We start from the raw sequence: 144,179 nt of genomic DNA, 5'->3' as shown, positions 1-144,179 counted from the left end.
CAGCATGGCATACTGTAGAGCCTATGAAAAAAGCATAGGGGACGACCTTCGTCCTTCCTCTTTCTTCTGCCGTGGTCGAGCTTTAAGTCTTAACTTCATACCTTACAACTCAGGCAAGAACTCCTTCTTTGACTGGTCCATCTTGAACACCTTCAAGATCATGTCATGGTATGTGCTCATTTGAAAGTACCATTAAGAATTTTGATCTATCCTTATAGATCTTGATGCTCAATGTTCAAGTAGCTTAATCCAGGCTTTCCATTGAAAAATACTTTCCAAATAACCCTATATGCTTTCTAGAAATTCTACGTCATTTCTGATCAACAATATGTCAACATATATTTATCAGAAATTCTATAGTGCTCCCACTCACTTCTTTGGAAATACAAGTTTCTCATAAACTTTGTATACACCCAAAACTTTGATCATCTTATCAAAGCATACATTCCAACTCCGAGATGCTTACTCCAGTCCTTAGAAGGATTGCTGGAGCTTTGCATACTTATTAGCATCTTTCAGGATTAAAAAAACCTTCCGGTTGTATCACATACAACCTTTCCTCAAAAATCGTCGAGGAAACAATGGTTTTTTGCATCCTATCTACAAGATTTCACAAATAATGCAGTAATTGCTAATATAATTCCAACAGACTCTTAGCATCGCTACGAGTGAGAAAGTCTCATCGCAGTCAACTCCTTGAACTTGTCGGAAAACATCTTAACGACAAGTCGAGCTTTCTTAATGGTGATACCTACCATCATTGTCCGTCTTCCTTTTAAAATCCATATGTACCTAACAGCCTTACGACCATCAAGTAGTTCTCCCAATGTCTACACTTTGTTTTCATATATGGATCCTCTCTCGGATTATATGGCCTCGAGCCATTTTGGAATCCAGGCCCACCATCGCTTCTCCATAGCTCGTAGGTTCATTGTTGTCTAGCAACATGACTTCCAAGACAGGATTACGTACTACTCTGAAGTAGTACGCATCCTTGTCATCCCACGAGGTTTGGTAGTGACTTGATCTGAAGTTTCATGATCACTATCATAAGCTTCCACTTCAATTGGTGTAGGTGCCACAGGAACAACTCCTGTGCCCTGCCACACACTAGTTGAAGAGACGGTTCAATAACCTCATCAAGTCTCCACCATCCTCCCACTAAATTCTTTCGAGAGAAACTTTTCCTCGAGAAAGGACCCGATTCTAGAAACAATCCCTTATTGCTTTCGGATCTGAGACAGGAGGTATACCCAACTGTTTTGGGTGTTCTATGAAGATGCATTTATCCGCTTTGGGTTCGAGCTTATCAGCCTGAAACTTTTTCACATAAGCGTCGCAGCCCCAAACTTCTAAGAAATGACAGCTTAGGTTTCTCTAAACAATAGTTCATATGGTGTCATCTCATCGCAATTACGTGGTGCCCTATTTAAAGTGAATGTGGTTGTCTTTAATGCCTAACCCATAAACTATCGTGGTAATTCGATAAGAGACATCATGGTATGCATCATATCCAATAGGGTGCAGTTATAATGTTCGGACACACAATCACACTATGGTGTTCCAGGTTGTATTAGTTGTGAAACAATTTCCACAATGTCTTAATTCTGTGCCAAACTCGTAATTCAAATGTTCATATGTATGGTCATATCATAGATATTTTATCCTCTTGTCACGACGATCTTTCAACTTCACCCTGAAATTACTTGAACCTTTCAATAATTCAGACTCGTGATTCATCAAGTAAATATACTCAACATCTACTCAAATCATCTGTGAAGTAAGAACATAACGATATCCACTACATGCGTCAGCACTCATTGGATTGCACACATCAAAATGTATTACTTCCAACACGTTGCTTTCTAGTTCCATTTTACTGAAAACGAGGCTTTCAGTCATCTTGCCCATGTGGTATGATTTGCATGTCTCAAGTGATTCAAAATCAAGTGAGTCCAAAGGGTCCATTTGCATGGAGTTTCTTCATGCATATACACCAATAGACATGGTTCGCATGTCTCAAACCTTTCAAAACAAGTGAGCCCAAAGATCCATCAACATGGAGCTTCTTCATGCGTTTTATACCGATATGACTTACGTGGCTATGACACAAGTAGGTGGTACTATCATTACTATCTCTTGGCATGAACATGTGTATCACTACGATCGAGATTCAATAAACCATTCATTTCAGATGTAAGACCATTGAAGTTTTATTCAAATAAACAGAGTAACCATTATTCTCATTAAATGAATAACCATATTGCGATAGACATAATCCAATCATGTCTATGCTCAACGCAAACACCAATCTCGATGGTAGAGGGAGCGGACGATATTTGATCAACCTTGGAAATACTTCCAACACATATCGTCATCTCACCTTTAGCTAGTCTCCGTTTATTCTGTAGCTTTTATTTAGAGTTACTAACACTTAGCAACCGAACCGGTATCTAATACCCTGGTGCTACTAGGAGTACTAGTAAAGTACACATTAACATAATACATCCAATATACTTCTATCGACCTTGCCAGCCTTCTTATCTACCAAGTATCTAGGGTAATTCTACTCCAGTGGCTGTTCCCTTTATTACAGAAGCACTTAGTCTCGGGTTTGGGTTCAACCTTGGGTTTCTTCACTAGAGCAGCAGCTGATTTGCCGTTTCATGAAGCATCCCTTTTTTCCCTTGCCCTTCTTGAAACTAGTGGTTTCACCAACCATCAACAATTGATGCTCCTTCTTGATCTCTACTTTTGTGGTGTCAAACATCGCGAATATCTCAAGGATCATCATATATGTTCCTGATATATTATAGTTCATCAGGAAGCTCAAGCAGCTTGGTGGTAATGACTTCGAAGAACCATCACTATTTCATCTGGAGGATCAACTCCCACTCGATTCAAGCGATTGTTGTACTCAGACAATCTGAGCACAAGTTCAACAATTGAGCTTTTCTCCCTTAGTTTGCAGGCTAAGAAAATCGTCGGAGGTCTTATACCTCTTGACGTGGGCACGAGCCTGAAATCCCAATTTCAGCCCTCGAAACATCTCATATGTTTCACGACGTTTCAAAACGTCTTCGGTGCCTCAACTCTAAGCCGTTTAACTGAACTATCACGTAGTTATCAAAATGTGTATGTCTGATGTTCGCAACATCCATAGACAATGTTCGAGGTTTAGCACACTGAGCGGTGCATTAAGGACATAAGCCTTCTATGAAGCAATGAGGACAAACCTCAGTTTACGGACCTAGTACGCATAATTACTACTACCAACTTTCAACTAAATTTTCTCTAGGAACATAACTAAACAGTAGAACTGAAGCGCGAGCTACGACATAATTTGCGAAGACCTTTTGACTATGTTCAGGATAATTAAGTTCATCTTATGAACTCCCACTCAGATAGACATCCCTCTAGTCATCTAGGCCGTGTCCGATCATCACGTGAGACGGACTAGTCAACATCGGTGAACATCTTCATGTTAATCGTATCTTCTATACGACTCATGCTCGACCTTTCGGTCTCTTGTGTTCCGAGGCCATGTCTGTATATGCTAGGCTCGTCAAGTTAACCTAAGTGTTTCGCATGTGTTCCGAGGCCATGTCTGTACATGCTAGGCTCATCAACACCCGTTGTATTCGAACGTAAGAATCTATCACACCCGATCATCACGTGGTGCTTCGAAACGACGAACTTTCGCAACGGTGCACAGTTAGGGGGAACACGTTCTTGAAATTTTAGTGAGGGATCACTTATTTACTACCGTCGTTCTAAGCAAATAAGATGTATAAACATGATAAACATCACATGCAATCAAATAGTGACATGATATGGCCAATATCTTTTTGCTCCTTTTGATCTTCATCTTCGGGGCTCCATGATTATCATCGTCACCGGCATGACACCATGATCTCCATCATCGTGTCTCCATGAAGTTGCCTCACCAACTATTACTTCTACTACTACATCTAACGGTTAGCAATAAAGTAAAGTAATTACATGACGTTTATGTTGACACGCATGTCATAAATAAATTAAGACAACTCCTATGGCTCCTGCCGGTTGTCACATTCATCGACATGCAAGTCGTGATTCCTATTACAAGAACATGATCAATCTCATACATCACATATATCATTCATCACATCCTTTTGGCCATATCACATCACATAGCATACCCTACAAAAACAAGTTAGACGTCCTCTAATTGTTGTTTGCATGTTTTACGTGGCTGCTATGGGTTTCTAGCAAGAACGTTTCTTACCTACGCAAAAACCACAACGTGATATGCCAACTGCTATTTACCCTTCATAAGGACCCTTTTCATCGAATCCAATCCGACTAAAGTGGGAGAGATAGACACCCGCTAGACACCTTATGCAACTAGTGCATGTCAGTTGGTGGAACCAGTCTCACGTAAGAGTACGTGTAAGGTCGGTCCGGGCCGCTTCATCCCACAATGCCACCGAATCAAGATTGGACTAGTAACGGTAAGCATATTGAACAAAATCAACGCCCACAACTACTTTGTGTTCTACTCGTGCATAGAAACTACGCATAGACCTAGCTCATGATGCCACTGTTGGGGAACGTAGCAGAAATTCAAAATTTTCTATGCATCACCAAGATCAATCTATGGAGTCATCTAGCAACGAGGGAGGAGTGGATCTACACACCCTTGTAGATCGCGCGCGGGAGCGTTCAAGAGAATAGGGTTGATGGAGTCGTACTCGTCGTGATCCAAATCACCGATGATCCTAGCGCCGAATGAACGGCACCTCCGCGTTCAACACACGTACGGAGCAGCAACGTCTCCTCCTTCTTGATCCAGCAAGGGGAAAGGAGAGGTTGATGGAGATCCAGCAGCACGACGGCGTGGTGGTGGAAGTAGCGGGATTCCAACACGGCTTCGCCAAGCTCTGCGGGAGGAGGGAGATATGTCATGGGAGGGAGAGGGAGGCGCCAGGGCTTATGTGTTGCTGCCCTCCCTTTCCCCCACTATATATAGGGCCAAGGGAGAGGGGGGCGCAGCCTTTGGCCCTTCCTCCAAGGAAGGGTGCGGCCAGGGAGGAGTCCCTCCTCCCCAAGGCACCTAGAAGGTGCCTTCCCCCTTTAGGACTCTTCCTTTCCCCTTTCTCTTGGTGCATGGGCCTCTTGGGGCTGGTGCCCTTGGCCCATATAGGCCAAGGCGCACCCCCTACATCCCATGTGGCCCCCATGGCAGGTGGCCCCACCCGGTGGACCCCCCGGGACCCTTCCGGTGGTCCCGGTACAATACCGGTGACCCCGAAACTTGTCCCGATGGCCGAAATAGCACTTCCTATATATAATTCTTTACCTCCGGACCATTCCGGAACTCGTGACGTCCGGGATCTCATCCGGGTCTCCGAACAACTTTCGGGTTACCGCATAGTAATATCTCTATAACCCTAGCGTCACTGAACCTTAAGTGTGTAGACCCTACGGCTTCGGGAGACATGCAGACATGACCGAGATGACTCTCCGGTCAATAACCAACAGCGGGATATGGATACCCATGTTGGCTCCCACATGTTCCACGATGATCTCATTGGATGAACCACGATGTCAAGGACTCACTACTAGAAAAAGGGCTATAGATGGGATTGACACTAATGGCGCACCAGACAAGCGGTGCGCCATTAGTATATACTAATGGTGCACGACCTTCTGATACGCCATTAGAGTTGAAACTACTAATGGCGCACCTGGCCCAGGGTGCGCCATTAGTATCAAAAAATTTTTAACTAGTGCGCCTGTCCAAACATACTAATGGCGCATCCAGACACAGTGCGCCATTACTAGTTGTAACTAGTAATGGCGCACCTGCCGGAAAGTGCGCCACTAATGTTGTTTTTTTATTATATTTTTATTCCCTTTTTTGCAAAACTACTAATGGCGCACTGTTCCACCGTGCGCCATTACTAGTTTAAACTAGTAATGGCGCACTATGGACAGTGCGCCATTAGTATGTTTTTTTTGCAAAACTACTAATGGCGCACCACCAGAAGATGTGCCATTAGTAACCTGGATTACTAATGGTGCATTTAGAGTTGGTGCGCCATTAGTAAGTGGGCAGCAACAAGATATTTTGGACAGCCTCTCCTACCCACACTCACTTTCTCCCCACTTCATTCTCTCCACCTCCTCCTTGTCTCGGGTGCCTCCTCTTTTTCACCTCATTTCCACCATAGATTCATTCAATTTAAGTGGTTAAATTACCTTGTTTTGATAGGGAAGTAAGGGGGGAAGCTATATTTATGTTGTTCTCCCTACAACAATGTGCACATGCACTTTTTATGGCCTAGCTAGATCTATGTATGTTCGTGGTGTTGCATATGTTTGTGGTGTTGCATATGTGTTTGTGTTTGGAGGTATACCGGTATTTGAAATGCGATAGTTGCCAATATTTTGCCGGAATGTTGATTCATTTCCGTTTCGGCAAGAATTTTGGCATTAAGCATTCTTTTTTGTCCTATTTTTAGGGAAGTCATGCCAAATTTTTTCTTGGTTCTAAAATATCATTTTGCTCTACCCCGCAGGCGACCATGGTCCGCATGATGACTGAAGGCATCGTGAATAGGTTTTTGAGGTCCGCGAAGGCCGAGATGCTTCAAAAGAATGAGACGGAGATAAGATGTCTGTCTCGAAGATGCAAGCTGAAGAGCCTTACTGCGGACCCGGAATCCGGGCAGGTGCGGGACCACCTGCTCTTGCGTGGTTTCATGGATGGCTATCGGTGGCAAGGTGATGAAGATGACTACGAAGTCGTCCATGGGGGCCGGGCAAGAAATGAGGAAGGGCAGCAAGACAACCACCGCGGCTCGGGCGGGCGAGAAGACGAAGAATCCCCAGGAGATGATCACGACGGTGATGCTGTACACAGTCATCATGTAGAAGATGCAGGACATGATGATGAGGAAGATGCCGGAGCAGACGACGGGCATGATCATGAAGATGATGATGCCGGCGGAGCAGACGACGCTGGACCATCGATGGGCTGGGTGCAGGACCCTCATATTCAAGAGCTGCTTCTCAAGCAGACGGATAACGCAAGAGCTGCCGCCCGAGAGAAAGCCAAGATGGATCAACTTGAGTTAGACGCGGTTACTCCATTGTATGAAGGATGCAGGCCCGAGGATACCCGCCTGAAAGTAACGCTCATGGCTCTGGAGATGAAGGTAAAACACAAAATGACCGACGCATGCTTCGACGAGAACATGTCATTCTGGCACGAACGTCTTCCCAAGGGGAACAAGTGCCCGACCAGTTTGGAGGAGGCGAAGAAAATCGTGTGTCCTCTGGATTTACCGCACGTGAAATACCATGTGTGCATGAACAATTGCATCATTTATCGGGACGAGCACGCGGAGTCTACCATATGTCCGGTGTGCGGCGTCACTCGATACAAGAAGAGGAAGAAAGCTCCTCGAAAAGTGGTGTGGTACTTTCCGATCACTCCTCGTTTGCAGCGGTATTTCGCGGACCCTAAGGTAGCAAAGCTCCTGCGTTGGCACGCGGATAGGGAGGAGAAGAAGCGAGAAGATGACACAAATGATCCGGAGATAGATAAAAAAGACAAGATGCTGAGTCGCCCTAAGGATGCGAGCCAGTGGCAAGCGTTGAACTTCGAAGACCTAGAATTTGGGAACGATCCAAGGAACATCATGCTGGGCGCGAGCACCGATGGAGTCAATCCTTTTGGAAGCCAGAGAAGCACACATAGCACCTGGCCTGTGTTTGTGTGGATGTACAACCTTCCCCCTGGTTGTGCATGAAGAGGAAGTACATTCACATGAGTATGCTAATTGAAGGACCGAAACAACCAGGGAACGACATCAATCTGTATCTGGGGCTGCTGAAAGAGGAGCTTGACACGTTGTGGAAAACGCCAGCCAATACATGGGATGCCGCAGATAAAGAATATTTCCCTATGAGAGCCGCGCTGCTCACGACGGTGCATGACTATCTCGGTTACAGATATGTCGCGAGGCAGGTGGTCCACGGATTTTCTGGATGCGTCAGGTGCATGGATGACACAACGTATCGCCAGCTAGATAGAGATCCCGGGTCTTCGAAAACCGTGTTCATGGGACATCGAAGCGACGATGACCCGTGGAGAAAATGCAAGGATCTATTCGATGGTGAAACCGAACCCCGAGGACGCCCGCGTACGAGGAGCGGCGAGGAAATAGACGAGCTGTTGAAAAATTGGAAAGACTGCCCACTGCCGGGAAAGAAGCAAAAGGCGCCAGAGCCGGGAAAGAAGCGAAAGGCGCCAGAGCCGCTGCTGAAGGTATGGAAAACGAGGTCTGTTTTCTGGGACTTGCCGTACTGGAAGATCCACCGTGTGCCTCACAGCCTTGATGTCATACATATCACGAAAAATGTGTGCGAGAGTCTGCTTGGTACCCTGCTCAACATGCTAGAGAGGACCAAAGATGGGCCGAAAGCAAGGGCATACTTGAAATCAATGGGCATCAAGCAGGAGCTTCACGCTATATATGATGATGATGATGATGATGATGATGATGATGATGATGATGATGATGAGGCGAAGCAGGACACGGAAAGTCGTCGCAAAGGCAAAAAGGCCAAGAAGACCGGAAATGACTACCCTCCCGCGTGCTTCACTCTAAGTCAGGAGGAGATTGAGCAGTTTTTCACCTTCCTCATAGGAGTAAAACTTCCTTACGGTTACGCGGGGAAGATAAGCAGATACCTAGACCCAGCGAAGCAAAAGTTCAGCGGGATGAAGTCTCACGACTGTCACGTGCTGATGACGCAGATACTTCCAGTTGCAATCCATGGGATCATGGACGCGCATGTCCGTGAAACACTATTTGGCCTATGCAACTTTTTCGACGTCATCTCTCGGAAGTCTGTTGGCGTGAGGCAACTCAGAAGGCTACAGGAAGAGATCGTGGTGATACTATGCGAGCTTGAGATGTCACTTCCCGCCCGCATTCTTCGATGTTATGGTGCATCTGCTGGTCCATATCGTGGACGATATCATCCAACTCGGGCCGACGTTCCTGCACAGCATGATGCCATTCGAAAGGATGAATGGTGTCATCAAAGGATACGTTCGCAACATGTCACGTCCAGAGGGAAGCATAGCCAGGGGCTTTCTGACCGAAGAGTGCATCTCCTACTGCACGAATTATCTAGGCATCGAGAACCCCGTTGGTCTGCCCGTCAACAGGCACCTCGGCAGGCTCGCTGGATGGGGTCACCGTGAGGGTCGTCGCAAAATGCATGTCGACTTCGAGGGTCGACTCGCCGACTTTGAAAGAGCAAACCTAGTCGCGCTACAACACATAGACGTGGTCGATCCTTGGGTGGTAGAGCACAAAACCTTTATTAAGAAGACGTACAATGACCGAGGCCAACAGAGGACGGACGGAGATATACTCAAAGAGCACAACTCATGTTTCACGCGTTGGTTCAAGCAGAAGCTTCTGTCGTACCCTTTACATGAGGATTCTTCCGCGGAAGAACAACTCATATTCGCCTTGTCACAGGGCGCCGAGCACAACCTGATGACCTATGAGGAGTACGATATCAACGGCTACACATTCTACACCGAGGCCAAGGACATGAAGAGCGATGGTTATCAGAACTCCGGGGTAACGATGGAATCCTACACCGGTAACGACAAGGACAGATACTACGGAAGGATCGAGGAGATCTGGGAGCTGAGCTACGCTGGAGAGAAGGTCCCGATGTTCCGTGTCAGATGGGCGAAGAGCGTCCTAAAAGAAGACCGGTATTTCACCACCATGGTTATACCCGAAGCCAAATCCAAGACCGCGGGCGCAAACGTCACCGCGAAAAATGAGCCATGGGTACTGGCTTCCCAAGTGGACCAATGCTTCTTCATTACCGACCCGTCAAAGCCCAGTCGTGTTGTCGTGAGGAGAGGAAAAGGAAGATCATCGGAATGGATGGAGTAGCCAATGAGCAAGACTTCGACAAGTATGGCGACCCGAGGATCGAACATGACGACGATGATGAAGTAGCAGCATACACCACAAGAAGAAGCAGGACCACCCTACCTAAAGGACGTCCGTTCCACAGAAGAACTCCATTTGCGAAAAAGAAGGGCAAGAAGATTGTGAACAGATAGCTAGCTAAGATCGATTGTATTTAAATCGTAGCCTTCATTTCTCGATTGTATTTCATGGGCACTTTTTGAACTATCATGAATATTTTTAAATTTCATGGACACTCGATCTCGATCCCCCTCCATCTCGATCGCTATCCCACCTCGCCAGATCCGGTCCCCCTCGCCGCCGAGCACCCCCCGGTCCACCGGCCGCCGCCGCCGACCCCCTGCACCCTCGATTCCCCTACTCAACCGCCGCCGCCGAGCCCCCGCACCCCTCCCCTACTCAACCGCCGCCGCCGACCCCCCGCACCCCGCGCACCCTCCCCGCTCCACCGGCATTACTGTTTGATGATATTTTAAAAAAAATATTACTGTCTTATAAAAAAATATTACTGTTACTGTCTTATAAAAAATATTACTGTTATGATTTAAACAAGTTAAAATTATTTGTCTTATAAAAAAATACTAATGGCGCACCACGGTGAGGTGCGCCATTAGTATGGATGTACTTATGGCGCACCGAGGGGTGGTGCGCCATTAGTATTGTGCCATTGCTATAAGAAAAAAAAGTACTAATGGCGCACCACGGTGAGGTGCGCCATTAGTATGGATGTACTTATGGCGCACCGAGGGGTGGTGCGCCATTAGTATTGTGCCCGATCCCCCCTTCCCTCTCCCCCTTCGCCCGATCCCCCCTTCCCTCTCCCCCTTGCCAGTTCCCTCTCCCTCCCTCCACTGCGCCGCCGCCGCCGCTGCCCCGACCCACTGCGCCGCAGCCGCCCATGCGCCCCCGCCGCATCCCTCTCCCCTTCCCCCCCCCTCGTCACCGGCGGCCCGGATGCTGCCCCGTCCACCTCGTCGGGCTCCTCCTCCCGCTCCGCATCCTCGGGCTCCTCCCGCTCGCGCTCGCGCTCCCGCTCCCTCTCGTCATCCTCCTCATCGCCGCTCCCCTCCGCCGCCAATCGCAGGTGAGCAACCGGCACCTCGACGCCGCCTCGACGCCGCCTCTCCTCCACAACGGCCGCTGCATCAGCCCAAGTAAGTTCTCCTCCTTCTTCTTCTTTTAGGTCCATTAGGCCTCCGGTCGATCTGTCCCACGGGTGTGGATTAGGAACCCTTTGTTTCTTTCTTGGAATTGATTTTGCTCCAGTTCTTGGCTCTCTGCTCGGCATGCGATCCCTGATAGTTTCTATAATTGCAGAGCACTGATCGCGGCCTCGTTTCCATCTTGTTGGTACTTGGAACTTGGAAGGGGGACAAGCAGGCGGAGCGGGTGAAGCCAGACCGGAAGAAGTAGGCTGGAGGTGGAGTGAGAAGGGGAAGCAGAGAAAGAAAGGTTTGTTCCATGTCCTCGGATGAAGTTCCATGTTTCAATGGTCTCTGTGTAGTTTCTGATGCAGACCGTACATCCATCAAAAGCCACAATGCAAGCCAACTTTTTTTTCGCTTGCCTGGTTCCACTAAGATGTGTTATTGCAAGCTATTAATTATTTTTCAGTTGTGAGCCTTGAGAAGATTAATTTTTTCCTATATTGTAGCTTTAACAGTTTTCAGTGTTCCATCTTTCTAGTCTCCTATGTTGAATAGAGACATACAATTTTCAGTGTTAAATCAATTGTGTGATATCTTTTTCTATGTTTCAAGGACTGCCCAATACAAGTAAAGCAATTTGTTCTGATCAGTCAACTGTGAGTGAATCAGGATGTTGATTAATGTGAGGGATTCACTTGCTGCTCCACTATTATAATTTGGCAGCTCAAAACTGTACGTAGTATGCTTTGTGTGGAGTTTTTTCTTCAGTTTTGGCCACTATTGATGTTTAATACTTCATACAAAACACATGATAAAAAAATGACTCGATTTACTATAAAAACTACTGTTCCTGAATAATGCCATTTTTTTATTTTTACTAGCATGTTACCATTAAAATAGTGGTGAAAGTATTGCTTGTTACTTAGAGTAGTATAAAAGACATTTTGGACCAAAACAAGTTTCTGGTATAGTTAGAAGACGCCTGACCCATTGCTTGAGCCTTGTATTGCAAGTTGATGAAATTCGATTTGTTAGTGACTAGCTAGCTCATTCATTTCTAAAAAGCATGCGATGAGCTAGAACCCAGACATCTATGCTATCTTACTCCATGGCCTTTACGCAGACCAAATGTAGCCAAAAACAAGACATCTATGCTATCTCACATCTAAGGTGTGCTACTACACTACAGATTACCTGTTCTCTGGTTCAATTGTTGGTTCTATCTAATAATGTTGAGGGTTCTACTTTGGGGCTTTTTGATTCCAAGCAAACCTAGCTGATTTTTATCAAGAGGCCAAACATTCATCTAGTTTTGCTATCAACTGCTGCTAATGTATGATTTCTTCCTATGAATTTGCTATGTGGTACTGCTTATATATGCTAGAACTAATTTTGATATGGATGTGCTGATTGTGTCAAGTAGTAGTACAAGGTTGTTGCCCTCTGGATGCTACCATTGTATTTGCATAGAGGAAATATTGATGGCCTATCTGTCCTGCATATTGTGCTTTGGATGTGCTTTGGCCTGATTGTTCACAGCAATATATATATACTGTGGTAATACTAGTGTAGGCTTGTATAGTTGTATAGTTTCAGATGTCTCCTGTTCTGGGTCATGGACTTTGTGCCATGGCCACATTTGTTTTCTGTTTGGCCTCAATTTGGCCTGACAAATGATGGTCTACTAGCTGGTCTACTAGCTGGCAAGATGCTTTGGCAGAAGTTCGGAATTGTTATGCAGTGTTGTGTTCAGTTTTGGCAGGAGTTCAGAAAATTTGCATGTTATCCACAATTTGATGGAAAATTTGCACCATAGAGGAATTGTTTACATGTTATCCACAATTTGCACTCAGTTATCTAGTCCGTCCCCCGTTAATTTTATTTGGGCATTTTGCTCTTAGTACATTTAGTTTTGGTCCTTTTCACCATGAAGCCTCATGATCCTCCACCCTCCTCCCCCTGTTTAATTGTTGATAAGTAAAAGATGATCTGAGGGTGTACTAGTATAACGCATACTGCATATAGACTGCATGCAAATGTACCTGCCATTTCCTCTGAAATTTGCCTGCCATTGGATCAACATTTCAGTGCAATAAATTGCAATATTCCATCTAAGTATCCTTGCTCGGCTTCTGGTGTTTTTATTGCTATAGGATTACTAAATGGGATCTTATAGGATGTTATCTGTTGTTCAAAAAACTGAAAATGTAGCAGTTGTGACTGAATATCCAATCTAGTGGATAGTAGTGGAATGCTAGTTTAGCTGGTTTGTTGCTGTGTAGGATCTTTATTGTTGGTGCCTCAAACTGAATATGGTTTTTTCATAACATAACTTGAGGAGCAGTTTATTTAGTAAAATGTGATTTTAGGTATCTCTTTTACTATGTACTTGACACTCTTCTTGTTTATGCATTCACTGTATGTTGCACTTTCTTCTTCCTAAGAGTTCATTGATGTAGATGCTTTCCTGATTTTTATTGGGAGTAAAAACAAGAATCTTTTCCCCCTAGATAGTAACAGGGCAAAGGTGAAAGTTGCATGTTGTTTTCTCTGTAATTTAAGAATGTGATTTAGTAAATTACAGTGTAATCTCTCCTGGTAAATATAGACAATAGTAAATTACAGTTGAATGTAATATACCCTAGAATTCTTGTTATATATTTCTGGTTGTTAGACTGTTCAGCTATGCAGAGTGAAATACAAGTTCAGCATGTCGATAATGATTTTGGCAGCAGTGTGAGGCAGCAGTGTGCGGCACAATTCCTTCATTGGATAATGATTTTGCAGGTACCCCGAGAGGCCCTTGAGTTTGCCGGAATGTCGATTAACTTCCGTTCCGGCAAATTCGGGTACTCCATATGTCCTATTTTCAGCAAAGGTCATGCTGAAATTTTCTGTGAATTTTAGCATGACTTTGCTAAAAATAGGACATATGGGGTACTTGTGACTAATGCATGGGCCGGGGTATCTTAGTAGTTAATTAAGTAGGATCAAGTGCCCCGGCGTACTTGTGACTAATGCATGGCTTTTAGGGTGCCTCGGTGTCGATAAAACCGAAATGATGAAAGCTTAGGCTTTTAGGGTGCCTCGGCGTCGAAAAACCCTCAATGATAAAGTCTTAGCTTTTAGGATGCCTCGGTGTCGACAAACCCTAAATGATGAGACCATGATCTTGTTCCTTGACAATAACCAACTTTTTGACCAAACTTTGTTCCTATTTATAGAGAAACATGGCCAACAACGATGAGGCCGGGGGTTTGGGAGGCAAGAAATTCTGGGAGCTGTCCCAGGAGATGGAGGAATAACCTCACTTGTATGAGGACGCCGCCTTCCCCACCGATCCTGAGACCACTGATGGTACCGCCGAGGATGACCCCACTGATGCCACCACTGATGGTGCCGCCGAGGATGCCACCACTAATGATGGCGGCGCACGCACAGATGGCAGCCAACCGAAGAGGCAACGGAAGGACCGGCGCCCGACCGTGCTCCGCACCCTCAAGGAGGAAGTTACTGAAGTGGACTCCGACGGGAATTCAACGGCGCCCAAACGAATAGTTAAGGGGTACTCGCTTCAGCTCGGGTACATTCTCCGGAGCACCATCTCGATCAACACCGAGAACCTGAGGCATCCTGACCGAGGGAATTTGCGCAACCTCCTCTTCATGAAGCTGCACGAACGATACAAGTTCCCCGCTGAATTTGAAAACACAAGCCTCAAAGGGAATAAAGTGAACAATGTTGCCCTCACGAAGATGAGCAAGGCCCTGTCTACTTGGAAAATCAATGTGAAGAGAATGATCAAGAAAGGTGAGAGTTATGAGAAGATCAAGGAGAAAATCCTTCGATCACCGAAGATGACTACAACGACTTCAAGATCAATTGCTCGAGCACCGCAAACTCCGAATCAAGTAAGTGGGGGAAAGAAATGCGGGAGCTGAACTTAGGGGAACACGCACTCGGTCCCGGCGGTTACAGAGTGGCGGAGCCTATATGGGACAAGGAGGAGGCGGACCATGCCGAGCAAGGCCTACTGCCCCTCTTCGATAAATACGGTGACAAGCAGACCAGGAACTTTGTCAGGGCCCGGTACAAGAAGGACCCGAAAACAAAGGAGCTTACCACGGATCCGAAGACCAGGGCGCTTGAGCTTGTTCTGGTAAGGAATACACCCCCGCGTAATTAGCTCCATATGGTTGCATTCTAATTAATGAAGCCAAATTTCTAAATGGTTCACATTCCTTCCGCAGGCGACTGAAAGCAGTAGCGCGGGGTCGACTAAGAGCAACCCTTGGGACACCACTCTAAATAGGGCGTTGAATGTAATGAAGAACAAGGATAAGCTCAGTAAGCCGACGTCAGCTGGTCGTGTGGCCGGCAAAGGCTTGTCGACAAAATGGTCGTCATACTATAACACTGGTGGGCGAAAGGAGAAAAAGACCAGCTCGGAAAGCCAGGCGCGCGAGGTTCAAGAACTCAGGGCACAGGTGGTGCGGATTCCGGAGATTGTCCAAGAGCAAGTGCAACAACAACTCGGAGCGACGATCACCGCCATTGTGCCTACCTTGATCCAGGGGATTAGTGCGTGGATTGCGGGCGGCCAACAGGGGCCGCCCCCGATTCCTAGCTTCACGGCTAGCAACTCGCAGAACGCGATGGCGGGGCCATTGGTGTCTCCAGCGGAGGCGGCATTGGTGTCTCCGACACCGGCACGGGAGCTTAATGCACCCGGGTGTATGCCGGCCGGCACCTCTGCAGCAAGCGGCCCCTCCGTCAACTGCACGCCCGCCGTTGGCGGTGCCTCGACATTAGCCGAGCTCGACGCCATCATCACGGTAACTAATTAAGCCTCTCTCGGCCGAGGACTTCATCTCCTTGACTTTGACTGGGCATCCCTAACGCCCTACATGTTTTCGCAGGGCGCCGCCGATGTTCCGTGCACTCTCCTGCACTTCGTGAACAACGAGTTGGTCGATGTCGCCAAGGGCAAAATCATTCAACCGGGCAACCCCTTGTTCCACGGTACCTAGATGCCACCCAACTTGTTTAGGGTTCAACTGGTTCGGGTGCTGCCACGCTGCGACGAGTTGTTACCTCCGATTCGACCCGTTTGGGCCGACAATGATGACGTGATAACCCTCATCGCCTGCCTGAGCTGGCCCCTGCTTTGGCCGAAGAGCCAGATTCGTTTGGGGGCGGGGGACACCACCCCAAAGAAAACACCGCCAGTCGTGCCGGCGCCAAGTCGGCCCCATGGCAAGACCGCCGCAACGGTGCCGGACATCCCTATGCCACTGGATCCAAACATGCATATGGCACAGGATCAGAAGGACGACGACAACGATACATTTGCCAACGTTGATCAGTACTTTGCCGATCATGGGTACGGTGGCGACTTCATGGGGCCTCCTTCTCAAGAACCCAACCCAACAAAAGACGTGTGCGATCTAGCTGGTACCACGGAGAAGCCATGTTGCAACAGGCGTCGTCTACAGTTCAGCTCTTAGGAGACGCCTCCAGCTGCCGACTTCACCGAGCCTCAGATAGGCGAGGTGCGAAATATGATCAGCCCCAACACACTCAAGAAGGCGGTCTGTGAGCAGAACTTGGTCCCATTACAGGAGAAGAAGGCGCGCAAAAGAAAGACTAACAAGGGTGCGGGCCAGCCGGCACCAAGTACGATCCGTGCTCAGGACGGGCCACCTTCACCTGAGGATATCTCGAGGAGGGTCCATGTGGCGGGTAGGCCGATGCTATCGAGAAATATGCTCGATGCTGCAACCGGTGCTATGCGGAGTCTGCATGACAGTGTTCTTTCTTTGGAGAAGCGGCGTCTCGCAGAGAAGGATGTGGCATACCTGGTTTTCGCGGCCAAGGTGCCAGAGGGCAAGGGCTTTGTGGATAACTCCATCGGGGGTACGATCGTCCTGCGGTTTGATGACATCCACGCTATGTTGAACCTTCATCCGCTGCACTACACCTTCGTTCGGCTATTTTCGCTGAGTATGGAGATGCGGATCATTCGTGACAAGACCCCAGACATCGTGATAGTCGACCCCTTCTACATGCGTGCCAAGATCTTGGGCAGCGCTGGGGACCGGCAAGTCGCGAGTTCTTACCTCGAAGGCGTCATTCTGGCAAACCAAGATAAGGATAACTTCCTCGTGCCTTACTTTCCCGAGTAAGTCCTCCCCTCAACCGCCCCGTAACATATGAATTCTTAGATTTCGATCGTTTTTCTTTTAACATTCCGTGTTTTCTGCAGTGACACACATTGCACGCTCATCCTCCTAAGCCCCAAATATTCCATGGCCACGTATTTCGACCCGGACCGTCAGTCGGACGTAGACTACACAAATGTCAAGAAGGTTCTTGATGATGTTCTCCTCGGCTACGTCAAATCTGGAGGCACCTTCACCAGGCCTATTCGTAAGTACGGCAAGCACGTGTTCTCCCACAATACGATGTTCTGCTGCGTCAAGCAGCCGCCTGGCGGTCAGAAGGGTGCCTACTACGCCATCCATCACATGCGGGCGATCGTACGGGACCATCATCAACTTCTGCTACCGAGTAGACTCAAAGATTGGGCCGCGAGCGTGTCGGCAATCCAGGACGCGGACATCAGACAAGAATTCTTTCGCATCCAGTCGGAGTTTGCGGAAATCATCCATCAAGATGTCCTTCGTACCTCGGGGCAGTTCTATCTCAGAAATCAACCGTCCAACAGTGACATCGACACAATCCTACAAATGCAGGCTGACAACGCCCGTTGTTTCATGACTCCCATGATAGACAGCGGCTTCATCCACGCTCCGGTCCCTTGAGTCGAGTCGAAAGCAGTGATGCTGTGTCTAGTTCTGAAACATCGATTGGCTCATGTTGTAATTAAACTTTAATGAACTTGTAGTATGTCTCTTTGGTTTCGAGAGTCGTTCAACTTAAGATGTAATCGATGCTATTAATGTCTTGCTTTTATCTTCCGATTGTTCTGTTGCATACTTATATATTGCTTATATATTGTCTGTGAATTGGTACTAACGTTTCATTTGGCTACTGCATAGCGATGCCGTGGTATGTCGTGTACAAGGGTAAGGTTCCCGGAGTCTACCACGACTGGGAGGAGTGTCGGAGACAGGTTCACCGATTCGGTGGTAACAGTTACAAAGGGTACGCCACTAGGGCCGAGGCCGAATCTAGATACGCCCGCTATCTAGCGGGAGAGGGGAGGGAGCGTTGGAGGAACCGGATGAAGACGAGTTTCATCGTGATGATGCTCATCGTGATGACCGCAACTCTCTTCTATGTGATGGTAGTTTAGATGATGATATCGACTTGTACTGTGAAGACAAACTCGCGGTCTCGAGACTTGAAATATAATGTTCTATCTTTGTTCGGTCTTTTCAATTCGGAGACTAATATGATGAATTGTATTCGGAGACTAAAATGATGAATTGTATTCAGAGACTAATCTTCTATTGTATTCGATGAATCTGTTGTTGATGTGTGCTGTTTATATTTTGTCCAATTATACATTTTGTAACCTGTGCAAAAAACAGAAAATTAAAAAATTAAAAAAAAACCTAATATTCATACTAATGGCGCATCACATCATAGTGCGCCATTAGTATGCCAAAGGATACTAATGGCGCATCATTAAACAGTGCGCCATTAGTATGCCGAAGTTACTAATGGCGCATCTTGCTGTCGTGCGCCATTAGTATGCCAAAGCACCTGGGTATACATGGCCCCTAGGAGGCATATTAATGGCGCACTGTTGTATATACTAATGGCGCATCTGAGGTGCGCCATTAGTATACCATATACTAAGGGCGCACCAGTGGTGCGCCATTAGTAAAATATACTAATGGCGTGCTACTAATGGCGCACCACTAATGCGCCATTAATGGCCAAATTAGGTGCGCCATTAGTAGGCCTTTACTAGTAGTGACTTAATCAATCCCGTATACAATTCCCTTTGTCTATCGGTACAATACTTGCCCGAGATTCAATCGTCGGTATCCCGATACCTTGTTCAATCTCATTACCGGCAAGTCTCTTTACTCGTTCCGTAACACATCCTCCCATGATCAACTCCTTGGTCACATTGTGCACAATATGATGATGTCCTACCGAGTGGGCCCAGAGATACCTCTCCATTTACACGGAGTGACAAATCACAGTCTCGATTCGCGCCAACCCAACAGACACTTTCGGAGATGCCTGTAGTGTACCTTTATAGCCACCTAGTTATGTTGTGACGTTTGGCACACCCAAAGCACTCCTACGGTATCCGGGAGTTGCACAATCTCATGGTCTAAGGAAATGATACTTGACATTAGAAAAGCTTTAGCATACGAACTACATGATCTTGTGCTAGGCTTAGGATTGGGTCTTGTCCATCACATCATTCTCCTAATGATGTGATCCCGTTATCATCGACATCCAATGTCCATGGTCAGGAAACCGTAACCATCTATTGATCAACGAGCTAGTCAACTAGAGGCTTACTAGGGACATGGTGTTGTCTATGTATCCACACATGTATCTGAGTTTCCTATCAATACAATTCTAGCATGGATAATAAACGATTATCACGAACAAGGAAATATAATAATAACTAATTTATTATTGCCTCTAGGGCATATTTCCAACACGACTTCCATCGGAAGAGTACTGTGCGTGGAGACGTTGACAGTTGGGTCCACGACCGCACCAAGGAAGTGCCTCCTTATTACGCGCAAAATAATTATTCCTCCACCTGACAGCGGGGACCGAACGGACGGGCCACCATATTTCACGAAAAAAACGTTTGCCCCTGACTGCTGGGACCCACCAGCTACATCTTCGCACGCAAGGAAGTGCCTGACAGTCAGGACACACCTGGTCGAAGCGTACGTAGCGTTGTCATTCTGGTCGTGAACGTGTACGTACATATATACTGGTCGATGTAGAGGCACGCACGTGTCGTAGTAGAGGCGCGCACGTAGCATGTACACGTACGTACAGCGGCCAGGGTGCAAGAAAGAAAATACGGCCATGTATGTGTATATACGGGCAGGGTCTCGAACGCCTACTCACGCATACGTACGGCCAGGGCTCGTGTACATGGCTGAGTCGGAACGGAGAAACAGCGTCATCGTCGTGTTCATGGGGATGCAATGGAATGCGTCGTGTTCATGGGGAGGCAACGGAATGCGTCGTGTTCATCGGGAGGCCTTGGACGGAACAGGCGATGGAAACGAGGCCTGGCGTACCGCAGAACGGAGGAAACGGCCTTGTGTTCGACCGGCCACGTTCGAAACGGGATCCTGTTCATCGGGAGCAGTCTGGCGTACCGCAAAACGGGGGAAATGGACCTCCTACGGTCGAAATGGGGGTCCTGTTGATCGGGAGGGGTGTGGCGTACCGCAAAACGGACGAAACGGACTTGTGTTGGAGCGCTACGGTCGAAACGGGGGTCCTGTTCACTGGGAGGGGTGTGGCGTACCGCAAAACGGGACTCCACGTGATTTTGTTCATCTCCACCGTCGACCCCCTCCAGCCTCCACGAGCTACTGTTCATCCACCGTCGACCTCCTCCAGCCTCCACATGCGACTGTTCATCCACGGGCTCCTGTTCATCCAGCCTCCACCGTACGCTACTCCACCGGCTACTGTTCAACCAGCCCTCTCCACGGGCTCCTGTTCAACCACCCCTCCACGGGCTACTGTTCATCCTTCCCTCCACCATCTACTGTTCATCATGCCCTCCACGGGGTCGTCCTGTTCATCCAGCCCTCCACGGGGTCCTGTTCATCCAGCCCCAACCGGCTCGATCGGTCGGGGTCTTGTTAATCTAGAGGCAACACCATGGGGTCCTGTTCATCCACCCCCACCGGGAACTGTTCATCCAACCCCCCCCCCTACAACGCTCACTGTTCATCCACAGGCAGCATCGATCGGCTTTAGTTAGCAGCAGTAGCGAAGGAATCGCTCGATCGTGTTCAGTTAACAACCATCGATCGATCGCTCGGGTTCAGTAACGCGTAGCCTGTAGTGCAATCGCTCGGGTTCAGTTAGAGCCCAACGCCTCGCTCGGGTTCAGTTAGAGCCAACGCTTTGCACACACGCGCGTACGTGTACAAGATAAACGCGCATCGCTCGGCCCCCGACCTCCCACCGTAACCGGGAACTCCCCGAAATTTTCCTCCCCCTCGCTTCTACCACGGTTTTTTCCGTCATGGACGGCCCAAAGAATGTCATGCAGCTGCGTCTCCGGCCCGCCCAGGACGAAAAGCCCATTTTCTGTCATGATTTTTTGTCATAGAAGTAGGAGCCCACCACATCAATGATGATACCGAGTTTTGTCACAATTATCGTCCTAGAAGTGTCATATGTATGACAGAAAAAAAATCGTTCGGCCCAAAATGTCACGGATGTGTCTTTTTTTGTAGTGAGGGCCCTCCGCGTTTAAGTCATTCCTTCTGGTCCTGTAATAGAACATGACATATATTTTGTGTTTAGTCGTTTTATCTCTAGTTTTAGTGCGAGGCCGATACTTCTAGCTGGATATTTAAATGCGTGTTTATCCCTTTAAGCTCTATATGCTTGTGTTCGTATGATAAATTCCTATGTATGCTCAGGATGCCTGCCAATATCATATTGCCGCGATTGTCGTAAGGGTCCGGCCCTTAACAGTCATCTTGGCGTGGATGCGTCTCGACAAGTTTTTCCTAGGTAGCTCTCAACGCAGCCTCTCGCCCTGCGAGCGTGGCTATGGACAGGATGATGGAGCGATCAAATAAACTAGCCAAGGTTCCATCGCATGAGGGATTTCACAGTACGAACACTTACTGGAGATAAGGGATAAACGACTGCAGAAATATGAAATGTATCAAATAGAAGTGATAACGTGGACTTAGCTTTTGTTTCAAGCTTCTTTTTCGTCTGTCGGGTCGCGCGCGTTCAATGCATCCACGGCACCTGGAGAAGCAAAAGGCGGTACGGTGTTTTCTTCGTTCCCAGCAAGGATCGTCATATGTCTCTTGTATCTGGCAGGCGTAGGGGCGTGGTGTTGGGCATCGCCGGCCCTCCTTCCTTTTGCTCCTCTTCCCCTCTAGTCAGTGCAGCGGCTGCCGTGGCATGGCTGGGCCAATGCAGGCAGCCTTGCCGGGGCATCAATCGACAGAATCATACCAGCATTCTACTTAGGATCACCCACGATGGGGAAGATACTGGACCGAGCTTCGCATGGTAGTCGTCGACATCGATGACGCCAAGGTCAAAACAACTCACTACCGATGAGGTAGAGGAATAGTAAGGAGGGAGCTCGCACTCGCATGTCTCGTGCCCCTTTCTTCGAATAGCGTCTGTACAAATAACGCCATACGAGCCGCCAGAATAAACCCATTGCCATCAGTTATGACCGTTGCTATGGTAAATCTTGGAGAGCAGCAACGCGGTGTGAGGGTGGATCTTTCCCCGCTCAGTTTATGCGCCTCCGCGGGTGCCATGGTGGGTGGCGTTGTCGAAGACGGAGGTGTCAATGAAGATGGCGCACGGTGTACCCTTTCAGGTTCGCGCAAGCGCTTCCCCTACCTGGCGCACCAAAGATGTCGTGGGATTTCCGTGGCCACCTAAGGGACTGGGCGGCCCCTTGTTGGTTCGGCAGGGGGACGACGCGTTGCACAAAGAGCAGACCAGCATACGACCGTGCGGCAGAGAGCACACAATCAATTTACCTAGGTTCGGGCCTCCGCGGGGCGTAAGACCCCACTCCTACTTTAGTGGATTCATGGAAGAATCAATGTGGTGGTGCATAGTACACTTGCCCAGCAAGGTTTGCCCGAGGCGACTACGTGTATGTGGTGGCTTGGGGTTGTCAACTTTCCAACCTCCTAACCCCTCCTACGAGTGCCATGGGCCTCGTTTTATAGATTAAGGGGTCACCACAGTGGCAAACTAGTCATTATCCAGTGATATGATAGCAAATAGTGCTATCGTACCTAACTCTGCGGGCTGACAGGGTGCATTAAATGCATCGCTTAGTGTCACATCAATGGGTGCCCGACAAGGCTTGTCGGGCTATCTCGCCAGCTCCGCATCTGCTCTCTTGACACGTCGCAGGACGGGTGTCATCTGTAGGCTTCTCTGTAGAAAATGACTGCCATGTGGCGAATGGCTGCCACTTAATCATCTTGCGGCTTGACACTGCACTGATTGATGACGTGAGTCGTGCTTGAGTGGTTGTGAGGCGGTTCTGTCCCCGCGAGCCCCGGCAGGCTCTGCTTAGTTACTTTTCTTCCAGTGGTGGCCTTGCCCCTTGCCGGGCTCACCTACCCGGCAAGGGAGGACCTTCTCTTGCCGATATCCTACTCCCTAGGCTCCGTCTTGGTTCATCTGAGCTGCATGTTCGTTCTTTAAATCTCTTGGTCTTCTAATCTCTGTCTTGTTCTTGGCTTGTTCGTGCATGAGTCAGGGGAAAATATCATACCCCTATATTTTCCCCGACATGACGATCGGGTGATATCCGGAGTATGCGTCCAAAAAGGAGAGCAAATCACAACCTGAAGTGGAATCCACAATCTGGTCGATGCGCGGCAAGGGAAATGGGTACTTCGGGCAAGCCTTGTTGAGATATGTGAAATCAATGCAAAGCCTCCACTTCCCATTAGCCTTCCGGACTACCACTGGATTTGCCAACCATGTAGGATGCAGTACTCCTCTGACCAAACCAGCTGCCTCCAATTTCTTCATCTCATCGTCAATGAATTGCTGCCTCTCCAAGGCATGCTTTCGGACATTCTGCTTGACAGGTCGGGCATGTGGGAAGATAGCATGGTGGTGCTCGATTACCTCCATGGGAACACGAGGGATATCAGATGGTTGCCAGGCAAACACATCGATATTCGCTCGTAGGAAGGCAATGCGCACGGTTTCCTATTTGTCATCGAGGGTGGCGCTAATGGTGAAAGTACCATCAATGCCAGCCAGCCTTGCCTGGTCCTTCTTCACTTGGGGTGCAGCAACCTTGGATCTCTTGCTGTTGGAACACTCCGGCACGTCATCAACGGGTGACGTGCACTCGGAGGGTGCACGCTTCCCGGACTCCTTGCCAAAGGTCCTAAAATCCCTCTTCTTTCCTTTGCTTTCCTTGGCAGGACTTGCCGCTGTCGCTGCCTCTGGTGCGACTGCATCCCGGTACATCTTATCCACACTAATAATTGCATCCTTCTCATCTGATGGGATAATAATGACTCCCAGTGGCCCAGGTAACTTCAAGGTGTTGGAAGCATAGTGGGATGTCGCCATGAACTAGGCCAGGGCCGGGCATCCAAGAATCCCATTGTAGGGCAGGGGGAGATCAAACACAAACTTCTCAGTCTGATAGTTCAGTTCTCCCCCAAATGTCACCGGCAACGTAATCTTCCCTTCAGGATGGCTCCTGTCGGGGTTAACTCCTTGGAACATGCCTGTAACCTCTAGCTCTTCTTCTCCTATCTGAAGCTTGCTGATGACTGCCGGGGAAATCAGATTCAACCCGGCCCCGCCATCCACTAGCATCTTTGTGACCTTGAGGTTGTGAATTGTTGGGGAGACTAACAAAGGCAAACATCCTACCGCAGTGGTACGGCCAGGGTGATTCTCTTCGTCAAAGATGATGGGCGTGCGGGACCATTTGAGCGGCTTCCGGGCCTCTGGTGCTGGTTTCACGGCATTGATCTCTCGTGCCCACCGCTTGAGCTAGCGGTGAGAGGCGTGCAAGGATGTGCCCCCATCAATGATAGGGCGTCAGTGGCCTTCTGAAGCTCCTGCTAACTGGTTTCCTCTTCGTCCCCTCCATCACTTACATCATCACAGATTTCCTTCTCTTGACCCCTGGCGGGCTTTCATTGTGTCACACCCAATATGCAAACCTATCCGAGAGGAACTCGAATATCCCACCAAGGATAGAACCGCATATTGAAACGCTTTTGCAAGGTGGATATCATTACAATGTAGCATTACATAAGAGTTGGGGATGCATAAAAAGGGCATACAAATGCCACAAGAATATATCAAAACATCATACAAGAGAACAACATCCGACTATGGATGAAACACAAACAGAAGCTCAAATGACATCCACCCTGCTAGCCCGGGCTGCCGACCAGGAAACTATACCTCAATCGAACAAGAACCAGAAGAAGAACTCCAAAACAAGTAAACATCGCTCTCACATCATGATCATCGCATTACCTATACCTGCAACTGTTCTTGTAGTAATCTGTGAGCCACGAGGACTCAGCAATCCCATTACCATGGGTATCAAGACTAGCAAAGCTTAATGGGTAAGGAAGGGGTAAGTGGTGAGGTTGCAGCAAGCGACTAAGCATTGTATGGTGGCTAATTTACGAGTACAAGAGTAAGATGAGAAACTACGCAAACGGTCACCAACTAGTAATGATCAAGAAGTGATCCTTAACTACTAGTCCAAACATAACCCAACCGTGTTCTCCTCTCGAACTTCCCCGAAAAGAGATAGTCACGATTACGCACGCGGTTGGTGTACTATAATTGAGTTTACTTCAAGTTCACTACAACTGGATATTAACAAATTACCATCCTCCACATAACCGCGGGCATGGCTCTCGAAAGTTTAAACCCTACATGGGTGTCCCAACCACGCCCATGACAAGCTCACGATCTTCGGAGACAATCCTCCATCACGGGACCCTTCGATCAGACTCGGAATCCCGGTGCACAAGACATTTCGACAATGGTAAAACAAAACCACCAAGACCGCCCGAATGTGCCGACAAATATCGATAGGAGCTGCCCATTTCTCGTTCTCAGGGCACACTGGATGGGACAAGCTACGAGTAAAACCAGCCCTCGAGTTTCCTCGAGGTGGCCCCGCAGGCTGCCCGATTTGGACCAACACTTAGAGGAGCACTGGCCCGGGGGGTTGATTAATTATTCTCGGGTGCTAGCCGGTCCCTATGCAAGTTTTAGTTGTTATTAGGCAAATGGTAAAACCAATGTTGGGCCTTGCTGGAAGAGTGTTATTCAAAGCGAACTATCAAGAGGAGCCCATAAACCCGCATCGTGTTAGGGACGTGATACGTCTCCAACGTATCTATAATTTTTAATTGTTCCATGCTATTATATTATCTGTTTTGGATGTTTATGGGCTTTATTATACACTTTTATATTACTTTTGGGACTAACCTGTTAATAGGAGGCCCAGCCCAAATTGTTTTTTTCTTGCCTATTTCAGTGTTTCGAAGAAAAGGAATATCAAACGGAGTCCAAACGGAATGAAACGTTCGGGAGAGTTATTTTTGGAACGGAAGCAATCCAGGAGACTTGGAGTAGACGTCAGGGAAGCTTCGAGGTGGACATGAGGCAGGGAGGCGCGCCCCCCACCCTCGTGGGCCCCTTGTTGCTCCCCTGACTGGCTTCTTTCCACTATATATGTCCATATGCCCTAAAAACATCGGGGAGCAGAATAGATCGGGAGTTTCGCTGCCAGAAGCCTCCATAGCCACCGAAAACCAATCTAGACCCGTTCCGGCACCCTGCCGGAGGGGGGGTCCCTCTCCGGTGGCCATCTCCATCATCCCAGCACTCTCCATCACGAGGAGGGAGTAGTTCACTCTCGGGGCTGAGGGTATGTACGAGTAGCTATGTGTTTGATCTCTCTCTCTCTCTCTCCCTCTCATGTTCTTGATTCGGCACGATCTTGATGTATCCCGAGCTTTGCTATTATAGTTGGATCTTATGATGTTTCTCCCCCTCTACTCTTTTGTGATGAATTCAGTTTTCCCTTTGAAGTTATCTTATCAGATTGAGTCTTTAAGGATTTGAGAACACTTGATGTATTTCTTGCATGTGCTGATCTATGGTGACAATGGGATATCACGTGATCCACTTGATGTATGTTTTGGTGATCAACTTGCAAGTTTCGTGACCTCGTGAACTTATGCATAGGGGTTGGCACACGTTGTCGTGTTGACTCTCCGGTAGAAAATTTGGGGCACTCTTTGAAGTTCTTTGTGTTGGTTGAATAGATAAATATGATATTGTGTGATGCATATCATATAATCATACCCACGGATACTTGAGGTGACATTGGAGTATCTAGGTGACATTAGGGTTTTGGTTGATTTGTGTCTTAAGGTGTTATTCTAGTACGAACTATAGGATAGATTGAACGGAAAGAATAGCTTTGTGTTATTTTACTACAGACTCTTGAATAGATCGATCAGAAAGGATAACTTTGAGGTGGTTTCGTACCCTACAATAATCTCTTCGTTTGTTCCCCGCTATTAGTGACTTTGGAGTGACTCTTTGTTGCATGTTGAGGGATAGTTATATGACCCAATTATGTTATTATTGTTGAGAGAACTTGCACTAGTGAAAGTATGAACCCTAGGCCTTGTTTCAACGCATTGCAATACCGTTTGTGCTCACTTTTATCATTAGTTACCTTGCTGTTTTTATATTTTCATATTACAAAAACCTATATCTACCATCCATATTGCACTTGTATCATCATCTCTTCGCCGAACTAGTGCACCTATACAATTTACCATTGTATTGGGTGTGTTGGGGACACAAGAGACTCTTTGTTATTTGGTTGCAGGGTTGCTTGAGAGAGACCATCTTCATCCTATGCCTCCAACGGATTGATAAACATTAGGTCATCCACTTGAGGGAAATTTGCTATTGTCCTACAAACCTCTGCACTAGGAGGCCTAACAAACGTCTACAAGAAGAAGGTTATGTAGTAGACATCAGGACGCAAAATCAAGGAACATAAAACCGGTATGACGGAAAGTAGGGCGGCAACAGTGGAACAAAACACTAGGCAACAGGCCAGCCTTCCACCCTTTACCAAGTCTATAGATGCATTATTTAAATAAGAGATATTGTGATATTCCATGATATCCATGTCCCAACATGGAACAACCTGCAACTAGCAACACTTTAAGAGGGGCTGAGCAAAGCAGTAACATAGCCAAACAACTGTTTGCTGGGATGGTGGAAAAGTTTGGAGGCTATTTCATGGCATATTGGGAGGCTTGATAAACAAGTGGTAGGTGGCGCGACATAGAAATAGCATCGAGACAACTAGCATAGCAAAGATAGTAGTGAGATCATAGCTGACGGTCATCTTGCCTGAAATCCTGCTAGGAAGAAGAACGAGTCCATGAAGAAGACGATCCCACGCAGTCGAAAGAATCCTCACAATCGCAACGTTACCGGAACTAACAAGAAGGAGCAACACCGGAAATAAGCAAACAACACGGTAAACACACAACACATAACATGACATGATACTACCTAGGTAGGATCGCCTAGCACGTTCAGAGATCACCTAGCAATTCGGCCCCCATCCTAGTCCCAGTCAAGCGACAAAAACCGTGCCACGCGTACATAATTACGTACCGAAAATACCATGGGCATAGGCAGGGGCACGATCAGGGCACGTCCCGCAATGCAGCTTAACCTCCCTAGGGGCTACATACCTTTATAATATTTTCTCTTTTAGGACCTTACTCTCTGGAAACCCTCTTCCGGCAGTATGATTGCCGGACACATTACGGGAAGGAACAACCAAGGAGGCAAGAAGCTAAGACGTACAAGGGAACCCCTAGGTGGTCTCTAATAACAATCGATATACCCACTTTTTTACTACCCATACGAAGCTTGCCCTTGGATAGGACATGTCAAATAGTCCTATTTTTTGCTTATTGCACTACTTGTATCAGTGCGCTTCGACGTATTATTTAAATAATAATGCATAGCATTAGTCTATTATTGCATTATCCATCTTTTTTTTCTTATATGTTCATTTACGACAACTTGCACTTGTACATTCTGGTAAGGTCAGTACGCCAGGGGCTTTCGTTTAACCAATAATATGGCGTGAGAAGTCCGAACACTTCCGACAGTACGACACCCCGAACTTATAACATTATATGCATCAGCTCCGAATCATGTCTTGGCTCAATAGTTGGGTTTGCCCAGCTCCCATGTTTTGGTACCTTACGTTCCGCTATATCGGCTAAGGTAGCGCTGGGAGAACTACTGTGATTGTGTCCCGGTTCTTCCAGACGAGCACCTTAGTAGAGAAAGCCGAAAACTGACTGTCATGATTAGGTGAGAGTTGGTCGCTATTCGAGAGGTCTCAAGTCCTTAAAGACTTTTTTCTGCTTCGGGCGAGGAGTCGGCCTTGCCCGACTTAGGCGTGTACAGCGCCCCAAATTCGGCCTTCCGAATACTAGGGGCTTCACCAAAATTTAAAATTGTAGACTTCTATGGCTAAGTGATACTGATAAAGCCTTATAGTCTGATTGCCTGGTTCGTTGTGCTGAACACCTCCCTCGAAGGACCCAAAATTGGGATAAAGAGTGCTTAGGTTTATCCCAAAAACCCCAGTACTAGTTACATGGGGGCAGAACCCGATGACTGGCCAACTCTTAGATTTTATAAATGGCCGCATAGAAGGTAATGTTTTAAATTCAAAAAGCATTGCATAGCGCAAATGAATTCGTTTCACATTTCAAGATCACATGAGCATGTTCATTCAAAAATTACATCTCTAGCACATTCCTCCGCCACAAGGCGGGAACCCTTCAGGACACTGTCATACTACATTTCGGGGCAGTGATGCTCCTTGCCCTCCGGCGGCCCCTCCTTCACCAGCTTCACGGCGTCCAGCTTCGCCTAGTGCACCTTCGCCCGGGCAAAAGCCCTGCACGCACCCTCGATGCAGACGGACCGCTTTATGACCTCAAGCCATGGTCAGGCATCCACAAGACGCCTCACTAGACCGAAGTAGCTGCTAGGCAGGGGATCGCCAGGCCACATCCAGACTATAAGACCCTTCATGGCCTGTTCGGCCGCCTTGTGAAGCTCGACCAGTTTCTTCAGCTGGTCGCTCAAAGGCATTGGGTGTTCGGTCCCAGTATACTGAGACCAAAACAACTTTTTCCTCGAGTTCCCGTCCTCAGCTCAATAAAACTCCTCAGCATCCAGTACACTGGGGGAAGATCTGCGAACACTCCTGGAGAGCTCCGAACTTGGGTAAGTAAAAGGAAAGTTTCCTTCACATGCTTGCTTTGCATAATGAATGCCTTCCCCGCTGCTATCTTCTACACCGCATCAATCTCCTGAAGGGCCTTATGGGCTTTAGCCTTGGCGCTCCATGCACTTTCGAGCGCCTTCGCAAGCTCGGACTCTCGCGTCTTAGAGTCAAGCTCCAAGGACTCGTGTTTTTTGGCGAGAGCCTCGAGCTCTTGCTGCACCTCGCCTACCCGGGTTTCTTGCTTTTCCCGCTCAATACGCTCCTTGGCCGCTTTGTCTTCGGCCTCGGACAGCGCCTTCTTCAGGGTCGCCACCTCGGTCGTGGCCCCTGGCAAATTTATGATGATCCTATTACTTTACAACCGATTTTTTTTAATATGTAGACAAGGTATTGCTTATTGAGGGAGTCCTGGATTAGGGGGTCTCCGGACAGCCGGACTATACCCTTTGGCCGGACTGTTGGACTATGAAGATACAAGATTGAAGACTTTTTCCCGTGTCCGGATGGGACTCTCCTTGGCGTGGAAGGCAAGCTAGGCATACGGATATGTAGATCTCCTCCCTTGTAACCGACTCTGTGTAACCATAGCCCCCTCCGGTGTCTATATAAACCGGAGGGTTTAGTCCGTAGGACAACACATACAATCATACCATAGGCTAGCTTCTAGGGTTTAGCCGCTACGATCTCGTGGTAGATCAACTCTTGTAATACTCATATCATCAAGAACAATCAAGCAGGATGTAGGGTATTACCTCCATCAAGAGGGCCCGAACCTGGGTAAACATCGTGTCCCCTGCCTCCTGTTACCATCCGCCTTAGATGCATAGTTCGGGACCCCCTACCTGAGATCCGCTAGTTTTGACACCGACATTGGTGCTTTGATTGAGAGTTCCATTGTGTCGTCATCGTAAGGCTTGATGGCTCTTTCGATCATTGGTAGCGATGCAGTCTAGGGTGAGGTTTTCCTCCCCGGGGAGATCTTTGTATTCGGCGGCTTCGCACTGCGAGACAATTCGCTTGGCCATCAGGTCAGAATCAAAAACTTAAACTACACTGCCGACATCCGCGCAGACTTGATCTTCGACAGATTCGAGGTTGTGTCAGGTGCGCCGCAAAGTCACGACGAGCATGATGTAACTCTGCCATCGGACAGTGTTCGGGAGATTGCATCTGCAACTACTCCGGCCTTCAACCCGGAGCAAATTGCGCCATCCAAGGATGGAGGGATAGACCCCGCCAGGGAGGCCGCACTCTCAGTGGCGATGGAGTGGGATACTGACTTCACCCCTTACGAGAGTCGTGTCACCGAACCACTGGATTCGTCTCCAGCCGCAGACTTCGAGCCGCCTGCATCCGTCTGTTGGGGAACGTAGCAGAATTTTAAAATTTTCTACGCATCACCAAGATCAATCTATGGAGTCATCTAGCAACGAGGGAGAGAGGAGTGCATCTACATACCCTTGTAGATCATGAGCGGAAGCGTTCAAGAGAATGGGGTTGATGGAGTCGTACTCGTCATGATCCAAATCACCGAAGATCCTAGCGCTGAACGGACGGCACCTCTGCGTTCAACACACATACGAAGCGAGGACGTCTCCCGCGCCTTGATCCAGCAAGGAGGAGGGAGAGGTTTAGGAAGAGGACTCCAACAGCAGCACGACGGCGTGGTGGTGGTGAAGCTGCAGTACTCCGGCAGGGCTTCGCCAAGCTCTTACGGAGGAGGAGAGGTGTTGGGGAGGGGAGGGGCTGCGCCTTGGATGTTGTATGCAGCCATCCCCTCACCCCTCTATTTATAGGGGAAGGAGCAAGGGGGGCGCCCCCTTTAGTGTTTCCCCCCCAACCCTAGGCGCATGGGCCCAAGGGGGGGGGAGGCCAGCCCATGTAGGGCTGGTTCCCCTTTCCTCTACAGCCCATTAGGCCCTCCGAGAGACGTGGCCCCTCCCGGTGGACCCCCGGAACCCCTCCGGTGGCCCCGGTACAATACCGATATGCCCCCGAACCTTTCCGGTGATCGTATGACAACTTCCTACATATAAATCTTCACCTCCGGACCATTTCGGAACTCCTCGTGACGTCCGGGATCTCATCCTGGACTCCGAACAACATTCGGTAATCACATACAAGTCTTCCTAACAACCCTAGCGTCACCGAACCTTAAGTGTGTAGACCCTACGGGTTCAGGAGACATGCAGACATGACCGAGACGACTCTCCGGTCAATAACCAACAGCGGGATCTGGATACCCATGTTGGCTCCCACATGCTCCTCGATGATCTCATCGGATGAACCATGATGTCGAGGATTCAATCAATCCCTATACAATTCCCTTTGTCAATCGGTACGTTACTTGCCCGAGACTCGATCGTCGGTATCCCAATACCTTGTTCAGTCTCGTTACCGGCAAGTCACTTTACTCGTACCGTAATGCATGATCCCGTGATCAACCACTAGATCACATTGAGCTCATTATGATGATGCATTACTGAGTGGGCCCAGAGATACCTCTCCGTCATATGGAGTGACAAATCCCAGTCTCGATTCGTGCCAAACCAACAGACACTTTCGGAGATACCTGTAATGTACCTCTATAGTCACCCAGTTACGTTGTGACGTTTGGCACACCCAACGCACTCCTACGGTATCCGGGAGTTGCACAATCTCATGGTCTAAGGAAATGATACTTGACATTCAGAAAAGCTACAGCAAACGAACTACACGATCTTTGAGCTATGCTTAGAATTGGGTCTTGTCCATCACATCATTCTCCTAATGATGTGATCCCGTTATCAATGACATCTAATGTCCATAGTCAGGAAACCATGACTATCCTTTGATCAATGAGCTAGTCAACTAGAGGCTCACTAGGGACGTGTTGTGGTCTATGTATTCACACATGTATTACAATTTCCGGATAACACAATTATAGCATGAACAATAGACAATTATCATGAAGAAAGAAATATAATAATAACCATTTTATTATTGCCTCTAGGGCATATTTCCAACATCGTCCCTATCGAATCCGACTGGGCGCTGATCATGGAGTTCACCTCCACGGATATCTTTCAGCACTCGCCTTTCAGCGATGTGCTAAATTCATTAAGGTCTCTCTCCTTGTCAGGAGAACCTTGGTCGAACTATGTCCGGCTAGAATGGGATGCGGACGAGAAGAATTTCGCTGCCCACTCACCACCCACTTAGTAGGCACTGTTGATGACTTAACCGGCATGCTCAACTTCGATTCTGAAGATATCGACGGCATGGACGAAGATGCAGGAGACGAACAGGAACCAGCTCCCATAGGGCGCCGGACAGCCACTTCATCACAGGACATATACATGGTGGATACACCCTGTCGGTGTCAAAACCGGCGGATCTTGGGTAGGGGGTCCCGAACTGTGCGTCTAAGGCGGATGGTAACAGGAGGCAGGGGACATGATGTTTACCCAGGTTCGGGCTCTCTTGATGGAGGTAATACCATACGTCCTGTTGATTGTTCTTGATGATATGAGTATTACAAAAGTTGATCTACCACGAGATCATAGAGGCTAAACCCTAGAAGCTAGCCTATGGTGTGACTGTATCTTTTCCAACGGACTAAACCCTCCGGTTTATATAGACACCGGAGGGGGCTAGGGTTACACAGAGTCGGTTACAAGGGAGGAGATCTACATATCCATATTTCCTAGCTTGCCTTCCACGCCAAGGAGAGTCCCATCTGGACATGGACGAAGTCTTCAATCTTGTATCTTCATAGTCCAACAGTCCGGCCAAAGGATATAGTTCGACTGTCTGGAGACCCCCTAATCCAGGACTCCCTGAGTAGCCCCTGAACCAAGCTTCAATGATGATGAGTCCGGTGTGCAGTATTGTCTTCGGCATTGCAAGGCGGGTTCCTCCTCCGAATACTCCATGGAAGATTTTCAACACAAGGATAGTGTCCGGCTCTGCAAAACCAGTTCCACATACCACCGTAGAGAGAATAATATTTCCACAAATCTAATCTGCTGACATGTTTTGACAGCATGACATCACGCCATGGCCCACTCATTATTCGAACAGTTTTTCTCAACCAGCACCGCACATATCACGAGGCGGTTTTCTTGACACGTCTTGTCAAAGCAGAGATCGTGTTCCCCTTATTACGGGATTCTCATCAATATGGACGTGGGTAACCCAACCGTGACCATTGGTATGACTCCTCGATTTTAGGCGAGTCCAAAACGGCCGTGAGGAGGACGCTTGACATTCACCCTTTTTATAAAGAGGCCAAGACATGTCCCTTTTTCCTCTCGCGCTCAATCGAATCCTCCCCCACCTCGAGTTACAACGCCCCAGGCTCAGGTCAGGCACTTCGGACCATCAACCATGTCCGGATCCACCCTCCAAGGTCAGTGGATGCCTTCCTCTGTCATGGAGGAGGACATCAAGAAGCTGAGAGAGGCCAGATATCTGACCGCCGAAATCTTGCACAGGCTTCCCGGCCGAGGGCAGGTCATCCCCACTCCCGAACCCAACAAGAGTGTTGTGTTCATCTCTCACTTGCTCCGAGGACCAGGCCTCACTCTAGACCCCTTTGTTAGGGGGCTCATGTTCTATTACGGGCTGGATTTCCATGATCTGGCCCCGGATTCCCTCCTTCACATCTCGTCGTTTATTGTCGTATGTGAGGCCTTCCTTCGCATTACCCCTCACTTCGGCCTATGGCTCAAGACCTTCAATGTGAAGCTGAAGATGATCGAGAGGCGGCATGTAGAGTGCGGAGGTGCAGTAATAAGCAAAAGCGTTGATGCTCCATGGCCAGAGGGTTCCTTCCCAGAGGTGTCCAGTTTGTGGCAGCGGGAGTGGTTTTATATCACAGCTCCCCGAAGTGCCAAGTGGGCAGCCATCCCTGCCTTTCGCTCGGACCCCCCACCACAACTTACATCACGGATCAGCGAGGGGCTAAACTGGGGTCCAGTAAAGGATGTGTCGATATTGCAAACTCGCATCCGAGTTCTCATTGAGAGAGACGTTAACCTGGTCACGGTGACGCAGGTCATGCTAGTTCGCCAGGTCCCGCCTTGCAAACATAGACCTCTCCGTTTGCGGGAGTTCAACCCAGAGGGACCGCGAATCATTCAGCACTTCCTCGGCATGACGCTCGAGGAGATGTAAAAGTTGTTCTTTGGATCACAAATAAAGTGTCCATACACCACCGAGGATGCGGGTCTGAGCTGTAATCGCCCGGATACCCAAGTAAGTGATCCCATGGCCGAACACATTGTTTCTCTTATTCATCATAACATCATTCCGAAAAGTTGCTCTTTGACTAGGACTGGATAACAAAGGCGAAGATGATCAGGTGTCCGGCCACCCTTCCCGAGGGCTTGGTCAATCCGGTACTAGACAGAATGCTGGAGCCAGTGCCTTATCAGGCGCCCTCGAAGGAAGATAAAGGGGGGAATAAAGAGGCTGAAAGCGAGCCTCACTCACTACTCGTCCCAACTGAGGGAATGAGTGCCTCCGCAAAGGAGGATAACCAGGGAGTCTGAGATTCCCTCTCCCCGAGGAAGGAAGAGGACCACCTCTAAAGATCCGGAAAAAGAGGTTTCCAAACGAGGGAAAAATCTTCGCAAGAGGGTCCTGCCCCGGGGGTACCCTTGCCGCACAGTGTCCAAAGGGAATCAGCCCTCTATCGACCTATAAGTAATCAAAAGGTACTTAGTAGTGAAAATATCCTACCTTACTTCTGAAGACAATAACCGAAGCTTATATCTTGTAGTTCGGATCGTAGCCCTTCTTGACAGAGTTCGTCTTCGGGGGATCTTCTTCCGGAGATGATGGAGAGCGAAACACCTCCCCCTACCACCCCGCCTCATGAGGCGGGCGACCCTGAAGTGTCATCGCAGAGGGTTTCTCCTGATCCTCCAAGGCCAGGGGGTAATCCCTTGGCCACCCGGAGTCCTCAGTATTCGGCTCCTAAAGAGAGCCACAGAAAGAGTCCGGAACCGTACAGTGTGCGGTCAGATGCACTGAAGGATCTTCGGGAGCAAGCGGCCATTTCAGAAGCGCATCGTACGCTAATGAATGCGGTAGTTGAAAGGATTTCATCAGTTGAAAGCGGATTGCATGAAGCTTTTATGGGTCTGCTGAAAGGCTTTGAGGTACATGACATAGTGTATGTTTTTGACAGTACCGCACACGTTAGGTGTGCCCTATGCAGATATTAGCCCCTGAGACTCTGGTTGTCGTCAAAAACGGCGGCGAACAGAGGATCATAGTCCAGGTAATAACTAGACCGCCTTTATGTGCAGGTGGCTGAAGCTCCGATGGCTAGCCGGACTGATGGGTTTGCCGAGCTAAAGCGGCAACTTGATGCGGCAGATGCCGACATCGTGCTTGTCAACAAGCGGATTGACGAGGCACATGGTAAGTGATTTCTCCGGTGATCAATGCATAGTAAGAGGAGCATGATGCCAATATCTTTAATATGGTGTGACTGCAGATGGAGCTACCACCGTGGAGACCCTTCGGGCGGAACTTGCCCGAGCCAAGGAGCAAGCCAGAAATAGGCCGAACAGGCCGCACATTGCCAGAGCAAGGAAAGAATGGCCAAGATGGCCGTTGAGTTGAAACAGGTCGCTGACCGTTGCCAACTTCTTGAAGAAGAAAATCGTGCGAAGGCGACGGACCTGGAGAAGGCCATGGTAGCATCCAAGGAAGCCTGTTCCAAAATACGAGCGGCGAAGGAGGAGCTGCATCAAGCTGGAGATATCGCAGCTGGGAAGCCCTTTTTGTTGCGGACTAAGTTCGGAGATCCGAAGTATGCACCTCTTAATCAACTATGGAGTTCTACGGACGCCTACGTGGATTTAGCGGCAAGTGCTGCTGATGCGGCCGAGTACTTCAAGGATCAAAAAGATCGCGAAGTGGAAAAGTTGTTCTGGTCACAGTTCCATGCTCCAGTGCGTCCACTGCGGTTGAATGAGCAAATGGCCGAGTGGGCCGAGCTCCATAGGTTGTCCGTACTTGCCATGAGGTATGTTATGGATGATCTGTGGCCGGGAGGGCCAAGGCCGAATAATTACTTTAGTTTAGTGCAACAATTCCTTGGTGTTGTGCCGCACATCGATGCTATGAAGAGGTCGGCGTGCATAGAGGGTGCACGGATGGCCTCTGCCCGTATCAAGACATACTGGGCAGAGATGGAGGCCACCACTGTTGCAACACAAGGTTCGGCCGTGGGCCGAGTGGCTGCCGAGCACTACTTTGAAGAAGTTCTTGAAGGCGCTCGTTCAATAGAGGCTCAGTGCTCGAAGAATATCATGTTCTAGCGACATGTACACCCATTGTAAAAACAATGTTTTATTGAGTTATCAAGGCTGTGTTTATACTTTTGCCTGAAAGTATTATGATGCCTCATGTGCGGCCGTTTATGTATATATGTATATAACCTGAAAGTTTGCAGTCGTCGGCTTCCGCCCCCATGCATATAATGCGGGGGTGTTCGCAAAAAACGCGTATTCACACTTGATCCAACGTCTTGGTCCATTAAGGAGGTGGTAGCGCAGTGAACGAGGCAATCGGACTATATTGCTTTAACACTTTCACTTAGCCATAGGAGTTTGACGGTGGGGCTACTATATAGCCCCTGGTACTTCTGCGCTCATCCGACTACGGGGCGCATATGTACATGGCCGGGAAACGGCCCTTCGTTAATGCGGAGGAATCCTGAAGATTCCGCTGAGTCATCGAGTGGTTGACCAGTCTCGCGCTAAATCATGACAGTCAGTTTTCGGCTTTCTCTACTGAGGTGCTCATCCGGATGAACCAGGGCACAATCGCAGTAGTTCTCCTAGTGCTACCTTAGCCGATAGAGTGGAGCGTAAGGTACCAAAACATGGGAGCCGGGCAAACCCAACATTTAACCAAAGACATGATTCGGAGCTGATGCATATAAGGCCAAACTCGTGACGCCGAACACTCCCTAAGGTATTTGGTCTTTATAACAAATGCCAGGCTGAACAATGCCCTGAATAATAAACCCCGGGTGTCCAGATACGTGCAAATATCCTGACGTGGCCACATGCCAATACGTCGGCATCCTTCTCGGTTGTATTGAGTATCCGGAGGATGTGAACAACAAGAGACAGTAAAAAAGGTTTACGCGGGGTCTTAATCTAAAAAGAAACCTTTGAGCGGGTCCCTGCTGCACGTCTGCGCCTGTGTCTCCGTTGTGCCGTGTCCTGGACGGGTGTAGCACGATTTTCATCTGTAAAAGAGAAGAACTTAGGTGAAAGTTGCCGTGCCAGAAAATTGGTTATTATCAATAAACCATTAAAATTTAAGATAACTAAAGTTGAGCCTGACTAGCCCTGATTACATGCAGGAAGCCCCTGGTATCGTCTAGGAGGGCTTGATCATCAAACCAATCTCATGTATATGTAGTGGTGCACCGGACTCGTCTAACCGTGTCCATGGTCTTGACGACCTATCATTTTTTCTGGTTGGTGAGGCCGCCTAGTGCTCGGCGGCTAAACTTGCCGCACATTCTTCCGCGCGTAGAGCACGCTCAGTGTTTCCGCTAACTGTGATGGTGCCACGTGGACCAGGCATCTTAAGCTTGAGAGAAGCGTAATGCGGGATTGCATTCAAATGAGCGAAAGCCACTCTTCCGAGTAGTGCCTCATAGCCGCTTCGGAATGGAGCGATGTAGAAAGTTAACCTTTCGCTTAGGAAGTTGTCGGGAGAACCGAATACAACCTCTAGTAATAGAGAGCCCGTGCAGCGGGCCTCTAGGCCTGGTATTACTCCCTTGAAGGTAGTAGTACGGTGGCTTATTTTTGTCGGGTCTATCCCCATTTTGCGGACTGTGTCCTGATATATCAGATTTAGACCACTGTCGCTGTCCATGAGGACTCGTGTGAGATGGTATCCGTTTATTATTGGGTCTAACACCAAGGCTGCCAATCCTTCATGCCGGATGCTTGTCTCGTGATCCCTGCGATCAAAAGTGATCGGGTAGGCCAACCAGGGGTTGAACCTAGGGGTGACGGGCTCTATGGCGCGTGTGTCTCGGAGCGCATGTTTGCTCCTCCTCTTCGTCACATGTATCAACTTGACTGTTTTAACCGCTGGTTGGAATTTTTTTTGTCCTCCAGTGCTTTGCTGGCGAGGCTCGTCCTCGTCTTCGCTTGGTGTCTCCCTGTGTTTGGTGTTGAGCTTACCTGCCTGCTTGAAGACCCAGCATTCTCTGTGGGTGTGTTTTGCAGCTTTATCGGGGGTGCCATCAATCTGACATAGTTTGTCAAGAATCATGTTTAGGCCAGACGGTTTGTCTCTACTGCCTTTGAAAGGCTTTTTCCGCTGACCTGGTCGAGAGCCCCTGAATCCGGCGTTTATCACCGTATTATCTAGGCTATCTTCTTTATTTCGACGTTTGATTTTATTGCGTCGTGGTTTTCCGTTGCCATCCCTGACTTCGGATGTGCTTGGGTCGCTGGTGCTACTACGAGCTAACCAGTTGTCTTCGCCCGCGCAAAAGTGGGTCATGAGACTTGTTAGAGCTGCCATCGTTCTCGGTTTATCTTGGCCGAGGTGTCTCGCGAGCCATTCATCTCAGATGCTATGTTTCAAATCTGGTAAGGCTTCGGCGTCCGGATAGTCAACGATTTGGTTCTTCTTGGTGAGAAACCTGTTCCAAAGCTTTCGGGTGGACTCTCCGGACTGTTGAATTATATGACTTCAATCGTCTGCATCCGGAGGTCGGACGTAGGTCCCTTGAAAATTAGCCCGAAAAGCGTCCTCGAGCTCCTCCCAACTTCCAATTGAGTTTTCGGGGAGGCTTTTCAGCTAGTGCCGAGCTGGTCCTTTTAGCTTGAGGGGCAAGTATTTAATGGCATGAAGATCGTCTCTGCGAGACATATGGATATGGAGGATAAAGTCCTCAATCCAGACCCAGGGTCTGTGGTCCCGTCGTACACCTCTATGTTCGGTGGTTTGAATCCTTGTGGGAATTAATGGTCCGGCACCTCATCGATGAAACATACGGGTTGTGCGGCACCCCTGTACTTGGATGTACCATGGCGTTCGGACGGTTGTGGTATTTGGTTTTGATTTTGTGCCGGAGCACGCTTCCTAGATCCATAGATGGATCTGGTGGTGCCGTATTTTTGGCGCAAGTCCTCACGTACATCGTGTATTGACTTATGTGCGTATTTGTTATCCGCTCTATGGCGGTCACAAGGAGGTGGATCCGGTCGGTTGGCCGTTTCATTTTTTGGCTGTGTGGGCTCTAAGGCCTCGTCGTTGAATTCATGTAACAGGTTGCGCTTTGGATAGCTCTTTGTGTGGCAACCTCCACCTTACTTTGCTTCATTGTCGAGCACTTTGTTCCACCTGAAGTTGAGTGTATTTTGTGCGGCCTTGAGCCTTTGCTTCTGCTTCTTCAGAATCCTCACTGTGGCAATAAGCCTTCTGCGGAGGTTCTCTTGCTCCAAGTGCGTTTCTGGGATGATGTGTGCATCTTCGTTTGGACTGTTTTCCTCCCCAGAGGGGATTTGATGAGGTTTATACTCGGCGTCCCCGTGTTCGGACGTCGGATCCGTACTATGTTCGCCGCTTGCAGCTTCATCGTGCTCTGCCGCCGGGGCAATGTGGTCGTCGTTTACTCTGGAGTCAACTAGAGTGTTATTTTCTCTTGCGCTGTTATCGCTGTTTTTGCTATGGAAGGACTTAGAGCTGTGCCGCTGACATCGGCGCTTGGGTTGCTTCTTGGAGGGGCCATCCTCTACTGTCTCTTCGCCATTGCCTTCTTTGGGTGTATCCACCATGTATATGTCATGTGATGAAGTGGCTATCCGGCGCCCTGTGGGCGCTGGTTCCTGTTCGTCTCCTGCATCTTCATCCATGCCATCGATGTCTTCGGAGTCGAAGTTGAGCATGTCGGTTAAGTCGTCGACAGTGGCTACTAAGTGGGTGGTGGGCAGGCAGCGAATTTCTTTGTCATCCGTATCCCATTATAGCCGTACATAGTTCGGCCAAGGTTCTCCTGACAAGGAGGGATACTTTAATGAATTTAGCACATCGCCGAAAGGCGAGTGCTGAAAGATATCCACGGAGGTGAACTCCGTGATCGGCGCCCAGCCGGATTCGATGGGCACGGATGCAGGCGGCTCGGAGTCCGTGGCCGAAGACGAATCCAACGATTTGGCAACACAGCTCTCGTAAGGGGTGAAGTTAGTATCCGGCTCCATCGCCACTGAGAGTGCGGCCTCCATGGTGGGGTCTATCCCTCCGTCCTTGGATGGTGCAATTTGCTCAGGATTGAAGGCCAGAGTAGTTGCAGATGCGATCTCCCGAACACTATCCGTTGGCAGAGTTATGTCGTGCTCGTCGTGACTGTGCGGCGCACCTGACACGGGCTCGAATCCATCGAAGATCAAGTCTCCGCGGATGTCGGCAGTGTAGTTTAAGTTTCCGAGTCTGACGCGATGTCCCGGGGCGTAGCTTTCGATCTGCTCTAGATGGCCAAGCAAATTTGCCCATAGTGCGAAGCCGCCGAATACAAAGATCTGTCCAGGGAGGAAAACCTCACCCTACACCGCATCGCAACCGATGATCGAAGGAGCCATCAAGCCTTATGGTGACGACACAGCGGAACTCTCAATGAAAGCACCAATGTCGGTGTCAAAACCGGCGGATCTCGGGTAGGGGGTCCCGAACTGTGCATCTAAGGAGGATGGTAACGGGAGGCAGGGGACACGATGTTTACCCAGGTTCGGGCCCTCTTGATGGAGGTAATACCCTACGTCCTGCTTGATTGTTCTTGATGATATGAGTACTACAAGAGTTGATCTTGCATGAGATCGTAGAGGCTAAACCCTAGTAGCTAGCCTATGATATGATTGTATCTTCCGCCGCCGCTCTCCTCCTATCAGGGGCCACCACCTGTCCTCTCCGCGCCGTCCACCGCGGATGGGCCTGCCGGAGCCCATCGCGAGCTCGCCATGGGTGCATCGGGCCCGATCTTCCCGAGCCGCCGCGCCGCTCGTCTGTCGGTTCCGCCCGAGCCGGAGCATCACCGGAGCGTCGCCGGAGCTTCCCGCCACCTCGCCGGCGCATCGCAGGACGCCGCAATGGCCTCGCCGGACTTCGTCTCGGCTTCCGCCCGCCTGACATCGCCGCTGCACACCGCTCCTCCGTTGCCGGCCTCCGCCGCCTCCTGCAACCTTCGCCAGAGCAGCGACCCGCCGGTCCTCCTCTGCCTCGACGCCAAGTCCCGCGTCCACTGATGCTGTTAACCGGATCGGCCTCTGCCAGCCGCACGCGCCAACCGAAGCTCGTCGCCGCCCCTACCTTGCCGATCCCCACAAACTCCGACCAGATCCAGCCGGGAATGGATGCCCCGCGGCTGGATCTGCCCGTCTCCGGCCTCTTCCGGCTCCTCCCGCGCCCCATCGACACCGGAACAGTGAGTCCTCCTTCGTCGACCTCGTCGTTGACCTCCTGGAGGTAGAAGACAACCCGGCCACGTCAGACGTGTCCGCCCTGAACCGGAAATGTCCGCCCTCCCTGAGGTCGAAATATCTCTAAGTCCCAGATCCTGTTAATTAGTTTGCCATCTTCATCATGTCATAACTCTCTCATCGTAGATCTGATTTGTGCGTGTAGCATATCAAAATGTTAAACTCGACGAGTACATCATTTCATCTGATTGCATCATTTTCATTTAAGCTCATCTTGATGCCCGAAATGTCGTTGGGAGACGGCTCTGTGATGAATTTGTCAGATCTGTTTCAGCAAATGGCATTTTGTCATTTTTTCCATGATTAATGTGTGCATGCTACGCTCCTGAGCTCTACATGTGTAATCGTTAATGCTGATTTCAGGGACTTAGAATTTCACTAAGTCCATGCTCTATTTTTGTTGTTATGCCATATGTTCATGTTGTTTCCTAGTGATCTGTGCCTCTTTTAAGTATGATTAGTAAGGATGTTTTGTTAACATTGTGGTGCTCTATCCATCTATGTCTTTGTTTGCATTTATGGAGCACCCTAGTTTGAGTCAATCAAGCTCTACCTTTGCTATAACATGATCCTAGCAAATTGTTGACATGTTTAGCGATTTTTGCCGAGGATGTTGCTATTCATCCGTGCATGCTATCATGTTGTTCTTGCCATGTCTAGCTTCTATGCCATGTATTCTTGATGGGTGTATGTTTAGTTTGTCATGCCATGCCCTGTAGTGAGTGCATCAAGCTCGTAAACATGCCTACTCGTTAACTGTTTTGCATGCTCTAGTTTTTCACTAAGTCTGAATCTGTTTACGTTTTTGCCATGTTCACATGCTTGCAATTGTATTTTATGATCCCTTTTGGCTCAAGGTCACTAAGGGACTTTTGTGAAGTGCTTTGAGTAGCTTCATCCCATGCCTTGCTTTGCCATGTTAAGTTCCTGTAGCTTGTAGTTTTCATGCTCTAAAGATTGCTACCTGATGATAAATTCCAGACTTGTGTTAATTTCACAAAGTTTGTAACCTGTTATCATTTGCTCTTTTGCCATGCTTGTTTGAACATGTTCATCTATTAATTAGCCATAGCTCAGTGTTCATCTTTTGTCAAGCATCATGAGTGGATCCCTTCCATGTATTTTATTGCCATGTTTGAGTGATGTAGCATATTTATCTTGATGCATTTAGAGGCTCCTTGCTATTTATCGCAGACCGGTGCCATATTTGTTTTGCTTGCTATTTCCAACCGTGCATCCGATTCCGGTGATCTTTATATCGATTTCAACCAAAATCACCTCACCTTTCCAGTGGCACTCTTGGTTTTCCAAGTTGAGGCCAGGTTCAATCATTCCTTTGCACATCATGCATATGCATCACATACCGCATCCCGCATATCATACCATGTTCGTGTGTGGTTTGTTTACTATGTTGTGTGCTTCTTTCCGGTGTTGCTTCTTCGGGTTGGTTCCGATAACGTCACGTTTGTGAGGACCCGTTCGACTACGTCCGTTTGTCTTCTTCATGGACTTGTTCTTCTTCCTTGCGGGATCTTAGGCAAGATGACCATACCCTCGAAATCACTTCTATCTTTGCTTGCTAGTTGCTCGCTCTTTTGCTATGCCTATGCTGCGATACCTACCACTTGCTTATCATGCCTCCCATATTGTTGAAACAAGCCTCTAAACCACCTTGTCCTAGCAAACCATATTTTGGCTATGTTACCGCTTTGCTCAGCTCCTCTTATAGCGTTGTTAGTTACAGGTGAAGATTGAAGCTTGTTCCATGTTTGGAACATGGATATTCTTGTTGGGATATCACAATATCTCTTATTTAATTAATGCATCTATATACTTGGTAAAGGGTGGAAGGCTCGGCCTTATGCCTGGTATTTTGTTCCACTCTTGCCGCCCTAGTTTCCATCATATCGGTGTTATGTTCCTGGATTTTGCGTTCCTTACGCGGTTGGGTTATAATGGGAACCCCTTGACAGTTCGCCTTGAATAACACTCCTCCAGCAATGCCCAACCTTGGTTTTACCATTTGCACTAACAACCTACCACCTACCCCTTGGGTTCTGCAGACTCAAGGGTCATCTTTATTTTAACCCCCCCTCCCCGGGCCAGTGCTTCTCTAAGTGTTGGTCTGAACCGAGCTGCCTGCGGAGCCACCTCGGGGGAACGTGAGGGTTGGTTTTACTCGTAGCTAGTCTCATCTGAGTGTGCCCTGAGAACGAGATATTTGCAGCTCCTATCGGGATTTGTCGGCACATTCGGGCGGTGTTGCTGGTCTTGTTTTACCATTGTCGAGGATGTCTTGTAACCGGGATTCCCGAGCCTGATCGGGTCTTCCCACTAGAAGGAATATCCTTCGTTGACCGCGACAGCTTGTGATGGGCTAAGTTGGGACACCGCTACAGGGATTTGAACATTCGAAAGCCGTTCTCGCGGTTATGGGCAGATGGGAATTTGTTAATGTCCGGTTGTAGAAAACCTGAAGTTGACCTTAATTAAAATACATCAACCGCGTGTGTAACCATGATGGTCTCTTCTCGGCGGAGTCCGGGAAGTGAACACGGTGTTGGAGTAATGCTTGACGTAGGTTGTTCTAGTATCACTTCTTGATCATAGTTGTTCGACCGTGCTTTTGCCTTCTCTTCTCGCTCTCATTTGCGTATGTTAGCCACCATATATGCTAGTCGCTTGCTACAGCTCCACCTCATACCTTTTACCTTACCCATAAGCTTAAATAGTCTTGATAGTGAGGGTGTGAGATTGCTGAGTCCCCGTGACTCACAGATACTTCCAAACCTAGTTTGCAGGTGCCGATGATACCGTGCAGGTGACGTAACTAAGCTCAGGGAGGAGCTCGATGAAGATCTTGTCATTTGTGTTGTTTTCATTCTGGTGGAGCCCAGTTGGGGTTGATCGGGGATCTGTGTAGCTTTTGGGGTAGTCTTCTTCTATTTTGGTTCCGTAGCCGGACCTTGATTGTATCTGGATGATGTAATGCTTTATTCATGTAATTGTGTGAAGTGGCGATTGTAAGCCAACTATGTATCTCTTTCCCTTATGTATTACAAGGGTCGTGTGAAGATTACCTCACTTGCGACATTGCTTTCAATGCGGTTATGCCTCTAAATCGTGCTTCGACACGTAGGAGATATAGCCGCATCGACGGCGTTACAAGTTGGTATCAGAGCCTTCCCCGACTTTAGGAGCCCCCCTGCTTGATCGAATCGCTGGCGTTATTGAGTCTAGAAATGTTTTGAGTCATTTAGGAATTATATATATCGGAGAGTTAGGACTTCTTTTTACTCCTCAGTCCCTTCGTCGCTCTGGTGAGGCATCCTGACGTAGTGTTTTGACTCTTCTCTTCTCAAATTTCACTAATAAAATTTAGGATCACGCGGGTATCTTGGAATCGTTCCGATGGTTTTGTGACGAGAACATTGTTCTTGGTGCCTCCTGACATTTAGGGGTTGTGGCAGTGTCCTGGGGAGTTGAGCTCCGTGGTCTTGTCGTCACAATTTTATCGTTGCAGTTCTGGAATACCTGAGTTTAGTTTCGCCGACATCGAAAATCTCTTTTATGCAGTTGTTGGTGAGATAACCTCGTAGCCACCCAGTACTGGGGCGGGAGTTCGGGAGTATAGCCATAACTCGTATAACGGATGCTTTTCGAAGGTTGAGGTAAACGATTTCCGAAGGTTTCTTAGTTATGTGTTGAAGGATGGATACAGCTGGATGTAGGATTTGCTAGTTTGGGTGAGATATTATGCTTCCCCTGTATCCCCAACACTCGATTGCATAACCGGAAAATTTCGGGAGTTTATAAGTGGGAATTCAAGTAGCTCCTAGGATATCTTTTTGACAGATGTATGATATAAAATTGGGGTTCGACGTCTAGTGGTCCGCCTATCCACGGTTGGTTTTACAGTGGTCTCGTTGTGTCTTAAAGAGTCCTTGGCTATGCCGACTCGGGGACGCTTCGTATGTCATGTGCACTGCCTTGTACATGATGGTGCTGTACGATCGAGCCCGTGTAGGCCCCACCACAAAAACTTTGGACGAAATCTCTATCTTATGTTTGTTCCGACTTATTCTGCAAGCCAATCCTTGTTTTGTTTTGAAGTGTGGTATTCGAGTTGCTTCGAAGTCAAATGTTGATTCCATACCTTTTCCTAAGCGGTGTTCCCATACCCCGATGTGAACACTAATCCTTCTTGATCATCGAGTTTGTCATGTCAATCCTTTTAACCGGTGTGCTTCTCTTCAAGTGGAACTGATCATTGCAACATCCGCGAGATCAAGTATCAGTTCTTCTCAACGGTGTTTGTTTCATCCGTCTCCAAGTTGCCTTTGTTTTCCCCGCCCACCCACCCTTTTTCTTCAGAGACTTAGATTTCTTATTCAAGTATCTTTTTATTGATGGGAAGCATATCCATTCCTTTTCCGTCAATGTTCTTATCCGGTGATTCTCATGAAGATCCTAACGGTACCTCAAGTTCGTCATTCCTCATTCTTTTTCTTCTCCGGTGGATTCAAATCAAGCTTTGGTGTTGATCATATCCTTTTTCCTTGTTTCATATACCTTCTCATGCCGGTGCACCTCATATTCATTCACTTCTCGCTATTTAATTGTTCCGGAGTGCTTAAGATATCTCGAAGATTAGTGTTTTCCACTCTGCATGCATTCAAGATCTTTCGAGGTTGTTATCCCATTCAAGCCATTTAATTCAACCAGTGCATTCTCTCTTTTAAATCATCAACGCAGTTTCTTTTGAGTGGGCCCTAACCCACAGGTCTTTTCCAAGGCTCTTACCTGACTCTTCTTATTATACCGAAGCTAATCTCAATTTCATTTCAAAGTTTGACGTAAGAATGATTTATCATCAGTCAATTGCCTTTCGCCAAGATCTTTCAAATTATATTCATTGTTGGTTCAACCTTTCCAATTTTAATTCCAGAGTACCTTAATAATTCATGGTGGTGTTTGTCATTGTCATTCTCAGATTGGAAGACCGAAGATGATTTTTCTCTCAATCTTGCTCCTTTCTCTTCAAGATTCGTGATTCTAGCTTGTTGCCGTCCTCTCATAATTATTTGCGATTGTGAGATATTATTTTCACCCATCCGGAGTAATTCAGAGTATTTTCAGTTTGATTCTCCGGAGCCCATCATCTCAGAATTATTCATTCTCAGCCTTCAGCTCTCGTTCTCCAAATCTTACTGGTGCATCATTCAAATATTCTCTAATCAATTCGTGATCCTTTCGTTCTCATGTATCTAGATTGCCTCAAGTATGTTCGTTCGTTTGCTAATTCTTACCGGTGATTCATCTCTTTTCTTCGTTCGTTTTCAATTCTTTCCAAATCCTACCGGTGGTTCATTGAAGACCTTCCCAAGGGTGCGCAATATCTATTTTAATTCCTTTCTATGAGAATAAGTAGTATGCCAAATTCGTGCTTGTCATCAATCTAGACTGGTGAAGGATACGCATAACGTAATTCTTATTATTGTTTCATCCAAGTGATCTAGTTTCTTCTTCCCGGAGTTGTTCATCATATCACATTCTCGGTCCGAGGTGCTTCATCTTTTCTTTTCCGGAGTTCCAAGCGCTAATTATCACGGAGATCCATCTAAATAATTACAGGGTTTCACCTTGTGTTTTCCGACTTCTCTTTATTTTCGTTATTCTTTTTGTTACCGGAGTTCTTCGTGAAGGTTCTACATGTTGGTTCATCAAGGATTTATATCCCTTCTCCAAGTGTTCATTGAGATTCTTTTCTAAGGATATCAAGCATTCTGCATCTTGCTATCCGGAGTGCATTTTTTTCTTCCGTGTCATTGGAGGTGGTATTATGTCATTCTTGATAATTTCCCTTCGTGCTTCGTGTTTCACAAGTTATCAAGATGAGGTATTTTAAATCCACCAATCTCTTCATTGGAGTTATCTTGGGCTATATTTCACCTAAAGCTTTCCTTTAAGGATTGTCGCTCTTATGGTGTTTATCAATGATCCAAGTTCTTCATTTATCCTCCCGGTGAGATAGCTTCTCATCTACATGTTCTTATCAATCCAATTCTTTTTCCCGTGAGTGGCAGGTTGTCACCTCATAATTTGAGATGTATTCCATAAGACCATATCAAGCGTATTCTTTTCATTGTTGGTTTTCCAACAACTTCGTTCGACCCTTCTCCTAAAGATGCCTTGTCAAGCTCTTTTGTGGCAGATGTTGGCATTTTCTTATCCATTCTCCTATTTCAGTGATCTTCTTCTATTCTTTTCTTCCTGAGGCTTTCTGATGTTGCTCTTTTCAACCCATCTTCTTGTTTTACCAAGTTCATATTTTTTCCTTGCTTATCCCTTCTAAACTAGAGTGCTACTCGAATCGGTTCTTTCTTTTTCCCCTTTCTTAATGGAGTGTTTTCAACTTCATCATCTCCGTTGTATTCTTTTCTCGAAATGGTTTAACCTTTTTCAAGGTTCTTTGGTTTCACTCTTTTGTCAAAGAAGCAACTAATTTTACCTCTTCTCTTTTTCTTCCGTTTTCCCTCCGGTGCCATTCTAGATCTCGGGACGAGATCCTCTCGTAGTGGTGGAGTGTTGTAATGCCCCGAGACCGATGTGCCTGGTGTCCTCCAGTTATTCACATTTGTTGCATTGTCATTGCTTGCGTGTCATGCATGTCATATCATGTCATATCATGTCATCATGTGCATTTCATTTGCATACATGTTCATCTCATGCATCCAAGCATTTTCCCCGTTGTCCGTTTTGCATTCCGGCGCTCCTATGTCACCCGGTGTCCCTTTCTACCTCTTTTCATGTGCAGGGATTAAACATTTCCGGATTGGACCGAGACTTGTCATGCGGCCTTCGTTTACTGCCGGTAGACCGCCTGTCAAGTTTCGCGCCATTTGGACTTCGTTTGATACTCCAACGGTTAACCGAGGGACCGATAAGGCCTCATTTGTGTTGCAGCCCAACACCCTTCCAATTTGACCCAAAACCCACCAAAAACCATTCCATCATCTAGAGTGTTCAATCACGATCGCGTGGCCGCAAACCGCACCTTATTTGGAGCTTCCTAGCTCCCTGTACATCTATAAATAGATCCCTCCATTTCATTTTCGGGTCTTTTTCCCCGAAACCCTAGCCTCTCTCTTCCTCGCGCCGCCAGACATGTCCATCCCGCGCCGGACATGTACAACCTCCACTTCACTTTGACCAATCAGAGCATGCCATGTCGCCTCGCCGCTGCTCTCCTCCTATCAGGGGCCGCCACCTGTCCTCTCCGCGCTGTCCACCGCGAATGGGCCAGCCGGAGCCCATCGCGAGCCCGCCACGGGCGCATCGGGCCCGATCTTCCCGAGCCGTCGCGCCGCTCGTCTGCTGGTTCCGCTCACGCCGGAGCATCACCGAAGAGTCGCCGGAGCTTCCTACCACCTCGCTGGCGCATCGCAGGACGCCGCCATGGCCTCGCCGGACTTCGTCTCGGCTTCCGCCCGCTTGACATCGCCGCTGCACGCCGCTCCTCTGTTGCCGGCCTCCGCCGCCTCCTGCAACCTTCACTGGAGCAGCGACCCGCCGGTCCTCCTCTGCCTCGACGCCAAGTCCCGCCTCCACGGACGCCGTTGACCGGATCAGCCTCTGCCAGCCGCACGCGCCAACCGAAGCTCGCCGCCGCCCCTACCTTGCCGATCCCCGCAAACTCCGGCCAGATCCGGCCGGGAATGGATGCCCCGCGGCCGGATCTGCCCGTCTCCGGCCTCTTCCGGCTCCTCCCGCGCCCCATCAACGCCGGAACGGCGACTCCTCCAACGCCGACCTCGTCGTTGACCTCCTGGAGGTAGAAGATGACCCGGCCACGTCGGACGTGTCCGCCCTGGACCGGACATGTCCGCCCTCCCTGAGGTCGAAATATCTCTAAGTCCCAGATCCTGTTAATAATTTTTCCATCTTCATCATGTCGTAACTCTCTCATCGTAGATCCAATTTGTGTGTGTAGCATATGAAAATGTTCACCTCGACGAGTACATCATTTCATCTCATTGCATAATTTTAATTTGAGCTCATCTTGATGCCCGAAATGTCATTGGAAGAGGGCTATATGATGAATTTGTCAGATCTGTTTCAGCAAATGTTATTTTGTCATTTTTTCCATGATTAATGTGTGCATGCTATGCTCCTGAGCTCTACATGTGTTTTGTTATATGCCATGCCATCTTTACAGGGGAGCTTGCCATGTATTTTTGTGATCTATGTGGTGACTAGCACAAGATTGCAAAGTAGCGTAATTGTTAATGCTGATTTCAGGGACTTAGAATTTCACTAAGTCCATGCTCTGTTTTTGTTGTTATGCCATATGTTCATGTTGTTTCCTAGTGATCTGTGCCTCTTTTAAGTATGATTAGTAAGGATGTTTTGTTAACATTGTGGTGCTCTATCCATCTATGTCTTTGTTTGCATTTATGGAGCACCCTAGTTTGAGTCAATCGAGCTCTACCTTTGCTATAAAATGATCCTAGCAAATTGTTGACATGTTTAGCGATTTTTGCCGAGGATGTTGCTATTCATCTGTGCATGCTATCATGTTGTTCTTGCCATGTCTAGCTTCTATGCCATGTATTCTTGATGGGTGTATGTTTAGTTTGTCATGCCATGCTCTGTAGTGAGTGCATCAAGCTCGTAAACATGCCTACTCGTTAACTGTTTTGCATGCTCCAATTTTTCACTAAGTCTGAATCTGTTTACGTTTTTGCCATGTTCACATGCTTGCAATTGTATTTTATGATCCCTTTTGGCTCAAGGTCACTAAGGGACTTTTGTGAAGTGCTTTGAGTAGCTTCATCCCATGCCTTGCTTTGCCATGTTAAGTTCTTGTAGCTTGTAGTTTTCATGCTCTAAAGATTGCTACCTGATGATAAATTCCAGACTTGTGTTAATTTCACAAAGTCTGTAACCTGTTATCATTTGCTCTTTTGCCATGCTTGTTTGAACCTGTTCATCTATTAATTAGCCGTAGCTCAGTGTTCATCTTTTGTCAAGCATCATGAGTGGATCCCTTCCATGTTTTTTGTTGCCATGTTTGAGTGATGTAGCATATATATCTTGATGCATTTAGGAGGCTCCTTGCTATTTATCGCAGACTGGTGCCATATTTGTTTTGCTTGCTATTTCCAAACAGTGCATCCGATTCCGGTGATCTTCATATCAATTTCAACCAAAATCACCTCACCTTTCCAATGGCACTCTTGGTTTTCCAAGTTGAGGCCAGGTTCAATCATTCATTTGCACATCATGCATATGCATCACATACCGCATCCCGCATATCATACCATGTTCGTGTGTGGTTTGTTTACTATGTTGTGTGCTTCTTTCCGGTGTTGCTTCTTCGGGTTGGTTCCGATAACGTCACGTTTGTGAGGACCCGTTCGACTACGTCCATTTGTCTTCTTCATGGACTTGTTCTTCTTCCTTGCGGGATCTTAGGCAAGATGACCATACCCTCGAAATCACTTCTATCTTTGCTTGCTAGTTGCTCGCTCTTTTGCTATGCCTATGCTGCGATACCTACCACTTGCTTATCATGCCTCCCATATTGTTGAAACAAGCCTCTAAACCACCTTGTCCTAGCAAACCATATTTTGGCTATGTTACCGCTTTGCTCAGCTCCTCTTATAGCGTTGTTAGTTACAGGTGAAGATTGAAGCTTGTTCCATGTTTGGAACATGGATATTCTTGTTGGGATATCACAATATCTCTTATTTAATTAATGCATCTATATACTTGGTAAAGGGTGGAAGGCTCGGCCTTATGCCTGGTGTTTTGTTCCACTCTTGCCGCCCTAGTTTCCATCATATCGGTGTTATGTTTCTGGATTTTGCGTTCCTTACGCGGTTGGGTTATAATGGGAACCCCTTGACAGTTCGCCTTGAATAACACTCCTCCAGCAATGCCCAACCTTGGTTTTACCATTTGCACTAACAACCTACCACCTACCCTTGGGTTCTGCAGACTCAAGGGTCATCTTTATTTTAAACCCCCCCCCTCGGGCCAGTGCTTCTCTAAGTGTTGGTCTGAACCGAGCTGCCTGCGGAGCCACCTCGGGGGAACGTGAGGGTTGGTTTTACTCGTAGCTAGTCTCATCTGAGTGTGCCCTGAGAACGAGATATTTGCAGCTCCTATCGGGATTTGTCGGCACATTCGGGCGGTGTTGCTGGTCTTGTTTTACCATTGTCGAGGATGTCTTGTAACCGGGATTCCCGAGCCTGATCGGGTCTTCCCGCTAGAAGGAATATCCTTCGTTGACCGCGAGAGCTCGTGATGGGCTAAGTTGGGACACCGCTGCAGGGATTTGAACATTCGAAAGCCGTTCTCGCGGTTATGGGCAGATGGGAATTTGTTAATGTCCGGTTGTAGAAAACCTGAAGTTGACCTTTATTAAAATACATCAACCGCGTGTGTAACCGTGATGGTCTCTTCTCGGCGGAGTCCAGGAAGTGAACACGGTGTTGGAGTAATGCTTGACGTAGGTTGTTCTAGGATCGCTTCTTGATCATAGTTGTTTGACCGTGCTTTTGCCTTCTCTTCTCGCTCTCATTTGCGTATGTTAGCCACCATATATGCTAGTCGCTTGCTACAGCTCCACCTCATACATTTTACCTTACCCATAAGCTTAAATAGTCTTGATAGCGAGGGTGTGAGATTACTGAGTCCCCGTGACTCACAGATACTTCCAAACCTAGTTTGCAGGTGCCGATGATACCATGCAGGTGACGTAACTAAGCTCAGGGAGGAGCTCGATGAAGATCTTGTCATTTGTGTTGTTTTCGTTCTGGTGGAGCCCAGTTGGGGTCGATCGGGGATCTGTGTAGCTTTTGGGGTAGTCTTCTTCTATTTTGGTTCCGTAGCCGGACCTTGATTGTATCTGGATGATGTAATGCTTTATTCATGTAATTGTGTGAAGTGGCGATTGTAAGCCAACTATGTATCTCTTTCCCTTATGTATTGCATGGGTCGTGTGAAGATTACCTCACTTTCGACATTGCTTTCAATGCGGTTATGCCTCTAAGTCGTGCTTCGACACGTAGGAGATATAGCCGCATCGACGGCGTTACAACATGGCACCATCATAGTTAGCGGAAATACTGAGCGTTTTCTACGCGCGGAAGAGTGTGCGGCGGCTTTAACAGCCGAGCACTAGACGGCCTCACCAACCAGAAAAAATGATAGGTCATCAAGACCAGGGGCACGGTTAGACGAGTCCGGTGCACCATTACATATACACGAGATTGGTTTGATGATCAAACCCTCCTAGACGGTACCAGGGGCTTCCCGCGTGTAATCAGGGCTAGTCCGGCTCAACTTGACTTATCTTGAATTTTAATAGTTCATTGATAATAACCAATTTTTTGGCATGGCAACTTTCACCTAAGTTCTTGTATTTTAAAGATGACAATCGTGCTACACCCGTCCAGGACACGGCACAACGGAGACACAGGCGCAGATGTGCAGGAAGGACCCGCTCAAAGATTTCTTTTCAGATTAAGACCCTGCGTAATCCTTTTTACTGTCTCTTGTTGTTCACATCCTCCGGATACGCAAGACAACCGAGAAGGATGCTGACGTTATTGGCATGTGGCCACATCAAGATATTGCACGTACCTAGACAATCGGGGTTTATTATTAAGGGCCTCGTTCAGCCCGGCATATGTTAGAAAGACCGAATACCTTAGGGAGTGTTCGGCGTCGCGAGTTTGGCCTTATATTCATCAGCTCCGAATCATGTCTTTGGTCAAATGTTGGGTTTGCCCGGCTCCCACGTTTTGGTACCTTATGTTCTGCTATATCGGCTAAGGTAGCACCGGAGAACTACTGCGATTGTGCCCTAGTTCATCCGGATGAGCACCTCAGTAGAGAAAGCCGAAAACTGACTGTCATGATAAAGCGCGAGACTGGTCAGCCACTTGATGACTCAACAGAATCTTCAGGATTACTCCGCATTAGCGAAGGGCCATTTCCCGGTCATGTACATGCGTGCCCCGTATTCGGACGAGCGCATTAGTACCAGGGGCTATATAGTAGCCCCACCGTCAAACTCCTATGGCTAAGTGAAAGTGTTAAAGCAATATAGTCTGATTGCTTCATTCGCTGCGCTACTACCTCCTTAATGGACCAAGACGTTGGATCAAGTGTGAATACACATTTTTAGCGAACACCCCCGCATTATATGCGTGGGGGCGGAAGCCGACGACTGCAAACTTTCAGGTTATACAAATATATACATAAACGGCCGCACAGGAGGCATCATAATACTTTCAGGCAAAAGTATAAACATAGCCTTGATAACTCAATAAAACATTGTTTTACAATGGGAGTGCATGTCACTAGAACATAATATTCTTTGAGCATTGCGCCTCTATCGAACGAGCGCCTTCAAGGACCTCTTCAAAGTAGTGCTCGGCAGCTACTCGGCCCACGGCCCAACCTTGTGTTGCAATAACGGTGGCCTCCATATCTGCCCAGTATGTCTTGACACGGGAAAGTGCCATCCGCGCACCCTCTATGCACGCCGACCTCTTCATAACGTCAATGTGCGGCACAGCGCCAGGGAATTGTTGCACTAAACTAAAGTAACTATTTGGCCTTGGCCCTCCCGGCCACAGATGATCCACAACAGACCTCATAGCAAGTTCCGACAACCTATGGAGCTCGGCCCACTCGGCCATCCGCTCATACAATAGCAGCGAACACACTTGAGCATGGAACTGTGACCAGAACAGCCTCTCCACTTCACGATCTTTTTGATCCTTGAAGTACTCGGCCGCATCAGCAGCACTTGCTGCCAAATCCACATATAAGTCTGCAAAACTCCATAGTTGATCAAGAGGTGCATACTTCGGATCTCCGAACTTAGTACGCAACAAAAAGGGCTTCCCAGCTGCGATATCTCCAGCTTGATGCAGCTCCTCCTTCGTCGCTCGTATTTTTGAGTGGGCTTCCTTGGCTGCTACCATGGCCTTCTCCAGGTCCATCGCCTTCGCACGGCTTTCTTCTTCAAGAAGCTGGTAACGGTCGGGGGCATCTTTCAACTCAACGGCCATTCTTTCCTTCCTTTGGCAATGTGCGGCATGTTTGGCCCTCGGCTCTTTGACCACCTTTTGAGCGGCCACATCACTATTCCTGGCTTGTTCCTTGGCTCGGGCAAGTTCTACCCGGAGGGTCTCCACGGTGGCAGCTCCATCTGCGGGCACAACATATTAAAGATACTGGCATCATGCTCCTCTTACTATGTGTTGATCCCCGGAGAAATCCCTTACCCTGTGCCTCGTAAAGCCGCTTGTTGATAAGCACGATGTCGGCATCTGCCGCATCAAGTTGCCGCTTTAGCTCGGCAAACTCATCAGTCCGGCTAGCCACCAAACCTTCAGCCACCTGCACATAAAGGCGGTCTGGTTATTACCTGGGACAATGATTCTCTGTTTGCCACCATTTTCGACGCCAACCAGAGTCTCAGGGGCTACTATCTGCATAGGGCACACCTAACGTGTGCGGTACAGTGTAAAACATACACTATTTCACGTACCTCAAAGCCTTTCAGCAGACTCATAAAAGCTTCATGCAATCCACTTTTAGCGGATGAAATCCTTTCAATTACCATACCCATTAGCGTACGATGCGCTTTTGAGATGGCCTCTTGCTCCAGAAGATCCTTCAGTGAGTACGACCGCACACTATACGGTCCCAGACTCATTCTGTTACTCTCTTCAGGAGCCGAATACTGAGGACTCCTGGTAGCCAAAGGGTTACCCTCTGGCCTTGGCGGATCAGGAGAGACCCTGACAAGGTATTGCTTAATGAGGGAGTCCTGGATTAGGGGGTCTCCGGGTAGCTGGACTGTTGGACTATGAAGATACAAGATTGAAGACTTCATCCCGTGTCCGGATGGGACTCTCCTTGGCGTGGAAGGCAAGCTAGGCAATACGGATATGTAGATCTCCTCCCTTGTAACAGACTCTGTGTAACCCTAGCCCCCTCCGGTGTCTATATAAACCAGAGGGTTTAGTCCGTAGAACAACACATACAATCATACCATAGGCTACCTTCTAGGGTTTAGCCTCTACGATCTCGTGGTAAATCAACTCTTGTAATACTCATATCATCAAGAACAATCAAGCAGGACGTAGGGTATTACCTCCATCAAGAGGGCCCGAACCTGGGTAAACATTGTGTCCCCTGCCTCCTATTACCATCCGCCTCAGACGCATAGTTCGGGACCCCCTACCTGAGATCCACCGGTTTTGACACCGACACTTACCTTTGATCTCCCCAAGCCGCCTCTTGGTAAGGTCGAGCTCGTCCTCGGACCACTCAAGGTCCTGCTTCAGTGCAGCGACCGCCGCAGTACGTGCGGTAGCGGCCAGCAGTGAACCCTGCATATGCACATAGACATATTCTGATTAGACTCCTGAGTCATTATTTCATCCTCTATTCGGCCTTTCTTCACGAACGCCAAACAGAGCATCAGAGGCTACTGTCTATGCGGTAATATTTTCCTATATTTTGATTGCTTACCTGAAAGCCTGTTAGGAGGCTGGCACAAGCTTCGGTTAGTATGTTTTTGGTGGACTGAACTTTCTCGATCACCGTACTCATGATAGTGCGGTGCTCTTCGTCAATGGAAGCACCGCGAAGCGCTTCCAGCAAGTTGTCCGGTGCCTCTGGATGAATAGAGGCCACCGGCATGGGCGGCTTGCCCCCCTTAACGAGGATCGCCAGCCGGAGTCCGGAACCACCGAAGGTTCCGGCGCAGTGTTCGGCTGGGGGCCGAACTTGGAGCCCGTGGGAGTCTTGCTCCCTTTGGGCCCAGGGTCCGGAAGGTCGCCTTGGGGTGCCCCCAGGACTACCTCCCCTCGGCTCGGTGCCTTTTGAGACAACACCTCGACATTGTCCGTAGGGCAAGGGGTGGAGGTGGTCGGAAGTGAAACGCTATTCATATCCAACGAGTCCAAAGAACCGTCCAACGAAGATACGTCGAGACGGGCTCGGGACGGACTGCATAATCATATTCGGCGTAAGGAGAAGCAATGCAATAAAATATACCATGAATTACTATGGTATCCGGATACTTACGACTTCACCAGGGGCTTGTCCCTGGGTAACCACTCATCGTCGCTGTAGGCGGCCGTCGTGGAGCAGTCTGGAAGGAGGGTCCTTCCGTTCTTGGACCCTTTGGCCTCCCCGGTTGGGGCGGCCTTCCTTTTCTTGTCTACCCCGGCTGGGGGGAGACTTTTCTCTTCCTCCTCCTTTTTTCGTGGGAGGAGTGCGCTTTGGAGTTATGGGACGATGAGTCTGATATAACCTTGCGCTGAAGACCCTTCCGGGTCCCCGTGGCCTTCTTCTTGGCCTTCTTCACCGGCACCTCGTAAGGCGCCGGAGCGAGCATCTCCGTTAGGAGAGCATCTGCAGGATCTTCAGGCTAGGGGGCTGGGCAATCGATCTGCTCCCTGTCTCTGCCCAGTCATGTTAATGACATGGAAGCTTAGATCAAGCACATGATTAAACTGGAGCAAATAAATACCCTGCGAGATATAAAAACTTACCGGATTGGCATGGCGCTTTGTGCTGAGTCTGCGGTCCTCGGTAAGGGGAGGAGGTACATCGGCGCCCTTGAACAGCACCTTCCAGACGTCCTTGTGTGTCGTGTCGAAGAACTCTCGCAGCGTCTGGTGCTTGGCCGGGTCGAACACCCACAAATTGAATACCCGTCGTTGACACGGGAGGATCCGGCAGAAGAGCATGACCTGGACCACATAGACGAGCTTGATTTTCTTGCTCATCATGTTCTTGATGCACGTCTGGAGTCCGGTCAGCTCTACTGGAGAACCCGAAGACAGGCCCATCTCTTTCCAGGAAGTGAGCCGCGTGGGGATTCCGGATCGAAATTCGGGGGCCTCCACCCAGTTGGTGTCGTGCGGCTCGGTGATGTAGAACCACCCCGATTGCCACCCCTTTATGGTCTCCACATAGGAGCCTTCGAGCCAGGTGAAGTTAGGCATTTTTCCCACCATGGCGCCTCCGCACTCTGCTTCCTGGCCGACAATCACCTTCGCTTTAACATTGAAGGTCTTCAGCCACAGGCCGAAGTGGGGCCTGATGCGGAGACAGGCCTCGCACACGACGATAAACGCCGAGATGTTGAGGTTGAAATTGGGGGCTAGATCATGAAATCCAGCCCGTAGTAGAACATGATCCCGTAGACAAATGGGTGAAGGGGAAATCCCAGTCCGCGGACAAAGTGGGTGAGGAAAACTACCCTCTCATGGGGTTTGGGCGTAGGGATGATCTGCCCCACATCTGGAAGCTGGTGCACGATATCCGCGGCTAGATATCCGGCTTCCCGTAGCTTTGTGATGTTCTCCTCCGTGACGGAGGAGACCATCCACTTGCCTCCCGCTCTGGACATGCTTGGAGTGGTTTGAGGAGAAAGACGCGAACTTGGGCGCTGGAGCTCGAGTGTGCGAGAATGAATAGGCAACGAGGAAGAAGGTGTGGGTAAAAAGGGTGAATCTTTGTCCCTTTATAAGGGCAGAAGAGGCGATGCGCCTCCCCACTTACTTGGTAAAATCGCTTATTCCCCGAACACCGTAATTGATGGCATGGTTGGGTTACCCATACCCGTATTGATGAGAATCCCGTGATAAGGGGACACGATCTCTGCCTCGACAAGACGTGTCAAGAAAACTGCCTCGCGATATCTGTAGTGCTGGTTGAGAAAAACGGTTTGAATAATGACCGGGCCATGGCATGATGTCATGTTGCTAAACGTGTCAGCAGATTAGATTTGTGGAAATGTTATTCTCTCTACGGTGGTATGTGGAACTTCTTTTGCAGAGCCCGACACTATCCTTGTGTTCAATATCCTCTAAGGAGAATTCGGAGGAAGAACCTGCCTTGCAATGCCGAAGACAAATCTGCGCGCCGGACTCATCATCATTGAAGCCTGGTTCAGGGGCTACTGAGGTAGTCCTGGATTAGGGGGTCTCCAGAAAGCCAGACTATATCCTTTGTCCAGATTGTTGGACTATGAAGATACAAGATTGATGACTTCGTCCCGTGTCCGGATGGGACTCTCCTTGGCATGGAAGGCAAGCTTGGGAATACGGATATGTAGATCTTGTTCCTTGTAACCGACTCTGTGTAACCCTAGCCCCCTCCGGTGTCTATATAAACCAGAGGGTTTAGTCCGTAGGACAACAACAATCATACCATAGGCTAGCTTCTAGGGTTTAGCCTCTACGATCTCATGGTAGATCAACTCTTGTAATACTCATATCATCAAGATCAATCAACCAGGACGTAGGGTATTACCTCCATCGAGAGGGCCCGAACCTGGGTAAACATCGTGTCCCCCGCCTCCTGTTACCATCCTCCTTAGACGCACAGTTCGGGGCCCCCTACCTGAGATCCGCCGGTTTTGACACCGACAATCACGAAGTAGAGAAGTTGTTCTGGTCATAGTCTCCGACGCGTCTGCTGCTGTTAAATGAGCAAATGGCCGAGTGGGCTGAGCTCCATAGGTTGTCCGGGCTTGCCATGAAGTCTGTCGTGGATCATCTTTGGCCGGAAGGACCAAAGCCAAATAGTTGTTTTGGTTTAGTGCAACGATTTCCTTGGTGTTGTGCAGCATATCAATGCCGTAAAGAGGTCGGCGTGCATAGAGGGTGCGCGGATGGCTCTTGCCCGTGTTAAGACATACTGGGCAGTGATGGATGCCACCACTATTGCAACCCAGGGTCCGGCCGTAGGCCGCGTCTCGGCCGAGCACTATTTAGAAGAAGTCCTAGAAGGCGCTCATTTAATAGAGGCTCAGTGCCCGAAGAATATTATGTTCGAGTGACATGTATCCCAATTGTAAAAACAGTGCTATTTGGATTATAAAGGCTATGTTTATACTTTTGCCTGAAAGTATTATGATGCCTCCTGTGCGGCCGTTTTATGTATGTATATAACCTAAAAGTTTGAAGTTGCCGGCTTCAGCCCCCACGCACATAATGCAGGGGTGTTCGGAAAAGCACGTATTCACACTTGATCCAACGTCTTGGTCAATGAAGGAGGTGATAGCGCGGCGAATAAGGCAATCGGACTATATTGCTTTAACACTTTCACTTAGCCATAGGAGTTTGACAGTGGGGCTACTATATAGCCCCTGGTACCTCTGCGCTTATCCGAATACGGTGCACGTACATACATGACCGGGAAACCGGTCCTTTGTTAATGCAAAGGAATCGCGAAGATTCCGCTGAGTCATCGAGTGGTTGACCAGTCTCGCGCTTTATCATGACAGTCAGTTTTCGGCTTTCTCTACTGAGGTGCTCACCCAGATGAACCAGGGCACAATCGTAGTAGTTCTCCCAATGCCATCTTAACCGATAGAGCGGAACGTACGGTAGCAAAACACGGGAGCCGGGCAAACCCAACATTTGACCAGAGCCATGATTCGGAGCTGATGCATAGCATAACCTGTTAAAATTGTTATTGTGTTTTGTTTACAGGATCAGTTTAACATGGATAAATACAAATTAAACTGGGGGCTAATGTCGGGGAGATACCCCGCGGTGTGACCCGGCCGGAGATATGACCTGGATGGGACTTAATGTTTCATTGGTGACCCGACAGACTATAAGCCGGCGGGAACAGTTAAGCAGGTTAAGCCGGCAGACACAGTCATGTAAGCCAACAGACATAGTCATCTAAGTCGGCCGATTATTTACTGTAAGCCGGCAGAATGTTTAAGCCAGACAGTTAAGCCAGACAGTTAAGCCAGATTATAAGTCGTCAGTTAAAGAAGCCCAAGACGTTAAGAAGACCATGGAGAGAAGTCCGTGAAGAGAAGTCAGAATAGTTAAGTCTTAAGTCTGAGTTGGACTCTACACGTAACCCGCCCCTTCAACTTATATAAGGAGGGGCAGGGCACCCCAAGAGGGAGAGATTGAATAATCGTTAAGTCTAGACACAACTCGGAGAGTCGGAGTTACGACGACTCCCTCATGATGATAATGAGACCTAGCCACAAACAGCATGTAGGGTTGTTACCGGATGATTTTTCCCGAGGCCCGAAGCTGTCTAAACCCTTGTCTTGCGTGTTGCGTCTCTCGATTCCGATCAACCCCTCTCAAGATACCACATAGATGCGTTGGCCTCACGACTAAGTCCTCACACTAGGACATCTGCCATGACAATTCCACGACAAGCAGCAAGGGGCTCTGGCGAGCCCGTGGGGACGCCGTCGAGGCTGGTGAGCGGGGGATCTGGCTATGGGGGGGGCGGATCCAGAATCGGCAGCGTTCGGGTGGTGCGGCGGGCGGCGGAGCCGGGCGGCGGCCGAGCGGTGGTGGAGGCGCGCGATAGGAGCGGGGCAGCGGCGGTGCTGTCGTCGGCGGGGTGGAGCGGAGGCACGTAGGCTACGAGGGCCACGGATGGGCTCGTGGGCCTGCATGGTGGAGACGACGATGGGGTGACGTGGCGGCACAAGATTCGCTGCGGGGCGGCGGCTGGACGTGTCTCGCACCGGGCGGACATGTCCGGCGACGGGATGAGGAGGGAGGCTAGGGTTTCCCGAAAAATGGAGGGGGAGGTGCCTTTTTATAGGTAGAGGGAGCTAGGAGAGGGCTATTGAGGTGCGGTTTTCACCCACACAATCGTGATCCAACGACGAAGAGCATGGAGGGGGTTTAGATTATCTAGTGGGCTGTTGTGGAGAGGTGTTGGGCTGCAAAGAGAAGGAGGGCTTTGGTTAACGCGGTTAACCATTGGGGCATCAAATGACCTTCAAATGGAACGAAATTTGATAGGCGGTCTACCGGTGATGTACCAAGGCCACTCGACTAATCTCGGCCCATTCCGAGAACATTTTTCTCCCACTCACGAAACGAGATCTGGAAGGTGCGGAGGGTGCATGTGAGAGTGTCGGATTCCGAAACGGACAACGGAGAAAAACACCGGATGCAAGACTTGAAAACATGCAGATGGAATGCATATGATGACATGGAAAAATGCAACACGCAAGCGGATGACATGGCAACAACGATGGATAATTGGAAGACATTTGGCGCATCCGACTCGGGGCGTCACACCTTGGTTCCGAATTGGTTTGCCGGGGTGATTTGCTTCACCGCCAGTGGCATTCTGACCTTTTTCCTTGTCATGCTTATCATATTCTGCCTTGTGTTTCTTGACAAGATGCTCAACCTAGTAACACTCCTGAAGGTCATGGCCCTTGCTCCAATGGATCTTGCAGTACGACCCATCACCTTTCCTAGCTTTCTCGGCAGCATGGTTTACCGGCAAGCAGTGCAAGCGGCAACTTCCTTGCCAGGGGCCTCAGCCTTGGCCTTCTTGCTGGTACTAGGTGTGCCCAAACCTTCTGCGGTCATCACTTCTTTATCTCTTGGCTTCTTACTATGCTTCTTGCCCTTCCTCTGACTGGTTGATTCATCCTCATCCTCTGAATCAAGATTGATACAATCTTCCTCTCCGAGCAACTTCCTTCCTCCATCCGAGCACACTTATCCACCAGTGTGTATAGCTCCTTCACAGTCTTGGGCAACCGCACGTTAATCTTTTAACGAATGCGACGGTTGCGCACATTGGACTGGAAAGATGCTATAACAGCTGCCAAATGGATATTTGGAATATTTCTATGAACTTTACTTAATCTCTGCAAATACTTACGGAGAGTTTCTCCTTCCTTCTGTTGGAGTAGCTGCAGGTCGCTGGGCCTGCCGGGCTCTTGGTGGCCACCGGTGAAGGCACCTATCAACTTGTGGCACAGGTCTGCCCATGATGAAATGGAGTTCTCCGGCAGGTGCATCAGCCAAGACCTCACATTGGACTTGAGGGCCAAAGGGAAGTAGTTGGCAAACACCCTATCATCTCTTCCCCCGGCAGCCTGGACAGTGATGGTGTAGATGCTCAGGAACTCTCCCGGGTTCAGCCTCCCGTCGTACTTTTCAGATATCTCTGGCTTGAACGTGCGAACGGACGAAAAACGGACTTGCCACAGCTCTTGTGTAAAGGCAGGGTAGCCGACCTTGAAAGGTAGGAACCCGCCAACACCTAGCGCAGGCTCGTCGGCGTTGAGGCCGTCGCATGCGTCGGTCGTGCGGAGGTCATTGCAGCGCCGCTCTACGACGATACGCCTGTCTCCCCTCCGCCTATCCTCCGGGGCTCGACATTGGCCTGGGCGTGCTCCAGGGTCAGAAGAGGCCCTCGAGACGCCATCGGAATCTTGATTCTACTGCCCCCGCGCCGGCTGCCGTGGTGGGGACTGCACCGTGCGGACGGCCCCCTCTGTATGGCCAGTGGTACGGGTGATTGTTGTCGCTTGGGGAGGTTGTGGCAGGCTAGCTCGTTCAAACTCGTGCCATAGCCTCCATGGCTGTGCTCGGCATAGATGTCGATGACGTTGACCGCACCATCGCCTGGCTCTTGATGGTGCCATGGGCGGCGGCGGTGCCGCACCCATGCTGTGGCAGAACGACCACTTGGGCTGCGGGGTTACGCGGTGGTGGTGCTTGAGGGTCGGCCGCTCCGTCGAGCGCCGCGGTCTGGTTGACTCTTCCGAGAGGTGGCGCATGCGCCGCGGTCGCTCCCATGTAGGGGGAGACCGGAGGGCGATGGCCTACCCCGGACCAAGCGTCGTTTCTACGGTTGTGCCCGTCGGTGAGAGGAGGGGGTGCATACCGAGTGCCCCCCTCGCCTGCACCTTGCGGAGCATGACTGTCAAGGCACTGCTGATGTTGTCCTCCTTCCGATGTCTCCTGCCCATGTGTCAGACTCGAGGGAAGTGGTGATGGCGCCACCTGCCCCAACCATGTCCCCAGTAGCATTCACGTCCTCGCGTGCCTCCGCATCCCCCGCGGCACTAGAGGCCTCGGGCGGTGGAGCCTTCGAGGTGGATGGATGGGCCGAAGTACCGGGCTTCTTCTTGGGCGACATGGTCATGGCATCATCGGAGATGTAGATGGTGATGAAGATGGCGCGCTACACATGCTTTCAGGTTCGCGCAAGCGAAACCCCCTACCTGGAGCGCCAAAGATGTCGCGGGATATCCACGGACACCTATGGGACCGGGAGGCCCCTTGCTGGTTCGGCAGGGGGACGTCGCGTTGCACAAAGAGCAAACTAGCGCACGATAGCATGACAGAGAGCACACAAGCAATTTACCCAGGTTCGGGTCGCCGTGAGGTGTCAAACCCTACTCCTACTTTGGTGGATTGATGGTGGAATGGAGGTGGTGAAGCATAGTAGACTTGCCTAGCAGGGGTTGCCTATGGACAGTTGTGACTACACGGGTATGGGGGTGTGGGTTCATCAACTTTCCAACCCTTTCTACGGTTGCCATGGGCCTCCTTTTATAGATTAACGGGTCACCACAATGGCAAAGTAGTCATTATGCATTGATATGATTGAAAATAGTGCTATCATACCTAACTCTGCGGGCTGACACGGCGCATTAAATGCACCGCTTAGTGTCACATCACTGGTTGCCCGACAAGGCTTGCCGGGATATCTTTCCAGCTCCGCGCCTGCTCTCTTGACACGTCGCAGGACGGGTGTCATCTGCGGGCTTCTCCTACAGGAAATGGCTGCCATGTGGCGAACGGCTGCCACTTAATCATCTTGTGGCTTGACCCCGCACTGATGGATGACGAGGGCCATGCAAGAGTGGTTGGTGAGGTGGTTTTTGCCTTCGCGAGCCCTGGCAAGGCTCTGCCAGGGTGTCTTGGTCGTCTGCTTCTAGGGGTGGCCTTGTCCCTTTCGTGGCTCGCCTAGCCGGCAAGGGAGGCCCTTCGCTTGGTGACATCTTGCTTCTCTGGCTTGGCCTTAGTCTCTCTAAGCTGCATGCTGATTCTTCGAATCTCTTGACTTCTTGCATCCTGGCTTGGGTTGTTGCTTCAATCTTGTTCCCATGTCTGTGCACAGTCTGGGCAACAGACCCAGGGTTTGTTGCACCGACACTATTTCCCTTCTTTCAACATATCATTTTCATGGTCTAGCAAATATTGTTCTAAAGGATCAGAAGGAGGAACGGCAATAGAAGCAAGACCAATAATTTCATCCTTACTAGGCAATTCTTTATCATGGGGTTGTCTATGAAATTTAGAGAAATTAAAATCATGAGACATGTCCTCCAAACCAACAGCAACAATATCTTTCTTGCAGTCTATCCTAGCATTAACGGTATTCAAGAAAGGTCTACCAAATATAATGGGACAAAAATTATCTTGTGGGGAACCAAGAACAAGAAAATCAGTAGGATATTTTATCTTCCCACACAAGATTTCAACATCTCTAACAATCCCAATTGGTGATATAGTAACCCTATTAGCAAGGTTAATAGTAACATCAATATCTTTTATCTCAGCAGGTGGAATATCATTCGTAATTTATTTATATAAGGTATAAGGTATTGCACTCACACTAGCACCCACATCACATAAGCCATGATAACAATGATCTCCTATTTTAACCGAAACAACAGGCATGCCAACAGCAGGTCTATGTTAGCAATCCTAGCAATCCTAGCAGCTTCATCATAGAAATAAATAATATGCCTATCAATATTATCAACCAAGAAATCTTTAACCATGGCAATACTAGGTTCAACTTTAATTTGCTCAGAGGGTTTGGGTGTTCTAATATTACTTTTGCTAACCACAGTTGAAGCTTTAGCATGATTCTTTATTCTCAATATAAGCAGTAGGAACAATAGGATCAACATTATAAATAATAGTTTCTTCTTCAACTTTAGTAGGTTCAACTACTTTAACTTCAATGGGAGGATGATATTTAAATCACTTCTCCTTAGGGAGAACAACATGGGTAGCAAAACATTCACAAAAAGAAGCTACTATCTCAGAGTCAAGTCCATATTTTGTGCTGAAATCACGAAAAGCATCGGTATCCATAAAAGATTTAACACAATCAAACTTAAGGTTTATACCTGACTCTTTACCTTCGTCGAGTTCCCAATCTTCAGAGTTGCATTTAATTCTTTCCAATAAATCCCATTTGAATCCAATATCCTTCTTCATATAGGCACCAGTACAAGAAGTATCGAGCATGGATCGATCATTATGAGAAAGTCGAGCATAAAATTTTTGAATAATAATTTCTCTTGAGAGCTCATGATTGGGGCATGAATATAACATTGAATTAAGCCTCCCCCAATCTTGAGCGATACTTACTACTTCACGAGGCCAAAAATTATATATATAATTCCGATCACGATGAACCAGATGCATAGGATAGAACTTCTGATGAAATTCCAATTTCAATCAGTTCTAGTTCCATGATCCAATATCATCCAATAGCCTACACAATGTCAATGCCTTTCCCTTCAAAGATAAAGGGAAGACCTTCTTCTTGAATCCATCCTTGGGCATACCTACAAGCTTAAATAATCCACAAACTTCATCCACATAGATTAGGTGCATATCGGGATGTAATGTTCAATCTCCTACATAAGGATTAGCTAGCAATTTCTCTATCATACCCGAAGGAATTTCATAATAAATATTTTCAGTGGGTGCAGTAGAGGAGCAACTCTTTGCTCTTCTGATCAAGGTGAAGATACCCCGAACAAGCCCCTCAAAGGATTATTTTCCATAGTAACAAGTGACAGTAAATTTCAGCACACTATATAAATGTTTCCTTACCAAAGGAGCTTCACTCCCCGGCAACGGCGCCAGAAAAGAGTCTTGATTACCCGCAAGTATATGGGATCTACCTAGTCCTTTTGATAAGTAAGAGTGTCGAACCCAATGAGGAGAAGAAGGAAATGATAAGCGGTTTTCATCAAGGTATTCTCTACAAGCACTGAAATTATCAGTAACAGATAGTTTTGGGATAAGATAAATCATAATAGGTAACAAGTAAATAAAGTAACTAACGTGCACCAAGGTGGCCCAACCTTTTTGTAGCAAAGGACAAGCCTGGACAAATTCTTATATAAAGCAAAGCGCTTTAGAGGACACATGGGAATTGTTGTCAAGTTAGTTTTTACCATGCTCATATGATTCGAATTCGTTACTTTGATAATTTGATATGTGGGTCGACCGTTTAATACTAGGGAAAAGCATAGCAGTAGCTCTAGTTTTTGTCCTATCAGTAGCCTAGCAGTAGCACTGGTTTTTGGCCTATCAGTAACCCCGAACAAGCCCCTCAAACCTTAGTAGTAGCGCCTACTGGCACTCGCTACTGCTATATCTACTTAGTAGTAGCACTTTCCAAAACAATCGCTACTGCTGATTACTAGTAGCGCTTTCGAAAAGAACCGCTACTACTATTATTCCATATTCTATTTTTCTTTTGTATTCATACACCTTTATATAATTTTTATACAATAGCAATTTAGAGATTGTTTTTGCATTATAATGAGTTATTAAATCACTAGGTGAAAGAACCTTGGATTAGTTTCAAGTGCATGGATCCAAAGTAACCAATGGTCACTTTGGATCCATCCATTTCAAACTAATCCGCGGTTCTTTCACCCAATGACATAATAACTTATCATCATCATCATCATCATAATATCATTAACAACTTATCATCATAATATATCACTATCATATAACTCCTCATAATCATCATTTTCGTCCATGAGACATCATATAACAACTTGGTCACTAGTTATAATAACAACTCCTCCTCATCATCATGATATTATCATAATCACTACTCCTTCTCAGCATCACCATCAAGTCTAAGACACTGTAGTCATATATAATCAACACTAACTAATTGTTCTTAATACTTAGGACCTACTCCTCTCTCCTAGCTAAAATACCATAAAACAGATAAACCGGTCCTTCACCATAATGGAGAATGGACATAAACCTATCTCCAACTTGTGGCTTGTGCACATTCATTTTGTCTCCAATTATTTGTGTGTGGGAATTCATCACTTTGCTCCATTCTTTGATTTTGAGCCTTCCATCATTTGAAGAAATAGCATGTCAGGCACAACCTGCTTTGGGAGCCTCTGTTCAAAAACGTAATAGTAACATATACATTTATCAATGTAGTTTACTTAAGAATAATGTATCCAATAAAGTTAACATAATTACCAAAATCTTACCAAGTTCTTGGCAATGAAGTTACCATCAAGCAATTTATGGACTAGTGGCACGTATCTAGTATAATTTGGTCTGATAGAGTGACTGGTTTTGAAGGCCTCAACATCTACTATGAATGAGATAAGATAACCTTTCTCCTCACAATTAAGCTTGGAGTCATAGCTGTAGTATGTGTTGTCTACTACCTTCCGAGTATTTCTTGAAGATAAGAAATAAGCTGACAATTATAAATAAATAAGTTTAGTACGGACGAACACCAAATGTTTTTAAATTAACAACATAAATTACTGAACTTAACAAATTAATTTGACAAACTCACATCTAGGCAAAACTGGAGGCATATCCACATCCACCCAGATGTCGATATTATCATCATCATCATCATCATAATATTCAGGACGAATATCAAATCTTATTCGTGTTCCCTCCTCAAATCCATATTCCTTGCAGAGAGCTTCCCAATTAGAGCAACCAAAATGGGAGCGATCGACCTCATTGTATAGCTTAACCAGAAACTCATAACCATGTTTAGTTCTTAAGTGAGCCCTCCTCGTCTCCACGTTCTCAAAGTCATCTAAACCAAAACCAAGCTTCTCCAATACATATGGTCTAGCATGACATGGGATGTACTAATCGAATTGAAAAAAATTCAATAAATTACATGTTGAACAAAAGAAGCACAAGGGATGATATTAATTACGATGAAATGGTTGTCGTTGCATATAGTACAAACATCAAAGGTCTCTTCCAGCTTCACGGTGAAAAACCTATCATTTTGCAGGTGAGGAAACCTGTTGCACACACCCCGGTCATCGTAGCAGTACTCGCACTCCGGGATCCATCGTCATCAGACATCTCATGTGTTCAAAATTCAAAGATTATAACTCGACGACAAAACCCAAAAAATCTAGCATGACCTTTTCTAAAAAGGACATATCAAGCGCCTGAAATTTGCCGGAACGGAAATTAATCAACACTCCAGAAAATATAGGCCACTTATCGATGGTCATTGCATTTCAATGGTCGAAAATATAAACAAAAACATTTGAAAATATCTTATATATAATCCTAACACTAACTAAACTAGTTTTATTAACTACTTACTAAATAAACTAGTTTTATTAACTACTTACTAAATAAACTAGTTCTATTAAGCACTTACTATAAATAAACTAGTTCTATTAAGCACTTACTAAATAAACTAGTTATATTAACCACTTACTAAATAAACTATTTCTATTAAACACTTGCTAAAAATTCTACTACCCTAGTTCTACCCTAAATTTTCTTACTTCTATTTTATTCAAAACACCTAAAATAGTCAAAAAAATATTCTATTAAAAACCTACAGTCTACGATGTCTACATTCTAAAATCTACATTTAAATTACCTACAATTTGCAAGAATAGAGACAAGGGAGGGAGGGAGGAGAGAGGAGGAGGAGGGGCGGCCGGAGGAGGAGGGTGAGGGGCTGGCCGGAGGAGGAGGGAGGGGCGGTCGGAGGAGGAGGAGGGAGGAGCGGTGGGAGGAGGGATGCCGAAGGCCGAGGGAGGAGGGCGCGGTGGGAGGAGGGCTGCCGGAGGCGGAGGGAGGAGGGCGCGGTGGGAGGAGGGCCGCTGGAGGTGGAGGGAGGAGGGCGCGTTGGGAGGAGGAGGGAGGAGGGCGCGGTGGGAGGACGAGGGAGGAGGGCGCGGTGGGAGGAGGAGGGAGGGAAGGAGGGAGTACCTAGGTGGCGGACGGACGACGGTGGTGGTGGCGATGGATGACGGGTATCAGCATGGGCGAGAGTGACTGAGAGGGAGAGTGAGTGAGAGAGGGTCAGCTGCATTGGGGGATAAGGTAGGGTTAGTAGTAGCACGGGTCAGATAAAAGCGCTACAGCTAAGGAGAATAGCAGTAGCACTGGTCGAGGATACGCCCTACTGCTATATTGGGCTAGCCATGTGCGCCTAGTTCAGACATAGCAGCAACGCTTTTAGCTAGTACGCGCTACTGCTGAAGTTATAGCAGTAGCACAGTTTCTTTAGACGCGCTACTACTAAGTAGCAGTAGCGCATGATTTTGTCCAGCGTTACTACTAAGATGTTGTGTATAAGGTTTTCCCTAGTAGTGGTTGCTTGGGTACTGCCCTTCCTTGGACAAGCCTCCCACTTATGATTAACCCCTCTCGCAAGCATCCGCAACTACGAAAGAAGTATTAAGGTAAACCTAACCATAGCATGAAACATATGCATCCAAATCAGCCCCTTACAAAGCAACGCATAAACTAGGGTTAAAGCTTCTATCACTCTAGCAACCCATCATCTACGTATTACTTCCCAATGCCTTCCTATAGGCCCAAATAATGGTGAAGTGTCATGTAGTCGATGTTCGCATAACACCACTAGAGGAGAGACAACATACATCTCAACAAAATATCGAACGAATACCAAATTCACATGGTTACTTATAACAATACTTCTCACGTGTCCTTAGGAACAAACGTAGCTACTCACAAAACATATTTATGATCAAGATCAGAGGAGTATTAATTATCATTAAGGATCTAAAAATATAATCTTCCATCGAATAAACCAACTAGCATCAACTACAAGGAGTAATCAACACTACTAGCAACCCACAGGTACCAATCTGAGGTTTTGGGAACAAGATCGAATACAAGAGATGAACTAGGGTTTGAGAGGATATGGTGCTGGTGAAGATGTTAATGGAGATTGACTCCCTCTTGATGAGAGGATTGATGGTGATGATAATGGTGACGATTTGCCCCTCCAGGAGGGATGTTTCCCTGGCAGAACAGCTCTGCCGGAGCCCTAGATTGGTTATGCCCAGGTTCTGGCTCGAGATGGCTACGCTTCGTATTGAAAGCTTCCTTCTTATTTTTTCCAGGTCAAAACACACCATATAGCCAAAGATGGGCACCGGAGGCCTGCAAGGAGGCCCACAAGGTTGGGAGCGTGTCCAAGGGGGTAGGGCATGCCCTCAACCCTTGTGGTTGGCTGGTGGCCCCCCTCCGCCACTTTCTTCGCCAAATATTTTTTATATTCCAAAAACATGCTCCATGAAGTTTCAGGACTTTTGGAGTTCTGCAGAATAGGCCTCTAATATTTTCTCCTTTTCCAGTCCAGAATTCCAAGTATCGGCATTCTCCCTCTTCATGTAAACCTTATAAAATAAGAGAGAAAAGGCATAAGTATTGTGATATAATGTGTAATAACATCCCATAATTCAATAAATATCAATATAAAAGCATGATGCAAAATGGACGTATCAATAAGTCGTCTTTGTATTTTTGTGCCAAATTTTGACTAGAGAATTAACTACTCCCTCCTTCCATCTATATAGGGCCTAATGCGTTTTTCGAGGCTAACTTTGACCAAATATTAGAGCAATAATATATGACATGCAACTTACATAAAGCACACCATTAAATTCGTGCGTGAAAGGAGCTTTCAATGATATAATTTTCACATTGTGCATGTCATGTATTATTAATCTTGTCAATAGTCAAAGGCGGTCTTGAAAAATGCATTAGGCCCTATATTGATGGAAGGAGGGAGTAATAAAATACAAATGCATGTCGCCAAAGATTATATCGTTGGATTCGTATTTGAACATAGTTTCAAATTATATAATTTCTATAACATGCATTAACATTTTTTGGTTAAATTTAAGGTCAAAAAATGGCACAAAATATAAAGGGAACTAATCGACCAAGATGGATGTAGTAGCACACAGACGCTCTCTACGCAGCATCGCAATTGTCGGTCGGCTTGTAGATGACCATTCCCTGCGTGTTCAACTGCTCTAAGCGTGTGGTTGCTCGCGGTTGATGCTGCCGTGGAACACTCTGCTCGCGTCCCGTTGCATGCAGTCTACTCTTCTCGCGTCCCTCCAGGCGCTCTGCCCTCATCCCTCCACGGGCGTTGCCAGTGTTTGGGGTGGCGCACGATCACGTATGTTCCTGCTGCAATTATGCATGTGGTTGCGCCGGGCGCGCCGGCACGATGCAGTTACCTGCTGCAAGAACTGCCATGCAGACATGCCGAGAATCCAGGCCGCCCGGCCCCCATTTTTCCTGTGGCCATTTACCTTCATCTCTTGCACCACACGACACAATAAGCACACCCACGACGACACATGCAAAGAGGACATCCAGCGGTTCCAATGGCACTCCCCGTGGCTCCAATGGCGCTCCCAGTGGCCGACAACGACAACTAGGGGCAGTTCACCACGCAACACATAGTGGACACCCACGTGAGGGGGAAGGCCCTCTCGGTGGTGTACACGAATGAGCCGGTCTCGGTGGAGAGCTCTATCCAAACTATGGAGCAGTTGCTCACTAAGGACAGGTACCAAGTGGTCAGCTTCGACCTCGAGTTCACCAGCGGTCATGCCGGGCATGATCAGAAGGTTGCCGTCGCCCAGTTGTGCATGTGACATGACGTCCTCGTCTACCACTAGGACCTGCTGACAAGGCCTTGCGAGAGTTTCTCCAGGTTTATCAACAGCTCTGACTACAGTTTCGCTATGGTGGACACCACCAATGATCTAAAAGCGCTCAAGGTTTCGGGCTTGACCTGGCAGAATCTTGTCGACAGCCATGGACACTATAAGGTCTAGGGAAGCGACGACAACAAACAAAACTCCATGCTCGACCTCGCCTCGGACATCATCAACCCCTACTACATCAACATGAAGGATGAGAGCAAGAAGGACAAGAATGCGTGGCATAGTGTCTGGCATCAGAGACTGGATGAAGAACACGCAAAGTACGTGGCCAAGGACACGTACACAAGTTACGAGATGTATAGGAGGATCATTGACATGAGGAATTGTCTTCTTCCTGACGCAGACGAGTGATCGAGCCACAGAGCAATGGAAGGAGCGTCACAATAAGTAGATGCCTAGACGATCATTTCACCTAGTTTAGAATGCGTGCAATAGTTTATTGAGGTGTGTGCAAATGATCTGTATAGTCACTTATGTAATTGGATGTTTATTTTAGTTATATATATGTGTTATTCTTCTGTAGACAGAGAAAATCACACGGCTTATTAGCAACAATCGTCTGTGTTATTATTGGTCTTCGCACACATTTCTGATTACAGACATGTTTGCCGCGTATCACACACATCTTGTTCAGTTGAACTGTTTCTGTTGTCTTGGCTCATCGCAAACAGTTCATCCGAGTGAACTGTATGCCCTCCATCGCACTCACCTTGATCTGGCAGACCGTTTCTATTGTGTTACCTAATAACAAACAGTTCATCCTAGTGAACTGTATGTCGTACATCGCACACACCCTCATCTGTCCCATTTCTGTTGTTCTGCCTCATCGCAAATAGTCCATTCAACTGAACCGTATGCCCCGTATCTATCGCGGGATATCCACGGCCACCTATGGGACCAGGAGGCCCCTTGCTGGTTCCGTAGGGGGACATCATGTTGCGCAAAGAGCAGACTAGCACACGGCAACACGGCAGAGAGCACACAAGCAATTTACCCAGGTTTGGGCCGCCGTGAGGCGTAAAACCTTACTCCTGTTTTGGAGGATTGATGGTGGAATGGAGGTGGTGAGGCATAGTACACTTACCCGACAGGGGTTGCCTTGGGGTGGCAGTGACTACGCGCGTATGGGTTTGTCAACTTTCTAACCTTCTAACACCCTAATGTGTGCCATGGGCCTCCTTTTATAGATTAAGGCGTCACCACAATGGCAATGTAGTCATTATCCACTGATATGATAGCAAATAGTGCTATCATACCTAACTCTGCGGGTTGACAGGGTGCATAAAATGCACCGCTTTAGTGTCACATCACTGGTTGCCCGGCAAGGCTTGCCAGGCTATCTTGCCAGCTCCACGCTTGTTCTCTTGACACGTCGCAGGACGAGTGTCACTTGTGCATTTCTTCTGTAGGAAATGGCTGCCACTTAATCACTTTGCGGCTTGACACTGCACTGATTGACGACGTGGGACGCGCTTGAGTGGTTGGTGGGGTGGTTCTGCCCCCGCGATCCTCGGCATACCTTGCCGCGGTGCCTAGATCGCTTGCTTTGGGCGGTGGCCTCGCCTTGCCGGGTGTCGGTGTCAAAACCGGCGGATCTCAGGTAGGGGGTCCCGAACTATGCATCTAAGGTTGATGGTAACAGGAGACAGGGGACATGATGTTTACCCAGGTTCGGGCCCTCTCTATGGAGGTAATACCCTACTTCCTGCTTGATTGATATTGATGAATATGAATATTACAAGACTTGATCTACCACGAGATCGTAAAAGCTAAACCCTAGAAGTCTAGCCTGTATGACTAAGGTATTGAGTATATTCTTTCCGGACTACACCCTCCGGTTTATATAGACACCGGGGGACCTAGGGTTACATAGAGTCGGTTACGTAAGATGGAATCTTCACAGTTGTTCGCCAAGCTTGCCTTCCACGCCAAGGAGAGTCCCATCCGAACACGGGTACTGTCGTGGATTTGTCACGGCAGATGTCCTAGTGAAAGGACATAGTCGTGGAGCCATCGCGACGGGTTAGCTTAAAGGGGTTAAAGGGGACAAGGGACGCAAAGAATTATACTGGTTCGGCCCCTTACGATGAAGGTAAAGCCTACTCCAATTGTGATGGAATTTCTAGGGTTTCGATGACCGGGGAGCGAATCCGCTTTGCCTCGCTCTCGAGTTATTGTTTGTTGTCCCTAAACCGTCGTTGGGTCGTCCCTTTATATACACAGGTTAACGCCCAGCGGTTTACAGAATCCCAAGGCCGTCTCATACACGTGGTCGGCTCGGTTTCTACCTTTCCTTGCCTTACAACATAAGTTACATATCATATGGCGGTTTATGTCTATGGGCCCTAATCCGCCTTTGGGCCCTAGGCCTTCATGTTAGATCTCCTCTGTAAAGCGCAATACTTCTTGTCTTCAAACATGACTAACTCACTGTGGGCATAACCCGGCCCCTCATGGCCGGTTTATATTTAGTAGTAATATCCCCAACATTAGGCCCCAAGTTGATTTGAACTTGCTCATGTCAATCTTCAACACTTAGAAAATTCCTCCTTTAGCACATTCGCATAAATTTTGTAAATCGCCATGACGTCATCCTACCAGATTGTAATAAACCGCCATGACGTCACCTGTTATTAAAAATTATTTGTCTCACCTTCATTAATGAACCTACGACAATTGAGGCGACCGCTCTGTCAGACATCCAATTTTTGGGCTCCTCGATTTTTGCGCCTGTCACTTATCCCTTCGCCTTATAAATAAGACCGAGGGCCCATTTCATTTTTTTCCCTCTGTGCCTCCTCGCGTCTTCTTCTTCCTTGCACCGACTTGTTCCTTGGGCGCGGCCGCCGCCTTCAAGCTCCGCCCTCGACCTCATCTCCGGCCGCTGCATCAACCTGAACGTACCAGAGAAATGCGGCGTGCCTTCATTGCTCCGTCAGCAACTGTAAGTTTTCCCTTTCCCTTGCTCTAGATTCCCCATTAGGGTTTCGGTGTTCATCAAAACTTGCGGTTGTTCTTCTCTGTTCATCTCCATAGTGTAAGCAGCAAACTCAGATTCTGGCACCTTCTTGTGTAGTTGTAGTTGTAATCCCCTTTTTCATCTTTAGAATATCTTCTTCCATATAGAAAAACTCATCTGGACCTGACGAACTCTTAAACACCTGTATTTAGAGTCTGAATATGTTTCGATTTATTGATATGCTGCAGATCTGAAATTATCATATGGATCTGCGAAACTTGTTTTTCCTCACTTAGTCATCTTTGCTTTAGATATGTACTTTGATTGTCTGCATAGGCGGTTTATCCTTTAGAAAATAATCTGTCATATGCCATTAGTCCCCTTGTAAACTGCCAATCATTTTACCATTTATAATAGCATCAACCTTCAGTTTGAACAATTTTGCATGTTTGAATACCTTTTTCCTAAATCTGCTACTCTTTATGCTTGCCAACCATGAATCTTAAACTGGCATCAATCTTTTTCCAGCTTGTCGTTCAAAATGGCCAAACAATTTTATGCTTGTAACTGGGTCCCTTGTTGGGTTACTGAAGAGCAGCTAGATGGATGCATTAGAACTGGCGCTTTACCAAAATGAAGCAAAATCCACTGGCGCATTCCCTGTCTAGAAAATCCTCCTGCCCCCAAGGATGGCGAGGTAGTGGTATTTGTTGATCACATGAGTCATGGTTTTAAACTGCCCAGATCCAAGTTTTTGTGTGATGTGCTTGCCAGCTTCCAGATCCACCCTCAAGATATTGGACCCAACTCTGTGTCCAATATTTGCGACTTTAAAGTGTTTTGTGAGGCCTATCTGCAAGAAGAGCCAACCGTTGAATTGTTCAGGCATTTTTTCTATTTGAACTGTTGTACTGAATTTGTAAACGGGCCCAACACTGGAATTGGCGGCGTCTCTATTCAGAAAAGAAAGGATGTCAGCTTCCCTCACGCCAAACTTCATAGCCATCCTAAGGATTGGAACCAGACTTGGTTCTACTGTAAGGATACTTCCCCTGAAGATGAAAACCCTCTGCCAGGTTACCATGCTCACCGGCTTACCAACACACATCCATTTCCACAACGGCTGACTGCCAATGAACGGGCCACATATGCACCACAACTCGCCAAGCTCGGAGCTTTCATGGCTAATGGCTTGACAGGAGTTGACTTTGTTCGTTGCTGGATATCTTGGAGTATTTTACCGTTAAGCCGTCGCCCCGGTTTAATGTGTGAGTACACAGGGGACTCAAAAGATCCTCAACGACATATTGATATTCAGATAACAGAGGCTGAAGTTACTGAGTCTGTTAAGAAGATGTTGAATGAATCGGAAGTTGTCTACAGTAGGACCGGGTTAAGTCCCTTCTATACTTTGAATAAACCGCCAGCTGTAAGAATTGCCTCACTCCTGCTTTGTACTTGATATTCTTAACTGTGCAATCTTCTATAGCCTCTGTCAATCTTTTAACAGGGTGACGACCCATTTTGGAAGAAGAAACCTCAAGATAAATCGGCCAAGACCCCTCAACCTAAGAAGAAGGTTGTCAACAGACCTGCCAAGAAGAAGGTAGCTGAATCCACCGGGTTGAACCTCGATGATGATCTGGATAATCCGGCCTCAGAGATAGAACTTGACTCTCTTGGTTCATTTTTCATACACCTCATTGATAATGATTATTATCAGTATGACGCTGAAGGCAGCCAAGCCGATGACACGGAGGTAATTATCCTTTCCTCCGGTTCAGACCCTCTGCCAACACAAAAAATCCGTCAAGCAATCTGGAAAGTAAGATCTTCTCACCCCCTAGCTCACTTGGACCCACACTTTCTTTTGAAGAAGCAGCAACATGAAGCTCGCCGCACAACCCAGCACAGCGGCCAAGTACTCACTTCAGCTAGTTTACCGAACACTCCGGTTCGGAAGCGTCAATCTGAGGTCTCACCCACTTCCGATCCTTCTTATCCCAAGGCAGGTTATTTACGACAACCCCTTAATCCGTCTGATTCCAATTATCAGGGAACGCCTCATTCATCATCTGGCGAGTCAACGGCCACACAGCTCCCTCCTTTTAAGACTATTCCTGGGTAAATCTTTTGACGCTTTATACTTGCATGTTATACTGACCTTTATATCTTTTCCTTTCAGGGCCAAGGCCAGACCCAGCAAGAAAGCTCGGGTAAATAAACCGTCTGATGACCATGTGGTTGTTGAACCGGAGAGAACTCCAGAACCGGAAGGAACAAATGCTGACGCCATGTTTGATGATCCGCCCCCTCAAGACCATGATTTTTTTGAAGTATAAGTTGATGCAACAGGCCATGCTGATAAACCGGCAAGCCCGGTCCGAACTGATGATAAACCGTCAAGTCCAGCTAAGGCTGCTGATAAACCGTCAACTCCAGTAAAGGATGCTGGTGACAAGGAAGATGATATTGTAATTACTGGCGTTGGCCGCACCACCCCTAGCAATCATGTTGCGTTATCAAAACATAGTGCCAAGGAGGAACTTTCTGCTATGGGCAAAGGCAAGTGGAGCACAGAGTTGTCAAGGTACGTGCACCTTAACGCCCAAGAACTTCATTCTGGTTTTTTAAACCGTTTGTACACAAACCGTGACTACGAATCCGGTTTAGTGAATCTGATGAAGGAGCGATATGAGGTAACTACATAACTGTTTCTCTCTTATGTCCAATTTCAAGTACCAACTCCAGTAGCCCCCAAGGGCCGATTTATGATGCCAATCTAAACCGGGACTTTGTAATACCTCAACTTTTCATGCTTAGCCTCCAAGGGCCGGTTGATCTTTTGAAGATGTACCCGTTGGTCAAATTATTACGTGTTGCTCTTCACAGTGAAGTGACAAGACCCTACGCCGGAGATGACACCTGAGTATAGGCGCCGTGTTCGGCATACCATAGTCAGCCTCACCATCTGCAGTCACTATCATCATGGCTGTAGACCTAGCCTGCTTACAATTAGCCATGTTCGACATAATTTCCCATGCGTAGATGCCCGTGCATTGCATGGAACACCAAGATTGGGGGGTGGACGGCGCCGGCAGCGGCCATCATGCCAGATTTTTGCATGGCCTTCTAGATGTGGTGGCGAGGAGATAAGGCTGATTGTGAGAGACAAGGAGTTGTTTGTAAACAGGGAACAAGTGCGAGCATCTTTTTGCAAAACTGGAGAAGTTTGGTTTGTATGCGTTAGATCTAGATCCGACGGCTATTGGTGAAAGATGGCATGAACAACATCATCACCAACTCAGGACCTGTTTGATTTGTAGGATTTTGAAAACGCGGGAATAGGACACGGCAATATTACAAGTTTCAAACTGATATTATAAATGTTAGGAGTAATGTTGCACCTACGAAGAGGGAATTACTAGGAAGTTTATGTAAGAACTTTCGTTACTTTAGGTGGATGCAGCATTATCGTACAAACTAAAATCCACCGCCCTAACAAGTCACTAATGGGCAAATAAGTTTTCGAGTCTCTGGCCACTTGATGTTTCAAAAACAATTTCAGCTTCTGTGAAGACTTTGTCATTTAGGCTTAGACGCTTGCGGTGATCAGCACGCCATTCATTGTTGCGCCAGAGAAAGCCAAACCTCATTACCTTAAGCACACTTCCCTCTAGAACAAAGAACCTAGCCAATTTAATCTCAGAAGTGCTGCCTTGGTAGTCGATCAAATCAATTTCTGTAAGATGGAGATCAAGGCATTCGATGAGATTGTTATGGTGTAGCACATTTTTCACCTTCGGGTCTTTTTTTATCTGCAAAAGAAGAGAACATATTAGAGCAGCTGGCTGTATAAGATTGTCGTGTCATCAAGAGGTAAGGGTTGGCTGGCTAGTGATATTTTCTCTCTCTCTCTCTCTCTCTCTCTCTTTCTTTCTCTTTCCTCTCATTTACCTAGGAGTACATAAAGAGCTTGGTCATTTGTTGCCTTCCACTATGTGGCCGATGCCATAATACGCATCGATGTCAAATCAAAAGATTTTGGCACCGCTCTCACGATGTGAGAGAGTTGGTACCGCTGTGCACACAGACCCACATGTATAAACAAATAAATCAAACCAACTACACCAGCCTCACTCTCCCAAACAAGTGTTTTTTATTGCCTCGGTCCTCTCTCTCTCTCTCCCACGCAAGTGCTTTTTCATTGCGTGAGTTAATTTGGCATTGGAGCAAAGTAGGTGATCCAGATTGGGGCACCAGGTGAGCAATGGAGGGGCATCGATGCCAAATGCATCACAAGTGAATTTGGCACGTGTTTTCTCCTACATAATGGAGGGCCGTTATAGCCCACTTTTGTACTACCTCTTATTTAGTATAAAATTTTGACCATATATTTATGTAAGAAAATGCCATTGCATGTCACTAAGAATTACACCATTTGAAATTATGTTCAAATACGAATCCAACGATATAGTTCTTAGTGACATGCATTAACATTTTGTCATTAAATATATGGTCAAATTTTGATACTACAAAATAGGAAGAGTAAACCAGGACGGAGGTAGTACTTGCTCTTAGGGTAACCATAGAGTTACTGGATTAGTCTAAGTTACTTTCCACTATGACTAGCCTAGGCTACTATAGTAGTACAACAACAAAAAACAATGCAGGTGATCACATGAGAAAAAATACTAAAAACATTTCTTTCGGTGCAGTGCGTAGATGCAGTTTTGAACACTACACTTGTCATCGTAATATGGGAAAATTACGAAAAAATTTAGCTACGTTGTGATTACCGTTTACTAATAGGAAAGAAGTTTCACCTCGATGAGTAGCTTCTCCATGCATGGAAAGAATGTAAGGAATCCAACAACTTGATCGAGATTGGGGCCGATAGATTTTATTGCCAAGATCTTCACTGTGCGCATAGACTGGGTCAAGCTTGTGGGAATCATTTTCTGGAAGACGGCCGTAAATACATCAAGAAGAAATTTAAAAACGTGAATTTCAAAAGACGAAGAAGAGGATGAGTGATGTACCTGAACGATTACGGATCCAATAAAGAGTTCGGAGAATTTGGCAGATGAGTGCACCAACGCTGTCAATTTCGGTGCGTCAATCACCCTGATTTTTGTTGGACCTTCTAGATCCGATAAAAGTAATCTCTCAAGGAAAGGTGCATTCTCAATGACCATAACGTGGAACAGCTGGAGTGATCTCTTCCCAATTGATGTCTTGTTGCGGGGCTAGCAAGACACATAAATCCATCGGAGATTCATCGAGGCAATGTGGAGGCTAATGAACCCATGGATCTGCTCAAGATGAAGGTACTCGAGCGCAGTACAGCTGCGAAGCAGGTGCTCCATAGCCTTCTTCGAGATGACAACGTCGAAGAGGTCGAGCTGCTTGAGTTTAGGGAGAAGAAGGGCGGGCGTGGCATTAATCTGGGGAAGATAGCAGGAGCTGAAGCTGGTGCGGTGCAGCGTTGGCGCGAGGCGGAGCGCGGACGGTGGCAGAGAGCGACATCGTCCAGCTTCAAAGCTTAGCTCCTCGAGCTGATCTAAGGCGGGGGATAAGAACCACTCGTCGAACTTGGGTTGGACCTTGCAGTTGGTACTGAACATGCGGATGTCAAGGCGTCTGGCTGGCCCAGGGTGCGATGAAAGGATCTTGGAGACTGCGGCCATGCGTTTGCAATCCCCATCACAGAGGCAGCTGTCGACGGTGAGGTTGAGCGGGACGCGGCGCCAGAGGGGGCGCCACCGCCAGGAGAGCAGGGCGGTCTGGACGGTAGATTTGGTGGGGAGGAGGTCGATGATGACGAGCAGCATGTCGTCGGGGAGGCTGCTGATGATGTCCAGGCTCGCCGGATGCGGTTTTGGCTCGAGCCGCCTCCGCTTGTTGGCTGCCTCGCCGTCCATCTCAACCGGCGGCGACGCCGATGTACACATGTGCTGGTGTGTGTTGTGTTCTGGGTGTGCGCGAGTGCGTCCTTCTGTGCATGCCGCCGCGAAGTGGTGAATTGTGCGCGAGTCAGTCCTCCATGTGGAAGAAGTGTGTCCTCAATGCGCCCTCAATTTACTAGCGTGCGGGGTGCTACCCCGAGTGGTTTCAACTTTGTTTACTTCACCGCGTGTCAGATGGGCCTCTAGTTTACTTATTTTCACCCACTGCCACATGGGCCAGCACACGAAGATACAGAACACGAGCTGAAAAAGCAGCATGTGGACTGGTTAACCGGTCAACTAAACAATATACGGAGCTATAGGCTAACACATTGAGCATATAATCCGTCGGTATAGAGTGTTCGTGTGAGAGGGGAGGCCCGTGAGAGATAGCAGAGAGAGAGAAAGAGCTACTCCCTCCATTCGATAATGTAGTTCCAACATTTTTTTAAGTCAAACTTTTGAAACTTTGACCAAGTTTATAAAGAAATTACTTATATCTACAATACCAAAGATAAATGATAGTATGAAGTAAGTACATGTTGTGATGAATCTAATGATCTTTCCAGATGTAAATGTTTTTCTCCACATATACCTAGTCAAACTTTTCTGAGGTTTGACTTTTCAAAACATCCATATGCTTATGGATGTGAGAGAGTCCCTAACTAGAGAGAGAGACAGAGAGAGTGAAATAGAAAGAGTGAGTGGAAAAAGTGTGTGTGCATGCGTTAAAGAGACATGGACAACACTCGATAAAAGTCGAGAAAAAACATGTGTGTCTTCTGCAAACATATCACACATGCATCTTCGACAATGGACGCAAGGTGAGGAGATAGTGTGTGGTTGTTTGCAACTGAGAGAGAAACATCCCTAGCACATGGCCAAGAGGGGTCTGACAAACAAGGGAGAGAGGTCGAGAGAGACGTACGGAGAAAATGCAGACATGGGGAGGAGAGAGTGTATGTTTGTCATAGAGAGATTCCCTGGAGATCGTGATGGGACTACATGGGTGGGAGATCGAGTGAAAAAAGTGTGTGCGTGATAGAAGATACTAGGAGAGATATCGAGATAGACGTATGGATGGAAGGAGACAATACGTGTGTTCCTGATGGCTAGTGAGAGATAATCATACTTAGGGGGAGTGCTTGTGCCTATGATGGAGTGAGGGATTATGGTACTTATTAGGGGGTGTGCGTCACATAGAGAGAGAATAAGGGTGGAGAGTGTTGGATGGGTCTATATGTATAGCGCAAGCGAGACATGTGTATGTGTGAACCAGGGAGATATAAAGTTTGAGAGAGATTGAGGAGCCCCGATAAGGCTGAGTGGTGCGTCAGATAGCTGAGAGGGGGAAAGAGATATTCCATTCGCTCGATAATGTAGTGCATGTAATTTTTTTAGAAGTCAAACTTTGGAAAATTTGATCATATTAACACAAATGTTATTTATATCTTCAATACCAAATATACATCATACGAAACTACATCTCATGGTGAATCTAATGGTATATGTTTGCTGTTCCTGATGTTATTGTTTTTCTCCACGTACATGGTCAAACTTTGTGATGTTTGACTTTTCAATAAATCAATATGCTATGGACCGAGGATAGTCCCTAAGTCAAGAGGGATCAAGTGCTTGTGAAGGAGAATGAGTAGTGTGCAAAAAGAGTATGTGTGTGAAAGAGAAAGTGACAACAAATGATAAATTAGAGAGAGAGTGTGTGTTTTTTCGTTTCTTAGGCGAACATATCATGCATGCATCTCAGAGATAGAAAAGCGAGGCGAGGAGATACACGATGATAGCTAGTGTGTGATTGTTTGCAACGAAGAGAGACACCACTATAGCACATGTCCAATAGAGGTTTGGCCAACAAGGAACAAAGGTCGAGAGGGACACATGGAGAACATGGACACATGGGGAGGGCGAGAGGGTGTGTTTATGATAGATAGACCCCCTCGAGATCATGAGGGGACTATATGGGTGGGAGATCGAGGGAGGTGCGTGCGCGATAGAAAGATGCCTCGAGAGAAATCGAGTTAGACCATGCACATGTTTGTGATGGAGACTAAGATTAGCTAGTCATATACATATAGGGGGGACTGTGCGTGCCTACAATTGAGTGAGAGACCATCATACTTGGCTAGATAGGCATGAGATTGTGTGTGTGTGTGTGTGGGCATGTGAGATGGAGAGAGAACGAGGGAGAGAGATAGAGTTTTAGATGGGCCTATCGAGTGCGAGTGAGATATGCATGTGTATGTGTGACCCAGGTAGATGGAGAGTTTGAGAGAGAGGGGGGAGAGCTCCGAGATGATAGAGTGGTGCGTGAGAGAGTTATGGGCAACGAGCCAAGGAATTTGTGTGCGTACAATGAGTGCACCCAAGATATCTAGCTTGGACTATAGAATCATACATAGTGTGTGTGAGAGACCTATAGATGGAGTATATATGCATGTGAACTAGAAAGACCCCCCCACGCACACACACAAAGAGAGAGAGATGGAGAGAAAGAGAGAGGACCAACAAGGTTTGTGTGTTGGATGCGTGCGACAGAATTGAAGATTGTCGGTGAGAGAGAGAGAGAGAAAGCAGGAGTCTGGGAGAGGGGGAGGTCGCGTTTTATGCATCAAAGACTGATATAAACCATTTTTCGATATAAACTTGCATTCATATATTTAAATTGGAGAACATGTTGTCTGCGATCCACACATGAACAGTTATATGTGTATATCAAACAAGTTCATTAATTTGACTTTCAACATGTTCATGGAGTACTCTAATACTGTACAACATGCTATTCGATTAAGGTGTTCAATTTTGGATTTAGTTCACTATTTTGACCTGGTGAACGAGCTATTTCATTGAATCGAGATATTCCATTTTGGGTTTGATTCCTGTTTTTGAGTGGGTCAACTATTTGTCATATAGTAAATCGCGAGCAACGAGCATGTAAAAACACATTACTCCTGAGCATCATCTCTCCATCTAAAAAAGAAGTGGCAAGCTAATATTTCTAAATTTGATTCGAATCGACTTGGTAAGGTAGACGTGGATGCTCATTCTCCCAAATTTTGAACGAACCGTTAAACATCCTCTGCTCGGTGGAATTCGCCCGAGCAAATAAATGGGAGACGCGAAATTACTGTCTTGTGGGGGACGCATTAATTGGCCCATTGAGCATCGAGGGTAGGTTCGTAACTTCATCCAAGCGCGCCTTCTCCTCTGCCAAAATGACATCTGCCGAATAATTCATAAACCATGGTCGGCAAAACACGCTCTCCTCGCCCGAAATAGCTCGCGCCCACTTCTTCAAAACACGCTCTCCTCGCCCGAAATCGCTCGCGCCCACTATATTTCAAAACATGCCCTCCTCACCCGAAATCACTCCCGTCCACTATTTGGGGAGAAGCAAAGTTACTCTACTATCCCCGACCCTCAGTACACAGACCCAAGTCGAGAATCCTAAAGGAAGGGGTAGAACTGTAACTCCGCCTCACATTTCAGACAAATGCGTCCGTAAAACATGGTTCCACTCCCCTCCCAATTCCCCCCCCATTCATACCTCGTGGGCGCCAAATCACCTTCTCCCCGGAAGCTCCCTTCTCCCGAGCCGTGAAACCTCAGCTCCTCCTCCAGGGCGCCCCCCACCGCACCAATTTCACAGCCGCCCTCCTCCCTAATGCCGGAGACGCTGTCCATTTGCCATCGTGCACTGGGTCGTGTGCCTCTTACTCCGTGATGCTGGAGTTGCCTCGACGACGACCGTGTGAACCATACCGGAGCCGATTCACCCCCGCTGTTGTTCACGGTGCCGGAGCGGCTCCAACTTCGGATCCGTCCAGAGTCCCGTCGCTGCTTCCCCGTAGCCGTCGACTGTCGTGACATCATTGTTTCCCTGCCGCCGGTGGCCACCGCAACCGCGCCGGCCTCACCAACTCAGCAGCTGGACCTGCCTACTTCACCATGCCGCCAGATAGGTCGCACCCTCATCTCACATCACTTTATTTAGGCGTCAGTTGTCTGAATTTTTATTCTGGGCCAATCGATTCCCAATGGGAAGCAGCACCCCTCGAGGCGGTGGAGCTCCTAGGCTGCCGGTTGGTTGGTGTCTAACATAAGGGTGCGGGGCTGCAAGTTCGCCGCTGTAGCAGCGCTTAGATGGCTATCTTAGAGTTGTGTGGGTTCAAGGTACTGCCACCCCCGGATCTGGATGACGGGGAGTCTTTGTGGATTGGCCCGGGGGCAGTGCAACCACGGCAATGTGGTGGGGCAGGGAGCGGGGTTTTGGCCGGGGCCACGGACGGCGGAGCAAAGCTGCTCTGCCGTTGTTCGCTAGCTCTTCGGGGAAGATTCCTAACAGTGTTAGCCGGGAGGCACAAGACGACCATCAAGCCATCCGGTGTATATCGGACAGTACCAAAATAAAATAAAATCGTGTGACCCCAATTTAGTCTCAGTCAACAAACGTGTGACCACTCTCGTACCTTGCTGTTGATCTCTTAGTGTATTTCTTTGGATCAAAGAGATGTGTCGTTCTTAACATTATGCGTTATCTGCATCTTCAGCCACACCGTCTTCCGACTCACTGCAGCTGCTCCAACAAGCGAAGCATACACCACAAGGGAGCTATAGTCCCCACTCAACAGTTCCTTGCATCAAATGTGCGTGCCCGACATGGACAGCCACAACAACTGCAGGGCCATCGACAAGTTAGCACATGATGCTCACTCCTATGGATGGTGGCCAAATAGGTTGTACCCTCATCTTACTTGTGTGCAACACTTATGGCTTTGTTATTCATATAAGCATGGAAAATAGATTATCACATTTCACTGTATATTCATGTTGATCTCTTACGGGTCTTGTTTAGGAGTTAACGATGTTCCATAGTTCAGCTAAGATACTTGTTCTTTTCATAACGATGTTCTATAGTTATCATCCATTAGCCAATGCTATACCACAGGCTGGTGATTATAGTATTATACCACTTCTACTATTACCTATGTTGTTCTTTAATACTTTTGTGTGCCATCTAGTTAATCTCGAGTACAAACGATGCATATTCTGTAGCTTTCATCTGTGTTCTCCCTTTAGTTTTTGAGACTTGTTGCTGCTAGTTAACCCCAGTCCTACTATTTATGTCGTCTCCTACAGGCACTCATTACATAAATCTAACTACTAGTTGTCTTCCATGCATGTCAGATATAATTGCACACACTGATATATCCACAAGAACCTCACGGAGCAATGTAAAGGCCAATAAACTTGATGCTAATGATACCCAATATGATGGAACATGTAAAGGCAGTTCTTCAGAAGACTTGCAGAAAGATGTTGAATCCTCTTCACGCCACAAGGTCCTTGCTCTAACATGGCCCGTGATATGGGTACAACATGCATATAACGTCCTAGAGTGTATGTACTCTATTGCAATGACATGTGCTTAGCATGCTGATCATGCATGTAAATATGTCATGCCTTCCTGTTTTTCAGTACCTATTCCATTCATGATAACATGTTTTTCAAATTCAAGTACTATCATTCTACTCTATTGCAATGCCATTTTCTTAATTTGGACATCATGCTTCTGAATATCTTATGCATTGTTACTCATCAGTACGTACTTCATCTTTCTACCATACCATGTTTTTTACATTGAAGTGATGTTCTAGTGCTCTGTTGCAATGCCATCTTAGTTTCCCAATCATACACGTGTATGCTGCCTTAGTTTTTTCTATATGTATTCCGCTAGCATACAGTTTTACATTCAGCTAGTGTTTTTTTACTGGGTTGTCATGTCGTATCCCTAGCTCTTACACCATACTCCCTCCGTCCGGATTACATGTTGCCAAAATGGATAAAAAAGGATGTATCTAGAACTAAAATACGCCTAGAACCATCCATTTTTTCCAGATGGAGGGAATACATGTCAATATGTCATGCCTTTCTATTCTTCAGTACCTATTCCATCTCTCTGTTGTAGCATGTTTTATAACTGAAGCACCATTCTTCTATACAAGGCATGCAAGGGGAAGACGACTATGTTAGAATTTGAAGGGTTACAAACCAGGTCTTTGCAAAAGATCCAAATGCCAGGACATAATAAACCAACTCTAGCTTTTATAGATACTGCTCCAGCATAGAGAAACCCAACTCCTACTGATAATAAGCAGATTCCAGTGGCTAAAGAACTAGTCCGCTCCAGTCCAGCAAAAATATGTCAACTCCATTCTAAGAAGCGTGTGCGTATCCTTGCATCATGAAATTTTATAGCATGCTGATCATATTTTCTACATGTTTCTTACCCATCTCTCTTTTAGAAAATAAGCTTAACAGATAGAAGAATTTCAGCACTGGTATCGTCTGTGAGGAAAGATTCTTGTAGAAATTCTCTGTACTCCAATGCAGATGTGAGTACCTGTTGTATATCACTATATTTTTAAATCAGCATGCATTTTGTTAATCGGCGTGAATCCAACCTTTATCTGATCTAAACTTAGTTGTAGCAAAATGTATGATTAAAGGCCACAATGTTGATTTTTGTAAGGAAAACTGTCTGGTAGTTTTGCATCCTGAGCTGCATGAGTGTACTATCTCATATCAGTGGGTTTGATTACTTTGGTTCTGCAGTGGGTTTTCAGTGTTTTTTACTGTGTTGTCCTACCGTATCCCTAGCTCTTGCATCATACTCCCTCCATCTGGATTACAAGTTGCAGAAATGGATAAAACTGGATGTATCTAGAACTGAAATACACCTAGACCCATCCATTTATTTCTGGATGGAGGGAATACATGTCAATATGTCATGCTTTCCTATTCTTCAGTACCTATTCCATATCTGCTGTAGCATCTTTTATAATTGAAGCACCATTCTTCTATATAAGGCATGCAAGGGGAAGACGGCTATGTTAGAATCTGAAGGGTTATGAACCAGATCTTTGCAAAAGATCCAAACACCAGGAGATAATAAACCAACTCCATTTTACATAGATACTGCTCCAGCACAGAGAAACCCAACTCCCACTGATAATAAGCAGATTCCAGTGGCCAAAGAACTAGTCTGCTCCAGTCCAGCAAAAGAATGTCAACTCCATTATAAGAAGCGTGTGCGTATCCTCGCATCATGAAATTTTATAGCATTCTGATCATATTTTCTACATGTTTTTTACCCATCTCTCTTTTACAAAATAAGGTTAAATGATAGAAGATTTCCTTCATTGGGATTGTATTAGAGGAAAACATCTTGCGGGAATTCTCTGTGCTCCAATGCTGATGTAAGTACTTGTTGTATATCATTATATTTTTACATCAGCGTGTATTTTGTTAATCGGCGTGAATCCAACCTTTTTCTGGTCTAAAATTAGTTGTAGCAAAATGTTAAAGGCGCCAATGTTGATTTTTGTAAAGAAAACTGCCTGGTAGTTTTGCATACTGAGCTGCATGAGTGTACTATCTCATATCATGCACATTACTGAATTGTAGTGCGGCTCTGGTTGCCCATTCATTCATTGTGTCAATGATGCTTTCATATTACCTTACCTGGCTGATGATAGATGTGCCATATCGTGTTTATTTGGTGTTGGCTAGTTGCCCAAATGTTCGTTGTGCCAATGTTGCTTTCCTATTATCTGACTTGGCCAATGATAGCAATGCTAGTGTCTTAATTTGGTGCAGGCTACTGAAGATAAGAAGACAAACTCTGAAAAGAGCAAGGCAACCCCATTGTTTCTTTCCAATAAATCTAGTCTAGGTAATATGCCAATAACTCATGATTAATATGTTTGGTTCCCCTCCTAATTTATGTTATGATGTTGTGGTCGAGACACTCTCCACTATCAATAATACAAGCTGAAACACCCACGATGCGGCTATATCTCTCACGTGTCGGAGCACGACTTAGAGGCATAACCGCATTGTCGGCATGTCGCAAGAGGGGTAATCTTTACACATCCCATGTACTGAATATGAAAGGGATAAAGAGTTGGCTTACAATCGCCACTTCACACAATACATAAATATAGCATTACATCATCCAGATACAATCAAGGTCCGACTACGAAACCAAATAAAGAAAGACAACCCCTAATGCAAAAGATCCCCGATCGCCCCGACTGGGCTCCACTACCGATCAACTGGAAACGAAACAACACAACGAACACAATCTTCGTCGAGCTCGCACTTGGGCTCAGCTGTGTCATCTGCACTGGTATCAACGGCACCTGCAACTGGTTTTGGAAGTAATCTGTGAGTCACGGGGACTTAGCAATCTCACACCCTCACGATCAAGACTATTTAAGCTTATGGGTAGGAAAAGGTAGTGAGGTGGAGCTGCAACACTAAGCATATATGGTGGCTAACTTACGCAAATAAGAGCGAGAAGAGAAGCAAAGCACGGTCGTGAACTAGAAGTGATCAAGAAGTGATCCTGAGACTACTTACATTCAAACATAACTCCAAAACCGTGTTCACTTCCCGGACTCCGCCGGAAAGAGGCCATCACGGCTACACACGCGGTTGATGCATTTTAATGAAGTTAAGTTTCAAGTTCTCTACAACCAGACACTAACAAATTCCCATCTGCCCATAACCGCAGGCACGGCTTTCAAAAGTTCAAAACCCTGCAGGGGTGTCCCAACTTAGCCGTCACAAGCAATCACGGTCAACGAAGGATATTCCTTCTCCCAAGAAGACCCGATCAGACTCGGAATCCCGGTTACAAGACATTTCGAAAATGGTAAAACCAGACCAGCAAAGTCGCCCGATGTGCCGACATCCTGATAGGAGCATCACATATCTCGTTCTCAGGGCAACTGTCGAGGAAACTGATCCACGAACACCTATGGGGCCGGCGGACCGGGCCAAAGATGTCGGGGACACTGATCCACGAACACCTATGGGGCCAGCGGACTGGGCCCCTTTCGGTTCGGCGGGGGGCGGAGGTCGCACGAAGAGCAGATCGAGGCAAAGCACACGAGCAGTTTACCCAGCTTCGGAGCTCTCCGGAGAGATAACACTCCTACTGCTGCTTGTCTGGTTGTATTATCTGGTGTTCTTGCTCTCGAGCGAGAGAGTGTGATGTTTTTCTGGGCTACCCATGAATCGAAGCTAACTATCCAAACCTTTGAACCGAACCCCCCCCCCCTACGTTGTGCATGGGCCTCCTTTTATACGCTAAAGGGGTCACCGACAGGTGGCAACGCAGAGGAGGGTAAAAACGTAAAAAGCGAGGTAGTTGATACAGTTGCTTGTACAGTGCACCCTACCTAACCCTGACGGCAGGGGACAAGGGCATTAAATGCCCGTCTGAGTCGCCCGAACAGTGCAGAAAAGGACCATTAGGGGCGCCACCGTTCGCCATGATGGCGATCTTGTCAGCTTCGCATGCCACTGCGCACCGCTGGCTGCACAGCCTCCCGCCACGCGCGCCCGGAGAGGCCCCCAGAGCGACACGTTGGTGGATGCGCTGGAGCGTGGACGCAGAGTGGCCGCCTGCCGCGGCAAGCGCCTTGCCGCTGTCGTTATCTTCGCCGGGCCCAAAGGCTCGTCGCTCACCGGGCCTCGGTGTACCTTGTTTAGTCTTCCCAGCAAGCTCCTCTTGCCGAGGCCTTGCTGCCTTGCCGGAGCGCGTGGCGCGTCACGGCAAGTTCCTTGGAGCGCCTTGGTTGGCCTTCCCGGCAAGCTCCTCTTGCCGGGGTCTTGTCTCCTTGGCTTAAATACTTTGTTCTTGGATGGCTCCAAGGGAACCTTGGGGGATCTTGGCGTTCGCCCGGCAAGCCTTTGCCGCGGGGTGCTGCAACTGCCCGTGCACAAGTTCGGGGTACTAGGGTACCCCTATTCTAGTACACCGACAGCAACACCGGATTGTCCAAGATTCCGGTAAGCCAGCCCACAGTTGCCCCTGGTGGCCACCGGCTGCTGACAGGTTCGGACCAACACTTAGACAAGCACTGGCCCAGGGGGGGTTAAAATAAAGATGACCCTTGAGTCTGCAGAACCCAAGGGAAAAAAGGCTAGGTGGCAAATGGTAAAACCAAGGTTGGGCCTTGCTGGAGGAGTTTTATTCAAAGCAAACTGTCAAGGGGTTCCCATAACACCCAACCGCATAAGGAACGCAAAATCAAGGAACATAACACCGGTATGACGGAAACTAGGGCGGCGAGAGTGGAACAAAACACCAGGCATAAGGCCGAGCCTTCCACCCTTTACCAAGTATATAGATGCATTAAAGTAAACAATATATATAGTGATATCCCAACAATATCCATGTTCCAATAAGGAACAAACATCATCTTCACCTGCAACTAGCAACGCTATAAGAGGGGGCTGAGCAAAGCGGTAACATTGCCAAACAATGGTTTGCTAGGACAAGGTGGGTTAGAGGCTTGCCATGGCAATATGGGAGGCATGATATAGCAAGTGGTAGGTATCGCGGCATAACAAAAGAGCGAGCAAACTAGCAAGCAAAGATAGAAGTGATTTCGAGGGTATGGTCATCTTGCCTGAGATCCCGCAAGGAAGAAGAACGAGTCCCTGAAGCAGACAAACGGACGTAGTTGAACAGATCCTCACAAACGCGACGTTATCGGAACCAACCCAAAGAAGCAACACCGGAAAGAAGCAAACAACATGGTAAACAACCATCACATAAACATGGCATGATGCGCAAACAAGTATGATGCATGTCCGGTTTAATGAGTCATGGCATGGCAAAGTGCACAAGCAATCCTTCAAATTAAGTGGTGCTCAATATGCAACGAGTTGCATATTGACGAAGCACCACATTCGTTTATTTAGTTCGATCTCGTTTATGTACCCAACAATATTAAAAGTTGATTAACATGGCAAGGGGTGAAGCAAAAGAAAACTACCTATCTAGGCAAGTTTAAATGAGGCCGGAACAACAAACAACAATTCCGGAAAAATCCTCATGAGCATAATTATGGATTTGGTACTGTTCTGCCCTAAACCAAATTTTAGAGTTGTTAAACATGCAAAGTAATGCCACCATGTTAAACTAGACATTTCTATAAAATTTATTAGGTTTGGAACTATGGTTATTTAGTTATGAAATAAAGCATTTTAACATGGCATCGGAGCAATTTTAACCAAATAGCATTTTAAACATGTCAAACATTCATGGAAGTTGCAAATTATTAACCTACACAAAATTCTAAGCATTTTTCATATATAATGTTTTTACATATGGTGCACGATTGTTGAGTTTTAATATGCATGGAGTATGAGGGTTTTTCTACAAAACTGGAAAACATGGAATAAAAGATTAAAAACGCAGCGCGGGAAAAAAATACTATGGGCCGAAAATGGCAGGCCCAACTGCACAGGGGAAGGTGGGCGATTGCTCACCACTCGGCCAAGCCCAAATCGGTGGAGAGGGGAGAGGCTGGCAGGCTTCGACTAGGCTTGAGGCGCCGCAAGAGGAGGCCCACGCACGGTCAACGCGAGCGCTCGGGCAGCGCAGCTCGAGCAGAAAAGTACTCGCTCGTCTTCAGCACAGAGGAAGCTGGGGCGCAGCGACTGGGAGCCGAACTTCGGCGAGCGGGGCAAAGGGGCAGCGAGGCGAGGGGCTTGGCGACGGTGGCGGAATACAGGTGCGGCGGCCTGGAGCAGCAGCGATCCAGTCATCGCAGCAGGCGTTGGAGCGGCGGGGATCGATGTAGAGGAGGCGCGCTGATGTCTACTACACAACCTTCTTCTTGTAGACGTTGTTGGGCCTCCAAGTGCAGAGGTTTGTAGAACAGTAGCAAATTACCCTCAAGTGGATGACCTAAGGTTTATCAATCCATAGGAGGCGTAGGATGAAGATGGTCTCTCTCAAGCAACCCTACAACCAAATAACAAAGAGTCTCTTGTGTCCCCAACACACCCAATACAATGGTAAATTGTATAGGTGCACTAGTTCAGCGAAGAGATGGCGATACAAGTGCAATATGGACAGTAGATAATACTTTTTGTAATCTGAAATAATAAAAATAGCAAGCTAGCAAGTGACAAAAGTGATCGTAAACGGTATTGCAATGTGTGGAAATAAGGCCTAGGGTTCATACTTTCGCTAGTGTAAGTTCCCTCAACAATACTAAAATAATTGGATCACATAACTATCCCTCAACATGCAACAAAGAGTCACTCCAAAGTCACTAATAGCGGAGAACAAATGAAGAGATTATGGTAGGGTATGAAACCACCTCAAAGTTATTCTTTCCAATCAATCCGTTGGGCTATTCCTATAGGTGTCACAAACAGCCCTAGAGTTCGTACTAGAATAACACCATAAGATACAAATAAACCAAAACCCTAATGTCACCTAGATACTCCAATGTCACCTCAAGTATCCGTGGGCATGATTATACATATGCATCACACAATCTCAGATTCATCTATTCAACCAACATGAAGGACCTCAAAGAGTGCCCCAAAGATCTACCAGAGAATCACGACGAAAACGTGTGCCAACCCCTATGCATAGGTTCATGAACCCGCAAGTTGGTCACCTTAACATACATCAAGTGGCACGCGGTATCCCATTGTCACCACAGATATCCACGGCAAGACATACATCAAGTGTTCTCAAGTCTTTAAAGACTCAATCCGATAAGATTACTTCAAAGGGGAAACTCGATTCATTACAAGAGAGTAGAGGGAGGAAGAAACATCATAGGATCCAAATATAATAGCAAAGCTCACGATACATCAAGATCGTATCATCTCAAGAACACGAGAGAGAGAGAGAGAGAGAAAGATCAAACACATAGCTACTGGTACATACCCTCAGCCCCGAGGGAGAACTACTCCCTCCTCGTCATGGAGAGCACCGGGATGATGAAGATGGCCACCGGAGAAGGATTGCCCCCTCTGGCAGGGTGCCGGAATGGGTCTAGATTGGTTTTTGGTGGCTACGGAGGCTTCTGGCGGCGGAACTCCCGATCTATCTTGCGTTCTGGAAGTTTTAGGTCACGTGGGTATATATGGGTGCAGGAAGGACGTCGGAGGAGCCACAGGGGTCCCACGAGACAGGGGCGTGCCCTAGGGGGGCGCCCCCACCCTCATGAGCACCTCGTGTCTCCTATGACGTGGGGTCCAAGTCGATCAGGTGTGTTTCCTTCCAAAAATAACTTCTCCAGTTGATTTCGTTCCGTTTCGACTCTGTCTGATATTCCTTTTCTTCAAAACACTGAAATAGGCATAAAACAGCAAATCTGGGCTGGGCCTCCGGTTAATAGGTCAGTCCCAAAAGTAATATAAAAGTGGATAATAAAGCCCAATATTTCCCAAAACAGTAGATAATATAGCATGGAGCAATCAAAAATTATAGATACGTTGGAGACGTATCAAGGATCCCCAAGCTTAATTCCTGCTCGTCCTCGAGTAGGTAAATGATAAAAACAGAATTTTTGATGCGGAGTGCTACTTGGTATAATTTCAATGTAATTCTTCTTAATTGTGGCATGAATATTCAGATCCATAAGATTCAAGACAAAAGTTCATATTGACATAGAAACAATAATACTTCAAGCATACTAACAAAGCAATTATGTCGTCTCAAAATAACATGGCCAAAGAAGGTTATCCCTACAAAATCATATAGTCTGGTTATGCTCTATCTTCATCACACAAAATATTTAAATCGTGCACAACCCCGATGACAAGCCAAGCAATTGTTTCATACTTTTGATGTTCTCAAACTTTTTCAATCTTCACACAATACATGAGCGTGAGCCATGGATATAGCACTATATGTAGAATAGAGTGGTGGTTGTGGAGAAGACAAAAAGGGAGAAGATAGTCTCACATCAACTAGGCGTATCAACGGGCTATGGAGATGCCCATCAATAGATATCAATGTGGGTGAGTAGGGATTGCCATGCAACGGATGCACTAGAGCTATAAGTATATGAAAGCTCAACAAAAGAAACTAGTGGGTGTGCATCCAACTCGCTTGCTCACGAAGACCTAGGGCATTTTGAGGAAGCCCATCATTGGAATATACAAGCCAAGTTCTATAATGAAAGATTCCCACTAGTAAATGAAAGTGACAACATAGGAGACTCTCTATCATGAAGATCATGGTGCTACTTTGAAGCACAAGTGTGGTAAAAGGATAGTAGCATTGCCCCTTCTCTCTTTTTCTCTCATTTTTTTATTTTTTTATTTTTTTTATTTGGGCCTTCTCTTTTTTTATTTGGGCTTCTTTGGCCTCTTTTATTTATTTATTTTCGTCCGGAGTCTCATCCCGACTTGTGGGGGAATCATAGTCTCCATCATCCTTTCCTTATTGGGACAATGCTCTAATAATGATTATCATCACACTTTTATTTTCTTACAACTCAAGAATTACAACTCGATACATAGAACAAGATATGACTCTATATGAATGCCTCCGGCGGTGTACCGGGATGTGCAATGATGCATGAGTGACATGTATGAAAGAATTATGAACGGTGGCTTTGCCACAAATACAATGTCAACTACATGATCATGCTAAGCAATATGACAATGATGAAGCGTGTCATAATAAACGGAACGGTGGAAAGTTGCATGGCAATATATCTCGGAATGTCTATGGAAATGCCATGATAGGTAGGTATGGTGGCTGTTTTGAGGAAGGTATATGGTGGGTTTATGGTACCGGCGAAAGTTGCACGGTACTAGAGAGGCTAGCAATGGTGGAATGGTGAGAGTGCGTATAATCCATGGACTCAGCATTAGTCATAAATAACTCACATACTTATTGCAAAAATCTATTAGTTATCGAAACAAAGTACTAAGCGCATGCTCCTAGGGGGATAGATTGGTAGGAAAAGACCATCGGTCGTCCCCGACCGCCACTCATAAGGAAGACAATCAATAAATAAATCATGCTCCGACTTCGTAACATAATGGTTCACCATACGTGCATGCTACGGGAATCACAAACTTCAACACAAGTATCTCTCAAATTCACAACTACTCGACTAGCATGACTCTAATATTACCATCCTCATATCTCAAAACAATCATCAAGTATCAAACTTCTCATAGTATTCAACACACTCATAAGAAAATTTTATCATTAATCTTGTATACCTAGCATATTAGGATTTTAAGAAAATTACCATGCTATTTAAGACTCTCAAAATAATCTAAGTGAAGCATGAGAGTTCATCTATTTATTCAAAATAAAACTACGACCATGCTCTAAAAGATATAAGTGAAGCACTAGAGCAAATGACAAACTACTCCGAAAGATATAAGTGAAGATCAATGAGTAGTCGAATAATTATGCAACTATGTGAAGACTCTCTAACATTTAATAATTTCAGATCTTGGTATTCTATTCAAACAGCAAGCAAAGCAAAATAAAATGACATCTAAGAATAGCAAACATCATGTGAAGAAGCAAAAACTTAGGATCAACCGATACTAACCGATAGTTGTTGAAGAACAAAGGTGGGATGCCAACCGGGCATCCCCAAGATTAGATGCTTGATTCTTCTTTAATTATTATCTTGGGGTGCATTAGGCATCCCCAAGCTTGAGCTTTTTTGTCTCCTTAATTCCTCTCATATCACGGTCTCCCTAAATCTTGAAAGCTTCATCCACACAAAACTCAACAAGGACTCGTGAGATAAGTTAGTATAAACCATTGCAAAACCTTATCATACTCTACTGTAGCAAATCACTAAAATTATTATTCAACATTGAATACTAAATGTCTCTGCATATTTAATAGTCCTATCCTCAAATAGAATCATTAAAGAAGCAAACATATGCAAACAATGCAAACCTAGCAGCAATCTGGCTAAACAGGATAGTCTGTAAAGAATGCTGCAACATCCATACTTCCCTAGCTCCAAAAATTATGAAATAAAATTCCCACTGTAGTAAATTTATCATATCTTCATATTCAAAAGGTTTCAACACTTTATCACATTCTGACTTGTCTAGGGAATTATTGCAACAGCGGTAAACTTTCTGTTTTCAAACAGCAACATGAAGACTTGTAACATAGGCATAGTAAAGGCTATCAATGCCACTTTTATTGAAATAAAGGATGCAAAACATTGCTATAAATAACAGAAAGCAAATACTAACAAAATAAATTGAAGCTCCAAGCAAAACACATATCATGTGGCGAATAAAAATATAGCTCCAAGTAAAGTTACCGATGAACGAAGACGAAAGAGGGGATGCCTTCTGGGGCATCCCCAAGCTTAGGCTCTTGGCTATCCTTGAATATTACCTTGGGGTGCCTCGGGAATCCCCAAGCTTAGGCTCTTTCCACTCCTTATTCCATAGTCCATCGAATCCTTACCCAAAACTTGAAAACTTCACAACACAAAACTTAACAGAAAACTCGTAAGCTCCGTTAGTATAAGAAAATAAATCACCACTTCAAGGTACTGTAATGAACTCATTCTTTATTTATACTGGTGTTATATCTACTGTATTCCAACTTCTCTATGGTTTAAACTATTTTACTATCCATAGATTCATCAAAATAAGCAAACAACACACTAAAAACAGAAACTGTCAAAAACAGAACAGTCTGTAGTAATATGGATCAAACGTATACTTATGGAACTCATAAAATTCTAAAATAAAATGCTGGACCTGAGTAATTTATCTATTAATCATCTTCAAAAATAATTAACTAATTATCACTCTCCAAATAAAAATGGCAGCAGTTCTCGTGAGCGCTAAAGTTTCTGTTTTTGACAGCATGATCAACAAGACTTTCCCAAAGTCTTCCCAACGGTTCTACATGGCACAAACACTAATTAAACACATAAAACCACATCTAAACAGAGGCTAGATGAATTATTTATTACTAAAAAGGAGCAAAAATCAAGGAACAAAAATAAAGTTGGGTTGCCTCCCAACAAGCGCTATCGTTTAACACCCCTAGCTAGGCATGATGATTTCAATGATGCTCACATAAAGGATGAGAATTGAAACATAAAGAGAGCATCATGAAGAATATGACTAGCACATTTAAGTCTAACCCACTTCCTATGCATAGGGATTTTGTGAGCAAACAACTTGTGGGAACAATAATCAACTAGCGTAGGAGGGTAAAACAAGCATAACTTCAAAACTTTAAGCACATAGAGAGGAAACTTGATATTATTGCAATTCCTACAAGTATATATTCCTCCCTCATAATAATTTTCAGTAGCATCATGAATGAATTCAATAATATAACCAGCACCTAAAGCATTCTTTTCATGATCTACTAGCATAGAAAATTTACTACTCTCCACATAAGCAAAATTCTTCTCATGAATAATAGTGGGAGCAAACTCAACAAAATAACTATCATGTGATTGAAAATTAAGATCAAGATGACAAGTTTCATGGTTATCATTATTCTTTAAAGCATATGTGTCATCACAATAATCATCATAGATAGGAGGCATGCTTCCATCATGATAAATTTGCTCATCAAAACTTGGGGGACAAAAAATATCATCTTCATCAAACATAGCTTCCCCAAGCTTGTGGCTTTGCATATCATTAGCATCATTGAGATTCAAGGAATTCATACTAACAACATTGCAATCATGCCCATCATTCAAATATTTAGTGCCAAAAAATTTATAGATTTCTTCTTCTAGCACTTGAGCACAATTATCCTTTCCATCATACTCACGAATGATATTAAAAAGGTGAAGCGTATGAGACAAACTCAATTACATTTTTTGTAGTTTTCTTTTATAAACTAAACTAGTGATAAAACAAGAAACTAAAAGACTCTATTTCAAGGTCTAAAGATATACCTTCAAGCGCTAACCTCCCTGGCAACGGCACTAGAAAAGAGCTTGATGTCTACTACACAACCTTCTTCTTGTAGACGTTGTTGGGCCTGCAACTGCAGAGGTTTGTAGGACAGTAGAAAATTTCCCTCAAGTGGATGACCTAAGGTTTATCAATCCGTAGGAGGCATAGGATGAAGATGGTCTCTCTCAAGCAACCCTGCAACCAAATAAAAAAGAGTCTCTTGTGTCCCCAACACACCCAATACAATGGTAAATTGTATAGGTGCACTAGTTCAGCAGAGTGATGGTGATACAAGTGCAATATGGATAGTAGATAATACTTTTTGTAATCTGAAATAATGAAAACAGCAAGGTAGCAAGTGATAAAAGTGAGCGTAAATGGTATTGCAATGTGTGGAAATAAGGCCTAGGGTTCATACTTTCGCTAGTGTAAGTTCCCTCAACAATACTAACATAATTGGATCACATAACTATCCCTCAACATGCAACAAAGAGTCACTCCAAAGTCACTAATAGCAGAGAACGAACGAAGAGATTATGGTAGGGTACGAAACCACCTCAAAGTTATTCTTTCCAATCAATCCGTTGGGCTTTTCCTATAGGTGTCACAAACAGCCCTATAGTTCGTACTAGAATAACACCTTAAGATACAAATCAACCAAAACCCTAATGTCACCTAGATACTCCAATGTCACCTCAAGTATCCGTGGGCATGATTATACGATATGCATCACACAATCTCAGATTCATCTATTCAACCAACACGAAGGACCTCAAAGAGTGCCCCAAAGATCTACCGGAGAATCACGACGAAAACGTGTGCCAACCCCTATGCATAGGTTCATGAACCCGCAAGTTGGTCAGCTTTACATACATCAAGTGGCACGCGGTATCCCATTGTCACCACAGATATCCACGGCAAGACATACATCAAGTGTTCTCATGTCTTTAAAGACTCAATCCGATAAGATTACTTCAAAGGGGAAACTCGATTCATTACAAGAGAGTAGAGGGGGGAAGAAACATCATAGGATCCAAATATAATAGCAAAGCTCGCGATACATCAAGATCGTATCATCTCAAGAACATGAGAGAGAGAGAGATCAAAGACATAGCTACTGGTACATACCCTTAGCCCCGAGAAAGATGGCCACCGGAGAAGGATTGCCCCCTCCGGCAGGGTGCCAGAACGGGTCTAGATTGGTTTTTGGTGGCTACGGAGGCTTCTGGCGGCGGAACTCCCGATATATCTTGCATTCTAGAAGTTTTAGGTCACGTGGGTATATATGGGTGCAGGGAGGACGTCGGAGGAGCCACGGGGATCCCACGAGACAGGGGGCGCGCCCTAGGGGGAGCGCCTCCACCCTCGTGAGCACCTCGTGTCTCCTCTAACGTGGGGTCCAAGTCCATCAGGTGTCTTTCCTTCCAAAAATAACTTCTCCAGTTGATTTCGTTCCGTTTCGACTCCGTCTGATATTCCTTTTCTTCAAAACACTGAAATAGGCATAAAACAGCAAATATGGGTTGGGCCTCCAGTTAATAGGTTAGTCCCAAAAGTAATATAAAAGTGGATAATAAAGCCCAATATTGCCCAAAACAGTAGATAATATAGCATGGAGCAATCAAAAATTATAGATACGTTGGAGACGTATCATGCGCCCTCTGCTCGATAGGAAGCGACGGCGGCAGCGAAAACTAGCAGCGGGCTTGACGCGAGAGGAACCGGGCAGCATGGCGGCGGCGCTCCTCGAGGAAGGGTCTTGCGGCGAAGAACTCCGGTGAAGAAAGGGAACGGGGCGGCTCCGTCGTTGCGAGCGATGAACTTGGCGACAGGGACAACGCGGGGACGCCTGATCCGGGCGACGGCTCTTCGAGGGTCTTGGCGCGGGCTTCGGTAGGGACGCAGGGTCGAAGACAATGGCGCAAGCAAGCGAGGATGGAGCTCGTGCATCCGTGACATCGTGCAGGGCAAAGATAATAGAGAAAAATTTGAGCGACAGAGGGAGAGAGAACTCGCAGAAGAGGGAAGGAAGCAGGGGCACAGCCTTGGTTCGGGAGGAGCTCGTCTCCATGGATGAAGGAAGCGAGGAGACGCGAATCCAGGGAGATGGTCGGAGGCGGGAGAGGATCTGGATTGGGTGCGGCTTCGGTTGGTCTGATGCTGCAAACAAGGGAAGGAGAGAGGCTGGCTATGATCTGGTTGGGTGGCGCTAAAAGCAAGGTGGAGGCACTCGGCTGTGGTGGTTGGTGGGATGGGGATCCCGATGAAGGAGGGAATCAGTGGTGATGGGACAAGCACCCGAGAAAACAAGGGACAGTGAGTGGCGGCGGCTGTGAGGATTAGACGAATGGATGGGATAGCTAGGGTTTCATCTGTGTATATATATCAGGTGGGTTAAATTAGGGGCTATCTGGTCCGTCTGATCTAAAATGGACGGTCGAGAGAAAAAAATAGGTAGGGAGTCCAAAAACGAAAATGGAGATGTTTTACAGATGTTTGGGGATGATCCGGATCCAACAGTGACGATTGTCCAGGTCGGATCTGAGACAACTTTCGGACGCGCACGAGGGGTCGAGAACTGTGCAAAGAGGGATTAGGTGGTATGACAAGAGGGAATCGAAAAAACCGGTTGGTCTCGGAACGGTCAACGAAGGTGAGGGGTTTGATGGGCTCCAAAAAGAGAGAGAAGAGAGATGCCCGACAGCAGTTTCTGAGACCGAAACGTCCGATGTTTGACCGGCTATATTGCCGCTATAGTTTAACGGTTGGGCTATCAAACGGACTCTGAATGCGATGAAACTTGGCAGGCGGACAACCTACACTATAACAAGACCGCACGCCAACTCTCATCCCATCCCGAGAACCTTTTTCGACCACTTATAAAATAATATTTCGGATGTGCCGTGGGTGCATGCAAATGTGGCTGGGCTCAAAACGGACAATGGAAAGAACGAGGAGACAGGGACGGATGCAAGTTTTGAAAACAAGATGATGCAATGCACATGATGACATGGAAAGATGCGACAGGCAAGCAAATGACAAAGGCAACTGTCGGTGTCAAAACCGGTGGATCTCGGGCAGGGGGTCCCGAACTGTGTGTCTAAGGCGGATGGTAACAGGAGGCAGGGGACATGATGTTTTACCCAGGTTCGGGCCCTCTTGATGGAGGTAAAACCCTACGTCCTACTTGATTATTCTTGATAATATGAATGGTACAAGAGTTGATCTACCACGAGATCAGAGAGGCTAAACCCTAGAAGCTAGCCTATGGTATGATTGTATGTTGTCCTACGGACTAAAACCCTCCAGTTTATATAGACACCGGAGGGGGCTAGGGTTACACAAGGTCGGTTACAAAGGAGGAGATATACATATCCGTATTGCCTAGCTTGCCTTCCACGCCAAGTAGAGTCCCATCCGGACACGGGACGAAGTCTTCAATCTTGTATCTTCATAGTCCAACAGTCCGGCCAAAGGATATAGTTTGGCTGTCCGGAGACCCCCTAATCCAGGACTCCCTCAGTAGCCCCTGAACCAGGCTTCAATGACGATGAGTCCGGCGCGCAATGTTGTCTTCGGCATTGCAAGGCGGGTTTCTCCTCCAAATACACCACGGAAGAATTTGAATACAAGGATAGTGTCTGACCCTGCAAAATAAGTTCCACATACCACTGTAGAGAGAATAATATTTCCACAAATCTAATCTGCTGACATGTTTTGGCAGCATGACATTACGCCACGGCCCGGTAATTATTTGAACCGTTTTTCTTTAACCAGCCCCGCACATAACGCGAGGTGGTTTCTTGACATGTCTTGTCAAAGCAGAGATCGTGTTCCCCTTATTATGGGATTCTCATCAATACGGACGTGGGTAACCCAACCGCGCCATCAATTATGGCGCTTGGTGGACAAGCGAGTTTTACCAGGCTAGTGGAGGTGCATAGTTTAGTCCGCCCTTATAAAGGGATAAGATCTCACCTTTTTCTACCCACGCCTTCTTCCTCCTTGCTCATCCATTCTCGCGCACTCGAGCTCGAGCGCCCAAGTCCGCATCCTCCTCCTCAACTCTCTCCAAACATGTCCGGAGCGGGAGGCAAGTGGATGGCCTCCTCCATCATAGAGGGGCACATCAAAAGTTACGCAGAGCCGGATACTTAGCCACGGATATCGCGCACTAGCTGCCAGCCGCGGGGCAGGTCATCCCTACCCCAGAACCTCACGAGAGGGTGGTCTTTCTCCACCACTTCGTCCGCGGACTGGGGTTTCACCTCCATCCATTTGTCCGCGGCCTCATGTTCTACTATGGGCTGGACTTTCATGATCTGGCCCCGAACTTCATCCTCAACATCTCGGCGTTCATCGTCGTGTGCGAGGCCATCCTCCGAATCCGGCCCCACTTCAGCTTGTGGATGAAGACCTTCAATATCAAGACAAATGTGGTGGCGGCCAACAAGCGGAATGCGGCGGAGCCATGGTGGGCAAGATGCCCAACGTTACATGGCTCGAGGGCTCCTTCGTGGAGACCATAGGGGGTGGAAATCGGGGTGGTTCTACATCACTGAGCTACGCGACACCAACTGGGTGGCGGCCCCGAGTTTCAATCTGGTATCCCCACGTGGCTCACTTCTTGGAAGGAGAAGGGCCTGTCCTGGGGTTCATCGGTGGAGCTGGACGGACTCCAGAAGTGTATCCGGAACATGACAAGTAAGAAACTTAAGCTTGGCAACATAGTCCAGGTCATGCTCTTCCGCCAGATCCTCCCGTGTCAACAATGGGATTTTAACTTATGGGAGTTCGACCCGGCCCGGCACCAGACTCTAAGCAAGCTCTTCGACACGACGCACAAAGACGTATGGAGGGTGCTGTTCAAGGGCGCTGAGGTCCCTCCCTCTCTCACCGAGGACCGCGGGCTAGGCGCGAAGCGCCCTGCGAACCCGGTAAGTTCTATACATCTGGTAGGATATTTATTTCCTATAGCTTAACCATGTGCGGGGTCTGAGCTCCCATGCCTTTAACAAGACTGGGTAGAGGCATCGGAGCAGATTGACTGTCCGCCCCCCCCCTGCCCGAAGACACCACGGATGCTCTCCTGACGGAGATGCTTACTCCGGCTCCTTGTAAGGTGCCGGAGAAGACCAAGAAGGAGGCCAAGGGAACCCGAAAGAGTTCCCGGCGCCAGGTGGTATTGGACTCATCGTCCGATAACTCCGCGACGCACTCCTCCCATGAAGATGAGGAGGAGGAAGATGAAGATGCTACCCCTCCAACCGGGGGAGACAAGAAAAGGAAGGCCGCCCCAACCGGGGAGGCCGAAGGGTCCAAGAAAGGAAGGACTCTCCTTCCAGACTGCTCCACCACCACCGCCATAGGCGAAGACGAGTGGCTGCTTAGGGCCAAGCCCCTGGCGAAGTCGTAAGTATTCGGATACCAGAGTAACTCATAGCATACCTTTTTCGCACTGCTTCCCTTAATGCGGAATATGATTATGCAGACCTCCCCAAACCCGTATCGACGTATCCTCGTCGGACGGCTCCTTGGATTCGTCGGATATGGATAGCGATCCACTTCCGACCGCCTCTTCCCCTTGCCCTACGGACAATGCTGAGGTATTGTCTCAAGGGGCACCGAGCCGGGGGGAGACAGTCCCGGAGGCGCCTCAAGGCGACCTTTCAGACTCCAGGAGCAAGGCTCCCGGGGGCTCCAAGTTCGGTTCTCAGCCGAACACCGCGCCGGAACCTCCAGTGGTTCCAGACTCGGGCAGGCGGCCCCCTTCCAAAAGGGGTAAGACGCCCGCGCTGGTGACCTCTGTCCATCCAGAGGCACCGGACAACCTGCTGGGAGTGCTTCGCGGCGCTTCCATCGATGAAGAGCACCATACTATTATGAGTGCGGTGATCAAGAAGGTTCAGTCCGCCAAGAGCGGACTGACTGAAGCCTGTGCCAGCCTTCTAACAGTCTTTGGGGTAAGTATTTAAAATATAGGGAAAATATTACCGCATAGACAGTAGCCCCTGATGCTCTGTTTGGTGTTCACAAAGATAAGCCGAATAGAGGATCAAATAATATCTGCAGGAGTCTAATATAAGTATGTCTATATGCGTATGCAGGCTTCGCTGCTGGCCTCTGCCGCACTGACTGCGGAGGTCGCCGCACCGAAGCAAGACCTCGAGTGGTCCGAGAAAGAGCTCGGCCTTGTCTATATATATATATATATATGCAAAAAAAAGATGCGATTGCAAAATGACAGGATCATTATGAATTTGCCAGGGCCAAGACCGAAGTGGCGACCCTGAAGCAAGCGCTGTCCGAGGCTGAAAACAAAGCGGCCTAGGAGCGCACTGAGTGGGAAAAGCAAGAGGCGCGAGTGGGCGAGGTGCAGCAAGAACTCCAAGCTCTTGTGACGAAGCACGAGGCGTTGGAGCTTGACTCGAAGATGCGAGAATCTGAGCTTGTCGCGGCCCTTGAGAGCGCAGAGAGTGCCAAGGCTGAAGGCCAAAAGGCCCTCCAGGAGATTGAGGCGATGAGGAAGATAGCGGCGGGTAAGGCATTCAATATGCAAAGCAAGCATGTGAAAGTAAATTACTTGTTACTTACCCGAGTCCGGAGCTCTCTAGGAGCATTCACAGATTTGCCCCGCGGCGTGTCGGATGCCGCAAAGTTTTACCAGGTCGAGGAGGGAAGCTCGACGGAGAAGCTGTTCTGGTCTCAGTATACTGGGACTGAACACCCGATGCCTATGAGCGACCAGCTGAAGCAACTGGTCGAGCTGCACAAGGCGGCCGAACAGGCCATCAAGGGCTTTATAGTCCGGATGTGGCCTGGCGACACCCTTCCCAACAGCTACTTCGGCCTGGTGAGGCGGCTTGTGGATGCCTGCCCACGGTTGGAAGTCATCAAGTGGTCCGTCTGCATCGAGGGTGCACGCTGGGCTTTCGCCCGTGCGAAGGTGCACTGGGCCAAGATGGACGCCGAGAAGCTGGTGAAGGAGGGGCCGCCGCAGGGCAAGGAGCATCGCCACCCCGAGATGTATTATGAGGGTGTCCTGAAGGGTGCCCGTCTTGTAGTGGACGAGTGTGCAAAAGATGTAATATTTGAATGAACTTGCTCGTGTGATCCTGTGGTATGAAAACTTGTTCATATGCGCTATGCAATGCTTGTTTGAATTAAAATATTACCTTCTATTCGGCTGTTTATCAAATCTGGGAGATGGCTAGTCGTCAGCTTCTGCCCCCATGCCACGAGTGCTGGGGTGTTCAGGATAAACCTGAGCACTCTTGTTCCCATTTGTGGGTCCTTCGAGGGAGGTGCTCAGCGCAACGAACAAGGCAATCGGACTATAATGCTTTATCACTCTCACTTAGCCATAGAATTCTATAATTTTAAATTTTGGCGAAGCCCCTAGTATTCGGAAGGCCGAATTTGGGGTGCTATACACGCCTTAAGCCGGACAAAGCCGACTCCTCGCTCTAAGCGGCATAAGTCTTTAGGGACTCGAAACCTCTCGAACAGCGACCAGTCTCTCGCCTTATCATGACAGTCAGTTTTAGCTTTCTCTACTGAGGTGCTTAGCCTAGCTGAACTGGGGCACAATCACAATAGTTCTCCCAGTGCTACCTTAGCCGATATAGTGGAACATAAGGTACCAAAACATGGGAGCCGGGCAAACCCAACTATTGACCCAAGACATGATTCGGAGCTGATGCATATAATGCTATAAGTTCGGGGTGCCGCACTGTCTAAAGTGTTCGGACTTCTCACGCCGTATTATGGGGTATGCTTAAGCCCCTAGCGTATTAGCCGTACCAGAGTGTACGGGTGCTGGATGTCATGAAATGAACATATATATATAAAGGGAAGAATAAAGAATGAGATAATAGTCTAGTGCTATGCATTGTTTATTCAAAAATGTGCGTTAAAGCAAAATGATACAAGTAGTGCGATAAGCAAAAATTAGGACTATTTGACATTTCCCCTCCAAGGGCAAGCCGAGGAATGGCATTAAAGCAAGTATTTCACTCATTATCGTAATCCACCTGGGAGTTCCGTGGTGCGATGTAGCTTTCTGCCTCCTTGATTGCTGCATCATGTGTTTGGTAATCATACTGCCGGACAGGGTTTCCAGAGATTAAAGTCCTGAAAGAGAGAAAAATAACAAAGCGGGACGCCCCTAGTGCAGTTGAGCCTCGTCTTGGGGCGTGCCGTAGTCGTGCCCCCCTCCCCACCTATGCCCATGGTATTTTCAATGCGTAATTATGTACGCGCGGCATGGGTTTTGCCATTTGGCCTGGGACTGGGGTGGGGGCGCATTGCTATGTGAGCTCGGAACGTGCCAGGCGGTCTTGTTGCCGATTACTCCGGGCGCGCTTGAAGGTGTCAGGGTCCTTAATCGCCGAACTAATGGATTGCCTTAAGAGGCTGCTTTGTGCCTCTGCTGCGGGGGTCGCAGTGTGCTCCTCCGTGCGGAGAGAGCGCTCTGTGTTTCCATTAACTGTGATGACCCCCCGAGGTCCTGGCATCTTGAGCTTGAGGTATGCATAATGCGGTACCGCATTGAATCTCGCAAATGCGGTTCGCCCGAGAAGTGCATGATAGCCACTGCGGAATGGGACTATATCGAAGATTAACTCCTCGCATCGGAAGTTATCCGGGGATCCGAAGACCACTTCCAGTGTGACTGAGCCTGTGCAATGGGCCTCTACACCTGGTATGACGCCTTTGAAGGTCGTTTTTGTGGGTTTGATCCTTGAGGGGTCTATACCCATTTTGCGCATTGTGTCCTGGTAAAGCAAGTTCAGGCTGCTGCCGCCATCCATAAGGACTCAAGTGAGGTGAAATCTGTCAATGATTGGGTCTAGAACGAGTGCGGCGAATCCGCCATGACGGATACTAGTGGCGTGGTCCCTGCGATCGAAGGTGATCGGGCAAGAGGACCATGGGTTGAACTTTGGGGCGATTGGCTCCAACGCATATACGTCTCTTAGCGCACGCTTCCGCTCCCTCTTGGGGATGTGGGTTGCGTATATCATGTTCACCATCCGCACATGTGGGGGGACCTCTTCTGTCCTCCGGTGTTCGGCTGCCGGGGCTCCTCCTCGTCATCGCTATGTGACCCCTTATCTTTGTTTTCGGCATTTAACTTGCCGGCCTGCTTGAACACCCAACAATCCCTGTTGGTGTGGTTGGCTGGCTTGTCGGGGGTGCCGTGTATTTGACACGAGCGATAGAGTATACGGTCCAGACTGGACGGGCCTGGAGTGCTTCTTTTAAATGGCGTTTTCCGCTGACCGGTTTAGAGCCTTTGAATCCGACATTGACTGTCGTATCCTCGTTATTGTCGCTGTTAATGTGGCGCTTGTGTTTGTTGCTACGTGACCTGCCATTGCCATCCTTGGTATCCGAAGTACCATGGTTCTTTGATATGTTATTCCTGCGAGCCAGCCAGCTGCCTTCTCCCGCGCAAAAGCGGGTCATGAGTGTCGTGAGGGCCGCCATGAATTTCGGTTTTTCCTGGCCAAGGTGCCAGGCGAGCCACTCGTCGCGGATGTTGTGCTTAAAAGCTGCTAGGGCCTCTGCATCCGGACAGTCGACGATTTGATTTTTCTTTGTTAGGAACTGTGTCCAGAATTGCCTGGACGATTCCTCTGGCTGCTGAATTATGTGGCTCAAGTCATTGGCATTTGGTGGTCGCACATAAGTGCCCTGGAAGTTGTCGAGGAATGTGGCTTCCAGGTCTTCCCAACAGCCAATGGATTCTGCTGGCAGGCTGTTGAGCCAATGACAAGCTAGTCCTTTGAGCTTGAGTGGGAGGTATTTGATGGCGTGTAGATCATCACCGCGGGCCATGTGGATGTGCAGGAGGAAATCCTCGATCCATACCGCAGGATCTGTTGTGCTGTCGTATGATTCGATATTTATGGGTTTGAAACCCTCTAGGATTTGGTGATCCATTACTTCGTCTGTGAAGCATAGGGGGTGTGCGGCGCCTCTGTACTGAGCTGTATCGCGACGTGGCTCAAATGAGTCTTGCCCGTTGTGTTCGGCCCGGCCGAACTTACTTTTACTGTATCCGGCGTGACGGTTATCGTCTCGCATAGTGGCGCGCCCTCGTGATCCGTAGATCGATCTAGCATGTTTTGCTTTGTCCTCCAATACGTCTCGCAGGTATGGCATATTTCCCAATGCCTTGAAATTTTTATTTGAGTGGCGTCGGAGTACGGGCTGAGCTTTTGGCTGAAATGCCTCTCTATCGCGGCCATGAGGTGGCCGGTCAGCCGCGCATCATATGCTAGAGATGTAGGTTTGAGTTCTTCCTCCTCCAGTCGGGGTAGCAACCTACGCTTTGGGTAACTCTTGGAGGGGCATTCGAGTTTATATTCCTCGGCCGCAAGGACTTCGGTCCATCTGTCAGCTAGCAAATCTTGATCAGCTTGAAGCTGTTGTTTCTTTTTCTTAACGCTATTTGCCGTGGCTATAAGCCGGAGCTTGAAGCGCTCTTGTTCGATGGGATCCTCAGGCACGACGAATTCGTCATCGTCGAGGCTTGCCTCGTCTTCAGAGGGAGGCATGTAATTATCATCCTCCGCCTCTCCATCTGCCGCTCTCTCGGGAGGGCTGGCTTCTCCATCCTCCTGCCCTAAATCTTGCTGGAGGGGATTGTTGTCGTCTTCGGCACTGTCCGGAGTGGTATTATCTCCTGTGCTGGTGTCACTTCTTTTGCTTTGGCGAGACTTAGAGTGGCGCTACTGACGTCGACGCTTGGGTTGCTTCTTGGAGGGGTCACCCTCCGTTGTCTCATCGCCATTGCCTTCTTTGGGTGTGTCCACCATGTATATATCATATGATGAGGTGGTTGTCCAGTGCCCCGTGGGCAGTGGTTCCTCTTTGTCTCCCGCGTCGTCGTCCATACTGTCGATGTCTTCGGAGTCGAAGTCGAGCATGTCAGTTAAGTCGTCAACAGTGGCTACTAAGTGGGTGGCGGGTGGGCGGCAATTTTCTTCGTCATCCACATCCCTATCCTGCCGGACATAGTTCGGCCAGGACTCTCCTGACAAGGAGAGATACCTTAGTGAGTTCAGTATGTCGCCGAAGGGCGAATTCTGAAAGATATCCGTGGAGGTAAACTCCATGATCGGCGCCCAATTGGATTCGATAGGCACGGGCGCAGGTGGTTGGGAGTCCATGGCCGGGGAGGAATCCGGTAGTTCAGCGTCACGGCTCTCGTGAAGCGTAAGGTCGATACTCGGCTCGATCGCCGATGAGAGTGCGGCCTACGTGGCGGGGTCTATCCACCCGCCCCTGGAAGGCGCAGCTGGCTCCGAATTGAGGGTCGGAGCGATTGCCGGCGCGATCTCCTGGACACTGTCCGATGGCAGAGCTAAATCATGCTCATCGTGGCCATGTGGCGCACTAGGCATGGGCTCGAATCCGTCGAAGATCAAGTCTTCGCGGATATCGGACGTGTAGGTTAAGCTTCCAAACCTGACCTGGTGGCCAGGGGCGTAACTCTCGATCTTCACCAGATGGCCAAGCAAGTTGGCCCGCAGTGTGAAGCCGCTGAATACAAAAATCTGTCCAGGGAGAAAAGTCTCACCCTGGACTGCATCGCTATCGACAATCGAAGGAGCCATCAAGCCTAACAGCGACAACACAGAGGAACTATCAATGAAAACACCAATGTCGGTGTCAAAACCGGCGGATCTCGGGTAGGGGGTCCCGAACTATGTGTCTAAGGCGGATGGTAACAGGAGGCAGGGGACACGATGTTTTACCCAGGTTTGGGCCCTCTTGATGGAGGTAAAACCCTACGTCCTACTTGATTATTCTTGATAATATGAATAGTACAAGAGTTGATCTACCACGAGATCGGAGAGGCTAAACCCTAGAAGCTAGCCTATGGTATGATTTTATGTTGTCCTACGGACTAAAACCCTCCGGTTTATATAGACACCGGAGGGGGCTAGGGTTACACAAGGTCGGTTACAAAGGAGGAGATATACATATCCGTATTGCCTAGCTTGCCTTCCACGCCAAGTAGAGTCCCATCCGGACACGGGACAAAGTCTTCAATCTTGTACCTTCATAGTCCAACAGTCCGGCCAAAGGATATAGTCCGGCTGTCCGGAGACCCCCTAATCCAGGACTCCCTCAGCAACCACAACGGATAACTGGAAGACACCTGGCGCAAGGGTCTCGGGGCGTCACAACACTCCACCACTACGAGAGTATCTCGTCCCGAGATCTAGGATGGCACCGGAGGGAAAAGGAAGAGGAAGAGGAGAGGTAAAACTAAGTTGCTTCTTTGATAAACGAGTGAAACCACTGAACCTTGTGAGGTTAACCAATTTCGAGAAAGGAATACAACGGAGATGAAAAAAGTTGAAAGCACTCTGTTAGGAATGAGGAACAAGGAAGAACAAATTCGGTTGAGAAGGGAGGCAAAATTTGATAAGATAAGAGAACTTGAATGAAGAACACGCCACTCTTGTTGAATGGATAGGCACGGAAAAAAACACGATCCTCACCACTCGAGATGATGATTGAAAAGAGCAACAACACAAAGCCTCCGGGAGAAAAAATAGAAGATAGATAATTGAAATAAAAGAATGAAGAAGAAAATGCCAACTTCTGCCACAATTGAGCTTGAAAAGGCATCCTTAGGAGAAGGGTCGAACGGAGTTGTTGGAAAACCAACAACGAAAAGAGTAAGCTTGTAGTGGGCTTATGGAAAACTTCTCAAAACTATGAGGTGAAATTCTGCCACTAACGAAAACAATGCATTTGAATTGATATGAACAAGGAGACGAGAAACTATTTCACCGGGAGGATAAAAAAGAACTTGGGTCATTTATAAACACCATAATTAGCAACAATCCTTAGGGAAAGCTTTAGGTGAAATATAACCCAAGATAACTCCAATGACGAGATTGATGGATTTAAAATACCTCATTCTTGAAAACTTGTGAATCATGAAACATGAAGGGAAATTATCAAGAATGACATAACACCGCCTCAAAAAGATAAAATAGGAAGAACTGCACTTAGAAATGGAAGATGAAGAATGTTTGAGCTCCTCTGAAAAGAATATTGATGATCACTTCCAGAAGGAATTAAATCCTTTATGAACCATCATGTAGAACCTCCATGAAGAACTCCAGTAACAAAAGAATGATCAATCGAAATGAAAGAGAAGTTGAAAACACAAGGTGAAGACTTGCAATGATTAGATGGATCTCTGTGGTGATATAATTGCGAGAGCTTGGAATTCTTGGAAAAGAAAAGATAAAGCATCTCGAACTGAGAATGTGATATGATGAACCACTCCGGAAAGCAGGAATTAGATCACTTGGATGCAACAATAATAAGAATTACGTTATGCGTATCCTTCACCAATTTAACTGATGATGAGCAAACGGATTTGGCATACTACTAATTCTCGTTGAAAAGGATTAAGAGAGATATAGCACAAACTTGAGAAAGGCCTTCAACGAACCACCGGTAGGATTGAAACAACGAATAAATTAATATGATGAATGAAGGAAGAAAAAAATCTTCGAACAACCACCGTAAGAATTGAAAAATGAACGAAGTAAAGGTAAAGGAACATCGGTAAGAATTATGAAATGAACGAAGATGCTTGAGAGAATTTAGATACAAGAGAACGAAGAGATCAAGAGCTGATAAGAGAATACTTGAATGATGCACCGGTAAGATTTGGAGAATGATAGCTGAAAGCTGAGAATGAATAAGTCTTCTAAAATGATGGGATCCAGAGAATCAAATTCAAAAGAATCTTGAATTGCTCCGGATAGGTGAAAAGAATTCTCAAAATCAAAAACAATTATGAGAGGATGGCAACAAGCTAGAATCACGAATCTTGAAGAGAATGGAGCAAGATTTAAGAGAAACTCTTCTTCGGTCTTCAAAATTCAAGAATGATGACGAGAAACACCACCATGATAATTGATGAGACACCCCAGGAGAATTAAAGTGAAGAGGTTGAGCCACGATGAAAAGATTTTGAAAGATCTTGGGGAAAGACATTTGACTGATGATGATTCATTCTCACGTCAAACTTGGAAAGAATTTGAGAGTAACTCCGGAAGATTAGAAGAGTCAGGTAAGATCCTGGGAAAAGACCTGTGGGTTATGGGCCTACCCAAAAGAAACACCATTGTACGATCTTGAAGAGAGATTACACCGGTTGATTTAAATGGCTTGAATGAGGTAATAATCTCAAAATAGGTTGAACAGATCTTGAATGAGAATACGAGCCTTCTGAAATATCTTCAGCACTCCGGAACAAATGAATAGCAAGTGGGGAAATGATTAAGAGGTGCACCGGCAAGAGAAGACATTTGAAACGAGAAAAAAAGGATATGGTCAACACCGAAATATTGCCTTGAATCAACCAGAGAAGATAAAAGAAACGAACAATGTTGAACTTAAAGCTCCGTTAGTATCTTCGTGAGAATCACCAGATAAAAACATTGACGGAAAGAATGGAGAGGCTTCCCATCAATAAAAGGATACTCGATTAAGTGATCTGAGTCCTTGAAGAAAAAGGGTGGGAGGGAGGGACAACAAAGACAACTTGGGATGGATGAAACGAACACCGTTGAGAAAACTGAGGTTGAATCTTGCGAATGTTGAAAAAGATCGGGACCACTTGAAGAGAAACACACCGGTTGAAAAGGATTGACATGACAATCTCAATTATCATGGAGGATTAGTATTCACATCTAAATATGAGAACACCGCTTAGGAAAGGTATGGAATCAGCACTTGACATTGAAGCAACTCGAATACCACAACTGAAAACAAAACAAAGGATTGGCTTGCAAAATAAGCTGGAACAAACATATGATAGAGATTTCGTCCGAAGTTTTCGTGGTGGGGCCCACACGGGCTCGATCGTACAACACCATCATGTACAAGGCAGTGCACATGGCATACGAAGCATCCCCGAGTCAGCATAGCCAAGGACTCTTTAAGACACAACGAGACCACTGTAAAACCAACTGTGGATGGGCGGACCACTAGACGTCGAACCTCAATTTAATATCATACATCTGTCAGAAAGATATCCTAGGAGTTACTTGAATTCCCACTTATAAACTCCCGAAACTTTCTGGTTATGCAATCAGGTGTTGGGGATACAGGGGAAGCATAAGATCTCACCCAAAACTAACAAATCCTACATCCAGTTGTATCCATCCTTCAACACATAACCAAAAAACCTTCGGAAATCATTTACCTCAACCTTCGAAAAGCATCCGTTCTACGAGTTATGGAAATACTCCCGAACTCCCGCCCCAGTACTGGGTGGCATCGAGGTTATCTCACCAACAACTGCATAGAAGAGATTTTCGGTGTTGGCGAAACTCAGGTATTCCAGAACTGCAACGATAAAATTGTGACGACAACACCTTGGAGCTCAACTCCCCGGGACACTGCCACAACCCCTAAATGCCAGGAGGCACCAAGAATAATGTTCTCATCACAAAACCATCGGAACGATTCCAAGATACCCGCGTGATCCTAAAAAAATTTAGTGAAATTTGAGAAGAGAAGAGTCAAAACTCTACGTCAGGATTGTCGGTGGGAACGACACCTATGGGATCACAAGAATCCCTACTATGGTTGCGGGGCGCGGGGTCGTGAGAAGAGCGGATCAAACAGATAGTACACGGTTCGTTTATTCAGGTTCGGGCCGCGGGGATGCGTGAAACCCTACTCCTGCTTTGGTGGATTGTATATCTGTGTTCTTGAGCTAGCTATGGGGCGTCGGGAGCTCCAAAAAGCCGAATCCCCCCCCCTGGTCGCCTCGGGCCTCGGAAAGGGGTTGCCACAGTGGCACACAGGAGGTGGAAAGGGTACAGTGATGTGAGGTTATCCCTCACATTAAATGACAAGGCGCATTTAATGTGTCTTGCCCAGGTGTCCTTGCTTTATCGAGGACGGGGGAGCCTTGTCTCGTCCGTCGCTGCTCCCTCTCACGTCGACACGCGCCCTAGCCAGCGGCGCCCGCGGTGCCATTTAGGCAGGAAGGCAGCTGAGGTGGCGCAGTGGTGGGTCTCCATGAAGATCTACATGCCGCCACGTAGGTACCTAGCCAGCTGGTTGGGTCGGCAGCTGCATGCGAACAGCGGTGGAGGTTTGATGGTCGTGGGCCTGATGGTGGCCCTACGGGTGTTCTTGGCAAGGGCCTTGCCGGGGCCCCGGCAAGGGTCTTGCCGTGGCGCCTGTTGTCATCCCCGGCAAGGCTCTTGCCAGGGGCCTTGTGGTCCTCCTTGGCTGGGATCCCGCCAGGGATCATCATCTTCTAAAGGGTGTATCTGATCTTGAATGTCTTCACAAAGATCTGCAAGCCACCATGGGGATGTCGCCCGAATCCTTGTCCCATGGGGGCAGTGGACTCAAGGGTGACTCACTCCGTAGGTGTGGGGCGAGCTGCCACGGCAAGGGTCTTGCCGGGTTTGCTAAAACCGCCTCCCGGCAAGGACCTTGCCGGGGGGTCCGCTTCGTCCCCTTTGCTCTTTGTGGTCTTGGTCTTGGCGTCGTTCTGCTTCTCCTGAGCTTCGGCCTTACCTTGGCTCACCTCCCTTGCCTTGCTCAGTGTGGTGGTGCCCGTGGCTCAGACTGCCCGTGCACAGTTATAGGGGTACAAAAAACGTACCCCTCTTTTTGTACACCGACAGGAGCCCCCGGGCCTGGGCCACACGTAAGCACAATCGCGTCATTGGGCTAGGCCCAAAATTGGTGCACGGGCAGGCAGGGCGGTTTTTACCACGGTAAGTCTCTTCGCGCGCTATGCTTCCCATGCTTCCCGCGCATGGCGCGGCGTGTGTGACGTGGGCGGCATGCGTGGGGTTGCTTCCCGTGGGCATGCGTCACAACACAGTTAATGTGAAAGGAGGCGGCCCGCGTTTTTCCCCCATAAGAAGGAATAACCGTGGGCGCGCTGCTCACTTTCTCCTCTTCCCTCGTGCCTTTTCCGATCTCAGAGCCGCCGTTCCCTTTCTTCCTTCCTTCCTAAGCTTTTACTGTCGCCCGCCGCTATTGCTTCGCCATCCCCCTTCCTCAGCCCTCTAAACTTCTTGGTTGCCATGGCTCCCAAATTCGCCAAGGGCAAGGGGGTGGCGAAGGGCGCCGGGATGGTGGAGCCGCCGGAGAGCGCGCTGTCGGGGGACCGGACGAAGTCCGCCTTCTTCTTCCCCTCGACGATTGATGTTCAAGAGCTCCGGGCCTCCTTCAAGCCCCTATGGGGAGTGAAGACGGGGGGAGAGGATTCGGGACACCCGGCGACGCGCATCATTCCTGCTGCTTGCGCTGATCCTGCCTCAAATCGGTGCCCCTTCTTCGTTGATTACTTTTCTTGTGGGTTATGCCCTCCTTTCTCCGATTTCTTCTGCGACATTATGCGCACCTTCAGCTTTCGCCTCTTGGATTTTACTCCGAATGCGGCGGCGTGCATGGCTTTCTCCGCGCATCTTTGTGAAGGCTTTGCCGAGGTGCAGCCCAACACGGCGCTCTTCCGCCATTACTTCTTCCCTCGAATCCAGCCGGGAGGAGCCGTCTCCGGTTGCGTCACCTGGATCCCAAGATCCAAGGGGGCGTACCCAGACGGTGCCGTGAAGGAGAGGTGGGAGGAATGGCGTGGCCGGTGGTGCTAGATTGAAGATGAAAACCCGCCGGAATTCTGCAAGGTCCGCCGAGTGCCGCCGGTCCGCGGCAGCGATTGGAGCGATGTCGACGCCGCCGATGGGAGGCTCACCGTCGCCACCACCAGGATTCTCCGGCTCACCCAGGCCGGACTCACCCTTGAGATGATCGGGGCGGACTTCATTCACCACCAGATCGCCCCATTGCACAGCAAGGGGAGGCCAGCTTGGCTCTTTACGAACCCAGCTGACATTATGCGACTCCGCCCCGGCCTCGATCACAACTTCACAGTGCTGGCGCATGCCCACCTCTATCAGCGGCTTTTCCAGCTTGATGTGTGTCGCGATGGCGAGGTCGAGCGGACCGGCCAGGCCGCGAGGGCTGCCGCAAAGGTTGGCAAGGCCCTCAAGGGGCCATTTTTCAAGCTGCCAGCGGGGGTGGTCCCATTGTGCAACAATTCGCGTCGTTCCGAGATCATCGTCATGATGCCGGACTGTAATGCGCACAGCCCTGTCCCGAGCTGGGAGCAGCCGAAGGACAAGGATGTGCAGCAATTCTTCGACACCCTGATCGAGGTGTACGTCAATGCCGATGCCGAGCGGTGGCTTATCATGGACACCACCCAGGCAGAGCTGGACTACATCGCCACTAGGGAGAGGGAGGCACAACTTGCCATGGAGGCCGGCAGCACCGGGGGCGTGGAGGACAAGGCTGCAACGACGGTGGAGGAACAGGAGCTCACCTGGTGGGCGGCAGCCTCCGGGGAGGTCTGCAGCGCCGACACTAGATCTCCGCTCATCAAAGACGCGGCCGACGAGTCGTCGGGGGAGGAGGAGGACGTGGCGGCGGGCTCGACGCCAACTAGGGGAAGAGGGTGAGTCCCGCGGCGGGCTAGCTCCGGTGAGCCGGTCCGGCCCGGCAGGGCTGCGCGGCCTCAATTGACCCCGGAGGGGTCTGGGCGCCACACGAGGGCCACGGCAGCCAAGAGGCTAACGAAGGCCACTGAGAAGAAGAAGACAACAACCCCTTCCTCATCCGGGCGTGCACAAACCCCGCCGCCTCCTTCGCCTCCTCCGGCAGGCGTCGACTCGGATGATGATGTGGAGCTCCCTTTTGATCTCGGGCCTCTCAGCCTGGAGAGGAAAAGGAAACTGGTGGAAGAGGAGGAGACGGAGTATGTTCTCTGTTCCTTACTGTCATTTCCATTTCCTCGAATTGGGTCGCTTGTCTTGATCCATTTTTGCTTCCGTAGGGAGACAGAGACATTGGCCTAGAGGGTGAAGAGGGCGAGGACCTCGGCGAGCAGCCAGCCCCGGCTGGGGCTTCAAAGACACCACTGGTGGTGCTGAGCAGCCCGGACAGCAGCCCCCGGCGCAGCCCCCAGCGTAAGTTTGTCACCCTCTTCTTACTCGACATGTGGTAGGTGCTCGATGCTATGATGCTGACCTTGCCGGGTTTGTAGGAGGGGAGCGGCAGCAGGAGGAGCCACAGAGGGCTACTCCTAACACACCACCCCCATCGACTACGCCGCCACGGGGGGCGTCCCTGGCAAGGGCATCAGGCACGGAGCCCACATCCATGGAGGAAGAGGGGAACTTGGGCGCTGGTGGCTCTGCCACGGCGCCAAATGCTGGCGGAGAGGGGACTTCTGCTTCACAGCCTGGCACTGGTGAGTCGCCTGTCCTTCGTCTCTATTTTTCCCTTACTCTTTTCTTGGCTTCATTGCTCCCGTTGCTTCCCAGGCCCTCCTTCAACAGGTATGGAGGACGTGGATACCGTTGCTGGGAACATTGCTGAGGAGGCCGCCAAGGATGCTGCCGAGGACACCGCGGCGGGGGCCTCCAAGGCGATCGGCGAGGCTTCTGCCGAGGCCGCCAGCGGTGCACCTGCTGGTGAGGCCGGCAAGGCCTCCGCCGAGGAAGAGGTGGTGGGTGACCAGCCTCCCTCCTCCTCAACCTCGGGCCCTGGCAGATATCTGAAGGTGGGCGACGATCTCTTCGTCCACCTCCCAGGGGCGTCAAGCCGGGCGCCCGCCGAAGGGGATGTTTTCGACGGTGAGGTGCTTGCCGCCACCGGGCTCGAGGTGGTTGATGAGCCAGGCATTGGTGGCGACGGTTCTCCAGAAGAGCAGCTTTTCCGTGCCATGGGGGCTAATTTTTGGAAGCTCCAAGTGCTCTACCGTGCTCGCCTATACAAGGTCAAGTCCAGGATGGCAACGGTGGACAACGCGGAGGTGGACTTCAAGGCGCGCATTGCCGAGACGCAGACCTGGTTCCACCAGGCTCGCGAGGAGCAGAGGGCCTTTCAGGAGAAATTGGCCGAGCGTGATGTTGAGCTCACCATGAAGATGTCCAACATCGAGAAGGCCCAGGAAAAGGCAGCGAACTTGGCTGCCGTGGTCGAGGCCGCCCGGAACCAGCATCAAGCCACCTTGGATTCGCAGGAAGAGGACCTCACCGCGCGTGAGGCGAAGCTTGCCGCAGCGCTTCGTGGCAAGGATGAGGAGCTCGAGGCCCTTGTCGCGCGGCGGACTCGCGAGCTGGAGCAGAGGCACAAGGAAGCACTCGATGCCCAGGCTCTGGCCCATGCCGGCAAGGTAAGGGAGTTGGAGGTGGCGCAGGATGAGCTGAAGGAGCAGGCCCTCAAGCTGTCCAACGAGAAGAGCACGCTCAACAGCGCCTTGGTGGAGGCGCAAGGAGCGGTCATCAGCAGGGCTGGGGAACTCTCCGAAGCACAAAACTCCATCAGAGACATCAAGCTGAAGCAGGAGGATATCGAGAAGATGCTGTCGGAGAGCAGGGCTCGGGAGGAGACCTTGACCAGGAGCCTGGAGGAGGAGAAGCAGTTGCGGGCGAACGAAGCCGCCTCCCACCAGGATTATGTGGCGGGCGAGAACAGATGGATCAGTCATCTGGAGGAGGTCGCCGGCAGGGTCACCTCGCAGTTGGCTACCATGGGGATGCCACACGTGAGGTACGCCCCTGAGCATGGCGGGACCGTCAACACCAAGTTGACCCTGTTCTTCGAGGGCGTCCTCAGAGCCTTGGCTTATCTTCACTCCAATAGGACGGCCACGCTGGCCGAGGAGGCCCGGCGACTTTGCTGGAGGGTCGTGACCAAGGTCCTCACAAAGACGGCATACTGGAATCCTGATCTTGACTTCGCGGCCGCGATGAAGAGCTTGCCGGATGGTGCTGACCTCACGGTGCTCAAGGAGCACATCAAGCCCATCACCGACTGCATCGACGAAATCAAGAGAGTGGAAGGCCAGCGCTGGGATTAGGCATCCCGTTCTTCTTCGCCGTTGCGGGTTCCCGACCAAGACAAATTTTATCTTTAGTTAGAACCGCAGCTATGATGTGATGTAATATAACTTTGAAGTACTCTTAATTTTCATGCATGTTATTTCCCCGTTCAATTCCTCTTTGTATGCGTGCCCTGCATCAATCAGGAAGGCTTGCCGGCGCGGAAGCCCCTAGCGGCGTTTTGGGGAAGGATCCCCATGGCCAGCCGGGTACGCGTGCTGCCGGACGAGCCACCTTTCCATTCTGAACGAGGCCGCTCGAACTGTCGAGCTTGACTCGAGTCAGAATCGGGGGCGTTGCAGATCGTGGAAGGCTACTCTGCCATTCTCGACGCAGCCGCTTGAGCTGTTGAGCGGACTCGAAACAGGGCAAGGGCGTTGCCGATCATGGTAGAGCCCCCTGGCGTGCAAGTTTCTCATACAAAGCAAATATTTCCGGGGGAAATAACCTCAAATAAGAAGGGTAGCACAAATAAGGGTTCAGTGCAACTTAGCTACTGTTTGCGATCGCTCGAGTGTCGATCTTCTGGCCTCCTTTCTTCTTCAAGGGTCACAAAGATGAAGGAGTGCCGGGCTAACTGCTAGAGCCGATTCTCACAATTGCGCCCCCTACGTGGCGTGCCAAAGATGTCAGTGGGAACGACACCTATGGGATCACAAGAATCCCTACTACGGTTGCGGGGCACGGGGTCGTGAGAAGAGCAGATCAAACAGATAGTACACGGTTCATTTATCCACGTTCGGGCCGCGGGGATGCGTAAAACCCTACTCCTGCTTTGGTGGATTGTATTTCTATGTTCTTGAGCTAGCTATGGGGCGTCAGGAGCTCCAAAAATCCGAATCCCCCTCCTGGTTGCCTCGGGCCTCCTTTTATAGGAAAGAGTTTGCCACAATGGCACACAGGAGGTGGAAAGGGTACAGTGATGTGAGGTTATCCCTCGCATTACATGACAAGGCGCATTTAATGCGTCTTGCCCAGGTGGCCTTGCTTTATCGGGGACGGGGGAGAGCCCCGTCGTCCGTCGCCGCTCCCTCTCACGTCGACACGCGCCCTGGCCAGCTGCACCCGCGGTGCCATGTAGGCAGGCAGGCTGCTGAGGTGGCACAGTGGTGGGTCTCCACGAAGATCTGCATGCCGCCACGTAGGTGCCTGCCCAGCTGGTTGGGTCGGCAGCTGCACGCGAACGGTGGTGGAGGTTTGACTGGCGTGGGCCTGATGGTGGCCCTACGGGTGTTCTTGGCAAGGGCCTTGCCGGGGCCCCGGCAAGGGCTTGCCATGGCGCCTGCTGTCATCCCCGGCAAGGCTCTTGCCGGGGGCCTTGTGGTCCTCCTTGGCTAGGATCCCGCCAGGGATCATCATCTTCTAAAGGGTGTATCTGATCTTGAATGTCTTCACAAAGATCTGCAAGCCACCACGGGGATGTCTCCCAAATCCTTGCCCCATGGGGGCAGTGGACTCAAGGGTGACTCATTCCGTAGGTGTGGGGCGAGCTACCACGGCAAGGGCCTTGCCGGGTTTGCTAAAACCGCTTCCCGACAAGGACCTTGCCGGGGGGGTCCGCTTCGTCCCCTTTGCTCTTTATGGTCTTGGTCTTGGCGTCGTTCTGCTTCTCTTGAGCTTCGGCCTTACCTTCGCTCACCTCCCTTGCCTTGCTCAGTGTGGTGGTGCCCGTGGCTCAGACTGCCCATGCACAGTTATAGGGGTACAAAAAACGTACCCCTCTTTTTGTACACCGACAGGATGCCTCACCAGAGCGGCGAAGGGACTGAGGAGTAAAAAGAATCCTACTCTCCGATATATATAAACCTATAAGACTCAAAACATTTTTCTAGACTCAACAACACCAGCGATTCGATCAAGCAGGGGGCTCCTAAGTCGGGGAAGGCTTTGATACCAACTTGAAACACCCACGATGCGGCTATATCTCCCATGTGTCGGAGCACGACTTAGAGGCATAACCGCATTGTAGGCATGTCGGGGTAATCTTTACACATCTCATGTACTGAATATGAAAGGGATAAAGAGTTGGCTTATAATCGCCACTTCACACAATACATAAATATAGCATTACATCATCCAGATACAATCAAGGTCCGACTACAGAACCAAATAAAGAAAGACAACCCCTAATGCAAAAGATCCCCGATCGCCCCGACTGGGCTCCACTACTGATCAACTGGAAACGAAACAACACAACCAACACGATCTTCGTCGAGCTCCCACTTGAGCTCAGTTGCATCATCTGCACTGGTATCAATGGCACTAGTAACTGGTTTTGGAAGTAATCTGTGAGTCACGGGGACTCAGCAATCTCACACCCTCGCGATCAAGACTATTTAAGCTTATGGATAGGAAAAGGTAGTGAGGTGGAGCCGCAGCACTAAGCATATATGGTGGCTAACTTACGCAAATAAGAGCGAGAAGAGAAGCAAAGCATGGTCGTGAACTAGAAGTGATCAAGAAGTGATCCTGAAACTACTTACGTTCAACATAACTCCAAAGTCGTGTTCACTTCCCGGACTCCGCCGGAAAGAGACCATCACGGCTACACACGCGGTTGATGCATTTTAATTAAGTTAAGTTTCAAGTTCTCTACAACCGGACATTAACAAATTCCCATCTGCCCATAACCGTGGGCACGGCTTTTGAAAGTTCAAAACCTTGCAGGGGTGTCCCAACTTAGCCCATCACAAGCTCTCACGGTCAACGAAGGATATTCCTTCTCCCAGGAAGACCCAATCAGACTCGGAATCCCGGTTACAAGACATTTCGACAATGGTAAAACAAGACCAGCAAAGCCGCCCGATGTGCCGACATCCTGATAGGAGCTGCACATATCTCGTTCTCAGGGAAACACCGGATTGTACAAGATTCCAGTAGGCCAGCCTAGAGTTGCCCCTGGTGGCCACTGGCTGCTGACAGGTTTGGACCAACACTTAGACAAGCACTGGCCCGGGGGGTTAAAATAAAGATGACCCTTGAGTCTGCAGAACCCAAGGGAAAAAAGGCTAGGTGGCAAATGGTAAAACCAAGGTTCGGCCTTGTTGGCGGAGTTTTATTCAAAGCGAACTGTCAAGGGGTTCCCATAACACCCAACCACGTAAGGAACGCAAAATCAAGGAACATAACACCAGTATGACGGAAACTAGGGCGGCAAGAGTGGAACAAAACAACATGCATAAGGCCGAGCCTTCCACCCTTTACCAAGTATATAGATGCATTAAAGTAAACAATATATATAGTGATATCCCAACAATATCCATGTTCCAACAAGGATCAAACTTCATCTTCACCTGCAACTTGCAACGCTATAAGAGGGGCTGAGCAAAGCGGTAACATAGCCAAACAACGGTTTGCTAGGACAAGGTGGGTTAGAGGCTTGACATGGCAATATGGGAGGCATGATATAGAAAGTGGTTGGTATCGCGGCATAGCAAAAGAGCGAGCAAAATAGCAAGCAAAGATAGAAGTGATTTCGAGGGTATGGTCATCTTGCCTGAGATCCTGCAAGGAAGAAGAACGAGTCCCTGAAGCAGACAAACGGACGTAGTCGAACGGATCCTCACAAACGCGACGTTATCGGAACCAACCCGAAGAAGTAACACCGGAAAGAAGCAAACAACATGGTAAACAACCATCACATAAACATGGCATGATGCACAAACAAGTATGATGCATGTCCGGTTTAATGAGGCATGGCATGGCAAAGTGCACAAGCAATCCTACAAATTAAGTGGAGCTCAATATGCAACGAGTTGCATATTGATGAAGCACCACATTCGTTTATTTAGTTCGATCTCGTTTATGTACCAAACAATATTAAATGTTGATTAACATGGCAACAGGTGAAGCAAAAGAAAACTACCTATCTAGGCAAGTTTAAATGAGGCCGGAACAACAAACAACAATTCCGGAAAAATCCTCATGAGCATAATTATGGATTTGGTATTGTTCTGCCCTAAACCAAATATTAGAGTTGTTAAACATGCAAAGTAATTCCACCATGTTAAACAAAACATTTTTCTACCCCATTTACATATAAAGTTTATTAGGTTTGGAACTACGGTTATTTAGTTATGAAATAAAGCATTTTAACATGGCATAGGAGCAATTTTAACCAAACAGCATTTTAAACATGTAAAACATTCATCAAAGTTGCAAATTATTAACCTACACAAAATTCTAAGCACTTTTCATATATAATGTTTTTACATATGATGCACGGTTGTTGAGTTTTAATATGCATGGAGTATGAGGGTTTTTCTGCAAAACTCGAAAACCTGGAATAAAAGATTAAAAACGCAGCAGAGGAAAAAAATACTATGGGCCGAAAATGGCAGGCCCAAATGCACAGGGGAAGGTGGGCGACTGCTCACCACTGGGCCAAGCCCAAATCGGTGGAGAGGGGAGAGGTCGGCAGGCTTCGGCTGGGCTTGAGGCGTCGCAAGAGGAGGCCCACGCACGGTCAACGCGAGCGCTCGGGCAGCGCAGCTCGAGCAGAAAAGTACTCGCTCGTCTTCAGCACAGAGGAAGTAGGGGCGCGGCGACTGGGAGCCGAACTCCGGCGAGAGGGGCAAAGGGGCGGCGAGGCGAGGGGCTTGGCGACGGCAGCGGACTACAGGTGCGGCGGCCTGGGGTGGCAGCGATCCAGTCATCACAGCGGGCGTCGGAGCGGCGGGGCTCGATGTAGAGGAGGCGTGCCCTCTGCTCGACAGGAAGCGACGGCAGCAGCCAAAACTGGCAACGGGCTTGACGTGAGAGGAACCGGGCAGCATGGCGGCGGCGCTCCTCGAGGAAGGGTCCTGCAGCGAAGAACTCCGGTGAAGAAAGGGAACGGGGCGGCTGCGCCATTGCGAGCGATGAACTTGGCGACAGGGACGACACGGGGATGCCTGATCCGGGCGGCGTCTCTGCGAGGGACTTGGCACGGGCTTCGGCAGGGGCGCAGGGTCGAAGACGAAGGCACAAGCGAGCGAGGATCGAGCTCGTGCATCCGTGACGTCTTGCGGGGCAAAGATAACAGATAGAAATTTGAGCGACAGAGAGAGAGAGAGAGAGAGAGAGAGAGAGAGAGAGAGAACTCGAGGAAGAGGGAAGGAAGCAGGGGCACAGCCTTGGTTTGGGAGGAGCTCGTCTCCATGGATGGAGGAAGCAAGGAGGCGCGGATCCAGGGAGATGGTCGGAGGCGGGAGAGGATCTGTATTGGGTGCGGCTTCGGTTGGTCTGATGCTGCAAACAAGGGAAGGAGAGAGGCTGGCTGTGGTCTGGTTGGGCGGCGCTAAAAGCAAGGTGGAGGCGCTTGGCTGTGGTGGTTGGTGGGATGGGGATCCCGATGAAGGAGGGAATAAGTGGTGATGGGACATGCTCCCGAGAAAATAAGGGAGAGTGAGTGGCGGCGGCTGGGAGGATTAGACGAATGGATGGGATAGCTAGGGTTTCATCTGTGTATATATATCAGGTGGGTTAAATTAGGGGCTATCTGGTCTGTCTGATCTAAAATGGACGGTCGAGAGAAAAAATAGGTAGGGAGTCCAAAAACGAAAACGGGGATGTTTTACAGACGTTTGGGGATGATCCGGATCCAACAGTGACGACTGTCCGGGTCGGGTCCGAGACAACTTTCAGACGCGCATGAGGGGGTCGAGAACTGTGCAAATAGGGATTAGGTGGTATGACAAGAGGGAATCGAAAAACCCGGTTGGTCTCGAAACGGTCAACGAAGGTGAGGGGTTTGATGGGCTCAGAAAAGAGAGAGAAGAGAGATGCCCGGCTGTAACATCCCAAATTTTCAATTTGGAATGTTATGCATTAGATCATCATGCATATCATATTTTATTTTGCATTTTGGTTGATCCTAGAAATTCCACGCAACTCAATGACCCACGGAGAGAGTTGGGGATTTTGTTATTTTCATATTTGAGTTTTCTCAAATTTTGAGAATAGGATCATTTGATTTTATTTATTTTATCATCAATTATTTCTATTACAAAAAATATGAGAGAGGGTATAAAATGACTTTCCCAAAATAAAGAAATATTGAAGATTTAATAATAAAATCAAATAAGATTTTATTTCGGAGTTTTTCGGTGTTTTATTTGAATTTAGGAAAAATGTGTGTTTTCCCAAATTGCTTTTAGGTCCGAAATAAATGTTCACCTTGTGCGGCTTGATTTTAGAAGCCCGTGAAAATTTATTTCGGAACTTTTGGAGTCCGTTTAGTATTTCTTTTTATTTTTCTTCCGAGCGGAATAATTTAAAAAAAAAGCGCGAACCGACTTAACGGGCCGTGTCCGACCTGGACACTGGCCCGGGAGGGCTTTATAAGCCGAGGCCCAGCCCCGGGGGGAAACCCTAAGCCGCCCCAAGCCGCCGTCGCCACCGGATCCCGCCGTCGAGGTTCGCCGCGCCTCGTTTTCCGTGTCGTCGTAAAAAAAGAATCGGTTTTCGTCGGGTTTTTTTAGTTTCGGTTTTTTAAATAGATCGGTTTTTCCGGTTTATTTAAATAGTGAGCGTTCGTCCGTTCGTTCGTTCTGGCGAGCATTCATCGTTTTTCTTTTTCTCATATTAAATCCGCGATTTTTCTGATCGCGATTCCTGATCCGATTTTCGTTTTAGTATAACTTTTCGCTCGTTTATCGGAATCAGGCGATTCAAGCGCCTAGGGATTCGTCTCGAAACCCTCTATCCATTTAACCAACTTAAACAAGATTTTGCTACTGTAAAACTTACCCTAGATCCAGATTACTAGAACGAAGTTGTTTTCTTTCGCCGTTTGATTTTCGTTGCTTCGTTCGATTTGATTCTTTTTGCCAACCGGAGTTCTTAAGATGAACCTTCTGGTTGGATCTCTTATTTGAGTTTTTCCTGTGCATTAGATGAGTAGTTATTGTATGCTTGTTTGTTTGTTTGCGATAGACTACCCGGAGTGCGCCGCCTGTTACTTCGAATCGTTAGGTTTCGCGGATCATCAACAAGGCAAGTAACACTTTGATCATACCTTTCTACTACCCAGTTTTATTGCATTAGATTAATCCTCACACATTGCATGATTAGGATCTAATTAAATTGTGGGATGTGAAGTAGATGAGGTAGTACCTATTACCTGTTAATATCAAACCTTTGGGAGTTACTTCTGTGTTTGCTTATTATGCCACGCTATGCTAGTAGACGTGGATTGGGTGAGTGATATCCATGACAGATGTGAGATTGTTAATTAATGGTTTATCTAAGGTGGCAACTTAAACACATATCTGGGTGGATTGAGGCACCTGGGTATTCCAGGACTTGCATGTTTTCTTTTGGACCGCCACCCAGGTTCAAAGGGATCATGAGACTATTCATACTAGAAACTTCCGTGTGCAGCCACAAGCTATTATGGGCTCTAGCATAGTTAACTAAGTTGTGCGAACTCTTACAGTGGTAGACTAGCAGATGTAGGGGATGTAGGTGGTACGGTCTACCCGATCGTAAGGTGCTAGCGCTTCTGAAAGACTATGTCTCGGTCATCTGTCTTCTCAAACACCCTGTAGTGCGAGAAACCAAACGGAGGTGATCGAGTCTTGTGGGGAAAAGGCGCAAACCTCTGTAGAGTGTAATAAACTAATCATGGTTAGCCGTGTCCCCGGTTATGGACATCCTAAGTATCTAGTACTTGGATTTTCATGTGAATCTCAACATGTTACTATAAATTAATTTTGTTGGGTTATGTTTAATGATGATGCTTAATTGGGATTGAGAATGCTGTCAACCATTCTCAATGTTTAACAACTACCATGATAGTTAAATAAATTTATTCCTTTGAAGTAGGGAAAAATTGGATTTACGCAAAACTGTAACCATAGAGCTTTCCACCAACCAAATATGCATATAGTATAGCTGTTTCATTCCATTACTCTCTATGTGTTACCTTGCCAGCATATTCCATGTGCTGGCCCGTTTCGGGCTGCAACGTTAATGTTGCAGACTTTTCAGACGATGATTAAGGAGTTTTTAGGTCGTGGTTCTATACTCAGTGATGCCGTTGGAGTTGATGGACTCACTTATCTTCCAAGCCTTCCGCTGTTATCGTTATTAGATGGCCTTAAGCCATATTTATTGTAATAAGTTCTCTTATGAGACACTCGATGTAATAAGTGTGTGATTGCTACTCTGCTATAAATCCTCCGAGTACTGTGTGGTGTCAGCATTACTGATCCAGGGATGACACCGGAGCACAGAGATCAGACTGTTTGAGGTCTGGTCGCTACAGAGATGGTATCAGAGCACACGCTGACTGTGGGACACGACCACTAAGCTAAAGACCTAGATCACTATTCACTCTCTCCTCTTCTGACCTCTCATCTTTTCTACTCCTTAGGATGGCGGATGCAAGGAACAAGTTCACACAACCGGATGAAGATACACCCTTTGGATGACACTTGAAGGAAGTCACTAGATACTTGAACATAGGAGTACCAAGCTTCACGGGAACCTACAACACCACTTTACCTGAAGAAGAGCGCTGGATGATTCAAGTTCAAGTTCCAGGAAGGACGTTCATGCCAGTCACTGAGCCCATAGAGTTTTCTTTTGATGCACCAACTTGGAGTCTAGGAAAGAGCATGGCAACTCACATCGCCATGGGACGCATTGGAGAAGTCTACCGCAAGGATCTCAAGGATACTATCTACCAGATTTGTGGGCACCGAGATGAGCACTGGGAGATGATCAGCACCCGGAAGTATAGATCAATCGCAGCTTTTATCCAAGAGTTAAACCAGCACATTCGACGACAGGAGAACCAGATGTGCGCCGACATGATAGATCTGAAGAAGGCAAAGACAAGAATCAAGGAACTGGAGGAAGAACTCAAGGCTACACGTGAAGATTATGAAGAGGAAATTGAAGTATTGGTGGAGAAGAATAATGACCTAATCAAGAAGATTGGAGTATTTATGGGAGGCCTTATGCCAGTAGATGAAGATGAAGAACCCAAGGAGATTAGCCCGGAAGACTACATCATCATCGACGGGACCGACTCGGAACCAGATAGCAGCGATGATGACTATGTTGATGTAGCTGGAGCAGATATTATGGAGTCTGCAACCGAAGAATATTTCTAGTAGACCACCTCATCAGTAGTAGTAGTAGTCCACCATGTAAATATAGTAGTCCGAGCACTTTTGCAATAGATAAATCGATTGTATGCCCTTGTTTGATTGATTGAAGTGAATTGTTTGCTTTTGCCTCATGTGCATATGGGTAGTGTTTTCTCTTTAGACCCTCTCTATTCTTATATCTCATCTTTTCTAAAACCCTCAGATGCCTCCGAGACGTGACCCCGGATTTGCCCTCCCACCGGAGCTCACCCAGTTGATCCAGCAGCAGAACACATTGATGCAGTTGCTAGTTCAGAATCAGAATCAGGGGAACAACAACAACAACCCACCACCACCACCACCTGTTGACCACTTAGCCTGTTTTCTTAGGCTGAATCCGCTGGTGTTTTCTAGTAGCACCGAGCCGATAGTAGCAGATGATTGGCTCCGCAAGACAGCTAGGGAGTTGACCATAGCAGGATTCACAGATGCGAAGAAGGTGAAGTTTGCCGCACATCAGCTAGAAGGACCCGCAGCATCATGGTGGGAAAATTTCACAGCCACTTTCCCTGTCGACACTGTCACATGGGACCAGTTTCAGCAGGCTTTTCGTACTGCACATGTTTCAGCAGGAGCTATGGCCATGAAGAAGCGTGAGTTTCACAACTTGCGCCAAGGAGGATGGATAGTTGGCCAGTATGTGGAGGAATTTAGTAAGCTAGCACGTTATGCCCCAGATGACGTCGCTATGGATGCGGCAAAGTGGGAGAAGTTTTTGGAAGGACTGAATGATGAGTTGAGCATGCAGTTGATGGTAGCAACCTTCAACAACTACCAGGAGTTGGTAGATCGTGCTCTTATGATTGAAGGGAAGCAACAGCAGATTGAGAACCGCAAGAGGAAGTATGGACAAGGAAAGTACAATTCAGGAGCTCAGCAGAAGCCATGTTTTACCCCTAGACCGGGAGGACATTTTCAGCATACCCATGGAGGAGGTAGCTCGCACAATCACAATGGCACCAATAATGGTAATGGCAATGGAGGAAGCAATGGCCAGAACCGCACCAACCCATCAACCCCGGCCAAGAAGGACCTAAGCCAAGTCACTTGTTTTAAGTGTCAGAAGACTGGACATTATGCCAATGAATGTCCTGAAGGCCAAAATGGCAATGGAAGTTCTGGGAAGAAGCCGAACCCTTTCAACAGGGGACAGGTGAACCATGTTAGCGTGGAGGAGGTTGAAGCTTAGCCCGATGCAGTAATAGGTAAGTTTTTGGTTAAGTCATTTACTGCACTCGTTCTTTTTGATATTGGTGCATCGCATTCATACATCTCAAGGGGATTTGTGGATAAGTATAACCTACCAACCCAAGCCCTTAGGTCACCCATGTTAGTAACCTCGCCCGAAGCAAAGTATGTGGCTAGTCAATGGTGTGATCGGTTACCATTAAGGATTGGTAACTATGTTTTTCCCTCAGACCTAATAGTATTGGAATCTCAAGGATTGGATGTGATATTAGGCATGGATTGGTTATCAAAGTATGAACGGAATATTGAATGTGCTAGTAAGTCAATTTTGCTTACCACCCCAGAAGGGAGAAGGATCAAGTATGTATCCTGGCATGTGCCAAAGAGGACTCAAGTAAATTGCCTAACATGAGTTGTGCAGGAGGAAGTACCAGTGGTAAGGGATTTCCCTGGTGTATTTCCAGAGGAGTTACCAGGCATGCCACCGGATAGAGATATTGAGTTTTTGATTGAGCTATTGCCAAGCACAGGGCCAATATCGAAGAGACCATATAGGATGCCGGCAAAGGATTTGGTGGAAATTAAGAAGCAGATTAAGGAGTTACTAGATAAGGGATATATCCGCCCAAGTTCTTCACCTTGGGGATCGCCAGTGCTACTAGTGGAGAAGAAGGATGGATCGTTAAGGATGGTTGTTGATTATCGAGGATTGAATGAAGTAACGATCAAGAACAAGTACCCACTACCAATGATCAACGATCTGTTTGATCGATTGCAAGGAGCTAAGGTATTTTCCAAGATTGATCTGCGATCAGGATACCACCAGTTGAAGATTCGAGAACAGGATATTCCGAAGACAGCTTTTACCACCAAGTATGGGCTGTATGAGTATACTGTTATGTCATTTGGTCTGACTAACGCACCTGCCTACTTTATGAACATGATGAACAAAGTGTTTATGGAGTTCTTGGATAAGTTCGTCGTAGTGTTCATTGATGATATCCTGGTTTATTCGAAGAATGAAGAGGAGCATAAGGATCATTTGCGTTTGGTACTTGGAAAGCTCAGAGAACATCAATTATATGCCAAGTTCAGCAAATTTGAGTTTTGGTTGAAGGAAGTAGGATTCCTCGGACATGTTATATCTGGAGAAGGTATAGCAGTAGATCCCGCTAAAGTTGAAACCGTGACCAAGTGGGAAGCCCCAAAATAGTTGGAGAGATCCGGAGTTTTCTTGGACTCGCAGGATACTACTGGAGATTTATTGAGAATTTCTCAAAGATTGCGAAGCCTATGACTGAGTTGTTGAAGAAAGATACCAAGTTCATATGGACAGAGGAATGTGAGGCTAGTTTCCAGGAGTTGAAGAAATGTTTGGTTACCTCACCAGTGTTGATTTTGCCAGACCAGCCCAAGGATTATGAGGTGTATTGCGACGCTTCACGTCGAGGACTTGGAGCAGTGCTTATGCAGGAAGGGAGAGTTGTTTCATATGCCTCAAGACAACTGAAGCCTCATGAGTTGAATTATGCTACGCATGATTTGGAGTTAGCAGCCGTAGTGCATGCATTGAAGACATGGAGACATTTTCTCATTGGGAATCATTGTGAGGTGTACACGGATCATAAGAGTTTGAAGTACATTTTCACACAGAAGTAGTTAAACCTCAGACAAAGCAGATGGTTGGAGCTTATCAAGGATTATGATATGAAATTGCATTATCATCCTGGAAAGGCTAATGTAGTAGCAGACGCATTAAGCCGCAAGAGCCATGTCAATACGTTAATGACGGGAGAAATACCAAGGGAGTTAGCCGAAAATCTTCGTGAACTATGTTTGGAAATAGTTCCGAGAGGCTATGTAGCAGCATTGGAGATTCAGTCAACTTTGATGGATAAAATCAGGGAAGCTCAGAAAGCTGACAAAGAGATTGCCGCTGTAAAGGAGAAATTGAGAAAAGGAAAAGCTAAAGGATTTCTTGAGGATGAGCACGACACCCTATGGTTTGAAGACTGTGTTTATGTGCCCAATGACCCGGAGATCAAGAAGTTGATTTTGCAAGAGGCACACGACTCACCGTATTCAATTCACCCAGGAAATACTAAGATGTATCTGGATTTGAAGGATATTTTCTGGTGGACCAGAATGAAGAAGGATATTGCGGAGTATGTAGCAGTTTGTGATGTATGTCAGAGAGTAAAGGCGGAGCATTAGAAGACAGCAGGATTGTTACAACCATTGCTAATACCCGAATGGAAGTGGGATAAGCTAGGCATGGATTTTATCATGGGATTGCCCAGGACTCGTTCAGGCTATGACTCGATTTGGGTTGTAGTTGATCGATTGACTAAAGTAGCTCATTTCATCCCAGTAAAGACCACTTACACCAGTGCTAAGTTGGCAAAGATATACATGACCAGGATCGTATGTCTGCATGGAGTTCCAAGGAGTATCGTATCAAATAGAGGAACCCAGTTTACCTCAAAGTTCTAGAAGCAGTTGCATGAGACCTTGGGTACCAGGCTAGAATTCAGTACCGCTTTTCATCCACAGACAGATGGACAGACCGAGAGAGTCAATCAGATTTTGGAGGATATGCTGAGAGCTTGTGCGCTAGATTACGGATCTAGTTGGGACGATAATTTGCCATATGCAGAGTTCTCTTACAACAACAGTTACCAAACCAGTTTGAAGATGGCCCCTTTCGAAGCTTTGTATGGAAGGAGGTGCAGGACACCGTTTTCATGGGACGAAGTTGGAGACCGCCGGTTGTTTGGACCTGACTTGATTAAAGAGTCTGAACAGAAGGTGAAGTTGATTCGCGATAGGCTCAAGGTAGCCCAGTCCAGACAGAAGAGTTCTGCAGATTCTAAACGAAAGGAGACAGTTTACGAAGTTGGAGATAGAGCTTATCTTCGAGTATCTCCACTTCGGGGAACAAAGCATTTTGGAGTTAAAGGGAAGTTAGCGCCACGATTTGTAGGACCATATTGAGTTTTGGAGCGTATGGAAGAAGTGGCCTACAAGTTGGAATTGCCCAAAGGATTGTCAGGAGTTCATGATGTATTCCACGTTTCCTAGTTGAAGAGATGTCACGCGGAGATGGCTGATATACCGTTGAGAGACACAGTGCCTTTGGAAACTATTCAGTTGGATAATGATTTGACGTACAAGGAGAAACCAATTAAGATCCTCGAGATTGCCAGTCGAGTCACTCGCAGCAAGGTTATCAAGTTTTGCAAAGTTCAGTGGAGCCACCACACGGAGGATGAAGCCACTTGGGAACGAGAGGAAGATTTACTCAAGGACCACCCTCACCAATTTTCTAGCCAACCCGAATCTCGAGGGCGAGATTCATCTTAAGGGGGTAGGTTTGTAACATCCCAAATTTTCAATTTGGAATGTTATGCATTAGATCATCATGCATATCATATTTTATTTTGCATTTTGGTTGATCCTAGAAATTCCACGCAACTCAATGACCCACGGAGAGAGTTGGTCATTTCGTTATTTTCATATTTGAGTTTTCTCAAATTTTGAGAATAGGATCATTTGATTTTATTTATTTTATCATCAATTATTTCTATTACAAAATATATGAGAGAGGGAATAAAATGACTTTCCCAAAATAAAGAAATATTGAGGATTTAATAATAAAATCAAATAAGATTTTATTTCGGAGTTTTTCGGTGTTTTATTTGAATTTAGGAAAAATGTGCATTTTTCAAAATTTCTTTTAGGTCCCAAATAAATGTTCACCTTATGCGGCTTGCTTTTTGGAGTCCGTTTAGTATTTCTTTTTATTTTCCTTCCGAGCGGAATAATTTAAAAAAAGTGTGAACCGACTTAACGGGCCGTGTCCGACCTGGACACTGGCCCGGGAGGGCTTTACAAGCTGAGGCCCAGCCCTGGGGGGAAACCCTAAGACTCCCCAAGCCGCCCCAAGCCGCCGCTGCCGCCGCCGGATCCCACCGCGAGGTTCGCCGCGCCTCGTTTTTCGTGTCGTCGTAAAAAAAAGAATCGGTTTTCATTAGTTTTTTAGTTTCGTTTTTTTTAATAGATCGGTTTTTCCGGTTTATTTAAATAGTGAGAGTTCGTCCGTTCGTTCGTTCTAGCGAGCGTTCGTCATTTTTCTTTTTCCCGGATTAAATCCGTGATTTTTCTGATCGCGATTCCTCATCCGATTTTTGTTTTAGTATAACTTTTTGCTCGTTTATCGGAATCAGGCGATTCAAGCGCCTAGGGATTCGTCTCGAAACCCTCTATCCGTTTAACCAACTTAAACAAGATTTTGCTACTGTAAAATTTGCCCTAGATCCATATTACTAGAACAAAGTTGTTTTCTTTCGCCGTTTGATTTTCGTTGCTTCGTTCGATTTGATTCTTTTTGCCAACCGGAGTTCTTAAGATGAACCTTCTGGTTAGATCTCTTATTTGAGTTTTTCCTGTGCATTAGATGAGTACTTATTGTATGCTTGTTTGTTTGTTTGCGATAGAGTACCCGGAGTGCACCGCCTGTTACTTCGAATCGTTAGGTTTCGCGGATCATCAACAAGGCAAGTAACACTTTGATCATACCTTTCTACTACCCAGTTTTATTGCATTAGATCAATCCTCACACATTGCATGATTAGGATCTAATTAAATTGTGGGATGTGAAGTAGATGAGGTAGTACCTATTACCTGTTAATATCAAACCTTTGGGAGTTACTTCTGTGTTTGCTTATTATGCCACGCTATGCTAGTAGACGTGGATTGGGTGAGTGATATCCATGACAGATGTGAGATTGTTAATTAATGGTTTATCTAAGGTGGCAACTTATACACATATCTGGGTGGATTGAGGCACCTGGGTATTCCAGGACTTGCCTGTTTTCTTTTGGACCGCCACCCAGGTTCAAAGGGATCATGAGACTATTCATACTAGAAACTTCCGTGTGCAGCCACAAGCTATTATGGGCTCTAGCATAGTTAACTAAGTTGTGCGAACTCTTACAGTGGTAGACTAGCAGATGTAGGGGATGTAGGTGGTACGGTCTACCCGATCGTAAGGTGCTAGCGCTTCTGAAAGACTATGTCTCGGTCATCTGTCTTCTCAAACACCCTGTAGTGCGAGAAACCAAACGGAGGTGCTCGAGTCTTGTGGAGAAAAGGCGCAAACCTCTGTAGAGTGTAATAAACTAATCATGGTTAGCCGTGTCCCGGGTTATGGACATCCTAAGTATCTAGTACTTGGATTTTCATGTGAATCTCAACATGTTACTATAAATTAATTTTGTTGGGTTATGTTTAACGATGATGCTTAATTGGGATTGAGAATGCTGTCAACCATTCTCAATGTTTAACAACTACCATGATAGTTAAATAAATTTATTCCTTTGAAGTAGGGAAAATTGGCTTTATGCAAAACTGTAGCCATAGAGCTTTCCACCAACCAAATATGCATATAGTATAGCTGTTTCATTCCATTACTCTCTATGTGTTACCTTGCCAGCATATTCCATGTGCTGACCCGTTTCGGGCTGCAACGTTAATGTCGCAGACTTTTCAGACGATGATTATGGAGTTTTTAGGTCGTGGTTCTATACTCAGTGATGCCGTTGGAGTTGATGGACTCACTTATCTTCCAAGCCTTCCGCTGTTATCGTTATTAGATGGCCTTAAGCCATATTTATTGTAATAAGTTCTCTTATGAGACACTCGATGTAATAAGTGTGTGATTGCTACTCTGCTATAAATCCTCCGAGTACTGTGTGGTGTCAGCATTACTGATCCAGGGATGACACCGGAGCACAGAGATCAGACTGTTTGAGGTCTGGTCGCTACACCGGCAGCAGTTTCTGAGACTGAAATGTCCGATGTTTGACCGGCTATATTGCCGCTATAGTTTAACGGTTGGGCTATCAAACGGACTCTGAATGCGATGAAACTTGGAAGGCGGACTACCTACACTATAACAAGACCGCACGCCAACTCTCATCCCATTCCGAGAACCTTTTTTGGCCACTTATAAAATAATATTTCGGATGTGTCGCGGGAGCGTGCAAGTGTGGCTGGGCTCAAAACGGATAACGGAAAGAACGAGGAGACCGGGACGGATGCAAGTTTTGAAAACAAGATGATGCAATGCACATGATGACATGGAAAGATGCGACACGCAAGCAAATGACAAAGGCAACCACAACGGATAACTGGAAGACACCTGGCGCAAGGGTCTCGAGGCGTCACACAAGCCTACCAAAATCGCCATCTGAATCTGTTCAGTATCCTCTGTCTCGAATGCAACAAAAAAATGTATGTTTGTGAACCAATTAATGGCTGAAGGAATGATGGAAATGGTGGAGGAATCAGAGGTGCAGAGTCGTGCGACACAACAACTGATCAATGTTTTCAGAGATAGTGTAGCCAAGTAGTAAGAACTTGGCCACATGCTTATGGGCGTCATCCGTGCTGAGGTTGCAGATTGTCACGTTGTAGATCGTTAGGTTCTATTCATTTATTTGCACTGGCATCAACCTTTGATTGCCCAGTGAATGTAATTTCCTGTAATATATGTTGGATGTGCAATGTTTTTCCCTGTATGCCGTACCTTTGTTAATATCGGTTTTGGCCTAAAGACATGTACGAACTTTAGTGGGCCCATTAAGTTAATGGGCCGTTACCAGGCCGAAAGTTAATGGTCGGCCCTCTTAACTCCCGGGTCGTTAACAGGCTTACATCGAAGCGGGCAATAGGTGGGCCCAATTGATTTCACGGGCCGTTAATAGGCCGTTACCAAGTTCGGGCTACATATGGCCCAACTATACTATGGGCCTTTAGCAGGCCGAAAGAGATAGCGGGCTTGTACTGGACCATGAAGAGCATGGGCCGCTAAGAGGCCGAAAGTCAGGTCGTATTGTAAATGGCCCAACTGTGTTGTGGGCCTTTAGCAGGCCGAAAGAGAAACCGGGCTGGTATTGGACCATGAAGGGCATGGGCCGTTAAAAGGCCAAAACTCAGGTCCGACTACAAAATGGCCCAACTCATTTATGGTCCGTTAACAGGCTGAAAGGCACACAGGGTCGGGAATTGGCCCAACAATTAAATGGGTTGCTAAAAGGCCGAAACTCATGTCTGACTACAAATGGCCCAACAGATATATGGGTCGTCACCAGGCTGAAAGACACACTGGGCCGGAAATTGGCCCAATACTTAAATGGGTTGCTAAAAGGCCGAAACTCAGGTCCGACTACAAATGGCCCAACTGATTTATGGGCCGTCAACAGGCTTAAAGACACACGGGGCCGGAAATTAGCCCAATATTTAAATTGGTCGCTAAAAGGCCGAAAGATGTACATTGTGAAAATTGGCCCATCCACTGAATGGGCCGTTAACAGGTCGAAATCTCATCAGGCCAATATTGAGCCCAAATATATAGCGGGCTATTAACGGGCTCAAACTGACGATGGGCTGCAATGGTGTCAAATCTTTAACGGGTCGTTGACGGGCCGAATTGGCACATCTTGTATGGGTCGTGGGCTTAAATGGACCTGACACAAGTAGGCCTTATATGGGTCGGCCTGCTATTTTTTACTAGGCCGGCCTTTTTCACTGAAATGGGCCACTGCTGGGCCGTGCCACGTGTCGACCTATCATAGGCGCCTCCTGCCCAATGAGTGGATGACATCTGTCCCAATGGTGAGGCAACACGTGTTTCCTTCGGCCAATGATGATTTTACCCGTGGAAAATCCCCATTGGTCGGGGCTGTTAACGGGTTATCGGATCCAAAACCGGACTCGATAGCTTAACGCGTTCCATTAAGGTGGATGCCACGTGTCGGTCACCCTTGACGAAAGCACTTCTGTGACGCGCGATTTATCGTCATGGAAGTGGACACTTCCGTGATGATAATTTTGGCAATGTCATGGAACACTTCTATGACAGCACAGATATGACTATCTTGATTCTGTCATAAATTTGTCATGGATGTACATGCATGACAGAAAACGTGACCTACTATGACAAACACGTATCATCACGGAAGTGTATTTTTTTGTAGTGTACTGATCACTTTGCTGCAGATAATTAATATCCAGGTGTGGTTGAATTGACAACTCTGCTACTAATACCTTCAAATATTCTTTGGCTCCCCTTGTGTTGAATCTATATATTTGGGTTGAATACTCTACCATCGAAAACTGTTGCGATCCCCTATACTTGTGGGTTAGCAAGACCTTTTTCTGGCGCCGTTGCCGGGGAGCATAGCTATATTTGTTGAGTCACTTGGGATTATTATCATATTATCACTATGAAGAATGTGAAGGATCCTAAGACTAAGATATTTCCCTCAAGGATGAGGGGAGGTAAGGAACTGCCATCCAGTTCTGCTTTAGATTCACCTTCTGTTATGAGTAAACTTGCAACACCACCACATGCTATCAGTCCTGATATGTTGCAAGTTATTGATGATGCTACTTCTGCTATGAATGATGCTTATGATGATGCTAGTAACTTGCTTGATAATGATGATGTGCCATTTGGTGAATTTCTTGATAAACAAATTGCTAGAGTTATACAACATGATGTTGTTGAATCTGATGATGATCTTGAAACTAAAACTCCTGAAACACCTACTAGAACTAGCCCTACTAGATATGAATTGCCTAAGGTACCGGAAGGTTATCTTATGAGTGAAGAAACAACTAGAGACATTCTTGCTTGTAATGATAGAGATGATCTAGAGAAATTATTACACAAGTATAAAGAAAAATCTCTGAATGCTAGAATGAAATGTGATCCTAAGTTTGCTACCTCACCTATCTTTATTGATGACAAGGATTACGAATTCTCTGTCGACCCAGAGTTAATTACTTTGGTTGAATCCGATCCCTTCCGTGGTTATGAAACTAAAACTGTTATGGCACATCTTACTAAGTTGAATAACATAGCCACCCATTTTACTCATGATGAGAAAACTCAGTATTACTTTATTCTCAAATTATTTCCTTTCTCATTAAAGCGTGATGCTAAAGCTTGGTACAATACTCTTGCTCCTGGTTGTGTGCGTAGTCCCCAGGATATGATTTATTACTTCTCTGAAAAATATTTTCCTGCTCATAAGAAACAAGCTGCCTTACAAGAAATATTTAACTTTGTGTAAACTAAAGAAGAGAGTCTCCCACAAGCTTGGGGGAGGCTTTGCCAGTTACTTAATGCTTTGCCTGATCATCCTCTTAAGAAAAATGAAATACCTGATATCTTCTATAATGGACTAACCGATGCTTCTAGGGACTTCCTAGATAGTTGTGTTGGTTGTGTTTTTAGGGAACAAAATGTTGGACAAGCTGAGGAATTATTGAATAACACATTGAAAAACTATGATGATTGGACTATTCCCGAACCACCAGCTAAACCAACTCCAAAGAAGAGGGGTATATTATGTCTTAGTCCTGAAGATATGCTAGAGGCAAAGAAATCTATGAAGGAAAAAGGTATTAAAGCTGAAGATGTTAAAAAAATTCCTCCATTTGAAGAAATACATGGGCTTAATACACCACCACTACCTAAGGTGGTAGAGGTAAATTCTCTTATGAAGTTTAATGGTAATGATAATCCTCACAATATGCATCCTAGTCAATGCCTTTATGACTTTGAAAACTACATTAGAAAACAAGATCACTTCAATGCAAATGTTATGAAACAATTGAAATATAATTTTGATATGATTGCTCGCTTGAGTGACTTGTTATTTAGAATATCAAATGATGTTAGAGGTGTTGGAAAACATGCTTCTATGGTTGAAACTCAATTATAATAAGTTGCTAAATCTCAAAGAGAATTGCTTGATGAAATGAATAATAATATGCATGACTTTGTTGTTAGAGTTGCAACTAGAGGAGGTAAAATGGCTCAGGAACCACTTTATCTAGAGGGACACCCTAAAAGAATTGAACAAGATTCACAAAGAGCTAACACTATGCACCTAGTCCTACTAAAAAGAAAAAGAAAAAGACAAACGATAGGACTTTGCATGCTCCTAGTGAACCTGAAATAGAGAAACCTCCTAATAATGATAATGAAATTTCTATCTCTGATGCTGAAACTCAATCTAGCAATGAACACTCACCTACTGATAATGAAAAAGTTAATGATGAGGTTCATGAAGACTCTCAACCAAACAATGAAAAAGAACCAGATAATGATTTTGAGATAGAACCACCTGTTGATCTTGATAACCCATAAGCTAAGCATAAAAGATATGACAAAAGAGACTTTGTTGCTAGAAAACACGGTAAAGAAAGAGAACTATGGGTTAAAAAACCTATGCCTTTTCCACCCAAGTAAACTAAAAAGAATGATGATGAAGAATTTGAACGCTTTGCTAAAATGCTGAGGCCAGACTTTTTGCATACTCGCTTGACTGATATCTTGAAAATGCCTCCTTACGCAAAGTATATGAAAGACATCATCACAAATAAGAGAAAAATACCGGAAGCTGAAATCTCCACTATGATTGCTAATTATACTTTCAAAGATGGAGTACCTAAAAAACATGGAGATCCGAGAATACCAACTACATCTTGCTCTATCAAGAAGAATTATGTGAAAACTGCTTTGTGTGATTTAGGAGCTGGTGTTAGTGTTATGCCTTTCTCTTTATATAAAAGACTTGATTTGAATAAACTCACACCTACTAAAATATATTTTCAAATGGCTGATAAATCAACTGCCATACCTATCAGTATCTGTGAGGATGTACCCGTTGTTGTTGCTAATGTTACTATTTTGACTAACTTTGTTATACTTGAGATGCCCGAGGATGACAACATGTCGATTATCCATGGTAGACCCTTCTTGAACACTGCAGGGGCTGTTATTGCTTGCAATAAAAGCAAGGTCACTTTTCATATTAATGGCAATGAGCATACGGTGCACTTTCTAAAGAAACAATTCTAAGTGAATTGTATTAATGTTATTGAAAAATCTCCGACAATCATTATTGGAAGTTTTCAAATACCTCTACCTACTGTCAAAAAGAAATATGAAATGCTTATTGTTGGGGAAATGCATATCCCCATTGAGGTAACTTAGTGATTTACGAAAGTTCTTCGGTTTCATGCTAATCGAAAGTGGTTGTTAATAAGACTTGATCAACCTTACTAATGAATCATTTTTGAATGGTATGAAGTTGATGAAATTAGCAAGCACTACTTTGTGTCCCTGCTTTTCATTTTCTGTTTTTATTAGTTAAATAAAATGCCATGTTTTGTCTATTTTGTGAATTTCTCGTGCAATAAAAAATGACCCAAGAATAAAAGTTCTCGGAATGCCCTGAAAATTTTACAGGATTTTTTCAGAATATTTAAGAATTTTTTATGCAAATAATACCAAAGGGAGGTGCACCAGGTGGGCACAACCCACCTGGGCGCGCCAGCACCCCCCACGCGCCCTGGTGGGTTGTGGTCCCCACGTGGGCTCCCTCACTTACCTCTTCATCCCACATCAGCACTGACCTCCAGAAAAAATCTCCATTTCTCTCTCTCTCTCCCATGTTCTTGAACTCAAACCCGCGGATTTCGATCTCTTTGCTCGAAGCTCCGTTTTCGAAACTGTTTCGGGGGATTGTTGCTTGGTATGTGACTCCACCGTTTGTCCAATTAGTTTTTGCTTTAGTGGTTTATATTTTGAATAATTAGCTACTCTTGGTGCTTCTGTAGATGTGCTTGCATGTGAAATTCTTAGTGTTCTATGTAGTTTGAATACTTGCTATGGCTTCTATGTATCCCTATGAGTAGTTGCTATCAATCTTATAAAGTTTTGTTGACAATTTTTTGTCACCCCAAAAATATTAAATTTTTAGAAAATTGTACGGGTGAATATCTTCAGGAAGTTTGGCTCTAAGAAGAACTCCAAGGGTGTTATTGGGGAGTCTTCTGACAGTGATCTCCACCCTGCGGACTAAGGCATAGCCTAGTGGTGGGAAGGGGCTGATGCCTTCTGATACATCTCCAACGTGTCTATAATTTTTGATTGCTCCATGTTATATTATCTACTGTTTTGGGCAATATTGGGCTTTATTATCCACTTTTATAGTATTTTTGGGACTAACCTATTAACTGAAGGCCTAGCCCAGATTTGATGTTTTATGCCTATTTCACTGTTTTGAAGAAAAGGAATATCAGACAGAGTCGAAACGGAACGAAATCAACTGGAGAAGTTATTTTTGGAAGGAAACACACCCGATGGACTTGGACCCTACGTCAAGGAAGGAACGAGGTGCTCATGAGAGTGGGGGGCGCCCCCCCTAGGGCGCGCCCCCTGTCTCGTGGGGCCCTTGTGGCTCCCCCGATGAGGGAGTCCTGGATTAGGGGGTGTTCGGGTAGCCGGACTATACCTTCAGCCGGACTCCTGGACTATGAAGATACAAGATTGAAGACTTCGTCCCGTGTCCGGATGGGACTTTCCTTGGCGTGGAAGGCAAGCTTGGCGATGCGGATATTCAAGATCTCCTACCATTGTAACCGACTCCATGTAACCCTAACCCTATCCGGTGTCTATATAAACCAGAGGGTTGTAGTCCATAGGCAATCAACTCCATACACAACAATCATACCATAGGCTAGCTTCTAGGGTTTAGCCTCCTTGATCCCGTGGTAGATCTACTCTTGTACTACCCATATCATCAATATTAATCAAGCAAGAGTATGGTATTACCTCCATCGAGAGGGCCCGAACCTGGGTAAAACAAAGTGTTCCCTGCCTCCTGTTACCATCCGGCCTAGACGCACAGTTCGGGACCCCCTACCCGAGATCCGCCGGTATTAACACCGACACCTGACGTACCTCCTGCACCCATATA

Source organism: Triticum aestivum, chromosome 1A (assembly GCF_018294505.1).
Source record: "Triticum aestivum cultivar Chinese Spring chromosome 1A, IWGSC CS RefSeq v2.1, whole genome shotgun sequence".
Lineage (NCBI taxonomy): Eukaryota > Viridiplantae > Streptophyta > Magnoliopsida > Poales > Poaceae > Triticum > Triticum aestivum.
The sequence above is the reverse complement of the archived record's forward strand: the minus strand, read 5'-3'. Positions refer to the sequence as shown.